We start from the raw sequence: 142,938 nt of genomic DNA, 5'->3' as shown, positions 1-142,938 counted from the left end.
CTTTACTATGCAAAAGCTTATAAGTTTGATTAAGTCCCATTGGTTTATTTTTGTTTTTATTGCCTTGGAAGACTGACCTAAGAAAACATTTGTATGGTTGATGTCAGAGAATGTTTTGTCTATATTCTCTTGTAGGAGTTCAGTGGTGTCATGTCTTATAGTTAAGTCTTTAAGCCATGTTGAGTTTATTTTTGTGCAGTGTTTTATGCCATTACGTTTTATCTAGGAAAGATTTATTTAGTCAAATTACTGCTCGTCCTGGATTAGTAATGAATATTATAAAATCAGTCCTATTCAGACATTTTGCAGGTTTATTTTTTCATCCTGTTTTTTAGTCTAGTTCCAAATGTTTCCTTTAGTTTGTTTACTTTGAAACATAAACTTTTTAAAAATTTTTCATATTTTTGTCTTTTTAGGGTCGCACATGCAGCACATGGAGGTTCCTAGGCTAGGGGCTGAATCAGAGCTGCAGCTGCCAGCCTACACCGCAGCAACAACAATTAACCCCAAACTCCCAGTCCATCCCACTTCCTCCCTCTCCTTGGCAACTACAAGGCCAGATCTGAGCCTACACCACAGCTCATGGCAACACTGGATACTTAACCCACTGAGCAAGGCCAGGGGTCGAACCTGTGTCCTCATGGATGCTAGGTAGATTCGTTTCCACTGAGCCACAGTGGGAACTCCCATAAACTGTGTTTTTACTCCATTACAGATGTTACTTTTTGTATTTTTCAAATGCCATGTTTTGAGTTGTTGACCTCTGCTTAATCCAGTACCCAGCTCATTGTGCCATTTTGACAGCAAGTTGGTGGACCAGTTTGGGCGGTTTCTCTTTGGCATCCAAAAATAATTTGATGCTAGCATTCAAAACAGTTCAGATCGCACTGACTTGACTTCTGTTTCACACTGAACCAGTTGTCAGTTCCTTTAACTTTGGATGATGTGGATTCGTGTAACATCGCTTTTGTGATGTATACTGTAATTGATTTGTGATACGCTGTAATTCATGCTTAGTGTTTAAATGAACTTCATTTGAGAATAATGAGAATTTAATTTGAGATAGGAGTTTTGTGTTGTAATTTTAAAGATTGATTGGAATACATTGATTCCTGGCTCTCAGGGATCTTAATAGGAGAAAATTTAATGCATGCTAAATGGTTGTTTTGGGTCTTATTCAAGGGAGTGAAAAAAAAATTTTTTTTTTTTTTTTACAAACTCATGTAGTATATTTATTGAGTTACGTGTGTAGATCCACGTATTGTGTTCTCTGAAGAAATTGTACTGTTTCAGCTATATTCTGTTATGTTACGCTCATAGTAAGTGTTTATCATTTTGTTATGTACAGTTTTTTTTCTAACTTTTCAAAGTACAGTTGATGATGTTTGAAAGGCATTCATGTCATGCTTTTGATATGTGTATTTATACATAGTATGTGTAGTATATGTCTATTTTGTTTTTCTTTTAGGGCCACACCTCTAGCATATGGAAGTTCCCAGGCTAGGGGTCGAATTGGAGCTGCAACTGCTGGCCTACACCAGAGCCACAGCAACGTGGGATCCAAGCCGCCTCTGCAACCTACACCACAGCTCACGGCAATGCCAGATCCCCCACCCACTGAGCAAGGCCAGGGATCAGACCCGAGTTCTCATGGATGCTGGTCAGATTCGTTTCCTTTTTTTTTTTTTGCCTTTTCTAGGGCTGCTCCCGCAGCATATGGAGGTTCCCAGGCTAGGGGTCCAATCAGAGCTGTAGCCACCGGCCTACACCACAGCCACAGCAATGTGGGATCCGAGCCGCATCTGCAACCTACACCACAGCCCATGGCAACACCGGATCCTTAACCCATGGAGTGAGGCCAGGGATTGAACCCACAACCTCATGGTTCCTAGTTGAATTCATATATATCTATTTTTAAATAAACCTTTTAGAATTGTCTTAGAGTTATAGAAAAATTCCAGAGATAGTGCAGAGAACTTGTATACTGGGTCTGGGCTGCGTGGGAGTGGGCTTAGAAGCTGGCTTGGGAGGGCCGGCCCCGGGGTAGGGTGGAGGGGGTCTTTTCTCTAGAGGGGAAGGGGTAGCTGGACTTTCTCTTGGGTACAGAGAGAAGGTCAGGGTTAAAGCCGTAGCCTAACTCACTTTCCTTTTTTTTTTGGTCTTTTTTTGCCTTTTGTACGGCCGCTCCCACGGCACATGGAGGTTCCCAGGCTAGGGGTCTAATCGGAGCTGTAGCTACTGGCCTGCGCCAGAGCCACAGCAGCGAGGGATCCAAGCCGCATCTGCGACCTACACCACAGCTCATGGCAACACCACATCCTTAACCCACTGAGCAAGGCCAGGGATCGAACCCGCAACGTCATGGTTCCTAGTCGGGTTCGTTAACCACTGAGCCACGACGGGAACTCCGATCTAGTTCTTTATATATTCGAGATACCAGCTTGTTGTCTGAGGTTAACCACTGCGCCACAACGGGAACTCCTCACTTTCCTATTTATACCTCCCCTCTCCCCAGTGATGGTGTGATTCCATGGGGGCCCTTTGCAAGGCCGCCTGGAGACACCCTCCCCAAAGCTACCTAGATGAGCTTCAGTTGTATCCATTCCCATAAATTTAATTTGCCTTAGTGCATTTTGTTTATGAAAATTGCCTGCATGTCAACATCTACAGTGGCTTCTTTGAACATTATTTTCTTGCCAGCCAGGCCTTTGTGTTAAAGTATAATTTATCATTTTTGTCCTGACCTGTGGGTTTCCAATAATTTTTTAGAAATTTTTTCTGGAGTTCCCGTTGTGTCTCAGGGGAAACAAATCTAACTAGCATCCATGAGGAGGCAGGTTCGATCCCTGGCCTCGCTCAGTGGGTTAAGGATCCTGCATTGCCATTGAGCTGTGGTGTAGGCCGGCAGCTGTAGCTCTGATTTGACCCCTAGCCTGGAAACTTCCATATGCCACATGAATGGCCCTAAAAAAAAAAACAAAGCAAGAAAGAAATCTTCTTCTCAATTTTTGTTTTGCCAGAGGTTGTTGATGTGAGTTTTTGTGTCTGTGTATAGCAGAATCATGACCTGAAAGCAAGCACTGCAGCTTTCCTGGGAAACATTTAAGGACAGTATTTTTGGAATTTGCTGGGCTTGGGTTTTTATGACCAGTTGGCTGGAAGCATCATTCCCAGTGTAAGAGCAGCGCTAAACACCGTGATCTCTTAAGCGTCCTCCCCATGCTCCCTGGGAGAGGCCTTGCTAGAGGAAATGTGGTGGCAAAAACGTGGCAGCACGTGGGCAGCAAAGCATCAAACCAGGGGCTGGTCCATCCCAGGCTCTTGGGTCCACAGGTGTTCCTGTTACAGCATCAAAGAGCCCTCTGCTGAGGGGTCCCTTCTGCGGCTCCTGGAAGCTGGAGTCTAGAATCTGGAAGCTGGAGCCGGTCTGAGTCTGAAATCTAGGCATTTGTGGAATCTGATGGTTCATGACATCGTGTGAAGGTCTGAGTTGTTCCCCAAAGTTGGTCCTTAAGCCAGGGGCCCTGCCAGGAGAGGATGGGCTTCAGGGAGTCTGTGACCTGGGGGTGAAAAACATAATTTTTTTTTTTCTTTTTACAGCCGTACCTGTGGCATATGGAAATTACTGGGTCAAATTGCAGCTGCAAGCCTACATCACAGCCACAGCAACACCAAACCCAGGCCGGCACCTGTGACCTACATCACAGCTTGCAGCAATGGTGTAGGATCCTTAACACACTGAGCGAGGCCAGGGATTGAACCCACATCCTCATGGACACTCTATCAGGTCTTTAACCTCATGAGCCACAATGGGAACCCCCAAACCACAACTTTTTTTGGCCACACCTGCAGCACATGGAGTTCCTAGGCTAGGGGTCGAATCGGAGCTACATCTACTGGCTACACCACAGCCACAGCAACACGGGATCTGAGCCATGTCTGCAACCTACACCACAACTCTCAGCAACCCAAATCCTTAACCCACTGATCGAGGCCAGGGATCGAACTCACATTGTCAGTTGGGTTTGTAACCTGGTGAGCCACAACAGGAACTCCCAAACCATACATTTTTATCTTTACTAGCTGTTAACTGAAATAGTGTTTATTTCCATTGGTAAGGTAGGCAGGACAACTCGTGACATTCTCAGCCATCAGACATTCTTGGCCATTAGAGAAATGATCAGGCTCTCCTAGGACATAGCAGTGGTTGCAGGTGGGTTAGAATTTGGCTTACTCTCACTTTCCTTTGAAATTAGGGTGATTGTTAGATCTGCTAAAAAACCCTCTTGGTTAGCATATTAACGAACATATGTTATTGCATCTCAAATTCGTCTTTTAAATAATAATTTTCATATTGCATTTTAATCCAATTGCCTAAAACAAAAACCATTTAAAAGCATCCTGAAGAGGCGTCCCTGGGTCTCCCCTGCTGACATGGGGAGGGGATGCATGGCACGGAGACTGGGTGCTGTCACATCTGATGATAGAGCTGCTGGGAGCCAGGCTTCGGGCCAGAAATGGTCCACGCAGGCGCCGCAGGAAGTAATTTAATTCTGCTGCCTCGCAGAACTTTGCAGTCATGCAGTGGTGACGAAACATCCCCCAAGTGCCTAGAATAAAATCTGTTGTCTGGAAGAAAGCTCTAAGAACAATTTTATTTAAATTGGATAAAAGCGTAAGCATTATTTTTGTAAATTTAATTAATTAAACGGTCACCATGGGGAACCATACACATCAGTTTATTATCTAAAAAACACTAATGTAAACAGTGTTCTGGGATTTGTGACTCTTTAATATTTTAGTGATGGGTTTAGGTTGTGGATTCGGTACAGGGGTTTGTAATAATGTTGAGTATCAGAAAAGTGTCAGTGACATTTAAACATCTCTTGCATAAAGGAGCTTGATTTTTTTGGCTCTCGGGTGTCACAGCAAAATGCCCCCTGGAGTTTTGGGACTGCATCTTTAACTGAAAGATGGTATAAAATAATAGTTTAGAAAAAGCATTGGTGCAGGGAGCTATAAATACCAGCTGCTAGAACTGCCCTTCAGGTGATGGCCGTGGGGGAGGAGCAGTCCTCTAGTATGGACTTGGCTGGAATAGTCGTGATGTTTACCTAATGTCTCAACTGCGACATCTGATCTGCTCTTCACTGCGCCCCTGCAGCTGCCTTATTCCCGTGGAAACAACCTATTGCCAGCAAAATCTACATTCAAGGAGCTCCCGCTGTGGTGCAGCAGGTTAAGGAGGTGGTGTAGCCACAGCTATAGCATAGGTCACAGCTGCGGCTCGGATTTCATCCCTGGCCCAGAAACTTCCAAATGCCCCAGGTGTGGCCAAAACAAAACAAAAAACAAAACAGACAAACAAAAAAAAAAACAACCAACCTGTGGTTCCAGTGTCGGCACAACATTGCTCCCCAGCTCTGGGGTTTCCCTTCCACAGAGGCTGAATAATCCAACTCACACTTGCTCACACCTTCCCAGGTGCCCAGGATTGTCGGGCTTTTGACTGCTGGGTAAAAAGATCTGAAAGTGCACACCAAACACACGACCTGGCTTCCAGAAACTTCTCTTTTCTGGCACTGTTCTTTGTGTCTTTTTTGGTGGAGTTTCTTTCAGTGATACAGGCAGCCTGCTAATGAACACTTAGAGATAGTATTTAAAAAGGCAAACAGGGAGTTCCTGTTGTGGCGCAGCAGAAATGAATCTGACTGGGAACCATGAGGTCGAAGGTTCGATCCCTGGCCTCGCTCCGTGGGTTAAGGCTCCAGTATTGCCGTGAGCTGTGGTATAGGTCACAGACATGGCTTGGATCTGGCGTTGCTGTGGCTGTGGTGCAGGCCAGTAGCTGTAGCTCCGATTCGACCCCTACCCTGGGAACTTCCATATGCCACAAGGTGTGGCCCTAAAAAGCAAAAAGACAAAAGGAAAACTCCTCCTGTAATCTTATCATGGATAAAGAGCAACTCTTCATGTTTGTAATTAGTCCTTGCACGTATATGTAGCCATTTGTACCGTTTCAGACTCTTCTAACCCGAGCACGTCCCCACCTTATTAGCTTTGTGATGTTTTCATGTTGCTCCATTGCTGCTGCTGACTTGCTCATTCAGCTCTTGTTCCAGTCGGTGAGGTACCTGTGTGTGCCTTTGGTATTTCTTTTCTTCTGCTAAATCGTCAGCGAGAGGTGGCAGAGCTGAGTGGGTGGGTGCCTGTGCTTCTCATACACCTGCCTTAACGCCCTTCTAAGAGGCCGCGCTGGTTCTCAGGGATGTGCAAGTGTCAGTTTCACCCAGAGTGTAAGGACCCTCCGTGCAGGCCTTTGGGAGCCATGTGGCTAAAGGACCTCATCTCATGGAGCAGGGCCAGGCTGGGCCCTGTGGCCAGGCTTGGAGCTTACTTTCTGGTGGGTGACCATTCTCTTTTTTTGCCTTTTTTTTTTTTTAAAGGGCTGCACTGCGGCATGTAGAGTTTCCCAGACTAGGGGTTGAACTGGAACTGCAGCTGCTGGCCTACACCACAGCAGCGCAGGATCCGAGCCATGCCTGTGACCTATAGCACAGATCACAACAACGCGGGATGCCCAACCCACTGAACGGGGCCAGGGATCGAACCTGCAACCTCATGGTTACTGGTCGGATTCCCTTGTGCTCTGCCACAACAGGAACTCCAGGGTGGCCATTCTTAAGGGACTCTGTGACAGCATCTGAGCATCTGGAGTGTCCTGAGCATGTTGTCTCTTTGAGGATGAATTTAGTTTCTTGGCTTTTGCTTTTGTTTGTTTGGTTTTTTTTTTTTTTTGGTTTTTTTGTGGCCACACCCATGGCATATGGAAGTTTCTGGTCCAGGGACCAAATCTGAGCTGCAGCTGTGACCTATGCCATACCTGCGGCCACACCAAATCCTTAACCTGCTGCACCACAGTGGGAACTCCTTGAATGTAGTTATCACTGGTAACAGATTGTTCTTTGGAGCTTTGTTTGGGACACAAAGGGGGATATGCAGATGGATTAGCCTGGTTTTGGTCACTGGCCAAGTGAGACGGAAGTGATGGGACACCTCGTGTTTTAAAGAGTAATTTGGGGAGTTCCCGTCATGGTGCAGCCGAAACAAATCTGACTAGGAACCATGAGGTTGCAGGTTTGATCCCTGGCTTTGCTCAGTGGGTTAAGGATCCAGCGTTGCCATGAGCTGTGGTGTAGGTCGCAGATGGGGCTTGGATCTGGCGTGGCTGTGGCTGTGGGGTAGGCCAGCAGCTGTAGCTCTGATTGGACCCCTAGCCTGGGAACTTCCATATGCCTTGGGTGCAGCCCTAAAAAGCAAAAATAAATAAATAATAAAGAGTAACCTGATCTTGAAGGGTGTTTTGGGAAAGAGTTGCAAGTATTTTTAGTATGTTTGCCACGCCTAGGAGAAGCAGATGGGAGGGTGTGAGGCTCTGTCCGTGTGAGCTCATGGTTGTCCAATAACAAATCTAGGGGCATTCCCATCGTGGCTCAGCAGTTAATGAACCCGACGAGTATCCATGAGGATGACAAGTATCCCTGAAGATATGGGTTTGATCCCTGGCCCTGCTCAGTGGGTTAAGGATCCAGTATTGCTGTGAGCTATGGTGTAGGTCACAGACATGGCTCGGATCCCGTGTGGCTGTGGTGTAGGCCAGCGGCTACAGTTCAGATTTGACTCCTAGCCTGGGAACCTCCATATGCTGCAGATGTGGCCCTAAAATAGCAAAAAAAAAAAAAAAAAAAATGTAGGGCCCAGGTGAGCTGTGCAGACCTGGATCGCACACCTGCATGGTCTGAAGCTTCCGTTTGCGGTATTTGTTACCTGGTTGAAGGTGACTGGTGGCGTCGAGGCCTGACTGTTCTCACGGTCCCTCGGTTCCCTGTGCTCCCAGCCAAGCAGCCCCTTGAAATTGCAGCCCAGGTTTCTGTGGATCTGGACAAAAGAGAGATCACAGTGATTTCCCAAGAAAGTGGAAGACTGAAGGGGGGCTGTAGGGGAGGAGAGCAGGTGCAGGACGTCCAGGGGGGCTGGGGGTGCGGGCACCTCCTCCAGCTGGGAAGTGTCTGCCTGCAGGGGTCTGGGGGCCACAGGGATGTGGGCAGACCTGGCGGTTTCTTTCTCCCTCTCCCTGGTCCAGGGCTCCTTCTCTAGTGCTGAGTCCCTGGGGGTTTATGCACCGGCCCCTCCAGGGTGGTCTAGGCAGAGAAGCCAGTGGGCCGGTGTCCCTGGTGCATCACCTGGTCCCCTCGGCCAGTCCCCACATCTCCCTTCATTGGCCTTCCGCCTGCCTCTTGGAACTGTGGGTTTTTCCCCCAAACCATTTCCATCTGTAGTGAACCTTACATGCATGAGTCAATACTTTTTAAGTTTTCAAGTTAGTTGCATAACTAACCGGAGCCTTCTTGCTCCTTTTCCTCATTGTGCCATGAGGGTTGGTCAGAGGTGACAGAAGGCTGGCATGGGTCTCAAAGAGCACCTGGCAGCTGAGTACAGCTGCTCCCACCTGGCGCAGAGCCAGGTGCGTGACGGCCACATGTGAAGCCAGCCAGGCCAGGACACATGTGGAACCCTGGTGGGTGCCCCTCCTTCTGCTGAGGCAGGGCCCCTGACTAGGAGGCCTCCTTATCCCCCCTCCAGTCCTTAGGTGTCCATTTCAATTTTATTTTTGTCACACGCCTCATCCACATGGTACTGAGTGTAATGGGCTGCGAACTTTCTATCTCTAGTGACAACACCTAAATGGCCTGCCTGTGGTGCCTCGTGCAAGTGGAGGCGCCTGACACTAAGTTGCCTCGCAGAATCTCGTGTCCTCAGGCTGGCCTTGTTTCAACGATACCCTGATGAGTTTCGTGAAAAGCATCCTTTATGAATGTGGTGCTTTGGTGCACTGACCTTGGGAGCCTGCATATCTGTGTCTTCTCACAGTGTTGTTACAAAATAACATTCAACTGAGTAACTGTTAAAGATTTCGTTGACTTTATCTGGCAGATCTGTGAGTCCCTCAGAAGAGGGAGAGGAGCTTGGAGGAGCTGAATAGAATGAAAGACTTTTATGGCAGGTGGGAACAGGAACAAGGAAGTTACACTGGATGAAGTAGGGTGGTGACTACAGGGTCACTTTCTGTAGGGGACGGGGTGGCAGGGGTTGACCAGGCAGGGGGCCTGATTATTGCTGGTCAGGCCATTCCTGAGCCACTGCATTGAGATTCCATTTCTGGGAGAGCAAAACTATAATTAAGTCTTGGTTAGTTGATGTGGGGCTTAGCGTGAGTGACTCCATTTGGGGTTGTGGTCTTGTTCTTAACAGCCTAGAGTGGGGCTTGGCAAACTCTGGCCTGAGGGCCAAATCCCCCTGCTTCCCTCCTCCATTCCCAGCCCCAGCCTGAGACGCTTTATGGGAAGCAGGCCTGGCCCCTTGACATGGTTGCCCTCCTGGTATGGGGCAGAGCTGATCATGGCTTCAGAACTTGGCTCGCGAAGCTTGAGATAGTATCTGGCCCTTTTCTAGAAAAAGCCTGCTGGCCCTGGTTGAAGGGAGGAATGGGGTGAAGGTCCTTGCTCTGTCACTGTGCTGGCACTGAGGGGTTGGGGGGAAACTGCCCCCCCCACCCCTGCCCTGCAAACCTGGGTGCTTTTGGGCACATGGCCCACGCTTGGTACATCTGGGCTCTTTCCACTGTGCCCATTCGGGAGTCACCTTCTTTCTATGTGTACACCTTGGAGATGCAGAGAAGGTTGCAGCCCCTGAATTTTCAGAAATGAAGGCCTAAAACAGCATAGCTCACTTGAGCTGTAATAGAAGCCACTGATGTGAGCTGAATAGGGAGCTTTAAATGTCCTGGTCTCCCCATGAAGAGAGAGAGATGAAATTAATTTTAGTAAAGGGTTTATTTAGCCGCATGTCATTTCTCCATCTGGCAAATGACCAGTGAGATATCGGGATCTTAAATTTGTCCCTTTTTCTCACGTGCCTGTCCCTGGGTTCAGGTGTGTCCTCAGCACAGGACACAGCTGGATCAGCTGTCCCAGAGCGCTCAGTAGCTGTGTGTGGCCAGAGGCTAGGGACTGGTCCAGTCGCTGATTCTCCGACCCCAGCGGTGTGTGCTGTGGTTCAGCTGGATTCCGACACCAGCTCCTTGGGGTTGGTGAGACGCCAAGGGCCAAGGGCCAAGGGCCTAGACTTGCCACGTCAGACGCGAGCCCTGAGCCCTGACCCTCCTGTACTGTGACCAGCTGGCTGTAAATTGCGGGAGTTCTCGTGACCCTTCCCCTGTTAGGTTTGATAATTTGCCGTGATGACTCACAGAATCAGGAAAATGCTTTCTACAACCATTGATTATCAAGAATACAGCTCAGGAACCACCAGAGGGGAGAGGAGCCCAGAGCGGGGATGTGGCACCTCCTGGAGACCCTCCGCGAACGCATCACCCTCCTATCGCATCAGAGTGTTTATCAGCCCCGAGGCTTCTGGAATCTTGTTCTGGAGTTTTTCTGACCCGCTCTCCAGCCCGCTGGCTCCCTCGCCCTGGTGACTGGGGGTAGCCCTGCAATCTTTTCTGGCCGCATCTTGAAGCTGCAGCCATGCCGCAACCTGAGCATCCGCTTGGATGAGCGCTGAGGGGCTGGGTACCAGGAATAGCTTCCACCGCTGGGGAAACTGCAAGGGTTCTGGAGCCATGTGGGGGACTGGGGACCAGGACAGCCTTTCCTCCTGCTCCATGGGCCACGCCCCCCTCTAGAACCTCCCCTTCCCCTGCCAAACAGCTGGCAAGTGATTCTTTGCCGTTCTTCTCTACCCTCTGGTGGTGCTCACTTTGCTGCTCACTCCCCCAGTTCCTGGTTCTCCGAAGCAAAAGGAGGAAAGATAGAGCCCCATTTCTCAGGAAGCTCAGAGGGACAAAGTGGGTGAGGAGAGCACCAAGATTGCGACTCTGCTGGTAATAACTTAGGGACGAGGAGTTCGATAAGCATCTGTGGCTGCAGGTTTTCTGAGAACTGGGAGACGCCTGAAGCCACAGGACCAGCCCCTGCGTGTGGAAGCGGGGGAGTGGATTAGACCTGGGCCCCGGCAGCTCCCACCTGCCGGGACTCGGAGCCCAGCCCTTCCCTGGCCTGGAACGTGTTCTCACCGAGGCCTTGCCAGTAAAACTGGTTTAGGAGGAAAACCCGAGAAAAGCTGGGATTTTTATCTCCCACGTAGGCTTTCTTCCTGGTAAGATGTTTCTGCATTCTGAAGTTTCCTTTTTAGCTTTCTCTTGTCATCTTACATCTAGGATTCTGGCACCACAGTCCCTGGTTCAGAGCTGGGTGGACCAGGAGGTCTGTATCTCAGCCTGGTCACCTTGCCTCTCGAGGCCTCAGTTGCCTTCACTGGAAAAATGGGTTGTTGTGAAGATGAAAATGAGAAATGCGTAAGTCCAGGAGCTGTGTGAGTGGGCATGGTTGCTAAAGGAATTTCTAAGCCTCAGAATGCTGAAAAATGTAATATTTTCCAACCTGGCCGACTTGAAGTTCTTTAAGCTTCAGGGGCATGATGGAAATTCTGTTGTTGTGACTTCAGTTAGAAGCAGACTTGGGACGAAGTTCTATCTAATGTTGAAGATCTTTAAAAGGTGGTATTTGTATCTGGCTTTTATCTTTGAGAAGTATAGCTACACCAGGGATACATACGGTGTTTTTGTACAGCTAAGGAGTGCTGAAAGTTACTGTCAAATGTATGTGTATGGTCAAAAAAGTCACATTTAAAATAATTTCCTTGGGAGAGGAGTTTCCGTCGTGGTGCAGCTGAAATGAATCTGACTAGGAACCATGAGGTTGCAGGTTTGATCCCTGGCCTCGCTCTCTCACTGGGTTAAGGATCCAGCATTGCTGTGAGCTGTGGTGTAGGTTGCTGATGCGGCTTGGATCCTGTGTTGCTGTGGCTGTGGTGCAGGCAGACGGCTACAGCTCCAATTCGACCCCTGGCCTGGGAACCTCCATATGCTGTGACTGTGGCCCTAAATAGCAAAGTAAATCAATCAATCAATAATTTCCTTGGTATAGAATGGTATACAGTATCTGTCATTTCCAAAGGGTATGTTCCAGGAACACAGGCCACTGACCTGTAAAGGGAGAGGGGCCTGCTATAGAGTTTGAGTCATGTGTTAAGTCACAGGAGGCTGCATGCCTAGGATATATAATATGGACGTGGCTATTTAGTGGTCCAAGTTATTTTTTATCATTTTACACTCAAACGTCAAGAAAAATACTCTTGAAAAAGTTTATTATTATTATTATTATTATTATTATTATTATTATTATTAAGGCCGCATCTTTGGCATAGGGGTCAAATCAGAGCTACAGCTGCCGGCCTACACCACAACCACAGCCATGGGGGATCCGAGCCACGTCTGCGACCTACACCACAGCTCATGGCAACGCCAGATCCTTAACCCACTGAGTGAGGCCAGGGATCAGATCCGCTTCCTCATGGATGCTAGTCAGGCTCATTCCCACTGAGCCACAACAGGAGCTCCAGCCTTTTTATTATTTCAGATATTTGAGAAAGTCATTTTGGGGAAGTAAGCTATCGTGCATTAAATGGTTTTTCAGATGGCTCTTAATTTCAGTGTTTAGGTTGATGGGTCTACTGTTCATATTACTGCTTTTGTCCTCTTTCATCTGATTCATTTTCACTTTATAGTAAGAAACTTGGAAACTAAGCTATATTTTGGACAGATAGTTCCAGAGTTGTTTTCCATTCTTTCTCGTCATCTGGCTTGGGTGAAAACTAATGTTATTTTCTTGCGACTAAAGGATAACTTTCTAAAAGCTGATATTTCTTATATCGAGGCTCCAGCAGCTATAACAGATTCTCCAGACCAGGGGACCTAAACAACAGACCTTTATTTCTCATGGCCCTGGAGGCTGGAAGCCCGAGATTAAGGGAACATCTGATTCAGTTCCTGGTGGGAGCCGCTTCCTGGCTTGAAAACGCTGCCTCCTTGCTGGGCTGGAGGGAGGGCCCTGGCCTCTTCCTCTAAGGACCTGTATCCCTCAGGAGGCCCACTCTTGTGACCTCATCGAGACTTAGAATCACCTCCCAAAGGCCTCACCTCAATGCCAGTTTTCAATGTATAAATTTTGGGTGCGGAGAGAAACATTGTTATAATAGGAGCTATAGAGCCTCGCTCCACAAACCTTCCTAGAAAAGGCCTGTGCTCTGGCTTAATGCAGCTGGCATGCCGCTGTTCCGAAGTGATTTTGTTTTCTGGAGTGAAAACCCCTCTGGGGTCAGGCCCGCAGGCCCGCCCGCCCTCCGCTCTGGCTCTTCCTGCAGCAGAAGTCCCCAGAGCTCTCCGGCTAACTTCCTGCCTCCCAGGACACTTGGAGGGCCTGATTTTTCCATTCCCTCCCTGCCACCCTCCAGAGGATGCACTGCGATAGAAATGTGCAGGGCTGTAGAAGTTTGGGGACTCCAGCAGGTGCGCTGTCCCATGGGAGGCAGTGCCAGGCTCTGGCGGCGGGGAGGGGGCCCGGGGGTGGGGGTTGTGATTGCCCCTCTGGCACTTACTTTGCAGCCTCTTCCCACCGCAGCCTCTCTGGGCGTCTTGGGGGATGCTCGACCTTCTTGGCCCTAAAGACTGCAGGTTTTAACTTTCTCAAGTCCTGGCTCAGACACTCTGCTTGCTTTCTTAGACCCCAGGGAGAAGCTTCCAGCCGTGGCATGAATAGAGCTGTGTCTCCCCCACCTGCTACAGTCAGCGGGGGTGACGCCTGGAAAAAGAAACCGCATCCTGCTTTCCTGAGAGTGTGGGCAGCATCCTGGTCTTCATTTAGATCCGATGCTCCGGTCTTAGGAGTCTCCAGAGGGGCTGGTCTCCCCACGCTGGGCCAGCCCTGAGTTTGGACAACCCCCCCCCCCCCCCCCCCCGCCGGCCCTGCAGGACACAGGCAGGAAAGCCACACAGCTGTGAGCCGCAGCACTTTGCTTCCTGAGCTCTTCTTTCTGGAATTGGCTTCTCCAAGCCTCCCACAGTTACAGGGAGGGTGCCTTGAGGCAGTCCCTCCCCACCTGTCCCTGCACTCAGTCTCTGGTCCCCATAGAGGCAGCTGGACCGTTGTCCTGAGCCAGCTTCCATTCAGGCATTTCCCTCACCAGGGATGCTGGCGTTCCTGTCTCCCCCCACACTGGGTCCACCCTGTCCTGGGGTTTCCCTACCCAAAGAATGTCTAGGCCTGTCCTGCCTCACCCCGCCCCCCCTGGATGGCAGCCCCTGTCACCTGTGCTCTGCTCATGACCACCTGTGTTGGACATGTACCCTGCAGGGCGGGTGACTCCACGTTCAGTGGAAAGACCCCTGTGTTGACTGTGATCTGTGTACACAGGTGTGCGATCCGTGCACACACCTGTGATCACGCCTATGGTTCCCCCACCCCTGGCCTGTAATAGCAATTATTTCTCATAGTCCTAGGGGCTGGACATTGGAGATCCAGGTGCCAGACAGTCGGTAAGGGCCTCTCCCAGTGTCCTCCTGGCAGGGGCAGGGAGCTCTGCGGGGTCTCTTTATAAGGCACTAACGCTAATCGTGAGGCTGCACCATCTAGACCTGAACGCCTCCTAAAGGCCCACCTCCACCACCATCACCCTGGGGTCAGGATTTCAGCATATGAATTGGGGGCTGAGTGAGGGGGGGACACTTTCAGAGCACAGCAGCCTCCCCTCGCACCTGACAGCTCATCACTGAATGCTGGGGCTTCTTAGCCTGTGGTATCTTCTCTTTGAAAGATTTCAAGCCTCCCCTGGTTTGTCTGGCAAATGCTTGAGACCGACTCTGTGCCCAGCTTGCATCCAGTGGCCTCCCAGAGAATGGGCAGTGGGTGAATTCCTTTGAGTCATCTGACAAATCATTTGTTTAACTGGCTTAGTTTGTTTTTTTAAAAAAGGCTCTGATACAAATGATACAATCATTAAGACCAGAGACCCGAAATGAAAGGCACGTCTAGGAAACCTGACCTGAAGGAGGTCTTAGGGAAGGTGCCCTCCCCCCCAGACCCCTGGCCCCTTCCCCCTCACAGCCTCTGCCCTGTGTCTGACCAAGGCTCAGCGCTTTCTCTTTGAATGGAAATAGAGTTGGTCTTATTGCTTTATCCACTGGCTGGAAGCTAGTGCCCCCCCCACCCCTCCCCGGGAGAGTATAGGGGGTGTTGGTGCTGGAACCTTGCTGCTGTATCTGGCCCTCTTCATTTGTCTATGAGGGCAGGGGTGTTGGTGCTGGATCCTTGCTGCTGTATCTGGCCCTCTTCATTTGTCTATGAGGGCAGGGGTCCAAGGCTGTGCCCAGAGGACTCACAGAATTTGGGAGGGAGGTGGGCCTGAATGTGTGGGCCTCATCCCAGAAACCTGTGTCCACAAGTGATCCAGTTTTAACTCCTGTTTATTTAGCAACTTGGATGGCATCTCTGAGACTCCAGTGGAGTCACACATAATACAGCATCAATAGTGCAACTTTTCTTGGGAGAGTGTGTGTTTAATGAAACCATGGTTACAAAGTTTCAGTTGCTGTATAATTGAAAAAAATACTTCCTAAAACTGGGAGTTTCCTTCTGGGCTCACTGGTTAATGATCCCGACTAGGATCCATGAGGATTTGGGTTCGATCCCTGACTTGGCTCAGTGGGTTAATGATCTGGCGTTGCCGTGAGCTGTGGTGTAGGTCGCAGACATGGCTCAGAACTGGCGTGGCTGTGGCTGTAGCATAGGCTGGCAGCTGCAGCTCTGATTCAACCCCTAGCTGGGAACTTCATACGCCATGGGTGTGGGGTGCGGCCCTAAAAGCAAAAAAAAAAAAAAAAAAAAAAAGAAAAGAGAGAAAGAAAAAAATACCTCCTAGAACTGGTAGCAGATTTGATCGTTTAGAGGTTAAGTAATGTCTGGGAGTTCCTGCTATGGCACAGTGGGTTAAGAACATGACTGCAGCGGCTTGGGTTGCTACAGAGATGTGGGTTCAACTCCCAGCCTGGCGCATTGGGCTAAGGATCTGGCATTGCCACAGCTGTGGCTTGGATCTGGTCTCTGGCCTGGGAACATTTATATGCTGCAGGTGTTGCCATAAATTTTTTTTTTTTTTAAAAAGGAAGAAATAAATAATGTCCCATTGTCTGAATACCCTGTGATTTGATTTTAACATAAATGTGTGTGGTAAGAAAAGTGACCTTCGTGGTGGGGGTCATGTGCCATGTCCTGAACTAAGTAGTTTGTGTAGTGTCTGGTGTAGAGGTGGGTATTTGATGGGAACTTGCTGGCGTTTTTGTGGATTTACAATTCCTGACAGTCTTGTGGTATAGAGACAAGTGACCCCGGCAAGCATGTCACTTGGCTCCAGTGGTCAGCAGCTGAGGCCTGGTCTTGTCCCATCTTTGCCTCCACTCACCCCGCCATCCTGGGCTCCCACTAGATTATTGCAGAGTGGATTTCAGGTATCTATCATTTCTTGATATTATGTTTAACCAGAATGTCATTTTTCTGTTCTTTTTCTTTTTGGTCTTTTTAGGGCCACACCCGCGGCCTATGGAGGTTCCCAAGCTAGGGGTCCAGTCGGAGCTGTAGCCGCTGGCCTATACCACAGCCACAACAATGCCAGATCCGAACCATGTCTGTGACCTACATGGCAATGCTGGGTCCTTAACCCGCTGAGCGAGGCCAGGGACTGAACCTGCATCCACGTGAATGCTAGTCGGGTTTGCTAACCGCTAAGCCACAAGGGGAACTCCTAAAATGTCATTTTTCAATTTAACTTCACATTGGTTTGTTTGAAATGAATTCTGTTTCCGCCCACTTGTTTATTTTTCTCAGTTGTCATCATAGCCCTGTTGTCTGTTCTTCATTGTCTTTTAAACATAATTTATGAGTTTATGGCTGAATTTACATAGCTTCTGCCTGGAGACAGAGGAGCTATCTCCCCCTTACCTTTCAAGCGAAGAATAATCAGTTCATTAGACCCTGCTGAGATGCGCTTTTTCCTTCTTGACCTCAGTGCCAGGCTGTGTGTTAACTGGAACACCCACCTTCCACTGAACCCGTGTCAAGGGCTATCCTCCTTCACGTGGATTCTTTCAGAGAGAAAGTTTTCTTCTTTGTGCTCTAGTCACACTCATGACCCCCTCATGCCTCGTGTGAAGGAGAGAGAACAGCTGTGGTCAAAGTTCCCTTTTGGTTTTGTGGTTACAACCCGCCCCACTCCCCAACAGGAGGCATAATTGCTGACCCTGCGTAGCTTAGGGCGTTGGTGACTCCCACCCAGCAGGGAGGTGGAAGGAACCGCCCCCTTGGTCTCTTGGGTTGGCCTCCTGTGGCATTGCATAGGGAGTGTCGCTGAGCACAGGCCCCTCTGGGGACAAGTAGGGGGTGGAGGAGGCCACGTGCAGCCCTCGGCAGTCCCCAGGGAGTCCCCCGGGGGGTCTGTGCCCCGTCTGCATCTCCAGCAGCTCTCACTTCCCTTTCCTGACCTGGGGAGGGGGCGGGGGAGACTTCTGACTTGTGTCCCAGTGTTGCCAGTCCCACCCCCTTGATTTTCTCTAACTCTCCATTCCTGCCTGTCCCCTCATTTCCATAAATATTCCAAATGTCTCATTTCAGCATCCTCCGGAAGCAACCAAAGCAGCAGGACCCTGTGTCACTGGGCGTCTGACAGGTGGGCCCTCTGGCTGGTGTAGGGCCACCCAGCCATGGTGGGGGCTGCTTCCTGCACCCTCCCACCCCCACCCCCAGAAGGCTGCTGCACCGGGAGTGACCTAGTTGTCCCCTGGCCCAGAAGGGAGCCTTTGATGTTTGGAACATAACTTTTCTCCTACATTTGGTCACGGAGCAGCTGCCTCGGGCTGGTGGCCTCCCTCAGGGCCGCACAGCTGGTTCTGGCCCAGCCGTCCCACAGGATTCTGTGGGCTCTGCTAGGCTTCTTTGCAGTCAGACCTCAGGTGACATTGGCGGTTGCGGGGGGCGGGGTGGGGGGGGGGACAGGACAGACACAGCCCCTGGTTCCCTTCTGTTTCAGAGGCTCCACTGCGACCTTTCTGGTGGCCTCTGCCTCACTTGGGCCATGGAGCTCTTCCTCAGGGTCTCTTAGGACGTGGGGACCTCCCAAGGGTTGTGGACAGGCCGGATCTGGTACAGGGAACAAGTACCAAGTGGGTGAAGGCCTGCAGCAGCCAGCGGGGATGACGGGTCACGGGAGGGTGGGAACTGTGCTGTCCTTGAGCAACCGACCCCGCCTGCACCACCAGCTGCCCCTGAGCAGTAGGCTGGCTGTGGGCCTGCTCAGTCCACGGTCCCAGCCAGAGCCACCCCATCACGTCGGCTGACAGAAGCAGGGGTGGGATGGGGGCAACCTGCCTGTCTCTTCTCTTCCTCCTGCCTTTTGATGCCCCACCAGGGCCGCGCTCCAGGAGAAACTCACCAGAATCCCATTGGCCAGGGCCTGGGAAATGTGGCTGGCTGGTTTCCTGCCCTGGTGGCACAGAGGGCGTGGACGATGGATGTGTCCTCACACCTGTGGGCCACACCTGGCGTGAGAATGCTGGAGAAGTGGGCAGAGGGAGTGATCCCAGGCACCTGGCCCTCTGGTCAGCGGAGATGGATGCTTGATGCTCTGTATGTCCTGCCTTCAGCCTGTCCCTGCTGGCTGGGGTGCAGACCAAAGCAGGGTCGCACGGCCCGCCTCAGCTCACAGAGGTGCCAGCGTACTACGCCACTGTGGTTGGGCTTGGACGATGCCGTGAGCATGCTTCTCACCAGGGTGCTGAGTCTAAGACCAGGACAGCACATGCTGGGTGGGGGGACAGCCTCTTTCTTTGAAGCCACTGAGCAGACTGTCCACCAGTGACAAGCAGGAAACAGTGAACATGTCTAGAGGCTCCTATGCCCCCAGGCTGTCCCTGAACAGGAGGAGGTGGCCTGATGGCCGACGAGGGTCAAGCGAGGGCAGAGGGCTGGCCTTGTCCATAACCTCTGCTGATCTGATGGGGGGAGGCCAGACTCTGTGTGGCTCCTAGCTTCCTGTCGCCACCTGTGCCTCTTCTCTGTCCTCCTCAGTGAGCTCAGGGAGGTGACACATGCCCTCTCCAGCTCACTGAGCAAGAGAGGAAGTTGTCACAATGGCAGGTGTCTTGTGCAGGGGTCATGGCGTTGGGCTGCCCTGTCCCCCTCCCGGCACATGATGGGATGTGGCCCCTGCCAGTGGTGGGGGGTGGGGATCTGGCACTGGCTCTGCTCTGAAGCCCACCTCCGGGCAGGACAGTCAACCTGTTGTGAAGGGTAAGGTCCTGAAAGACAGCTTCCCTCATTGTCACCTGGTACAGAGCGTGGGGAGGTGGGCTGCCCAGAGCGTGGGGAGGTGGGGTGCCCAGGGCAAGGGCAGCATGGACTTGGGTAGCCTCCCGGTGGGGTGGGCACACGGGATTGCCCCGCTGGAGTCCCCGTGCCCTGCTCCTGAATGGGAGGAAAGGATGCCCTTGTCACCAAGCTGGTGGTGCACAATAGTTGGGATGATGGTTATTTTCAAAAGAGCTTATGAATCTGCTCCACGAGCATCGTCTTCTAAATGCAGGAATCTGGTTTTAAAAGACAAATTGAGAAATGACTGAGAATAACTGTATTAGGAATGGCTAGTGTTTATCAGAATCACTCCCGAAGATACAAAAAAGGGCCAGCATTCAGGGCTTTTAATCTTTTTTGCATTAATTTAAGGGGATACTTTCGGTCAGTCACCATCTAATCATGTATCATCGTTTGTCTATCAGGCTCGGCTGTTTCCCCCTACACCCTTCCAGGTGGGAGGGGGCATCATTGTGGCTAAACTTGGTTTCCTGGGACAGGGTCTGGCCCCAGAGTCCAGACACCCTGGAGGACCCTGTGGAGGACTGGGGAAGCTCAGTGCTGTGACCCACTTCTTGGGGGAGGGGGAGGGGGAGGAAGGAACTCTGGTTTTGTCCCACTAATCAGCTTTTGCATTGGGTCTCTTGGTGAGTCCATGGTATAACATGCACACGCACCCAGGCAGAAGGTTTGTTTGGGGAGCTCATAAATCTGATGGAGTTAGTTTTCATAGCTGTAAAACAGAGGAAAATAGCACTGGGGTAGCACCACCCACGGGAACCGGGTGTCATCAGACTGCCTGCTGCCTCCTCATGTGACATCATGCCTGTACCCACGTGCTTATGCCAGAGAATTCTCTGGACTTAGGTTTGCTGTTCTTTGATTATTTAAATTAGTCCTGTTCTGATTTTCGTCAACTCCTCCTCCTTTTGTTTATTTACTTTGGCCTTTTCCTTACAGTGTGTGACATGATTTTAACCAGGCATATTTTGGATGCACTAGGAACAAGATGTACTTTTTTAATAGAAAAGAATTTCTGGGTGCATGGTTAATCAAGAGTAATGAGTTTTATTGTAGAATATTTAAAAGGTTTTAAAAGTGAAGTTTTCAAGAGTTTTCATCGTGGCTCAGTGGAAATGAATCCAACTAGTATCCATGAGGATATGGGTTTGATCCCTGGCCTCGCTCAGTGGGGTAAAGGATTTGGCGTTCCCGTGAGCTGTGGTGTAGGTCACATATGCAGCTTGGATCCCTTGTGGCTGTGGTGAAGGCCGGCAGCGGTAGCTACCGTTTGACCCCTAGCCTGGGAACTTCCATATGTCACACCTGCAGCCCAAAACAGCAAACAAAAAAAGCAAACAAACCAAAAAAAGGTGAACTTTTCAGTGTTCAAACCTTTGCTTCTCAGCCCCTGGGATGAGTTGGGGCTGATGGTCAGAAATACGTAGATATCCATCCCCATGTTTTCATACCTTGGTTTCCTATGTGTGATTTTATCTAAAGGACACACACCCACTATTATTATTATTTGGCATCAGGGTTAAAATTCTCACATCCACCCACATGTCCTGCTTCTTCCTCACGTCCTACAACCTGTCCAGGTGGGCTGGCTTAAGATGTGCCTGTTTCTGTCTATACCAACTCACCATTGAGAATGCACAGCGGTACTGAGCAGCTTCAGGGCAGAGGTGGCGTGTAGTCCCTGGAGCCTGGAGAACCTGGCCCCTCCTCTCTTGTTGCCCACCGGGGCCTTTGCCTCTCACTGGCTGTGGTCCCCATGTCTTCCTGCTCCACACTTTTCTTTCTCATCACCCTCTTCCTTGGGGTTGACTTTCTAAGGCACACATCTCACTGTTTCAGTTCTTTCCTAAGGTGCCTCTGGGTCCCCAGGTGTGATGAAGTCTGGGCTCCTTCCACCTCTGCCTCCCGGTCCCCCGTGTGGCACTGGTGCTGGTGGTACTGGTACCAAAGTGTAGCCCTGTACTCTGGGGGCAGGCAGCCATCGTGCTGGGTATCTGGTCCCCTGCCTGAAACCTGGCCCTCCACCTGGCAGCCGCTGACTTGGGGCTCTTTGTGCCTCAGTTTTCTCAGCTGCAAAGGGAGGGGCAGGAGTGGTACTTATTTCCTAGGAGAGTCGTGAGGGTTATAGAGAGCAGTCTCTGCAAGTTTAGCCCTGCTGTCAGTGTGGTCCATGGTCCATGGTGACTGTCCTCTCACTGCAGCACACCAGTCTGTGTAGCTGTGTGCCTCTCCAGCTGTGGGCTGAGCTCCTGAGTGTCAGGACTCTGCCAGCAGAGCTGGGCTCCCTGGGTTTGCTGAGTGAATCTGTGAATGTACAGGTTATCATTCCTTCCTGCAAGTTTGCTTCTTAGCAGAGACATGGGGAATCGAGGGGCCACACCTGCAGCAGCTGGTTTCTTTGCTGTCAACAGGAGTGTGTCCAAGTGACCTGAAGACCTGAGTCCACCAGGTCCCTTAAGCCGAGGGAGGGTTTCCAGTGAGACAGAGACCTGGTTTCTGGACTGACACCTGTCCCCTTTCTTCCTCTGTTCTTGGCGGGGGAGGGGGGACCTCAACTCACCTGTTGTGGAGGCCATGGGTTGTGAGGGTGGGACGGGCTGCTGCTGGGTGGGTGGGGGGCTCGCTAGGGGTCTCTCTCTTCCCCTCCCCCATCACCGGTCTTTTACAGATTTAATTTTTTAAATATTGGAGTTGGTGTACAGTGTCAGGCTAGCTTCGGTGGGCAGTGCAGTGCTTCAGTTTCCATCGCCGGGTCTGAGTTGGGCAGGAGGAGTGCCTCCCCGATCTGGCCTTCGGCAGGTGGGTGGAAGGGCCTAGGAGATAGGGATGGGCTCCCCTTCCGGCCAGCTCAGCAGACCCAGCCCGGGGCGCCCACTGCTTCTCCCTCGGCCCCCAGGGTCCCTGGCTCCATGCCCCCAACTCAGCTGATGGGTGGGATGATGGCCTTTTGAGGATGGGGAAGAAAAGCACTCTTCTTTTTTAAAAATTATGGTTGATTTACAGTGTTGTGTCAATTTCTGCTGTACAGCAAAGTGACCCAGTCATACATGCATATACACATTCTTTTTCTTATATTATCTTCCATCATGTTCTATCCCACGAGACTGGATAGACCTCATTGCTTATCCATTCTAAATGTCACAGTTTGCATGTACCAACCCCAAACTCCCCATCCATCCCATTACCTCCCTTCATCCCCACCCCCCGGGGACCACAGGTCTGTTCTCTGTGTCTGAGGGCACTCTTTGCTTAACCGTTGAGTCAGTGTAAATCCTACACAAAATCTCACTCGGATATGCTGGCTGCAAATAGTGTCACATGTTTCTGTCGTCCTGCTCCTGACTTCTGCTCATCAGTTGTGTCTGGTTTCAGTACTTTTCTTCTTGCTTTCTTAGAATTGTTTCATTTTCACAGCCAGTTTCCTACGATGTCAACTGGTAAAACCTGACTGTTTCTTAGAGCGCAGGGATCCTGTCGGCTGAAGTGGTTTGGTAGGAGCTGCCCAAGAGCAGAAGCACCATGGGGGGCTTGTGGGCGGTGGGGGGTGGGGTGGCCTGAAGTGATGCTTCTGTTCAGCACTGGAGGCAGCACAGCATGTGTCCCCAGAACTGATTTCAGATCATCTGGACCAACACATCGATGTTCCTAATTGTGAGGCTGTTTTTGGTGGGCTAAGGGGCAGTGATTACTGACCGCTGCACCCCGATATCGGGTAGGGTGGGAGCTGCACCTTTTTTTTCAGATCATAACAAGCTCCCTTGCAGCTGACCCATCAGGTGGAGGCAACCTCAGCGAGAAGAAGCTGCCTTCCTGGAGGCTGTGACAAGTAAAGGTGACAGGAGGATGGGGCTCTGAAAGGGGCTGGAAACCCTTGGGATCTGAGACCTGCTGTGCAGGTCTGGGAGGCGGGGCCAGCCTGGGTCCCAGCAGCTGCTGGATTTGCAGCAGAGATGGCTGCTGGGCTGTCTTTAAAATACGTAGTGATTTAGAAAGGAAAAGTATCGGCGCAGAGAATGTTTTGAGTGCTCTTTAGGAGAGTCCAGGGCCCTCCGTAAATGCCCAGATCTTAGGTGGTCTCCAGCCCCTCCTCCCCTGGGGAGCCTGAGCTGTGGTCCCAGGAGCTCTGGGACAGGCTGTGATCCTGACAGAGGATGCCCTGGCTCCTTTTTTTTTTTTTTTTTGCTATTTCTTTGGGCCGCTCCCACGGCATATGGAGGTTCCCAGGCTAGGGGTCCAATTGGAGCTGTAGTCGCCGGCCTACGCCAGAGCCACAGCAACGTGGGATCCGAGCCGTGTCTGCAACCTACACCACAGCTCACGGCAACGCCGGATCGCTAACCCACTGAGCAAGGGCAGGGACCGAACCCGCAACCTCATGGTTCCTAGTCAGATTCCTTAACCACTGCGCCATGACGAGAACTCCCCTGGCTCCTTTTTGTGCTCTGTTTTGTTGTGAAGGAGCAAGAAGGAGGATGGCTCCTGGTCAGCGTCTGCTCCAGGTAGACTGTGCTCAGAAATGCCTCGGTCACGTTGGGGATTACCCGCCTGAGGACTGTGATAGCTCCTTTCCAAACTAGGACCCTGGGTTTGTGCTTTACAGGAGCATCTTAATGCAATGAGCAGGCAGGTGCGGCCCTTTCTAGCTACTGAGGAGGAGGGTGGAGGGCAGGCAGTGGTCCTGGGCCATCCATCTCCCCACCCACGTCTCTTTCCCACAGGAGGATGCAGCCGGCTTGGGTGGCAGGACGCAGCCTCCCTGGGATGCTGTCAGCTGATGACAGTTTAGGACCAATTAGGGTGCAAGGAATTTGCCTCAACCCCTAATCACTTTTCTCTCTATCTTTTTTTTTTTTTAAAGCACATGGAAGCATATGGAAGTTCCCAGGCTGGGGGTTGAACCAGAGCTACAGCTGCCCGCCTACACCACAGCCATAGCCACAGGGATTCAAGCTGCATCTGCAACCTATACCATAGCTCACGGCAATGCCGGACCCTTAACCCACTGAGCAAGGCCAGGGATCAAACCCTTGTCCTCACGGATACTAGTTGGGTTTGTTACTGATGAGCCATGATGGGGAACCCCCCCCATCACTTCTGCAGAACACTTGGTGATTTGTGAAGTGTCACATGCTTTGGGTTCGCTGTATGTGTAAGATTATGCGGGTTAGTCATTGTTGATGCCGATGTTACTGTTGTTTTGTCTGTGTTGCTACTTGGATTTTGATATGTATCCACTGGAGGTGATTTTCTATTGACTCTCCCCTATTAGAGCTTTTAGTTTAAGTTAGTGATTGTGGTATTTCTTTTGGTATTTCTTCAGTATGGATTCCAAAGAGCCCTGTTTTGTCTAGTGACTGTCGTGATATGTTTCTTTCTCCAGAGATGGAAGAGCACTTGTCTGATCACAGGTGGTTTTGGTTTCTTGGATCCAGCTCTGAAAGAGAATCCTTTGGGTTCTGTGTATGGCTTTACAGCCCAAAGCTCCCATGTTATTAAAGCTGAAAAGGAGATCATTTGGTTCTTTATCCAGTTTGGCTCCTTGGTGCCACTTAGTTGGTGCTGGACTGTGGTGGTGTTGGCCGTTGAGGCTGGAGTCTTTTGGAAGGATTGCCACGGTCTGGCTTGGGAGGGCACCTGCCCTAGTTCCCAGTTAACTAACTGTATCAGTTTTCTTTGGCTGTGGTCACAAAATGCTACAAACTGGGTGTCTTAAGACAGCAGAGATCTATTGTCTCAGGGTTCTGGAGATTGGAAGTCGGAGGTTAAGGTGCTGCCAGGCCCAGGCTTCATCCTTCTGTAGTAACCTGTGGGGAGTCAGCCCTAGCCCCTTCCAGCTGTGGTTCCTGGGTCATGGGCTCCTTGGCTGGCAGCCACGCAGCCCATCCCAGCCTCCCAGCATCATTACAGCTGGCCCCTGGGTGCCTTCTCATTAGGGGACCCATCATGTCTGGACAGTCCCTCCCCCCCACCCGCCGTGCTCTAGTTGTGGTGGCTGCAGTTGGGAGGGGAAGAAAGAACATGAACCCACACTTTCTCAGTGGCTTCCTCAGTGACCCTGGCTCGGCTGTTGGGTGCCAGCCTGTCCCTGGAATGGGCTGGTGCAGCTGCTGGGTCACAGGTGAGTTAGAGACGTCAACGCCCTGAGCATGCAGATGGAGTGGCATCTGCGGGGGACCAGCTGCATCCCTGTTAGAGAACACAGCAATTTACAGGCTTGTTGCAGAGTTCCCTTAGATGTATCTCTTTTCTGGAAATTAAAATGTCACAGTAGTACAGAACAGCTGACATGGGTCCTAGAGCTGTGGAAAGCAGGCCCTGCCACTCCCTCCCCTAGGTCCCCGTTGGGCGCTGTGGGGACGCCCAGGGACATGTGTGTTCACAGGTTCTATGGGGGCAGCATCGACCCCAAGGACTGGCTGCTCACCTCTCGGGCCCTCCCGGTGCTCACCCCGGGCTCCAGGCAGTGTATGCAGGTTCCAGGTTTGCCTGGGCTCAGCCCGTTTGGGTTCCCTGGGAGGCATTGGGGCAGAGTGGTGGCTCCTCTCCACCCCTTCAGTTCTGGAGACGGTGCTCGGAAAAGCACCAGGTGTGTCTGTTTCTCACCTGGACCCTCCTATCACAGTGGCAGTGATGGCTGGTGCAGCACTGCTGGCTGGCTGCGCTCATGTGGATTTCCGCCAGCACCCCGGCAGGCAGTGGACGCACACATGTCAGCTGGTCTTGATGTTCTTGGTGGCTTGGGCTCCACTGCTGTGTTTTTGCTCAACAAGGTTGACACTAGGCATGAGAGAAAAGAGCCCATCACCCAAAGATACATTGAAAGAAGAACCTAATATGGAGGTTCCCAGGCTAGGGGTCGAATCGGAGCTGTAGCTGCCAGTCTACACCACAGCAATGCAGGATCCGAGCTGCGTCTGCGACCTACACCACAGCTCATGGCTACTCCGGATCCTTAACCCACAGACCGAGGCCAGGGATTGAACCCCCATCCTCATGGGTACTAGACGGATTTGTTTCCACTACACCACAATGGGAACTCCCAACATTTTAAAAAGACTTATATTCTAGCCTGGAGATAGGATGGAGGCATGGTTAATGTGGCTCAGTCTGGGAACTTCCGTGTGCCACAGGTGCAGCCCTAAAATAAAGACAAAAAAAAAATCAACAACAGCCTTTTCAGGCCAGTAGGTGTTGGTGCTGCTTTCATTGAATTGAACGGACTTGTTAAATCCAAGAAACACTGGCTTTTCTACGGTGTAACCAGAAACTGTGCCAGGAATGGAAAGGAAGGATTCGTCCTTCTTCCTGTGTCCTCTCTGGGGGCGAGGGGGCGGGGGTTGAGGGTACACAGTGTAAAGAAGTTTTCTGGTTTTTACGGTGTTACGTGAACCTCAGTGCACTATCCTCATTCCCGTAATAAGGATAATAATCGCTCCCATTTCAGTTGAGCACATCCATGGGTCAGCCCGTTGTGAATACTTTCTGCAAAAGATTTAAGCTTAACCTGGTGGAAATTTTTTTGGTGGCGCCATCAAAATCATGAATGCATGAAGGGCGTTGGAAGGCTTGGCCTCAGGAGGGAGCACATGCTCCCCGCCCCGGGCCTGGCGTCCGGCCGACGATCGGGCCCCAGGAGGCAGCAGGTGAGGGATGCCAGGCTGCTGGTCTTCCGTACATCTTCCGTGTCAGTGCCCTGACCATTCCTCCGGGTGAGTTAGTAGCTCTTCCTGTCATGCTGGCTGCATGGGTGGTGGGTGAGGTCAGGAGAGCATGGGTGTCGCTGGACAGCCAGAGCTGGGGGTGGCCGTGGTGTCTGGGGGTGGGGGTGGGAGGACCGTCTCCCCCTCCCAGCAAGGAGCCTGTTGGACGGTTCCTTCCCCTGGGCGTCCTAAGAAAGTCGTCACCGTGTCGTCATGGCAAGGGACCTAGCATGTTATTCCACTTAGAAAGGTAAAAGTGACTCAGTCCAAAGGGGTCAGTGGGAAACCACACGCTGGTAATTCTCATAACCTGCGTGGACCCACATGGGTTTTCCTGCTGTGGCGTAATGGGAAAGGTCAGATTTAAAACAGCCCTGGTACGTTGAGCCGCCTGAGCCCATCTGACCCAGCTGGTCCCGGTTCCAGGGTCCCCAGCCTGCAGCACCCCAAGTCTAGGCACCCTGCCTGGTACTGTGATGTGTGCCTTTGTGCTGTGTTCAAAAGAAGCCTGGAGAGCCGGGTCATATGCGTTGTCACCCTCAGTAAGAGGTCGAGGTGAAACGCTCCATTCCCGAAGGACTCCATCCGGGAGGGGCACATGACTTAGCCCAGACTGTCCCGTCCCTGTGCTTAGCGCCTCTTCCCTCTTTTCTCTTGGCATGTTTTCATCTGTGAGTGCCTGTCCATGCTGCCCAGCTGTCAAGTGTCTGCCTTACTGGCCTTATGCTTGAGTCCCTTCTGCCATTCATTTCTTTGGTTCATTAATCCATTCATCCAGCCTTTTATTGCCCATCCCTTCTGTCGAGGGCACCCTGATGGGGTGGTGGGCACAGTAAATGGCTCACAGCCTCGGCATCCAATGTGGGGAAGGAGGCGGAGATGGCTCTCGTACCAGACACTGCAAACTCACCCCGAGTCTGCATAACAGCCACCGTCATGGCTACCTGAGTGCTTAGCACCCCGCACCCCCGTCCTAGGGAGCAGGGGATGGGTTGGTCCGGGAAGGCCTGTTTGGGGGGACTTGGTCTCCCTGTCTTGCGGTTTGCCTTCAACTCCCACTGCGGTGCTATGCACAGCCCTCTCTGGACGCAAGACGCTCGGGGCCGTGAAAGTCAGCTCAGCCCTTCTGCGAAGCACCTGGCCCATGCCAGCTCCTGATGGGCTCAGCGAGTGCCGTTCGTCCAGATTGACTTCTCCTTAACACAGAGAGATGTTCTGAAACTACTGTTGCTTGTCCTCCTCTCTTGTCCAGTAATAAAGTCATATATATTTTCACATGTATGTATGTATATACAGTTGGACTGTCTACGAAGTTTATATACGTCCTGTAAGGCTCTTCTCTTGGCCAATGCAGAACCCAGTAACCTTCCTCCTTTCTATTTTTTGCCTGCCTGCCTGCCTGCCTTCCTTCCTTCCTTCCTTCCTTCCTTCCTTCCTCCCTCCCTCCCTCCCTTTCTTTCCACACCTGTGGCATATGGAAGTTCCCAAGCTGGGGGCGAAATCAGAGCTGTAGCTGCCAGCCTACACCACAGCCACAGCAACACTGGATCAAACCATATCGGTGACCTACACCACAGGTTGTGGCAGTGTCAGATCCTAAACCCACTGAACGAGGCCAGGGATTGAACGTGCATCCTCATTGTGACAATGTCAGGTCCTTAACCCACTGAGCCACAACAGGAACTCCTATTTTTGTTTTCCCTCACTGTTCATTATCTATAAAATGCATACTTCCTCCCCACCCCCACCCCAGTTTCTCTCTTTCCTATGCTTCATTCTAAAACAGCCTAAATCTGTCATAAACCATTGTCATTCAGTTCTCTGGGCAAAAGTCATCTGTATTAATTCTGTGTGGTTTTGACAGAGGAAGACAGAGCCTTGGATCTCCTGTTTACTGGTTTGCATTCTTTAAAATGTCTTCCAGTTGCATTTCTTCTTTTCAGAATTGTAAATGGATGTAGACAAATTCCTGTTTAAAATCTGTGGTGACTCTGATCTATTTAACACACATTCTCTGCCCATCTCCCCTCCCCAACACCTCCATCTCCCATGCTTGGCCCAGTCCAGGGCCAGAACCTGTCTCCCCCCACCTTCCTCAGAGACCTTTCCAGGGGGTGGTGACCAGGCCAAGGGTGCCCTTGAACTCAGATGTTTAATAAGTTTTTTCAATGAGAAAAAATTAACCTATTGCTTTTGATGCAAATAAGAGAGTTCTTTCCCATTGAAGAACTGTTTCCCTGAGTCTTTTTTTGTGTGTGTGTGCTTTTCAGGGCCACACTTGTGACATATGGAAGTTCTCTGGCTAGGGGTCCAATTAGAGCTACAGCTGCCAGCCTGCACCACAGCCACAGCAATGCGGGATCCGGCCGCATCTGCGACCTACACCACAGCTCATGGCAACGCTGGATCCTTAAGCCACTGAGCGAGGCCAGGGATCAAACCCGCGTTTTCATGGATTCTAGTTAGGTTCATTACTGCTGAGCCATGACGGGAACTTCTCCTGAGTTTTTCTGATGAAGGTGATTGTCTTGCTAGATACCATCCTAAAATGGCCACTAGAAATGTCTGAGGAACCCCAGTAAAGCTTTCTTGTCCACCGTGACTTCTTGTGAGCATCCTGTAGTTCCTGGCTCTCAATTTGAGCTTGGTCCACATTAACCAGAGGGCTTTGTAAGACACAGACTGCTACCCTCCCCGCCCCCCACTTTCTGCCTCTGGAGTCTGGTCTGGGCCCCCATAATTTGCATTTCTAAGAAGCTCCCAGGTGCTGCTGGGTGGGCAGGGCACAGGGGAGCCACCGGGCAGCCGAGCACAGGCTGGGCACGGGTAACTCGTTAGCTGACTTTGGCTTCGCCTTCGCCCCCACCCCCGTTTGAACGAGGAGTGTGTGCATCGGAGTCTGATGTCCTAGAACCACCGCTGAGGATAATCTCCAATGCACGGAAACAAAACCGGCCCATTGTCAAACGTCGCAGTGTGTATTGCTTTTGCCGGGGGAAACGTTTCTCCTGTTTGTGTGATGGGGAGAGTTGAGGGTTGATTCCTAAGCTAAGAAGAGGGGACCCTGTTTCTCCTTCATCAGTGCCTTTAGGTGGGCCCGCAGGCTTATACCTAAGTAATGAAGAAGCGGTGCTTGTGTTGTTGGAATTTGTTGGTCTGATGACAGTTACAGACTCGCTTGTCTCACTTCCTGCAGCTTGGTACTCACCTCCTATTTTTAGTGGTTCTTGCACTGCTGACTCAAAGCGGTAACCGATGCTGGGCACCCTGCCTCTGTCCTCTAGGCTAGCCGGTGGCCCGGCTCTTAAGGCAGGAGAAGCTCTGTGCCTGGGTGCTGTGAGGTGGCCTACTGGCAAGGTGCATTCCTGGGCAGGGCGCCTGGAGCCCTGCCTCCTTCACCAGCCACTTCTTGCTACCCCGCCCCCTGAGGAGCCTGGCTAGAGCCCTCATTTCTGGGCTCCTGTGCAGGTGTGCCAGGTGAGGCTGCATGGAGTGTCTCCCTGCTGATGGGGTAGGTAGCTCATTGTTGTCCCCCCACCCCCCAGCCTGCCCTCCCTCAGGCTCAGGCACAGCTGGGGACGAAGTGGGGCCAGGTGGAGCTTGTCACAGTGAGCTCGGCCTCTTTCTTTAGGGCTACTGACCAAGTGGCCCTCCTGTCACCTGCTGGTGTGCACAGTGGCTATGTGGGTGGAGGAATTCCTGTTGCGGTGTAGTGGGTTAAGAAACCTGATACCGTCTCCTTGAGGATGTGGGTTTGATCCCTGGCCTCACGCACTGGGTTAAGGATCTGGCATTGCCACAAGCAGCAGCGTAGGCCGAAGACGTGGCTCAGATCCCATGTGGCTGTGGCTGTGGTGTAGCCTGGCAGCTGTAGCTCTGATTTGACCCCTCGTCTGGGAACCTCCATATGCTGCAGGTGTGGCCCTCAAAAGCAAAAGGAAAAACAAGCAAGATGTGGGTGGAGCATTTGGCCCTTTAGCTTTGGCCTCTGAGTTGTGTCCGAGGAGGGGTCTGGCCAGCACCCTGTGGCCTTCGAGAGACCTCTTGCCCTCAAGGGGTCAGGAGGAAAGAGCCAGAACCCACCTGTCCTCCTTTTTACGTGAACACCCAGTCACAAGCCCCTAGGCCAATTCTTTTGTCCTTGGAACTTGACAGGAGCTGTGGAAATACCCTGGACCATTGTGGCCAGAAGGGTGCCCGTTCAAGGGGAGCTGCCCGGAAACCAAGCGTGGTTGCTCCTGCATTAAAAGCAGGGCAGAAAGCAGAGCTTGAGTCCTTCCATTTAGAATCTCAGTTCCAGTCATTCGTAAGAGGACATCGTTTTCATCTGCAGGAGCCCTGGGGACGTGGTATACCTCACAGCCACACCTATAAGGGTTTGATCATTTTCCCTCTGTCCCTGTAACCTCCTGCGCTCTCATCTCTTCTCCCCAGAAGTGAGCTGTGCAGATTTCAGGATGACTGTCCTGTCGTTTGGGGCGGCGGGGGCTGGAGAGTGTCAGGGTGTGGGTGCTAAGAAATCACAGCGTAGGACACACGCTTTCTTCTTCCCTATCCTCACCCACCAGCCTCTCCAGCGGTCGTGTCCCCGCTCAGTGTTCCTGGGCCACCCTTGCCCTTTGGTCATGTGTTTATAGATGTGGTTTGTTGTCATGTGTTCCTTTGTTTTAGATGGTAAACTTCTCTAAAACTTGGAGCGTTTCTCACTGGCTTGCTTGGTACTAGAATTGATCAGTGACCTCTGTCAGGACCGGCTCAATGCAGATTTTAGTTTTCATGATTCTGTCATTCAGAGAAATTGGTGCCGCACACTCTTTCTGCAGCCTGTCAGCCCAGAGGAGCCCATGGCCTCTGATGGGTGTGAAAATGACACAGCCGCTGTTAGTCACTGTGTTTTCACAGGACGCTGAATGTTTTAGTGTCTGTTATACATTCAGCCTTTGAGTAAATTCTCCAGACTTCTGAATGGGCTGATTTCATCTTGGGGGGCAGGGCAGGGGGTGTTCAAACTGCCGAAGCAAAAGGAAGAGCCTTTAATGGCTTAGCATTTGATTGTCAACAGCAACCTTACGAGTGTGTCTATGGAGACTCCTCTACCCCCTCAGGCCTTGGTACCTGGAGAGACAGGAGGTTCCTGTCTGGCTCTGTGCTCTGATGTTGCTTCGCAGGCCTTCTTGGATAGAAGGGGATTTGGAGCCTGGAAATTTCTAAGAGCCCTTCAAGCTGGTGTATTTTCTGCTGTTCTTGACTGTGTCTAATTGTAAGATGGGATTTCTTTGTTAGCAGGATAATCATATTCAACATCGTTTTTAAAGGTAGAATCATGGAATGAATCATGAATCAGCATGGATCAGCTTCAGGAGTTATCCATTAATGGCCAATCTTGTTTCATCTAAACTGCTGCACTTTCCAATGACTTATTTTTAAAGCCAACCCCGGATACCATTTCATCTGAAAAAATTAAATATTCCAGTACCAAAGTTTCCTTAATATTACCAAATATGCAGCCAGTGTTCACTTTTCCCAGTTTTGTCAAACAGTTTAGACTTGGCTTGTTAAAACCAAGGTCCAGGTACGGTCCAGGCACTGCGATTGAATCATTGATTTCTCCACCCTCTCATTTTTTTTCCCATCATGGATTGATCTGTCAGAGAAACTGGGTCTTTTAACCCAATTTGGGTTTCCCACCCCTGCGGTTTGTTAATTGAGCATGCGTCTGTGTCCCTGTGTGTCCTGTACACTGCTGGCCAGGTTGCCAGCCGATTCTGGTGTGACTTGCTGGCAAAACAATTCCATGGGTATGTGTGTACGCATGTGTGTATATGTGAGTGTATGTGTGAGTGTGTGTGTGGGTGTGTGTGCGCGTGCCTGAGCACTTCCGCTGGGGACCCAGGAGAAGGCCAGCCTGGGGTTGGCAGCCCAGTCTGTGACTCACCAGGGCCGTGAGATGCAGCCAGCTAACCCCTGTCTGCTCTTACAGGTGTTACCAGTCCTGGGCGGGGGAGCACTCAGCTGGGTCCCAGGCCCCATTATGTGGGAACGTTGGTCCTTTATTTAGCACTTTCATAATATACAGTGTTGGTCCCCAGCATCCTCCTAAGCCACCATGAGGTTTTCATTTGCTTTTAGAGAACTCAGGAGCTCACGATTTCAGGTGTTCCTCCAATGTCCTTGTCCCTTGCAGCTGGCATCCTTGCTGCTCCTGGGACGCCGGGCTGTGGCCAGGGCTGGCTGCCTGAGGTTGGGGACGGGGAGCTCTAGGGCTTCAGCCCCCTTCAGCCAGTGTCCACCTCAGGTCAGGGTCCCTGCAGTAGGAAGTGGAATTTGGGGGACCACAGTTTGAGGGTCAGATGTTCAGTGCTCCTGGGTTGGCCATTTCGTCTCGGCCTCTTCTGAGAGCAAAGGCGGTTTGTTTCAATCTTTTTTTTTTTTTTAAGACTAAATCTATAGTAAATTCACACTGCTGTTTTTTTTTTTTGAAGTGTCTGATTTAGCGATTTTTATTAAATGTACAGAGTTGTGAAATCACTCCCACAATCCAGTTTTAAAACATTTCCATCACCCCCAAAAGATCTCTGATGCCCACTGTCTCTATGGATTGCAAGAAATATATCTCGAGTTCTTGATTTGGAAGAGGTTTACATTTCCTAATGATCACCTGTTGAGACCCTCTCACGAATAATCGAAGATACACATTTGAAAAAGTAAACATTGTTAAATAAATGGCACTGAGAATCCCCTTCTCCCTAACGAACTGATTGCCTCTCCTTCCTATCACAGCCTAAAAGGTATCATTTTGAGGTAAAAATCTAAATACCTAGATGTCTTTTAAACTTCGTCTTGTTGATTCAGCTGGATTTTCTTCTGAAAGTGAAAACAGGAAGGAATTGGGATGAACAGAGTATATGATGGCATCCTAAGAGCATTCAGACAAGTCAGTTCACGTGTGGACATTAAAATCACACTGCTGTTTCTAATTCAAAATTACACGATGTTTTACTTCTTCGATTTTATAGTTGTGTCTTTTAGGCTGAACATTTTCATCCCAAGGAACGTGAATGTAATTACTTCCTTGCTTGATTATCCTACTTTATTTATGTACAACCCATATAAATGTTTAGAATGACTCTACCAATATTTTCACTAACACTGTAAAGACTGAAAACGGCTAAAGATGGTTTTTCAGGGTGGATCCCGCTAGGAGAATACAGTCAAAGGACTGTGTTTTCAAAGTCTATCCAAATAATTCCTCTCTCTATATATGCCGCCACCTCAGTGGATAGTTTGGTTAATTTATTTCCATTCTGCCTTTGACGTTTAGGATGTAAAAAACATTAATGTGTGTTTATAATTATGTTAACCATTAACGTGGTTGCACAGCCAAAAGAAGTGTCCTCTGAGAGGTCTGCTGTGTATTTTTCTTCGCTCTTTACCCCGTCCATCACTATTTCAAAAATGATTTTTTTAAATTATAGTTGATTTATTGTGTTGTATCAATTTCTGCTGCACAGCAAAGCAACCTAGTCATATATATATACACACACATATTCCTTTTTTTTTTTTTTTGCCAAGAACAATTTTTTTTTTTATAATTTTTTTTATTTTCCCACTGTACAGCAAGGGGGTCAGGTTATCCTTACATGTATACATTACAATTACATTTTTCCCCCACCCTTTCTTCTGTTGCAACATGAGTATCTAGACAAAGTTCTCAATGCTACTCAGCAGGATCTCCTTGTAAATCTATTCTAAGTTGTGTCTGATAAGCCCAAGCTCCCGATCCCTCCCACTCCCTCCCCCTCCCATCAGACAGCCACAAGTCTCTTCTCCAAGCCTTTTCTTATATTTTTCCATTACGTCTAGCCCAAGAGAAGGGGTTATTTTTTTCTTTTGTCTTTTTAAAAATTTTTAAAGTATAGTTGACTTACAGTGTTCTATCAGCAAACTGACCTTGTCATTCATCTCTATACATTCTTTTTTTTTCGGTCTTTTTGCCGTCTTAGGGGCTGCACCTGCGGCATATGGACGTTCCCAGGCTAGAGGTTGAATCAGAGCTGTAGCTGCTGGCCTACGCCACAGCCACGCCAGATCCAAGCCGCATCTTCGGCCTACACCACAGTTCAAGGCAACACCAGATCCTTAACCCACTGAGCGAGGCCAGGAATCGAACCTGCAACCTCATGGTTCCTAGTTGGATTCCTTTCTGCTGTGCTACAATGGGAACTCCTATACATTCTTTTTCTCATATTATCTTCTATCATGTGTGTCACAAGTGATTGGATGGAATTCCCTGTGCTGTACAGCAGGACCTCATTGTTCATCCATTCTAAATGTCATAGTTTGCACCTATTAACCCCATCCCATTCCTTCTGCCTCCTCCCTTGACAACCACAAGATTCTGCATATAACATATGATATTTGTCTTTCTCTTTCTGACTTACTTCATTTAGTATGAGAGTTTCTAGTTCCATTCATGTCACTGAAAATGGCATTTTGTCCTTTTTATGGCTAAGTAGTATTCCATTGCATATATGTACCACATCTTCTTAATCCATTAATCTGTTGATGGACATTTAAGTTGTTTCCATGCCTTGGCTATAAAAGGATTATTTTTCTTTTCTCCCTTTTATTTATTACTTTCTAAGGCAAGCACGTACATACTTCACACCATTTTTTGTTTATTTTTAAGACTGCGGAATTCCCTTTGTGGCTCAGTGGTTAATGAACCCAACTAGGAACCATGAGGTTGTGGGTTTGATCCCTGGCTTGGCTTAGCTGGTTAAGGATCCAGTGTTGCCATGAGCTGTGGGGTAGGTCAAAGACGCAGCCTAGATCCCGCATTGCTGCGGCTGTGGTGTAGACCGGCAACTGCAGCTCTGATTCGACCCCTAGCTTGGGAACTTCCATATGCTGTGGATGTGGCCCTAAAAACCAAAAAAAAATTTTTTTTAAAGACAGCTCATCTTCTTAAATACATACAAGCATACTCTACATACTAATCTCAAACTAGAGTCTAAAGATAGACTTCTAATGAGGGGGCATGTTGTTTCTTAGTTGATCGTGGCATTGAGTCAAACAGAGTGGTCCTATTTATTCCGTTATTTTGGAAGGCGTAATTATAGCAACTGCCGCTGAAGTATTCTAATCATATTCCAAAAGAGTTAGAAAATGCATCAATATTTCTGTCTTATTTTTGCTATGTAACAAGCCTAAAACTTGGTCTGTGTAATTTACATGTATTCTAGCTCCGTGGTTCTTAAGCCTGCTGATTTCAACCCCCAGGGGATCTTTGGCAGTGCCTTCGATGTCTGGGGACATTGTTGATCCTTGCAACTCAGGGAGGCTGGGGGTGCTGCTCAGGTCCTGCTCAGGGAAGAATCACCCAGCCCTAGTATCCATGCCTCTGGTTGAAACCAGTTCCAAGGGGCTGTTAAGACCTTGGGTCACCGTCTTCTCTCTCCTCCCTTCCTCTCCTTCCCTCCTCCTCCTCCCTCTTCTCCCTTCCTTTCCAGGAAAACTCAATTTTTACATCCAGGACTTTAGGAAAACGTAAGCAGTGAAAAGACATGAGAGAACGTCAGTGATGTGTGTTTTACTAGCTTGTGTGGAGTGAGGGAATCCAACGCTATCCAGCTGACTCTGATGTAAACCCTGTTGCGACCAAGTATCTTGAGGGGAGCAGATCCTGGTCTATGAAGACAGGATTTCTTGCTCAGCACCTCACAGGGAGCCTTCGCAGGATAAAGTGCCTGAAGCTGGAATTGTGATGTGTTGGCAACTCAGTGACTTCCAGGTGGATCCTGACGCACTGTTTATGAAAGATGACCATTCAGAGTCGCAAGTGTTGGTGACCAGTGGGCAGTGGGCAGCTTTGCTGCGCTCCGAAGTTCTTTTGTCATTGATGACATTCCTCATTCCTCTGGGGGTGAACTTTCCCTGTCCTGTGTTTTCCTTGCCTCCCTCCAGTGTTTGTGAAATACTCAGTGTCAGCTAAGGAGGTGTGTCTCCATCTCCTTGTGGTTTCACACGACCCAGATGGAAGTGGGTGCCTTTTTTTTCTTTTTTCTTTTTTTCTTTTTATGGCCAAATCTGTGGCATATAGAAGTTCCCAGGCTGGGGGTCGAATTGGAGCTATAGCTGCCAGCCTACACCATAGCTCATGGCAGCACCGGATCCTTAAACTCACTGAGTGAAGCCAGGGATCGAACCTGCATCTTCATGGATTCTAGTCGGGTTCATAACCTGCTGAGCCACAATGGGAACTCCTGGGTGCCTTTCTCACGTCAAGGTGCCTGGTGGCTCACGGCCAGTAGTGGAAGTGTGACCAGGGCATCAGAGGCAGGTGTTGGAGGTGGTGTGTCCGGCCCTGTGGTGGGCATGCTGGTCTCATCTCAGCGTCCCTGGTGTCCTCAGCGAAAGAGCATGATGATACAAGTGGCGAACCGTCCTTCCAGAAGCCCCCCCCCCCCCCCCCCCCGCATCACTGCTCTTCCCCCTGGATCTGCCCCCACTCTGCCAGGTCGGTCTAACCAACGGGACACACACTGATCTGCATTTCTCTGAGACCCCACCGCCGTACACGTTGGTTCCCTGGGGGAGGACGTGATGTCATTAGGAAAGCTAGACACTCAGGTGACAGCTTACAGGTTGTCGGTCCTCAGGAGCTGGTTTATGGGATCGTTTTCCTGTGATCTTGGACACTGGTGGCTGTTTGATGCAGTTTGTGGGAGTGTAAGTGTGATGAAATAGACGGTCATCAAAATCCCTTTTTTTTTTGTCTTTTTTGTTGTTGTTGTTGTTGTTGTTATTGTTGCTATTTCTTGGGCCATCCCCTCAGCATATGGAGGTTCCCAGGCTAGGGGTCGAATCGGAGCTGTAGCCACCGGCCTACGCCAGAGCCACAGCAACGCGGGATCCGAGCCGCGTCTGCAACCTACACCACAGCTCACGGCAACGCCGGATCGTTAACCCACTGAGCAAGGGCAGGGACCGAACCCGCAACATCATGGTTCCTAGTCGGATTCGTTAACCACTGCGCCACGACGGGAACTCCCCAAAATCCCTTTTGATTTCAGCTTCATGGCCCTAAGACAAACGGTTATTATCATTTCTAGGCGTTTGACTGCCATCTTGTACCACAAGCCCTTTTCTGTCGGTGGTTCCCTGCCTCCCTACTCTAAGAAAAGAGTTGACGTTGCATTGAAGCCTCTTCCCTGGGAACCCAAGGACTCATTGTTGTGCCAGTATTGAGTCCAGCTTGTGGGGAGGCCCTTCGATATTGACAGGTCCTAAGCCTGGGTTGATTATTTCTTTGCCTAAAAAAAAAAAAAAGGGTTTCTGAGTGGTGAATGTTGCACCCGGGGTCTAGGGCAAGGGCTGTGCTCTGTGGGGGCAAAGTGGCTTCCAGGTCTTTCTCAGGAACCAGAGGGGACAACCCTAGTAGCAGGTGGCCATCTGGGGGGGAGGGGGGGGCAGGTGGGAAGTTCTTAAACACACCTGCGCAGGTGTGGGGACCATGTTCCCTGCAGCTTGTGGGGCTGTGGGATTGACGGAGGTGGTGGTCCTGCCTGGTGTGATTCCTGCAGCCTGAGGCAGGGAAGGCTCGTGACAGTGACAGCGCAGGAAGACGTCATGGCCTCATCGCGTGGGCAGGGGCTCCAGCTGAGGTGTTATTCATCTGAGTCTCCTGCGCTCAGGCTTAGGGGCAGATGCCAAGCCTCTCATAACCATAATCAATTAACAAAGCAAAGGGCCCTGAGCCCTGGAATCCTATCAGCTGCTGCCTTCCCACAGAAATCGGATGCTTCTAGAAAAGAAAACCAGTTTGGAAATTCGGCACTGATAAACTCTTCTTAGCAATGTCGTGTAGACCCCTTGGTTTATGATTTCTTAACATTTTTTAAGATTTTTATTTTTTCTATTAGAGTTGATTTACAATGTTCTGTCAATTTCTACCATAGAGCAAAGTGACCCAGTCATACATACATATACATATATACACACATTCTTTTACTCACATAATCTTCCATCATGTTCCATCACAAATGACTGGATATAGTTCCCAGTGCTATACAGCAGGATCTCATTGCTTATCCACTCCAAATGCAATATTTGCATCTACTAACCCCAAACTTCCTAAGTTTTTAAAGCCGCTGGCAGTAACTGCAGATTTCCAGGCGGTTTAATCACCCTAAGTCAGGTCTGACTGCAGGGTGGCGATAATCTGACTCAGTTCACTTCCTGAAAGAACAACATTTTAACTCCATTTTCATTAATTTACGGTTGTGAGCCATCTATTTCAGAGCCAAAATTAAATTATCTCCTACCTCCAGCAGATGTGTATTTGAGCATAAGTATCTGTGGGATTTAATATTTTGTGAAGGATGGAGGCATTCAAGTTAGCTTGGTGTAAGTTTTGTTTTCTCGTATTGTTGAAAAATTAAAAAAATTTTTATGCGTATGGGTTTTTGCTTTTTTTTTTTTTTTTTTAAAGGGGTGGTTGAAATCTAACATCAGGGATCCTCCCTCCTGCCCCAGGCACCCACCTGGCCTCCCCAGGCAAGGCCCCAGTTTCTTGTGTGCGCTTCTGGAATGTTCTGGGAATAACTGAGTTCCAGGTGACTCAAGTCAGGTTGCTTTCTCTGCGTTCCTTCTTTAAAATACAAAGAGGTCGCTTCATTACTTATTTTTAAAAACAAGTAAAACCACTGAATTGTACACCTCAGTTGATGAATTTTTATGGCATGCGAATTATGTTTCAGTGTAATAAAATATAAACTTAGAGTTTGGAAACTGATTTTTTTTTTTTTTTTTGCTTTTTAGGGCCGCACCCGTGGCATATGGAGGTTCCCAGACTAGGTGTCCAATCAGAGCTGCAGCCACCAGCCTACACCACAGCCACAGCAACTCGGGATCCGAGCCACGTCTGTGACCTACACCACAGCTCATGGCAACACCGAATCCTTAACCCGCTGAACGAGGCTGGGGATCAAACCTGTAGCCTCATGGTTCCTAGTCAGATTCGTTTCTGCTGCGCCACGATGGGAACTCCCTTTTGCCAGTTTAGAACTTAGAGACGTTGCTCCTGTTTTACGAGTAGTACTTCAGCCTATGAAGTACTGAATGGTGTTTATTGATCTGTTTGCTTATGGCTATGTCCCTTTGTCTATTTTGAATGACACGTCTAACCCAGTGTTTACCGTGAAGCTGTGCCATCCTGCATTCTCCTCACCAGCATGTGGCCACCTGTGCCCACTGCCACTCCAGCTTGCTGTTTTTTCACACATTTTTTTTTAATCCCAATTTTTTAGACTTTTACTTTTGAAATAAATTTGGGCTACAAAAGGTTGCAAAAAATAGCATATAACAAACATTGCAAAAAAAAAATAGAGGTGTTCCCACCACGGTGCAGTGTGTTAAAGATCCAACCTCAGCAGCTCAGATTGCTGCAGAGGCACAGGTTCGATCCCTGACCCGGAAACTTCCATATGCTGTGAGTGTGGCCAAAAAAAATAGGACAAAGAATTCTTGCATCCCCTTCCTCCAGTATCCTCAAATATTCACCTCTTAACCAAATTACAGTGGTCAAAGCAGAACGTTAGCCTGGATGTTCTGCTCCTGTTGTCGTACTTTCTGGTCTCACAGCCTGATGGGTGAGAAGTGATATCTGGGTGGCATTTTAATCAACATTTATTTTACTGTGAGTGAGGTCCAGCTCCTTTTCTTTCCCAGTTTTCCCATGTCCATTGTTCTCTTGATTTGTTTTTCTTTCAAATTAATCAATTTCCTTTTCTTTCCTCTCATCAATTTTTTTTTTTTTGTCTTTTTAGGGCCACACTTGCTGCATGTGGACATTCCCAGGCTAAGGGTCGAATCGGAGCTGCACTGGCCTACAGCCACAGCAACGCGGAATCCAAGCCACATCTGCGATCTACACCACAGCTCACAGCAACACTGGATCCTTAACCCACTGAGCGAGGCCAGGGATCGAACCTGCATCCTCACGGATGCTAGTCAGAGTCATTTACACAGGACATCTTCTCTCATCAGTTTTAAGGAGCACCCAACTGTGTCAGGACACGTAGCCGCTGGTCTGTGTCATGAACCACAAACATTTTCTTCCTCTAACTTATTGTGTGTTGAAATTGCCTGGGGGTATCTTTTGACATGTAGAAAAGTTCTTCTGCATTGAATTTGTCCGTCTTTTTGTGCTTCCTGGACTTCTTAGTCACCGATTCAAAAAAAGTTCTTCCTTCAAGATTATAAGGGATTTCTTTCTGTACATCTTCCTACACTTCTGCTTGTTCCCTATAAATCTTAGATGTGTTTGGAGTCCCTCCTGTTGTGAGAGACAAAGATTCCAGGTGGTTACCAAGTGCCTGCGGCTGTGTACTGAGATGTCTTCCCCTCTCCCAGTGCTCGAGCTGGTGCCTGAGTCCCACGCCACACTCCCAGGTGTTTTGGGTCTGTGTACCTGTGCCCTAGTATGTTGTTAATCCATCCCTTACAGGCATCATAGACATGGACAGGCGCATTCTTTGACAGCTTCCCTATTACTTTAAATAAAATAAATCAAAATGCCCCCCCCCTTTTTTTTTTTTTGCTTTTTAGGGCCACCACCACAGCACATGGAGGTTCCCAGGCTAGGGGTCCAATCGGAGCTGCAGCTGCCGGCCTACACCACAGCCACAGCAACGTGGGATCCGAGCTGCATCTCCGACCTATACCAGAGCTCACGGCAACGCCTGATCCCCGACTCACTGAGCGAAGCTGGCACGTCCTAGTTCCGCTCGTTGTTGGAAGATTATAGTCTCGGGAAAGGGAGATGACACCTGCTTTCTAGTCCGTCATAAATTGCTTTTTATGTAAAACTGCTGCATTCCTCTGCACACGCTTTGCTTGTCTCCTTAGCATTGTTTTTGTTAGTTCTAAGGCAGTTGGAGGCTGTACTTTTTGTGTGAAATAGCACACGTCTATTTCAGGTGTTATGTAGAAAAGCTTAACTGAATTTTATATAGGTGAATTTTCCTGCAGCAAATAAAGTGCTGCCGTGCCATCTCCCACTTGACCTTGGCCCCTCACTGGACCGAGTTCCTTACAGAAGACGACATCTGTGCTGTGTCTTCCCCGCAGTGTTTGCACAGAGCAGATCTCATCACGTTGCCATTGAAGAAGTGTGGCTGTGGTTTATCAACAAGGGGACTGAGGTCTCCGAGGAAACCCCGTGTCTGGGACTGAGTGGCACCTTCCACACCATACAGCTGGTCAGGTGTGAAGTGCATTGGACACCCAGAGGACCAGAACGCTGTGTCCTCTGTCACCTGCAGAGGCGCTGCAGCCTCCCTGCCTGGCCGACTGCTGTTGGGAGGTGAGGCTGTGGAAGTGAGAGCTCCTTGACTGGCCTCTCCGCTTTTTCTCCTTCTCTGCCTCAGTGATTCTTCCCCATGGCCGGTGTCATAACTGGCTCTGGATGGTCCAGGTTGGCGGGGTCAGTGAGAGGTGTGCGGTGAGCAGGCTTTCCGGTGCTGGGACCCATGGTCACATCACTCCTGTTGCAGCCCTTGGCAGGATCCTACAAGAGCTCTGTGGCCAGGTTGTAAGTCTGCGTGACAGGCCCCAAGGCGAAGGGGAGGTTTGACTCGCACATGTTTTTACAGAATGAGTTCCCTGCACAGAGGCTGTGGTGAACTTCAGGGTTTATGAATTTCAAGGTGTCCTCCATGAGGTGTTGGCCAGGGACATGGTGAATCCACAGAGGGCTTGAAATCTCTCCTTGATTGTGTTTCCTCTGTGCACACACAGCATCGTGGAGCCCACGTCTGTCCCTTGTTGGGGTGTGTGCGTGAGGACTGGCTGAGGAGGCCCGGCTATATGGGGAGGTGGCTTTGCTTTCTGCCTGGTGGTCGTTGAAATGCTTTTCCTTTGTGCCCCATTGAAAGGCTGTGCATGTGGATTTCCATGCTCTCACCGGGTCTCGGCTCTGGAAGTGCTTACACAGCTAATCTGGCATTTATGATTATTTCCACTTTGAGCTCAGCGGGACGGACGCACTTTGGGGATATTCAGACAGCAATGACTTAATTGGATTTCAGCCCAGACACAGTATTTGAATGGCTTTATGGACGGCATTAATTGGGCTCCTGCCAGAGGAAATCATATATATATATTGAGCTTTAGAGCTCAGAAATCCTCTTTGATTTATTCAGTCTCTCTTATTGGCTCATTGCTAATTTACCTGAAATACTCAAGAACAAGGTAGAGCATAACGTTGAGACCTGTGGTTCGGAAGCAGCACTGTCGCCTGCTTGCAGCCTGGTTGCACAGTTTCTGTGTTTAAGGCTCCGTGTCAATCCTCAAGGGCCAGATTGGCAGTTGTATAAGGGCTTCGGGGTCTTTGGGGTTGACGTTTGGGAGAGGAGGATTCTGGACTCAGAGGTGCTGAACGGTGCCAGGCATTGGGCAGTGACAGCTGACCTTCCACCTGTCACTAAGGAAGTGAAAGTCTATTGGACACTAAACGTCTGATCAGAGTCATTTTGTCGAGGGGCTGCCATGTGGCTGAGCCACATGGACACCAGCTTCTTCCTGGAGGCGCTTACCATCAACCTCGCTTCTAAATGGGGAGTTTATAAAAGGGCGATGGCTGCAGAAAGGGAGGGATTCCTGTAGAAAGTTCCAGAAGAGGGGAATGTTTAAGTTCACTCCTGAACCACGACTTGCATTTGGTTGGACAGTGGTTTGGGGAACCTGAGTGTCAAGCTGTTCCCTGTATGACTGAAGAAATCACAGACGTAAAGGCACAGAATCCTGAAAGCATCTGGCATTTGGGGAAAATGTGCATGAATATACTTTGACCATTTTTGGACAATTCCAAAGCAGCTAAATATCCTTTCAAAAACACTGGGGTATTAAAATTTCTGCTTAGTTGGCATAATCATAAGTTTAGTTTTTGTATGTTAAATTTTTATTATAACGATTAGCCTTTCAAATTTTTTTAAATTTTTGTTTATTTTTTTTCTTTTTTCTTTTTTGGCTGCACCCACAGCATTTGGAAGTTCCCAGGCTATGGATTGAATCTGAGCCACAGCCGAGCCCTACACCATAGTTGCGGCAACACTGGATCCTTTAACAGAAAAGAATTAAGTTAAAAGTAAAATAATATTTCTCCCCCCTGATTCTACTCCACGAGTTTATTAGTTGTAACTACTGTTAACCAGCCTGGTCTGGCCTTCATGCCTGCTTTCCAAGATTCTATTTTTTTTAAGAGTGGGGTGTGTGCGGTGCGTGTGCATGTGGTGTGCATGTGTGGTTGTGTGTGCACGTGTGGGGGGGTGTGTTTGGGGTGGTGTGTGTGTATGTATGTATATGTGTGGGTGTATGTATATGTGTGTGGGGTGTGTGTGCATGTATATATGTGCAGAGTGTGTGTATGTATGTGTGTGGGGTGTGTGTGTGTGGCCTCTCTTGCAGTTTCCCTCATTCTTTCAGCCCTTCGTCTCCAAAAGGTAAGGGACGGAGCTTCAGCGGAATAATGGAAACACGCTTACTCACAGTCCCAGTTACACCTGTGTGCCTGAGTTGTAAGAGTCAGTGTCTGTGTGGGTGTCTGCCTCTCTCCCTCCTGGCCCGCCCCCCGCCACCTTATCTTTTTCAACAAAAGGGGTTTACAGCTATTTTATTCAATAGCGTGTTTTCATGTTTGAGATTCTTTGAGTCGGCATGTTTTTTCTTGGTGGCGTAATTACCTGAACGACAGTGAAATCCTGTGGTCACTTCATCAAGATTACCTGTGACTTAAAATGTTCGCATAATCAGATTGTCTAGTTATGGTGATGAAATAAATAGCAAGACCTTGATGCTGGTTCAGAAAACTACAGTTTGAGTTAGTGGGAAGATCTTAGGCCTTTTGGAGGATGGAGGACTATTGGATTTAGGAGGCTGGCTTCCTATAGATGCACGGAATCTTCCAGACCATTAGAATTGGTGTTACTAATGGGATTCCTATCTGTTAGAATTCTGAGGCAGCAGCTGGAAAATTTAAATGGGTATTAAGATTTGCATTGTGACTTCCTTGTCATGGTTTATTAGATAAGCTTTAATACATTTTTGGTGCCACATCATCAATTTCTGACAACTCTCAAGTCCACTCCCATGTGCTGAGCTCACAGCGACAGGTTGGAACTGAGGGACCCTCGTCCTGGACAAGGACACAGAGGTGCAGAACCACCAGGGCAATTGGGACTCACGGCTCGTGGTCTCAGGATGTGTGCTCGACCCAGTTTCGTTCCCTTCTTAGCCCTGGAAGACTTGAAGGCAGAAATCTTGGTTATTTTAGGACACAGAGCCCTCAGAGCTCAGTGACTGGCCAGTGACCTCTCCTCTCCACACCCGCCTCAGCCACCTGTGATGTGTTTCCTCGAGGCTGTTCAGAGAGCTGGAAATTGGTCCTTCTTCTACCCCATTTTCATTCATCTACAGATGGGATCAGCTGATAACCAGCATTCTCATTTAAAATGGGATCCAGACCTTGCAGAAAGATTTGTAATGTTCCCTTGCAGGACAGCTTTATCTTGAATAAATATCCTCAGGTCAGCAGGGCTTTTTTTCTCTTTTTTAGGGCCACACCCGAGGCATGTGAAGGCTTCCAGGCTAGGGGTCCAATCGGAGCTGCAGCTGCAGTTGCCAGCCTACACCACAGCCACAGCAAGGCTGGATCTGAGCTGCATCTGCCACCTACACCACAGCTCATGGCAATGCCGGATCCTTAACCCACTGAGTGAGGCCAGGGATGGAAGCTGCAACCTCATAGTTCCTAGTCGAATTCCTAGGAATCCGATTTCTGCTGCGCCACAATGGGAGCTCCTCAGCAGGGCTTTTTGAACTTCAGCTTCAGAACCCGTCTGGCCGTCAGCACTCTGAGCCCGGGTGGGGGCTGCTGTGTGCGCTCCTCTTCCTGGAACCCCCAAGTACCAATCGGATCCAGAAGCATTCCTAAGCTACTCGATGTCTGTCCACATAGAGAAAACCAGGGTTCATTTCACCCAGACCTTCCAGGAAGACTTTTGTGTGGCTCTGCTCTGTGTCTGAAACCAGCATTTTCCCACGTGGGTCAAGTTTTCCACCAAGTGGTTCGGTTGCTGTGAAGCACAGCTTAGTTCTGTGGGGAGCCAGCAAGACTGTGCTGGCCTGAGCTGCTGTCACACAGTGGCCCTCATGCTCCTTCTGGCCTGGGCCACCACTTGGCCCCACAGTGCCTGCCTGGTCTGGAGGGGACGTCCCATCGGGGTGGGGAGGAGACAGAAGAAGGGGGTGAGATGAGGCCTTTGGCATGTGCGAGTCCCGTCCTGTAATAATCACGACTTTTTTTTTTTTTTTTTAAAACAAGAAAGTCAGTTGCCTCTAGCTCTGTCTGCAGATCAGGGGTCTGCACGGTTCCCTTGTGAGTTTGGCAGAGTATGGGGTTTAGTCACCATGCCCACCTGACCTCAGCCACAAGCCTTTAGCCTGTGTGCATATTTCAACAGTCAGATGATGTCATTCAGTAATTTTTTTCCCTGCATTAACATCTAAGAGCACCACCTTTGAAAATTAAGGTGGTGTGTGTGCATGAGCCTGCATCTCGGAAACTGTGTGACAGTGTCTGTCCCCGATTTGAAGGTTGAAGTCGGCCCCCAGCGTGGCAAACACTCCAGACAGATGGCAGCGACAGATGACTTTTGCCTGAGTCTCAGGGTTCCGGCCCTTTGGTTGTGACCTTCAAGGGGAGAAAGGGGAGGGTGTGCTTTGCATTCAGACAGGCCTGGGTTCGAATCCTGGCTGCAGGGCTGAGGATCTGGTGGTTTGGTTCCCAAGATGGACCATGGGCTGTGTCTCCCGAGGTGGCTATAATGGGGGCTGAGACTTTGGTGAAGGTGGTGCCCCAGCATGGTGCCCCCAGGACCAGTCCAAGAGCCTCTACCCCTGCTTGCTTCTCTGGTCTCTTCAGTGAGCCTTTCAGGGACTCTGTGGGCTGGGCTTCGGCCAGCTCGGAGGCAGCCAGCTGCGTGTACAGTGATGGCACTCAGCCTGGGCCTCAGCAGGGCAGGGTGCAGGAAGCTGCCCAGGCCACCTTGAAGACCAGCTTGATGGGGGTGGGGTTGTACCATGTGGCCCCAGGAGCTCAGACTGGGCTCAGCTTGCTGGAGCATCCAGGGTCAGGACCTGTGCAACTGGTAACTGCTGCTGGGGGCACCCTTGCCTTGTGGGGCTGCCACTCATGCCCTCCCCCGCACTGAGACCTCAGGGAGCCCCAGGTTGGGCTCCCGCTTTTTAAAGTATAGTTGAGAAAAAGAAAACCTCAGTGTTGCAGGAGAATTCAGGTAGTCCCTTAGAATTTGCAGTGGTGACACTTTGTATGATTAAGGGTCCAAGTCAGTGCGGAGGAAGAGATGCATTTGGCATTCGTGTTAATTCCTTTCCAATCCTTCCTCCTCCTCCTCCATTTCTACGGGAGATGCGCGTGGCGCTGGTGCAGAAATATCTTTAAAGGAAAACGTGCGCCGTTCCACGCATCCCCAGCGGGCTGTGCTGCGTCCCTGAGTGACCTTGTGCCGGGCAGTGCTTGCAGTCAGAGGTGGTTTTCTGCACAAAAGCGTACGCTTTCCAGATGGGTTAGGTCACAGGTTGTAATTAAGACCTGATTTGAAATGTTCATCCTTATGGGAGGTTTTGAATGAGCTCATCACCCATGATAAACCCGGTCCCTCCTGTGAACCCTGCAAGAGAGGGCCTGGTCCCTGTGTTCATTTCTAAGGCATGTACTTCCTGCATTGACGCTTTGTCTGTGAAATGCTTTTCTCAAGGAAAACCCCGCTTCTGTTTCTCACACTTGCATCCCAGATGACCAGGGCGCCTTTAAATGGATGTAGAGTGGGGTGTCTTTGGTTGGGGCGAGTCCACGAGCTCAGATCCTGCCCTCTTCTGTCTGGCTTGTCCGCACAGCCAATGTCATTGGACTGGGCTTCCAGACCCAGGCCCTGTGCTCCTCACTCCGAAGCCTTCTAAGGGGGGGCTTTAACCTCTCTGAGCACGTTACATCATGTGTAAAAGTGGGTACCAGTATCTAACCCAGGAGATTATTTGGGAGGGTTATATAACATCCCTGTGGGACCACCATGCTCACAGAAGGAGCCCCCCCCCCCAGCAGGCAAGCCAACAGCCCTGCAGACGTCCATTGCACTGGCTTGGGCAGACCTCACTCCAGGCACAGTCATTTTTCAATTCGAAATTTAAAACTACAACATATGGGGGTTCCCATTGTGGCTCAGCGGTAATGGATCTGACTAGCATCCATAAGGACATGGGTTCGATCTCTGGCCTCGCTCAGCAGGCTAAGGATCCAGTGTTGTCGTGAGCTGTAGTGTAGATTGCAGACATGGCTCGGATCCCGCGGTGCTGTGGCTGTGGCGTAGGCCGGCAGCTACAGCTCCAGTTCGACCCCTAGTCCTGGAACTTCCGTATGCCGCTGATGCGGTCCTAAAAAGATGAAAAAAAAAAAAACAAAAAACCCAAAAGACTGCAAACAAATACAAACAAACAGAAAACTATGACATATGTCCAGAAGAACCCCTGAAAATACCAACCCGGAGGTGGCGCTTGCTGGCATGCTCTGTTGAGCTGGTGGCTTTTCTCCAATAAGCAGAAGGCCAGCATGGAGAAAGCAGAATCCTTGGACAGGACTTGAGTCCAGATACCAGAACTTCTGGTGGTGGAGAGCCTGTGGTGTTATTGCAAACACTTGGCAGGAGGATAGCGCTGTCATCCTGGTGCGTGTCTAACATCTTGTCCAAATCTCATGTCCCCAGCATCTTTTCCGTATGTGAAAGTTTTCTTTGCATGCAGTTTTTTAAAAAATCATGCACACCTTGAAAATAATGCCAGAGAACGCAGAAAGAGGAATTCATTTTTCAATCAAAATTTATGAACATGTCTTATAACATTTTTATGCTAGCCCTACTTGAATTAGCTTTTTCTATGTGACTAAAATAGAATGCCACTTTTCTGTGGGGTATTGAACGCTTGGGGCCATCATGCCAAGGATGAATTAATAGATCTTCTCTGAGAGAACTGTCAGGATAGATCCCTCCTGGATTTGAAGCATAATTAAAGATGTCCGTGAACTCCCCCCAAAAGTCCACAGAGCTTCAGGGTCCCCTCAGGTGGTAGGCCAGGACTGAAAATAGTCACCCAGGTGTCGTGGCCAGGAGGTGACAGCAGGCCAGGAGGGAGGGGCTATGGGTTCCCTCTGGCAGCTCTTCATCTAGACTTCCTTGTAAGTTGGGGATGTTGTGCTCAGGTTCCTGCAGGGATGTTTCTAGAACAGAGCCCTGTGTTGGGCAGGTGGCCTCTCCCCTTAACAGTTAGCACAGGAGACGGAGGAGTCTAAGAATATCTGTACTTTGCAATTCTTCTCCCTAATTAGGCTCCCAGCCGGGCTTCCTGGATTTCCACTTGGCAACTTCTCTTTATTTTTGGCCGGCTTTACGGCCATGGGCCAGGCGTGTGGGGAGGTGGCTGGAAGAGACCTGGGAATTTATTAGGTCCCTCGTTATACCTGAGGGTCCCCCTCTCCCCCGCTTCCCTCCTGGCCTCAGGCTCCTCGTTGACAAGGGGACTGACAGGTGGAGCAGGGCAAGAATGTTTGTTTTTTTTTAATTTTTTGAGGTATTCATTTTATTGAAGTATAGTGGATTTACAGTGTTGTGTTAGTGTCTACTATACAGCAAAGCGCTTCAGATATATACATTTTTCATATTTTTTGCCGTTATAGTTTATCACAGGATATTGAATATAGCTCCCTCTGCTCTGCAGTAGGTCCTTGTCGTTTATCATCTGTATAATAGTCAGCATCTGTTAATCCCAAACCCCTAAGCCATCCACCCGCCCACCTATCTCCTCCCCGCCGTGCACCCGGCAACCACAAGTCTGTTGGGAACATTTTTGTGTGGGTCAAGGTCAGTAAATATAAAGCACCTTTTTTCTGGGGGTCTGTTAAAAAATATTGCTTTCAGGCCAATACGTAAACAGTTATTTCTCAAGCAGTTACTTAAAATCCAACAAGCAAGCAGCCCCGGAGTTTCCATCATGGCTCAGTGGTTAGTAATTCCAACTAGCATCCATGAGGATGCAGGTTCGATCCCTGGCCTCGCTCAGTGGGTTAAGGATCCAGCATTGCCTTGAGCTGTGGTGTAGATCACAGACACGGTTCCGATCCTGCATTGCTGTGGCTGTGGTATAGGCCGGCAGCTACAGCTCCGATTGGACCCCTAGCCTGGGAACTTCTGTATGCCGTGGGTGCAGCCCTAAAAAGACTAAATTAATAAGTAACAAGCAAGCCTAATAGGTGGTTCTTTCTGTTTCTTTTCAGACTTCCTATGTTCCTTTCATACATGTGGTTTCCTGGGTCCTGATTATCAGTAGAGATTTGAGTTGGAGGGCAGAATTTGGAGAATTCCTGCAACTTTGTGACTCGAGGGGGGCAGTCAGCTGAAGAAAATTCACCTTTTGAGGAGTTCTGCATCTCACCATCATCTGCCATCCCTGAGTGCCAAAGGTGAGCGTGCGTTTCTGCCTACAACAGGTGGGAGGTGTGGCTGCTCTTGCCTCGAAGGTTTGATTTGCACAACGGTAGGTTTTATAGTAGTAAAATGGTAATAAAAGTAGCTGTGAGTAGCTGAGCCTCGTAAAATGAAAGTTTGCAGGGGATCTGGTTCGAAAATTAAGCTCACCGTTGCTGCTTTGGCATGTGATGGCAGTAGGTAGCTAGGATGCAGGGCACTGGGCACCTCTGACCTGTGAGACACCCAGCGCCTCAGCTCTTGGGCCGGACAGGTGGTCTTAGGTCTGCAGGCGCTGGGCCTCCTGGTGCCATGCTGGGATGGGGACCCGGGGAAATGGGAATTGTCTTCAGGGTGAGTTCTATCTAGTGAAGGGTTCCTTCCAGCTTGGATGCTGAGAAGGTAAGTCTACATCAAACCCTGCAAACAGATGAGGATCTGTTCATATGAGAAGTCCTCTTAGGCGTATTAAAATAAAATCGTACCTGGGGTATATGGCATGTGTATTGAGATCCAGGCCTCCTTTTGTAACGGATACTGGACAAAAGCATGTCTCTACAGCAGACATGTTAAGAGCCCTAATAAGTGGTTTGGGACATTTGATTTGCATGATAAGAGGCGCTGTGTGGTAGTGTACCTGGGGTCCTAGCTCCGGCTGGGCAGGAGGCCTGTTTTATGAGAAGGTCCAGCTTCACCTGCAGAGTGTTGGTCCTGGGTAGGGTAACACCCAGTTCAGAAGCTTTCCTTCAAAACCATATTTTGCTTCTATTAGTCACAATTTTTTTTTTTTTTTTTTTTACTTTTTAGGGCCACACGTGCAGCACCTGGAATTTCCCAGGCTAGAGGTTGAATTGGATCTGTAGCTGCTGGCCTACACCACAGCCACAGCAATGCCAAATCTGAGCCACATCTGCAACCTACATCACAGCTCATGGAAACACCAGGTTCTTAACCCACTGAGCGAGGCCAGGGATCGAACCTTCGTCCTCGTGGATCCTAGTTTGATTCATTTCCACTGCGCCACAACGGCAACTTCCACAGATTGTTTTAAACTCTTCTTGAACCTGTAACTTCGGACTATAAAATGTCTTGGTTGGTTTCTGCAGATTTATTAGTTTAATATACAATAGGCTACAATAGGTAGTTTCTTTCATTTTGTCTAAAATTACTGCTGAAATTTTTGTAAATCAGTTTTCTCTTCACCCACTCCCCCCCCCCCCCCCCGCCGGGGATAGGGACCACTTTGATTTCAGTTGTGTTTCCCTCTGATACGTGGTGGGCGTGGATAGGTTGATGAGTGCCATACCAGAATCCTGATTTACTTATTAAAAATAACTTTTGTGGTTTGGAAAAGTGTCCAGTGGGAAAATCACTTGGTCTCCCCATTCATGTAATAAATATTGACTGAGCACCAGCTGGATTCCAGGCTGTTTTTCCCGCAGTGACTGTTTTAGCTCTGTGTCTTAGCAGCTGCAAAAATAGATGAAATGCAGAACCAGACTCTCTTCTTGTGGCCTTATGGGATGGGGCGTGACCCTGGCCACTCGGGGGCTGTGGGGAGTGCTGTAGCAGGTTCTTAAAGCAAAGCTCAGTACCCGAGGCAGGTAAACGAGTGGGTTTTAAACAAGGGGGATTCGAGGTGGAGGCGTAATGGATCTGGAGGCACAGAGCAGGCTGGGTGGATTTGCTGGTGAATGAGCTGGTCATTGAAGCAGTAATGGGGATGGATCAGCACACGCTGTTGGGTCAGTGGCCTTTGATGTGCCTGCCCAAGAAGTGGCAACCTAGTCAGCCTGTCCTGGGGCCGACCCGGTGAAGGGCTAAGTGAGGAGCCGGCACTGCCTGGTTACCAGGCACCCCATGTTGGCACTGCCTCAGCCAGTGTATACCTGGGGCTGAGCCAAGGGGAGCAGTCTCAGCAGGGGGATGTCCGAGCTGCATCTCAGGGGGACCCGAGGGGGTCCCCGAGCTCCTGTGTTGGGGGCTGCATTTCCCTGCCGGGTGTTCGCAGGGTTGGAGCCCCTCCCCTACCCCCCATGCTGAGGTTAAGGAGCCAGGTCTTTGGCGCTCCCTGGCTTTGGCTCTGCCTGCTTTGGGGAGGGGTGCGGGGTGCGGGTGGTGGAGACCATGGAAGGAGTGTGGCAGCAAAGGCTTTCCTTTTCCACGGGAATGAACTGACCCACGTATGGTCATATTATCGGCACTCATTTCTTGCCTAGGTACCGGAACTTTGTTGTACACTGTTGTCGGAGGCTGACTGGTGTTTACTGGGGATGGAGGACGTGAACAGTTTCCTATGCTGTGCTGAAGATTGTTTATCTTTTGAAAAGCTACTTGAAGCCTTTTTCAGGAGGGAAGCCTAACTGGTGGCAGGACATGGGTATTCTAGGGGGGAGGATGGTGCTTAGGTGACGAGATTTACTGGTTGGGGAGAGTGAAGGAGACCTGGATTTTACGCTGTGTCAATTGCTCTGGGAACACCCAGATTAAATGTCAGCATAGGCATCATGTTCTTTTTTTAAGCTTTATTGAATATAATCGACACATTGTAAGATACTTAAAATGCACATTGCAGTGATTTGATACACGTATACATTGTGAAAGGCTCCCCCATCTAGTTAAGTACCACCTGCCACCTCCCATATTTATCCTTTTTTTAATCAGAAAAGTTATGTTCTGCTCTCTTAACAAATTTGAATTATGTAATGTTGTTATCAGCCGTAGTCAGCATATTTTACATTAGATCCTCAGACCCTGTTCATCTTAGAGCTGAAATCTTTTTTACCAGCTTCCCTATTTCCTCTACCCCTCAGCTCGTGGCAGCCACTTTTCTACTCTTTTTTGGTCTTTTTAGGGCTGTATCTGCAGCATATGGAGGTTCCCAGGCTAGGGGTCAAATCGGAGCTGCAGCTGCCAGTCTATCCCACAGTCACAGCAACACAGGATCTGAGCCGTGTCTTCGACCTATACCACAGCTCATAGCAACACTGGATCCTTAACCCACTGAGCGAGGCCGGGGATCGAACCTGCGTCCTCATGGATGCTAGTTAGATTCATTTCCACTGTGCCACAATGGGATGTCTGACTTTTTTTTTAAATTCCACATGTAAATGCGGTGTGTCTCTGTCCAGTTTATCTCACTTAGTTAGCATGATGCCCTCAAAGTCTATCCATGTTGCTGCAAATGGTAAAATTTCCTTCTCTTTCATGATTGAACAGTATTTGTGTGTGTGTGTGTGTGTGTGTGTGTGTGTGTGTATACACCTGTATATCACATCTCTATCCATTCATCTACCGAAGATACTTTTAGGTTGTTTCCATATCTTGGCTATTGTCAATGATGCTGCTATGAACATGGGGTGCAGATAACTCTTCAATCTCCCGTTTTCATTTCCTTTGGATAGATACTGAAAAGTCAGATTATTGGATTACATGGTAGTTCTTTTTTTAAGTTTTTGAGGAATATCCGCACTGTTTGCCATAGTGGCTGCACCAATTTATATTCTCACAGTATACAAGGGTTTCCTTTTCTCCACACCCTCATCGCACACTGTTATCTCAGAATGGCTGACAGATGTGAGGTGATGTCTCGGGGTGGTTTTGATTGGCATTCCTCTGATGATTAGTGATGTTGAGCATCTTTTCATGTGTCTGTTGGCCATCTCTGTGTCTCTCTTCTTTGGAAGAAGGTCTATTCAGGTTCTCTGTCCATTTCTAAAAACAGAATTACCATATGAACCAGCAATCCCACTTACAGGCATATATCTAGACAAAATTTTTCTTGAAAAAGATACATGCACCCATATGTTCAGTGAAGCACTACAATAGCCAAGGAAACAAACTAAATGTCCATCAACAGATGAATGGATTATGAAGATGTGGTATATATACTCAGTGGAATACTACTCAGCCATAAAAAAGAACAAAATAATGCCATTCGCAGCAACATGGATGAAACTAAAGACTCTAAGTGAAGTCAGTCAGAATAGAAAGGCAAATACTATATGATCACTTATACCTGGAATCTAAAAATGGCATAAATAAACCTTTCCACAGATAAGAAACTCATGGGCTTGGAGAACAGACTTGTGGTTGCCAAGAGGGAGGGGGAGGGAGTGGGATGGACTGGGAATCTGGGGTTAATAGACACAAACTATTGCCTTTGGAGCGGATAAGCAGTGAGATCCTGCTGTATAGCACTGGGAACTCTATCTAGTCATTTGTGATGGAACATGATGGAGGATAATGTGAGAAAAAGAATGTGTATATATGTGTGACTGGGTCACTTTGCTGTACAGTAGAAAATTGACGTCTTTTCATGTATCTGTATGTGTCTTCTTTGGAAGGTCTATTCAGGTTCTCTGTCGTCCATTTTTAAAATCTGATTTTGTTTTTGCTGTTAACACCGTATGAGTTCTTTATTTGTTTTAGATATTAACCTCTTGTCAGGTATATGATATACAAATATTTGCTCCCATTCTTTAGTTTCAGTTTGCCTTTTCACTCTGGTGATGGTTTCCTTTGCTGCGCAGAAGCTTTTTAATTTGATGTAGTCTCACTTATTTATTTTTGGGTTTGTTGCCTCTGCTTTTGTAGTCAAATCCCCCCCCCCCAAAAAAAAAATCATCATGAGCTTAACTGCTATGTTTTTTTTCCTAGGGATTTTATCTTTTAGATCTTGTGTTGAAATCTTTAATCCATTAAGAGCTGATTTTTGTGTATGGTGTACGAGATCCAATTTCATTCTTTTGCATGTGGCTACCCAGTTTTCCCAACACCATTTATTGAACGAACTGACCTGCCTCATTGTGTATTCTTAATTTTTTTTTATTGTAAATTAAGTCACGATATAAGTATGGGTTTATTTGTGGGTTTTTTTTTTTTTTTTCTGATCCATGGGTCTGTTTTTATGCCAATACCATTCTATTTTGATCATTATACTTTTGTGCTATACAATTGACCCTTGAACAACTTGAGTTTGAACTGCGAGGGTCTACTTAGCCTTGGATTTTTTTCAGTAGAAAATGCTACAGGGCTACATTATCCATGGCTGGTTGACTCCATGGATATGGAACTGTGGATACAGGTGGCCAACTGTAAGTTATAAGTGGATTTTTTACTTCAGTGAGAGGCAGTGCCCATAACCTGTATTGTTCAAGAGTCAGCTGTAGTTTGAATCAGAGTGTGTGATACCTCCAGCTTTGTTCATCTTTCCCAAGATTGCTTTGACTACTCAGGGCTCTTTTGGGGTTCCATACAAATTTTGCCATAGTATGTTCTATTTCTGAGAGAAATGCTTTGGAATTTTGACAGGGATTGCATTGACTGTGTATTTCTTTGGGTAGAACAGACATTTAATAATGTTAATTCTTCCAATACATGAGTATGGAAAAAAAATCTTTCCATTTATTTGTGTTTTCTGCAATTTCTTTAGTCAGCATCTTACAGTTTTCAGTATGCAGGTCTTTCACCCCATTGGTTAAATTTATTTTAAGGTATTTTGTTCTTTTGATACAGTCATAAATGGGATTGTTTTTCTTAATGTCTCTTCCTGATAGTTAATTTTAGTGTATATGTACAACTTATTTTTGTGTGTTTATTTTTGTATTTTTCAACTTCATTGAATATGTTTGTTCTCATAGGGTTTTGCAGAGTCTTTAGGTTTGTATGTATAATATGTCATCTTCAAGTAGAGATAGTTTTACTTCTTTCTTTCTGACTTGGATCCCTTTTATTTATTTTTCTTCTCTGATTGCAGTGGCTGGGGCTTCCAATACTATGTTGAATAAAAGTGAAGAGAGTGGGCATCCTTATCTTGTTCCTGATCTTGGAGGAAATGCTTTCAGTGTTTCACTTTTGTTATGATAGTCACCATGGGCTTGTTATATGTGGCCTTTATTATGTTGAGGTCTGTTTCCTCTATACCCAGTTTGTTGAGAGTTTTTTTTGTTTGTTTAATTGTTATTGAGCTATAGCTGATGGGGGTTTTTATGATGAATGAATATTGAATTTTGTCAAATGCTTTTTGTGCATTTGAGATATCATATGATTTTTGTTTTTCATTGTGTTAATGTGCTCTATCACAGATTGATTTGCAGGTATTGAACCATCCTTTTATCCCTGGGTTAAATCCTACTTGATCATAGTGTATGATGTTTTAAGGTGCTGTTATAAGACTGGGGGGTGGGGGGGTGGTGCACTGCACTCATAGCATGTGGAAGTTCCCAGGCCAGAGATCAAATCTGAGCCATAGCAGTGACAACTCCAAGTCTTTAACTTCTAGGCCACCAGGAAACTCCTGTTGATAATTTTTTGCATCTATTTCATCAGGGTTATTTGGCTGTAATTTTCTTGTGGTACTTTTCTTGTCTGGTTTTGGTGTCAGGGTAATGCTGACCTCTTCAAATGAATTCAGAAGTATTCTCTCCTCTATTTTGGAAGAGTTCAAAAAGCATTGGTATTAAGTCTTCTTTAATTATTTGAATTCACCAGTGAAGCTATCTGGTCCTGGATTTTGTTTGCTGGGGGGTTTTTGATTATTGCGTCAACCCCCTAACTAATAATTGGTATGTTCAGATTTTTTATTTCTTCATTATTCAGTGTTGATAGGTTTTATGTTTCTATGAATTTATCCACTTCTGGGATGTCCAATTGTTGGTGTATAATTGTTTATAATAGTGTCTTATGATCCTTTTTATGTCTGTGGTAGCAGATGTAATATCTCCTCTTTTTTTCCTTCTGATTTTGAGTTCTTTTTTTCTTATGAATCTAGCTAAAAGTTTATTTTCTTTATCTTTTGAAAAAAAAAAAAAACCTTAATTTTCCTTCTGATTCTGTTTAAGTTCTCTTTTTTTCTTATGACTCTAACTAAAAGTTTATTTTCTTTAGCTTTTGGGGAAAAAAAAAACCTCTTTTCTATTATCTTTTTAGTGTCTATTTCTTTTATTTTTATTCTTCCTTCTACTAACTTTGGGCTTCATTTGTTCTTTTTCTAGTTCTTTGAAGTGGAAAGTTAGGTTGTTCATTTGAGATCTTAGTTTTTTTTCCTTTTTTCTTTTTTTGTCCAAGTAGTGGCCTTTATTGCGTGAGTGCATCTTTAAAAATTTTTTTTTATTAAAGAATAGTTGATTTACAGTGATTTCTGCTATACAACAAAGTGACCCAGTCATACATATATATACATTCTTTTACTCATATTATCTTCTATCATGTTCTATCACAAGAGATTGGGTATAGTTCCCTGTGCTCTACAGTAGGATCTCATTACTTTTTTTTTTTCTTGATGTGGTTTTTTAATCACTTTAAACTTACTTTTAGAACTGCTTTTAATGCATCCCCTGAGTTTTGATCGATTGTATTTCCATTCTCATTTGTCTGAAGATTTTTTTTTAATTAAAGTATAACTGACTTATAGTTTTATATTGGTTTCAAGTGTACAACTTAGTGATTCAATATACTCCATTTAAAATTATTACGGAATAATGAGTGCATTTCCCTGTGCTGTACAATATATACATCCTTGTTGCTTATACATAGTGGTTTGTATCTCTTTATGTCTCAAGATATTTTTTGATTTCTTCTTTAATCTATTGGTTGTTCAATAACATGCTATTTAATTTCCACATATTTTTGAATTCTCTAGTTTTCTTCTTGTAATTGGTTTCTAGTTTTTATACCATTGTGATAGGAAAAGATTCTTGATGTGATTTTAGTCTTCTTAAATTTATTAGGACTGTTTGTGGCCTAACATATGATATATCCTGGAGAATGTTCATGTGCACTTGAGAAAAATATGTATTCTGCTTCTGTTGGATGGAATGTTTTGTCAATGTCTGTTAAGTCCATCTGGTCTAGTGTGTAGTTTAAGTACAAATTTCCTTATTGATCTTCTGTCTGGATGATCTATCCATTGTTCAAAGTGGTATAGTGAAGTCCCCTACTGTTATTGTATTGCTGTCTCTTTCTCCCTTTAGATCTGTTCGTATTTGCTTTATATATTTAGGTGCTCCTATGTTGTGTGCATAAATATTTACAAATAGTATTTCCAGTTGTTAGGTTGTTATCATTGTATAATTGACTCATTTATCAGTACATAATCACTTCCTTTGTCCCCAAAAGTGAAGCGAGTCTCTTGTAGGCAGCATATAGATGGATCTTGTTTTTTTATTCATTTGGCCACTCCTTGTCTTTTGATTGAAGAATTTAGTCTGTTTACATTTAAAGTGGTTATTGGTAGGTATATGTACATCCTTTTTAAAAATTGTTTTCTTGCTGTGTTGTATTCTTCTGTTCCTTTTTTCATCTCTTTGTCTCTTTCTTTGAGATTTGATGAGCTTCTGGAATGGTGTACCCCCTGCTCTTTTCCTTATGAGATTGTAGAACTGAATTCATACCTTTCCAGTCATTTCTCTGCAAGTCTCTGAATTATAACTCATTGTTTACAAAGGAATTTGTGTATAAATGCTCTGCAAGATCAGGTGATGTGGGAGTTAATGCTGTGGAGCGGTGGGATCAACATGTCTCTGCAGGTTCCATCCCTGGCCCCACACAGTGGGCTAAGGATCCAGTGTTGCCACAGCTGCAACATAGTTAGCTGATCCCTAGTCCAGGAACTCCACATGCCATGGGGCAGCCAAAAAAGAAAAAAAAAAAGAAAGAAAAAATCAGGTGATGTGGGTATGTACACCATCACCCCCCCCCCCCAATTTTATAAAAGATGAAAAAGAGCCAAGAGGTGTTGCTTTACTTTCCATGATGGCCCTGTAGACGGTGACCTGTGACTCGGGCTGCATCTTGGCTGTGGTGTGCTGCCTGTGCATGCACTGTCTTGCCCTCAGAGTCCCTGGACCAGGCCTGTGGGTGATGTAGATGCGAGAGAAGGATACTGAGAAACAGGCCACACCGGCCACGCAGAGCTTTAAATAGAGTGTCTCTGCACTTGAGGTTGCAGAGAGCTCAAGTGTTTTTCTTGGCCTCTTCCTCGGGGAGAGCAAAACACATCCTGCTGAGTGTGTGTGTATGTGCTTGGGGGGCGGGGGTGGGGTGCAGGCTTTTCAAAAGCACACTAGACCTTGAGCAGGTGAATCTCCCAGTGGTGATAGCTGTGTTGATTACCTCGTTTGTGGGCGATGACATCAAGGCTGTTTGCTTACGTCTAAACTCATCCAGTTGGACACATTTAATGGCACAACGCCTGGCCTGGTAAGTGCACCTCAGTGAAGCAAAAAAATGCTGAACCACCATGGCAGGTTGTGAAGCCCTTTACAGACCCACCCACAAGCACCTGCCAACCTGGAGGTGTGTGTGTGGAAACTGCAGTAAGCAGCTTGTTGTTCCAGAACTGGTGGCTTCAGGCGCCCCGCCTTCTCCTGTCACTGGCCCATCTCAGTTCAGAGAGTGGAAAAGCATCTTGAGGAGTTCTTGTCTGGCGCAGAGTAGAAAAGTATCTTGAGGAGTTCTTGTCTGGCGCAGCAGAGATGACTCTGACTAGCATCCATGGGGGTGCTAGTCAGATCCCTGGCCTTGCTCAGTGGGTTAAGGATCCAGCATTGCTGTGAGCTGTGGTGTAGGTTGCAGATGCAGCCCGGATCTGGGGTTGCTGTGGCTGTGGTGCAGGCTGGCAGCTGTAGCTCCAATTAGATCCTTAGCCTGGGAACCTCCATGTGCCATGGGTGTGGCCCTAAAAAGACAGAGAGTGTGTAGCCTTAAAAAGAGAGAGAAAGAAAGAGAGAGAGAGAGAGAGAGAGAGAGAGGAAGGAAGGAAGGAAGGAAGGAAGAGAGAGAGAGAGAGAGGGAGGGAGGGAGGGAGAGAGAGAGAGAAGGAAGGAAGGAAGGAAGGAAGGAAGAAAAAAGCAGCTTGAGTTTTAGGTTACCACTTGTCAGAATCAACTCTCTGGTTGGCTTTTACTATAATGCTGCAAATGTGTTCTTTGGGAACCGTACCGTTCCCAGATGCTACAGTGGTTATAAGACAGTTTGAATAAATCACACCATGAAAGATCAGTTTAATGGAGGCATTTTTTGATGCCGTGTGGACAAACAGGATAGTGACAGACACACTTCTGAACAGAGGCCGGGACCCCCTCCATGCTTGTTGAGGGGGGAATGTGACTAGCAGCTGACTCTGCCTTTTGCTCTGAAATGACATCTGCCCCCTGAGCCTCTCCGAGTTGAACTTGACCCACAGTCACATGGCACGTCCATTGGTGGGATTTGTTGAGGCTTCCCCCCGGCACCTGTGGTGGGCAGGCGGCAGTCAGGCAGACCCTCGCCGATGGTGGGGACAAAGAATGCTTCGTCCACAGGTGGGTATTGCCATAGAAAGCTGCTTTCTCTTTTGGTGCCCCCAGAACTTAGGGACTGCAGGAGATCTGAGACCCCCTCCCCTAGCTGGACCGCTCTGGTGGAGGGATTGGGGACTTGCAACCTAGGCTCTTAACCTGGTTCTTGCCGGGGATTTTGTCGTGCTTTTGAAGGCCCAGAGGGACAGCCATGCCCAGATCAGAAGAGCTGGGAAAACCCTGATCCCAGGAGTCTGGGCTGGGACATCTTCCCTGGCAGCAGCCTGGGTCTGGTGGAGGCTTCTTTTGTGGGAGAAGCTGGACCACCATGTCTTCTAGCCCAAAGCACACATCAGAGAGTTTTGCAAAATCTTGGTCATCTCTTTCCAGTGGTTAGATCCCAAGCCTCATCAGCCTGTGCTCAGAACAGCAGTGTGTGGAGGAAGCGTTGTGCCCCCGAGGTGGCAGGACTGGCTGCCCAATTAGGTGAGAAGCTCTAGGCCTCGGTCTCGTGATAGGGATTTGGAGAGGCGGGGTGAGTGGCGAGATCCATGACCTGAGCACCTGGGTGCATCTGTTTCTTCTCCCCCTTTGGTTCGCTTACTCAGCCACTGTTCCCTTGGTCCTGTCCCATCACTCAAGTTCCTGGCCCCTCTGTAACCAGCATAAGCAGGGCTGCCCTGGGCGCGGCTGTGCAGGGCCAGACCCTCAGTCTCCATCTGCCTCGGATGAGGCTGGGAGCTGCTGTCCCGAGCTGTCACCGTCTCATTTACAAGGGGACCCTCCTCATCTTTCCTGGCAGTGCTGCCATTTTCCTGTTTGAGCAAAGAGGAGGATTCCCACTGCCTCACAGACCCCCTCCTCCCGACATGCCCACCATCAGATGGGCCATGGCTGTCCATCAAGTGAGGATGGCCTCGGACTGTGGTCTCTGATCATGAATGCAAGGGGGCTTTTCCTGTGTTGATTCATCACCTGGGCTGTCCTTCTGGGCAGTGACTGCATCTTCCCTTACTTTCCATTGGCTTGTGGGTCTGTCTCCTTGAATTGTAAGACTCTCCGTATATTCCAGGTACCAGTCTTTGGTCATGAAATGTACTGATTTCTTGACAAGAGTATTTCATCACATTTTGATCTATGGGGATGGATAATTCCCATTTGAGACTTCAGACTTTGAACTAGAGCAGTCTTTTACTCTGCCAGCAATGCTTTCCTATAAAAGGGAGTCTTATACCCTTTAGCTGAAAGGGCTATATATAGCTTATATTGTTCATTGTCCAGCAACCTATTTTTAAATTGAGGGGCTAATAAAGATAAATACGGAGTTCTCATTGTGGCTCAGTAGGTTAAGAACCCGACTAGTATCCTTTGAGGATGCAGGTTCGATCCCTGGCCTTGCTCAGTGGGTTAAGGATCCGGCGTTGCCATGAGCTATGATGTAGGTTGCAGATGCTGCTTGGATCCTGAGTTGCTGTGGCTGGCGGCCGCCGGTCCGATTCAACTCCCTAGCCTGGGAACTTCCCTATGCTGCAGGTGCTGCAGTAAAGAAAAGAAAAGAAAAAGATAAATACAAGGTTTTTAAATGGTGGAATTTTTATAACATTACTTGAATTACTTTTACCGGGTATATAGTCTAGTCTGAGATGGTTCCTTCTCATTAGTTTAATGAGCTTTGCTAATCTCTCCTTTTCTGTGGCTGCTCTCATCAGCCACCAGAAAAAGTTAGATGCTCTCTTTATTATTGACCCATATTTCTTGAATATTTATGTATATTCCATGTACTTTCCCCCTTTTACTTGAAGTAGCTGAATGACATAAATTTTAAATTTTTAATTGGAATTCTTCCATAGCTCCCATCAAGAGTAAAGAGGCTCCCTAAAAAAAAATAAAAAATAAAAATAAAAAATAAAGGAATTCCTGTCATGGCACATCGGAAACGAATCCGACTAGGAACCATGAGGTTGCAGGTTCGATCCCTGGCCTCACTCAGTGGGTTAAGGATCTGGTGTTGCTGTGGCTGTGGTGTAGGTCATCGGCTACAGCTCCAATTAGACCCCTAGCCTGGGAACCTCCAGGCAAAAAAAAAGAAGAGAGTAAAGAGCACATATCATGTAAGACAACACTGAGGGTATCAAAAGGTGACATTGTCCTAAATGATGTATCTTTTTTTTTTTTTTTTTGCTTTTTAGGGCTGTACTTGCAGCATATGGAGGTTCCCAGGCTAGGGGTCGAATCGGAGCTGCAGCTGCCTGCCTACACTACAGCCACAGCAACACAAGATCTGAGCCGTGTCTGCTATCTGCACCACAGCTCATGGCAACGCTGGATCCTTAACCCACTGAGCTAGGCCAGGGATCAAACCCGCATCCTCATAGATGCTATTTGGGCTCGTTTCCACTGAACCACAACAGGAACTCCCAAATGAAGTTTCTTAAATTTGAATCCAACCGCAAACAGGACTTGAGCACAGGGTGCAGTGGACTGTCTCAGTGTCTTGTATCCACATGGGGGTTCTGGTGGCCGAGGCCATCACAGCCACTGGCAAGGAGCATCCGCTGCGAGTGCTTGCTGGCACCTGGGCTCAGGCCCTTCCCAGTGCTGGGTGTGCAAGGAGACAGAGTCCTCACCTGCCAGGAATCCATTCAAATATGTGTGAAGTCCCTCCCGGTGAGTGCCAGAGAAGAGAGAAAGCCGAGTGAGGATCTGGCGGGGCTGGCGGGGCTGGGTGGGGACTTGGGATTCATCAAAAGTGGGGTGTGGATGCGGGCAGGAGAGAGGGGCAAGGCAGCCTTGGAGCAGTGGCCTGAACAAAGTCACAGAGACCAGAGCCAGAGCCAGCCTGGGGTTTTGAGGGGTGTAGGGGGTGTGAGCTTGCAGTGAGAGCCGGCTTCAGCTAAGGCTTCCAGCTGTGTGCTTGTGTGCCAGGGAGCCATGAGGACGGTTGAATGGAGGAGGCACTCCAACCCCTGTTTTACAGGCATCACAGGCAGCTGCTGGGGAGATAGGCTGGGAGCGTAGAGACAGACCAGGAGGGAGGAAAAGCCGCGTCCTCCCTCCCTTGAGCTGCTGGCCCAGAGCAGGGCGGTGGTCTGATTTGGCCCATGGGCAGCTGGGTGTGGGTCGTCTGATGTCACGAACTCAGATGGGACACCGGGGGTCAGGGAGGAGTTGTAGCTGTTTGATGAGTTTTTGTTTGGTTTTGGATCAGCAGGAACACTGAAGGGCTCTGTTTGGATGTGTCTGGAGCACAGTAGGATGTCCACGTAGAGTGTCCCATAGTTGAGGTGGGGGGCAGCATCTGGGAGCAGCCGGTAGGGAGATGGTGCTCAGAGCCAGGAGGGGGGCTGGACTTGCCTGGGCTGGAGTGTGGAGGGGCACCCCCAGACAGCCTGGCTGCTGCATCTCTGGGTCCAAAACAAGAGAAGCCAGTGAGAGATGAGGAAGGAAGCAGAGCAGGGCTGTGTGGCCCCAGGAAGCTGAGTGAAGGGTGACTCCTGGGAGAGCTGACAGAACAGGGTCAGCTGTCATCAGGCAGGGGAGGTGTCCCACAAAGAGGGGGACACTCAGGACACAGTGGTGAGCTGGAGCTTCTCCTGATGCCGGAAGGTCAGGATGTGTTCACACGTGTGCACACAAACACACACACGCTCTCACACACATACCCTCACACACGCACATACATACATTACACACACATACACACTGTACACATACATACAACACACATACACGTGCTCACACACACATACGCGCACAGAGTACACACACATACAACACACACACGTGCACACACAATGACAGGGTGTGTCAGAGGAACACAGGAGCCAACTAAAAGAGCTCCCAGTAGCCAAAGTTAGAACAATTTGAACAGCAGAATAAGATTTGCTTGTAGCCCAAAGTGTAAAATACCTGTAAATTTATACTAATATAACTAAATGACTGAATACATCCCCAAACGGGGGCAGGGGGGGACAGGGAGAGACAGACCTCCCAGAGAGAGGTCCAGAGAATTGCCATAGATCCTCTCCCTCGAGGAGGTGGGGCACCAAACACCCCCCCTTTTTTCCCCCAAAGCACAGTGTGGAAAAGGAGAAGGAGGACTTCATAGGGAGAAATGGGACAGACAAGACCTGGGCCAGGTGACGGGTCTGCACCAGCAGGACAAGGCAGTGACTGTGGGCTTCATCCCTGGGGTCCCCTGGCCAGAGCCCCACTGTCACGGGGGAAGGACATCAGACGGATCCCAAGGGAGGGACATGGCACAGAATACCTGGCAGGAACACCTCCAACGAGAAAGGTCATCAGAACAAGGAAAGCCTGTGGAACCAAGACGAGCCTCTGGAGGCCTGAGGATTCGATGCAAGGTGGGGCCCTGGACAGGATCCTGGGGCGGAAAAGGGCATTAGGGAAAAGTTAAGGACACCTGAATACAGCATGGGCTCCTGAGCATGTATTGATATTGGCTTATTAATTGTAACCAAGGTATCATAGTACTAATGTAAGACAATAATAGGGAAACTAATGAAAACACTTGTAAAAAGTAAAATTATTTTTAAAAAAATTGGGTACAGATGCTAGAAATCTCGATGTCCTCATTCTGTTCTCTTAATAAATGGTAGGGAAGATTTCCTTTAAAAGTGGTACATTCGGGGAATTCCAGTTAATGAACCCTACTAGCATCCATGAGGACGTGGGCCTTGCTCAGTGTGTTAAGGATCTGGTGTTGCCATGAACTGTGGTGTAGGTCGCAGACCCAGCTTGGATCTGGTGTTGCTTTGGCTGTGGTGTAGGCCAGCAACTGTAGCTCCAATTTGACCCCTAGCCTGGGAACCTCCATATGCCGAGAGGGTGGTCCTAAAAAGACAAAAGACTGGGGGAAAAAAAAAGGGGGGGGGTTTTCCCGGGGATTAGTGTTAGATTTGTGTTTCCCAGAAGCATCTGTAGAGGTGTCTGTGTGGTGATTACCCCAGAGCAGCCCACGTCCCCTCTCAGGTCCAGGGTTCCTGTGCTGCCCTGGGCCAGGCTGTATGCTGAGCATCATAGGTGAGGGTCCCTGTCCCCAGGGTGAGGTTTGAGGGGCTTTTTATAATTTCCTTTCCCATTAAATAGGAGAATCTAAAACAATGTCTAGGGATGTGGGTGTAAATCATACACATCTGAAGAACTAAAATGATTTGGCAGCTTCGTCATATTGGATCACTACGATCCGAGATCATGGGGGGTGTTTTTTAAATCACTCTACTTGTATGTTTCAGGATAAGAATGAATAATAAGGTGCTCAGGAAAAAGGTCAGATATCCATCAGTGTAGTCGAATTCATTAGCCAGAGCTAAGGAAGCTCATGACATTTATATTTTGATGTGTTTATGAAATAGATGTCTCAGTTATGAAAGTTACAGCTAAGTTTATGGTGTGGGAAAAAATAGCAAGGTTTTATAAACCCCTAAACATGATGGCATGTGGCTGTTTGTCTGCCTTGGTAGCAGTGGTGCACTGTCTGAAAATACTTCACACTCCGGGCGTTCTAGAGAAGGGTCATGTTTGATTTTCAAAGATGGGTCTTTTTCTTTTTTAAATTTCAGCTCTGTTGAAGTATCATTGACAAATGAAACTGTAAAACAGTTAAAGCGTCCCTGGTGGTGGTTGGATAGACATAAATTCTAGGAAAGGATTCCCCCGTCACATTAATTAGCACATTTTTCTTTTTTCCTTTTTTTTTTTTTTTCTTTTTAGGGCTGCACCTGTGGCATATGGGGGTTCCCAGGCTAGGAGTTGAATCAGAGCTGCAGCTGCCAACCTCCACCACAGCTCACAGCAATTCAGGATCCAAGCCATGTCTGTGACCTACATCACAGCTCAAAGCAACGCCAGATCCTTAACCCACAGAGTAAGGCCAGGGATCAAACCCACATCCTCATAGATCCTAGTCGGGCTCATTACTGCTGAGCCACAACGGGCACTCCATAATTAGCACATCTGCTATCTCATATATTTCTATATTTCTATATATATATATGAGAACATTTCTACTGTCTTAGCAAAGTTCTGTCATACACACAGTATTATCAACTGTAGTCACGTGACTTACCTTAGATCCTCAGACCTCATTCATCTTGGGCTGAAAGCTTCTATTTTACCCCTTTACCACCCTCTTCCTGTTTCCTCTGCCTCCAGCCCCTGGCAACCACTCTTCTACTGTCTGTAAATTTGCCTTTGGGGAAAGCATTTTTTCCATGGCTGGTATTTTCCCCATCACTGCACCGCTGTAACGTCTTCCAGGCTGGCATACGGCAGTGTTGCTTCCAAGTCCAATACAGTTTTATGGACTTTCATTTGTTTTACAATTAATACTATATACTACAATTGGCTTATTAAATTGACAGCGATTCTCCAAAATGAGGGTCCACGGCCATTATTTACTGTTCACAGCAGTTTTCCCAGTGTGATGAATGTCTGAGACAACCACAAGGAAACTGAGAATGCTTAGCAAAAGTTGGCAGAACGAGCACTCCATGGCCTGAGCAGTAAATTTTGTGTAAATAAATAGTATGTCCCAGATTCTACCTGAAAAGACAGCACCCCCAGTCTAATCTCTTTAGAATTTCCTAGGCACTAATGCATCATATTGACTTGTGGTCTGGTCATTGGAATAATGCATTGATTTTGTCTAGGCATGTCACGTAGTAAAATGAGTTGCTGAGTGATTAGCTCTTGAAAACTGGTTGATAAACACACATTTTAGGTATTTTCCTTATGTTGCTTAATCTGGGGGGAGGGACTGATCCTAGCAGTCAGGATGAATTAATAGTAGATACTTTAAAAAGGTGGGGAGAGGAGGTGCAGCAGAAACACTAGATTTATCATAAAATGTAAAATTTTGTCTTTATTGAAAAGTACCATGCACTAACAGATCCTGCTTAAGACCCAGTAAAAAGAAAGTTCACTTAGGAAATTATGTGTACTTCACACCCAATAAAACATCTGCTATCAAAAAACCAGAGAAACAAGAGTTCCCACTGTGGCACAAAGGGATTGGTGGCATCTTGGGAGTGCTGGGATGCTGGTTTAATCCCTGCCCCGGCACAGTGGCTTAAGGGTCTGGTGTTAAGCCACAGCTGTGGCTTAGGTAGCAACTGTGGCTTGGATCTGATCCCTGGCCAGGGAACTCCATATGCCACAGGGCAGCCAAAACAGAAAAAACAAAAACAAAAAAACCCAGTCTTGGTGAGGATGTGGAGAAATCAGAACCCTTATGTACTGTTGGTGGGAATGTAAAAGGGTCTCTATGAAGATCAGCATAGAGATTTCCTCAAAAACTCAGACCTAGAACTATGGTCCAGTGAGACCTGCCACTCAGTGTCACGTGGAGGTAGGTAGAGTGGTGATGTCTAACATTTATCCAGCACTAACCAGGTAGACCAGTATCTGGTCTCTTTTCATCCTCACATCTGCAAGCAGCAAGGTCAGAAGTTAAGTGACTTGCCCCACGGTCGACTGTCTGGTGGGACCTGAGCCTGGATCTCCATCCATCCTTGACTTTCTCCAGCCAATGAAATGCATTCCCAGGAATGGCTCCCATGGTCGCCCACAGAGGAAACTGTCACAGACTCACAGATGGAGACTTTACAGCTCATAGGCTCCAATATCCAGAAAAATTAGAAAACATCATAAAAAAAATTCTTCTCCAAAGTAACCCTTGGAGCCAAGGTCACTGGAGTCTTAATGACTCAGAAGCCCTCTGCCCTGTACTGTCCAGCCATGCCCAGCAGGTGCAGCAGCAGGGAAGTGGCCGTCTGCCCAGGGGACAGCAGTACAGACAGGCCGGCCCCACACACATACCCGGAGGGTGGGTCGGGAGGAACTCAGCTCTTGGACCCTGTGTTTTGAAATTGGGAAACTTTTACCTTTCAACTCAGCCTAGCCTTCTTCTGCACCTCCTCAAATAAAATATTAGAACAGCAGCACACCTTCCACATCACACCTGGAAGATCGGGAGCACCTGCTGTGCCCCCAGGTGTTTTCACTGATGACCAGTTTATCAAAATGAAACTGACATTCTGTTCTTGTTAATGGGCATCTGCCTCAGCCTGGGGATCACTCTTTTTTAGCTATGCTGCAAAATGCTGCTACTCAGGACACTACCAGGTTGGAGAGGATATTAGGGAGAGCTCAGGCTTTGGGATGGGACAGTTCCAGTGGGTTTGGGATGGGACGGTGCCAATGTGTTTGGGTTCTGGCTCCATGTTCTTTCTAGCCTGTAGATTTGGACGAGCCCGTTTCATCATTCATTAAACCTATCTTCGGATCATCTCTATTTCAGAGGGTAGTTGTAGACCTTTGATGAGCTGACACTGAGGAAACAGCACCTTGAACATGAGGGAACTGTTAGCGACTCATCCTGTGACAGTCTACCCATCACCGCTCAGGTGCAGCACCGGGAAAAGGCATTTTAGCCTGCTCAGTTGTTTGTTTTCTCTCCCGCTCAGAATGTATTTTTGTGCCTTAGGAAAGTGGTAAGACCTTGACTTTTGTCACTCTCAGCTTAATTAACTTGCTGAGCGTTGGAACAGCCACCAGATCCCATATTGTGTCCTCCTTAAAGTTGAAGTATATTAGCTGTAATTAGTGATCCTGCTTGTAAAAAGCCACCAACTGGCCTTTCTGTTCCCCTCAGGATACTACAGGTTTCCTGCCAACTCCTGTCAAATTAGTTGGCATCTGGCAAGTCTTTTATCTCCAACACAACTTGAAACTTTCATAAGGAATTTATAAGGTATTGTAACAGCTTCTGAGACCGTTTCTTTGACGAGCTCTCCTTAATGCAAATGTGCTATTTTAAAGTATTTATAAATACAACCCAAGGGAGGAAAACATTGTGATAAATAAACATAGACAGTGTTGCTTTTTTGGACTGACCTTGGCATAATTACTGCATTGGTTTTCTGCTGGAGCAACTTGCCACAGACTTAGTGGCTTAAAAACAGCCCAAGTGTATCCTCATCCATTACTGGAGGTGGGAGGGTACAGACATCTTTGGGGGAGCGGGCTGCTATTCTACTGCTTCTACTGAAAACCTCTATTTGCTTGAGTTTCCATAATCATTGGTTGACTGCATTGAAGGCATGAGATATGACAAAACTCCTTGAACCTATATCAAAATAGATTGTATTATTGGAGTAATTTAGATTGTATGTTGAAAATCAAGGTAAGGATTTCTTTTCATATAGTCATTTTCTTTTCCTACCTGGCTACTTTATAAAATCAGTTATTTGCTCATAGATAAATATTTTGCTATATTTCTATATTCTCGTGTACACACAGGTGTTTTTTCTGAAATTCCCAGAGGTAAAATGTTATACCTATTTTGTCTGTCTGTCTGTTTGAATTGAATTGAATAAATCATATCCCATCCACGTAAGGTTTACATTACTCAGTGGGACTGGCAGTTTCTTTTTTTTTTTTTTTTTTTTTGACTTTTTGTCTTTTGGGTCCGCACCTGCGGCATAGGGAGGTTCCCAGGCTAGGGGTCCAATTGGAGCTGTAGCCACCAGCCTATGGCACAGCCACAGCAACTCAGGATCCGAGTCACGTCTACAACCTACACCACAGCTCATGGCAATGCCGGATTTGGATCTTCAAACCACCGAGTGAGACCAGGGATCGAACCTGTGTCCTCATAGATGTTAGTCAGATTCGTTTCCACTGAGCCACAATAGGAACTCAGAGACTGGCAGTTTCTTAAAGCTGCATGACCCTGGTCATCTCTGAGGTTGGCTGGATTGGTCAGTCCCTAGAAAGATGACCAACTGAGTCGGGTGTATATTACCCTCCGAGTTATCAGTTTGTCTCATTGCGCTTCCCATTAAACTGGTGGCTGAAGCCTCAGCAGCCACTATCAGTGCAGCACAGGGCCTCCCACTGGTGACCAGGTGAACAGGTAATGCAGGTGCCCTTAGGGAAGGAAAACTGTAGGTCATATACAAATGACCTCTGGGGAAGGGACCCCAGACAGTGACACTTAGATGGGGAGGTGAAGAGAGGAGTCTCCTGGGAGGTGCCCCTGCGCCTAGGGCCTAAGTCACAAGAAAGCAGAAGCTGGGATGGCTCAGTCTCTAGGGAACCCTGGTGCCCCAGAAGAGTGTCTGCAGCTTAGGAGATCCTGACTGGTGGAAGGAAGGGGTCACCAGAATGGGTCCACTTTCCAGTCACCAGGTTTCCGCAGCACACAGAGGGCGTTCGTTCTGACCGTGGGCCCTGTTCTTCGTCTCCGGGTGGACAGGATGCTCAGATCTTTTCACACAAGGACCCAGGTGAGGCGCTCTTCCTACCCCACATGAGAGAAGGGCATCCGGGCTGAGCTTCACGGCCACACCTGGATGACATGAACCCTCACCCTCTGAAACACCATGCTGTCGGCCTGAGCATCCAGAATGCCTCGTGAGGCAAGGCGAGTATTGCTTCCCATTTTACGGAATAAGCTGCAGGGTGGATGCACAAAGGGCTCCACTAAGCGTAGCATTCCAGACTCTCGACTCAGGTTTTCTGTTTGCAGTTACGATCAAATGGTTCATCTTGATCCCTGCGACCTCTTTGGAAGTATCTGTGAGCAATTAGGGGGTGGGGGGTGGGAGGTTTTTGGCTACCACAAGAGTATGTAACACAGTAATAGACCAGCAAGATGCAGTTAACAGGATCCTTTTTAGAAAGAGAGTCCCAGATTAGGATTGTGATTATTTTAGGAGTTGGTGAAAACTGCTGGGCCAAGAAAGTTTTAATAGCTATTCTAGTAGGGTGGGTTTTTTGTGTTTTTTTTTTTTTTTAATCTTCTACCTGAGACTTGAAAAAGCAGTTTGGCACCTTAAGTTTTCTGACAATTTCTTTTATTTATTTATCTTATTTTTTGCTTTTTAGGGCTATACCTGCAGCATATGGAAGTTCCCAGGCTAGGGGTCGAATCGGAGCTGTAGTCACCACAGCCACAGCACTGTGGGATCCGAACCACGTCTGCAACCTACACCACAGCTCACAGCAATGCCAGATCCTTAACCCACTGAATGAGGCCAGGGATCGAACCCATGTCCTCATGGATGCTAGTTGGATTCATTAACCACTGAGCCACAATGGGAACTCCTGAGAATTTCTTTTGTTCAGTATAACATGTTCTTGCTAAGCTCTATTCTAGACAGGTCACAAGGCATTAGACATGAGCTGGTATAAAATATCAAATTTGTGGCTTTTCTTTCTGTTGGCATAGCTGGGTGATAACTAGCTTAGTTAATGAAGGCAAAAATTAGATTTTCTTGAACTGCCCAAGCTGGAGGGATAAACACGCATTATGCTTTGGATCTGACCTCTATGATTCTACCTTATCTATTGATAATAATCCCATTTCTGACTTAAAACCTCAGTAGTCAGGTAGAATGTACTTTTTCAGAACTTCTTTTACGGTTTTTCCATGTTAGGAGTAAGTCCCTCTGTATGATTTCCTTAATTGTGGAATAAACCTGATTCAGCTCCAGGCTGTTCCTATTGTAATCGGTCCTACACCCACAGCAAATTGCTCTTCCGTGGGAGTTCCCATTGTGGCTCAGGGAAGCAAATCTGACTGGTATCCATGAGGACGCAGGTTCAATCCCTGCCCTTGATCAGTGGGTCGGGGATCCGGCATTGCCATGAGCTATGTTGTAGGTCACAGATGCAGCTCGGATCCTGCATTGCTCTGGCTGTAGCTTAGGCCTGTGACTACAGCTCCGATTTGATGCCTAGTCTGGGAACCTCCCTATGCCACAGGTGCGGCCCTAAAAAGACAAAAAGAAAAAAAAATTCTTCCATGAATGAAACTGCTTCTGCTGGGCTCCTGGGACAGGTTCCCAGGCCTCAGGTGGCACTGGCCTCTCACCCACCCACGACTCCCTCCAGGATGGTGTCTGGTGACCCAGGGGAGGAGGAATGAGGTCTTGGCAGGGGGCCGGCCCTACTGCACCTGCGCACTGATTGTCATGGGAGCAGGAGAAGCAGCATGTGGAGTTTTATTCTAAGGGGCTGTCTGGAGTCACCTACTGCTCATCCTCTTGCTTAGCCCCTGGTCCCTGCTCCATCCTGTCCATCTCTGGGCCCCAGGCCAGCCTCCCCCACCCCCATCCCCTAGCAGTGCCCTGTCTGACCCTCAGCCGGCACCCACTAGGTTGTGTAGCCATCTGCCCTTGTCCCTGTCCACGAGGCTCTGCTCCCCTGGTCCATGGGCGGCTGGAAAGGACCCTTCACTCAGGATGCTGTGCGGCCCACTCAGCCCCATGGGCAGCTCCTCACAGGAGCAGTGCGCGCCACAGGGCCCCTGGGGGTTGAGTTTCTGAGGTCGAAGTTCTCAGGCTTGGTTGACCTTAGACTGCCTTCGCCTGGTTACGCCCATGGGGCTGCTGTTGATTGGCCAACACGCCAAAGCGCCGAAGTGGGTAAGGTGGTGATTGGTGTACTTGAGTGGAGTGAGGATTGCCACTGGCTGGCCTCCTGCAGCATGCGGGAGAGCGTCTTGTCCGCAACCATCACTGGGTGAGGTGGTTGTGACCTTGGGAACTGTGATCACTGGGTGAGGTGACTGTTGACCTGGGGACTGATCACTGGGTGAGGTTGTTGTTGATTGGATGGCCTCCTGAAGCTTTTTTATTGTTGGGAAGCTGTCATAAGTCAGCTACAACAGATATGAAGCCTGTCGCTTTGGGCAGGGAACAGCCAGTCATGTTTTAGTTGCTTGGAAACTTAAATTTCTTTTGTCCCAGAATCACAGATGCTGGATGGAATAAGCCTGTCCAAGGATAGACCCCACATCAGTTCTCACCCCCTGCCCGCCCCCAGAAGTGGGCCTGTGAGCACAGTGCTGGGCTCCTGGCTCTGTTGTTGAGCGAGTCACTGAATCTCTGATCCTCTATCTCCCGAAAGCTCCACCTCCCCGCAAGGCAGGTGTTTGGAGACAGAATGATTGCCCCTTGTGCACCCGAGTGTCCTCCCCAAGACTGAGCAGTCACCTTCCTATGTCTGTGCCCTGGACCCAGGAAGAGCACCTGTGAGGGGGTCTGTCACCATCACTAGGGGCCCATGAGACTCTTGGATGCTCATGCCGCACTCCTGGAGGGTCCACTATGATTGATCGAGGGTACAGCTTGGCACTGCAGTTTCTAGGCTCTCATATGATGTTCAGAAAGTTTATAAATTGCTTTGATTTGTCTTAGGGGTGGGCTGTTCTTGTTAAAAAACTGTTTTAAAAATTGCCTAATTAAGTGGATTAAGGATCCGACGTTGCCGTGAGGTGCGGTGTGGGTCAAAGATGTGACTCCGATACCACATTGTGTGGCTGTGGCGTAGGCCGGGGCTATAGCTCGGATTAGACCCCTAGCCTGGGAACCTCCATATGCCGGGGGAACGGCTCAAGAAAAGGCAAAAAAGACAAAAAAATTAAAAATAAAAAGTGGGGATTTCCCGTCGTGGCTCAGTGGTTAACAAACCTGACTAGCATCCATGAGGACTCGGGTTTGATCCCTGGACTCGCTCAGTGGGTTAAGGATCTGGCGTTGCCATGAGCTGTGGTGTAGGTTGCAGACACAACTGGGATCCTGCATTGCTGTGGCTATGGTGCAGGCTGGCAGCTGCAGCTCTGATTTGACCCCTAGCCTGGTGCTGCAGGTGCAGCCCTAAAAAGACAAAAGACAAAAAGAAAAGAGAAGAAACAGTGTGGCATTCAGACAAACTCTTGTGTGAGCCCCATTGCTATGACTTCCCAGCCCCTCCCTTTGTATTGAAAACAGAGAAAGGACCTTCCTGACTTTCAGAAATCTGACCTGACAGTAAGGTCAGTATAGAATATGGTGTGGACTTGAGATTTGCTGAAAGCGGGTAACATTATTGCCTACAGTTTGGAAATGAGCTTTGTATAAACACTCTCTTCTTGGATATTGTTTATGTTCTGCATAAGGTTTATTAAACATCTCCTTCCCAAAAGGTTTCCTATCTCTAAATTTGGAGGTTAATTCATGAAAGAGGAGAACATGCATTATTTATAAGTGTCTTTAGCATCAGGTGGGAAGTGTCATGTTATTTAAAAATGGGGATTCATGCTTCACGGAGTCAGTGCGCTGGTCCCCGCTGTCATCCTGAAGTCATCCTGTAAATAATGAGAGCGCCTCTCTGTCAGAAAAGGAGAGGGCTGGAGTCAGGAGTCTTTCCATTATTCATTTCTTCCTCATTTTGAGTAAACTTCCAGTCATTTAAAAGACAGAATGTTGAATTTTTCTGCCTAAAAAATACTGGTCCAGCTTCTACCTGAGAAGTAGGGAGTTGCTGAAACTAGCTTATAACTGTACTCATTTTAGTTATTCAGATATGCCTGAGCCATTTATTAATAATAGATAATTCCGTAGTTAACTAAGTATGCTCTATACTCTGTTTTTTGTTTTAAAGATAATTGAATTTTGGAATGATTTTGCAATACTTTTATTCCCAGTATTCCACGTTTTATGGGTCTTGACAAGTATGTCGTGACACATACTCACTCTTATAGTATCCTTTGGAGTTGTTTCGTTTCGCTGCTCTAAAAATGCCTGCACTCCATCTCATCATTGCTCTCTCCCCTTTCCCGGCCACCACCGGTCTTTGTAACATCTCCGTAGTTTTGCCATTTCCAGAATGTCACATCTTTGGAATTATTAAGGAAAAAATGACACTCATTAAAGACCAGTCCAGCAGACTTTACTAGGGGGAGTACAACAAGGGGTTTTCGCAGTGGGGGGAGAGATTGGGCTCCACTCCACATACAGGAGGGGAAAGTGAGACTTTATAGCTGGGCAGCAGGTGCATGCACAACCACTACGAGGAACCAGCAGAGCTAAGGGGGGTTCTGGCTACATGGACCTCACAGGATCCCTCCTGAAAGCAGCCCAGGATGATCAGACACCACTTGGGCAAGGGTGGAGGCATCTGGCTGAACTAGCTTAGCAGGATTCTTGCTAAAAGTGGGCACTGCAAAGACAGACTCAAGTACCGAACTCGTTTGGGAAGAGAAATCAGAAGAGCCTGACTACCATTTGGTCTAATAGCAGAGTCTTTGTGCCAGTCATACAGTCTGTGCCTTTTCAGATTGGCTTCTCTCACTTGACCATAAGCACTGGAAGTTCTTCCATGTCTTTTTGTGGCTTGACAGTTCATTTCTTTTCAATCACTGAATAATAGTCCATTTTCTGGATGTACCACAGTTTGTTTCTCCATTCATCTACCAAAGGACATCTTGATGGCTTCCAAATTTTGGCACTTGCAGGTGAAGCTACAATAAATGTCTGTGTTTCAGGTTCCAGGAATGCTTTTTTACTTAAGGAAGAAGGTACAAAGATAGCCTTCCCAGGTATCCCGGACTCAGTTTTCCTTAGTGCTAACATCTTAGGTGTTTAGGGACCTTCGTCAAAACAGTCAGGGGTAAAATTAGTCAGTGGCACTGTTGGCTAGACTTATCTGGATTTTACCAGTGTTTATATTTCAGGATGCAATCCAAGATACCACATTGTAGTTTGGGTGTGTCATGTCCATTAAATATGTCCATAAAATTAAGCATATCCTTAGATAGTAGGCATCAAGAGATCAGCCAGAAGGATCTGGTATTCCTTCATCCTGTAAGCAGGTTTCCTTGTCGTATGGTTGTCTAGAACTCTTGGAAGGTTTTTTTGGTTGCCGCTTGAATTCTGCAGAGCGTGCAGAATTCCTAGTGTGCAAACTTAAGATTTGTTTCACGAGGCTGCCGTTTCTAAACCAAGTATTCCCATGTGTTGAAGGAAGGTCGCTGAAGGTTATTTGGAGACCCAGGCAACACTCAGTGGCCGAGTTTTTACTAAAAGCTGTCAGGGCATCATCTTCCAAGTGGGGACAAAGGATGAAGCTTTTGGCTGGGTCTCTAATGAGCCTCTCGCCTGTTTTGCTGACAGAAGGACTCCATGAAAGATGACAGAAGAAGTCATCGTGATAGCCAAGTGGGACTACACGGCCCAGCAGGACCAGGAGCTAGACATCAAGAAGAACGAGCGCCTGTGGCTGCTGGACGACTCCAAGACATGGTGGCGGGTGCGGAACGCGGCCAACAGGACGGGCTATGTGCCTTCCAACTACGTGGAGCGGAAGAACAGTCTCAAGAAGGGCTCCCTCGTGAGGAACCTCAAGGACACACTGGGTGAGTGTCCTTTCTCAGGATGCAGGGAGGAGGGGTCATCGTTTTAGTTGGTGTTGGAGAGGGAAAAAAAAAAAAAAAAAGGATGTTTTACGTATTAACATCTTTCTTCATGTCTTTTTCTGAAATTCTGGAAATGGGGAGAGATCCAGCGGAGAAATCCACTGTGTTGTTTGTTGGAGATTCTAGAATCTGGAGTTCCATGTGAGCGGACCCTTCTGTGTCTGGGGCCCCTGCTCGTTTCTGTCTCCTGGCATCCACTTTCTGGAGGGTCCCGGGATGGAATTGCCATCCCCTGGGGATGTCCACAGCTCCACCTGTGTCATTCCACCAGAGCTTTTCCATCTCACAGAATCCTGCACCTGTGGCTTTTGTGCATAGAGAAGCAGACAGCGAAAAGCGCTTTGAACCGGGTGAACTTTTCCCCTCTTTTAAATTGGTGGCATTTCACACTGCAGCCCTGGGCAGTGCCAGCTAAGTGGGGACAGGAGTGGCGGTGTGATGCCAGCTGACCAGGGTGACTCATGGGGGCTCTCTATCTGCCCGGCTTTCTTCCTGCGATCCTGTTTCCCCTCCCTGGTGTCCAGCCGTGGGAAAGGCCACCTGCGTCCCCTGAAATTGATGGTGTCCAGTATTGCCTCGGTGTGGGTATCAGACTTCTGCACAGTAGTTCTGCACCCAGAGTGTGGGTGAGAGCGTAGGCCCTGCCACCTGAGACCACTGCTTATCACAGAAGAGTTTGAGGTTGAAAACATGAGTGTTATCACCCACATGACATTTCCTTGAGGTTTTCCTTTTCATTTCTTTGGGTTTTTTGGTGTGATTTCCCCTAATTTTTATTAATGGCCATGTCCTCAATCTTGGCACAGTTGTTGGTATAACAGAGGTGCCTTAATTAAAAAAAAATAATTGAATAAATAATTAGTTATTGCATCTAAGTTGATAATAAGAAATTGTGTCTAACCAGTCTTTAGGCTGAATAAATTGAGTATTAAATAATAAGAAAGCAGATCTTGCTATGGCAGATGGAGAAGTCCATCACAATTAAGTTCACTGGGACAAAATGACTTAAGCTGATACTTTATTCTTGACTACTTGGCAGTAATCTCATAATGATTTTTTTTTAATGATTTTTATTTTTTCCGTTATAGCTGATTTACACTGTTCTGTCAATTTTCTGCTGTACAGCAAAGTGACCCAGTCACACATACATATATATGTTCTTTTTCTCACATTATCCTCCGTCATGCTCCATCACAAGTGACTAGATAGAGTTCCTTTTCATTTCTAACAAGAGAATTTGTTTCATTTGCGGGAGGGGAACAGGTAGGAAAACCAGAAAGAAAATGTTAAACTCTGCATGTGACAAGAGTTGCAACCTACCCACCTTTCATTTTTCTGCAATCTGAACGCATCCACTGCTCTCATCGAAACCATTTAGAGCCTTTATCCATTGGGTAGTAATTCTATGTTACATGTTAGGTTATTTCCACAATTTGAAGGGAGAAATGAGACATAGACCTGTGTGTGATTCACACTGACTACTGTAGATTCTGCCTGATGGAGAAATTCTGTTTTTCATGAGCAAGCTGATTATTTTTCACAAATCTGACACCCTTTTATTTTTTTTATCCTTTTTTTTTTTGATGATCATGTCACTTGAGAAGAATATTGTTGTCCAGTGTTTATAACTCTTCATTAACTATGATAAGGAAATGCAGGCAGGAGTTCTCGTCGTGGCTCAGTTGTTAATGAACCCAACTAGCATCCATGAGGACATGGGTTCAATCCCTGGCCTTGCTCAGTGGTTTAAAGATCTGGCATTGCCATGAGCTGTGGTGTGGGTCACAGATATGGCTTGGATCCTGAGTGGCTGTGGCTGTGGCTGTGACTGGCAGCTGTAGCTCTGATTCGACCCCTAGCCTGGGAACCTCCATATGCCACAGGTTCAGCCCTAAAAAGACAAAAAAAAAAAAAAAAAGAAAGAAAAAGAAAAGAAAGAAAGAAAGAAGCATGAATAGGTAAATACTTTGAGTGCCCTGAACGTAATTTTATTTATTTTTTCCAATTTCAGCCTCTCATTCACTGAAGTACCTGCTTTTGGAGATGCTAAACATTGTTGACTTATATTCTTACTGTTTTTTAAAAAAACCTATTCTCAGGATTCTAGTAAAGAACGAAATACTCAGGGAATTCCCTGGTGGCCTAGCAGGTAAAGGATTTGCATTGTCACTACAGTGGCTCCGGTCACTGCTGTGGCATGTCTTCAGTCCCTTTTCAGTTCCTGGCTTGGGACCGTCTGCATGCCACAGGCGTGGCTGAAAAAAAAAGAAAAGAAGAAGGAAATGCCCAGAAACTGAGCAGAATGCTAGGAAGTAACATAAGACAAAGCAGGCACTCGCGTTATCTCCAGATTCCTTTGAACAGCTTGTCACTTTTTCCTTTGGTTTTTAGAGCAAAAAGACAGCTGAGTGATGAAGCACCCCTCTCTCTAGGGCTCAGGTTTTCATGAGCTGTGGTCGGTCCCATGTGTCCGCATACCCTGGACTCTAGAACTCAGGGGGCCTGGCTCAGCCAGTGCATGCGCGTGCTGGGTGCCAGGCAGCTCCCCCCCACCCCCGCCCCAACAGATGGCCACCCAGCTCTGCTGGAACACGTCTCCTTGTGTAGAGTCAGCCAATTCCATTTTTGGAGAACACAGATTGCTAGAAAGCTCTTCCTTAAATAGAACCCAAGTTTGCTTTTCTTTAACTTTCTCCCCTCGGCTCTCCTTTGCCCTCCAGAGCTGTGCCAAGGATTGGGCTCCTTTCTGTAAAAGGGCCACTCCTCTTTGGCTTCCTCTCCCCCAGGCACACACCGCCTTGCAAACGTTTGAACCAAGCATTATTTATTTTATTTTATATATTTTTTTTAATTTTTATTTTTTGTCCTTTGCCTTTTCTAGGGCCACTCCCACGGCATATGGAGGTTCCCAGGCTAGGGGTAGAATTGAGCTGTAGCTGCCGTCCTACACCACAGCCACAGTAACTCGGGATCCGAGCCGCTTCTGCAACCTACACCACAGCTCACGGCAACGCCGGATCCTTAACCCACTGAGCAAGGCCAGGGACCAAACCTGAAACCTCATGTTTCCTAGTCGGATTCGTTAACCGCTGCGCCACTACGGGAACTCCAAGCATTATTTATTTTAACAATACAAATAAAGCTATGTGCTGAAAGCCGTATCTATTAGAGGCAGTTGACATTCATGAGCTAAAGGCTCTCAGGGGTCAGTATTCCCATTGCAGGGAAAAAGTTCCCCCTTTGTTGCCCATTTTTGCTTCGATGTGTTTACTGTGCTCACTCAAAGCCCTGCTTAGTAGTTGGCCAAAGGGAGACCTTGCTATCTTGGCATGAGTGTTCCATTGCCCTCTTGAGCCGTGTTGAGGAGAAGGGAGCAGCCCCACAGGAAATCACCACGGGGAGTGACTGACTTCTCCACAGCCTGGCTATGGCATCTCTGTCAAGAAGGGAGGTGTAAACCACTTCCGCAGCCTCTCCCGCCTCCCGCTGGTCTCTGCCGCAGAAAAGTTGGAGCTAAAACATCCGGGGCTTCCTATTCAAAAGGTTGTGACCTGTATGTTGTTGGAATTACAGTGTGATTTAGATTGATGATCAGCCAACAGAAATTCTCTCTGCTGTGTATCAGGAGGAGTGAACACAACATCAAAGGAATTCCCATCGTGGCTCAACGGAAATGAATCTGACAAGCATCCATGAGGACACAGGTGCAATCCCTGGCCTCGCTCAGTGGGTTAAGGATCCAGCATTGCTATGAGCAGTGGTGTAGGTTGCATATGCAGCTCAGATCTGGTGTTGCTGTGGTTGTGGTGTAGGCTGGTGGGGTGGCCCTAAAAAGCAAAAAAAAAAAAAAAAAAATTAAAAATTACACCACATGTGTTGACTGTCTAGTAGCTACTCCTGACACCATCCACATTTGTCATTTATAGAAACACACCTAATTTCTAAATCCATGGTTAAGAGTTCCCTGGCAAGGGAGTTCCCATTGTGGCACAGCAGAAACGAACCCAACTAGTATCCATGAGAACGCTGGTTCAATCCCTGGCCTCGCTCAGTGGGTTAAGGATCCGGCATTGCAGTAAGCTGTGGTGTAGGTTGCAGAGGCAGCTTGGACCCCATGTTGCTGTGGCTGTGGTGTAGGCCGGTGGCTACAGCTCTGATTAGATCCCTAGGCTGGGAACTTCCATATGCTGAGGGTACAGCCCTAAAAAACAAACAGAAAAACAAACAAACAAACAAACAAAAATTTCCCTGGCAAATACCTGGCTGGAAATAAAATAGCACCAGACTCCTCAGCAAAGTCCCTGTGTTCTAAACCTGGGTTGACATCTCAGGTCACAGGTAACCGAGACTAGGCAGCGCTCTGTTGAGGCTGGTCACAAATTTAGCTTAATCACATGGAGTAGTTTGTTAGAGTGACTTCAAGAAAGCAATGCCTTTCCCCCAAAAGATCTCTCTGTTGGGAAAGGATGCACATTCTTTTTCCTTTTCCTTTAATAATTTGTAATGAAATAAAACAACACGAGCTCTTCTTTTCATTAAGGCAGCCCATTGATACCATAGCTCTCCTCTCGTAGTCACTGCAGGATTAGGAAGCGTCAGAGAGAACTTTTCCACAGATAGAGCCCAGGCCATACTTTGAAGGGCTTGGAGTGTTCCTGGGTAAAGGTCTGACCCTGGTGTTTTATGCAGAGTGACTCATAAAGTCACGTGGGGCAGATGTTTTCAAGCCTTGTGCTAAATCTCTAGAGATGGGAAAGCGTCTCCCAGGGATGTATTGTCCTGAGAATGGTTTCTGTGACCACTTGGTGACCGTAGCCCCGGGACCCACCAAAGCCCCAAAGTTGCCTTGTTTTCACCCTGCTAACCTAGGGCTGACTCGGGCAGCCCAGGAAGCCTCAGTTCCATTTCTAATGGTCTGGTCAACACCTGAGGAGGGCTTATTCCAAGGTGCACTCAGTCATTGCTGGCCGGCTGCCCCCAGGGTTGCACCTTTGGCGTTTGCTCTCATGTGACCATACCTGAGGCCAGGGGGACACCTGCCAGCGATGACCCCACCCCTGCGGCTCCAAGCCCGACCTGGGAGCAGAGCATGGCTGCTGTGGGGACATTCTTGCTCACCGTTTGGGGGAGTGCTTTTGGTTGGAGAAGGGTGACTTCTGTGGCTGAAATTCCCAGGTTCCTAGAGGCATATCCACATGGGGTTGATGGAGCCACAGTGACGGGACTTGAATTTGAACTTGGGTTCTTTTACTCTACCACCCTGAGTGTCGGGGTTTACTGGGTGGGCATTTGATAGGAGGACCCAGTTGCAGAGATGGGCAGCTGGAATGTTAGAGGAAATGCTGGTGATACTAAGTTCCTTATTTTAGAGATGAAAAACTCAGCCTTGACTGACAGAACTTGATGGGGGCCGAGTGCGGTGGTGATGGTGTGACAGTGTTACTGTCCTGGCCTTGATAGTGGGTTGTGTTGTGGAGGAGGATGTCCTCGTGTGTGGCAATGCATACGAAGTGGGGCAGTGATGGGCCATGGCGTTGGCAGCTTACTCTCAGCTCGAGGAGAATAACGTCCTTGGGGCTGTTCTTATACCTTTTCTGTCCATTCAACCAGGCAGACAGACACAGAGCGGTTTGGAGACCACCCTGGGCCAGGATGTTGGCTCAGAGCCGAGGGGGTGTTGTAATTTGGGCTTCTGTCCCTCCTGGCATCCTTGGTGTCTCGAGCCTTACATTTGTGTCAGCCTTTCAGAGATGAGAGGATCACCCAATAAACACTGAGATGGGTCCTGAAACATGATGCCACCCAGTGTGAACTCGCCAACCAATTCTCCATCAGGATGGTTCCCCAGGACTGGTCAGAATTTCCCATGATAATCCAGCAGGTCCCTTCTGTGTTCCTGGCAAGCAGGCGAGGAAGCCCCTGCTTCCTGCTGCATCAGCCCAGGCTGCTTTGAGCCCATTCAGTGTGTGCTCTTTTGTCACAGTAGCGATGGGGACGGGGACAGAAAGGACCTCCTGGGCCCTGGCCTGCGCCATCATGCAGGCTGGGGAGGGATTTCTTTTGGGCACCGCAGGACTGTGGTCTTGGCAGAGGTTACAGGCACTCTCAGCAGGTCAGAAGCAGGGCAGGCAGATGAGATGTGGCTCATGCTCACAGTAGTCCAGGCTGCGTGGGAGTCGCCCCTCCCCTACTCCATCCTTGGAAATCCCTCTAAGCCACTTTGTTCCCTGCTGGGTGGCCTCTGAGAACAGTACCCAGAGGCTTTGAATCAGGGATGCAGACATCATGTTGGGATGAGCGCCTTGTAGTAGGGAATGTTCGCATCAGAAGCAGGAGCCCCGTGGGTCGTTACTTCGCCTGGTAGTATGTGAGGAAAGGATGCAGTTCAGTCCCTGACTTTCTGAAGCTTGGGATGTAACTGGAAGCATAACAGTGGCCCAGATGTGCAGAGCTCGGTTCAAAGGGGGCACCACCCCTCCTGTCCCAGGAAAACAGTGAGGGACCTTGCCGTGTGGCCTCCTACCCTTCAGGATGCAGTACCCAGAGTGGTTAGGAGGGCGACACTGGCTCCCTACAGCCCGTTTTCAAGTCCAGGCTTGGTGCTCACCATTGAGTGATGGGGCCAAGCTGTTGAGCTGCTGACCCTCAGCCGCTACCCCTGTGTAGTGATGACAGAGATGATCAGTGATGACGTGTAAGGTGATGTCATTCACGAGAAGGAAGCTTGGGGCTGAGACGTGAGGGGAGGTGGGCTCAGTGGGGGAGGGGCACGCAGAGATGCAGAAGGACGGCAGGCCAGCCAGCAGCCTTGAGGAGTCCTGGGCGATCAGTGCCCTCTGCCAAACATCAGGCCTGATGCCATTTGCAAAGGGGAACCGCAAAGGGCCCCCCATAGACAGAGGGGATGGCCGTTGAGGTTTAGACTAGGCATGGTCATTGCTGACCGGCTGCCCCCAGGGTTGCACCTTTGGCGTTTGCCCTCGTGTGACCATACCTGAGGCCTGGTCCTCATGGTTGGAGTAGAGGGGGCCAGTCAGTCTGTGGGAGCCTGGGATGAGGCCTCAGAGTGACGGGGTGGTGTCACCAACCCTGAGCTGAGCAGAGGGGTTGGGAGGCGAGGGGCCTCACAGGAAAGCCCACAGCCCTGTGCTGACGGGTATGAACCAGCAGGGAGTGCTAGTCACAGATGAGCCCGAATGAGTAACCAGCAGAAAGACCAGAGAATTAGGGCAGCAGGCAGAGAAACTGGGTAGTGATGACCAGACCTGTTGGAATGGATGGCAGGCTGGTGGTGGAAGTGTGGCCTGCTTCAGGCATGAATCTCAACTCGTGGCGACAAAATTCAGATTTTTGTTACCACATACTCCGTGTGCCAAAGTGAAGCTTCGTTTTTGTTTTGTTTGGTGTTTTTAGGGCCCTACCTGAGGCATATGGAAGTTCCCAGGCTAGGGGTCGAATCAGAGCTGCAGCTTCCAGCCTATACCACGCCAAATCCAAGCCTCGTCTGCCCCCTACACCACAGCTCACGGCAACGCCGGATCCTTAACCCACTGAGCAAGGCCAGGGATCAAACCCATGTCCTCATGGACACTGGTCGGGATCATTGAGCCACAATGGGAGCTCTGAAGCTTCATTTTTGACCTGTTTAAATGGTTTTACCTTGGCCGCAGGAAGCCTTGGCGTCTCTCAGGCAGCTCGAAAGCTCCCAATCCACTGTGGTCCCAGGGACTGGTCCCAGGCCACTAGCACCCCTCCCCTGGCAGGAAGGCCCCCGGGGGCCCTCGGGCTCCCCAGCCATCACCCCTGTGCTCCTGCTGCAGAGTGTGTCACGTCTCACCGAAGCCAAACAGAAAGCTTCATGCAGCAGAAAAATTCAAACCAAGACCCCAGAACGGATTTGGTATGTGTTTTCCAGTGAGTGGGCAATAATAATGCTCTCTCTGTCTACCTCACTGCCAGATACCACGCTAGGTGCCTGCAGATCTTCTTGTCTAATCTCCCCAGTAACTGTACAAGGGATATAATAATAGTAGCCCCACCTTTCATGCAAGAGGAAATGAGACCCAGAGGTTAACGGGTGTATGTGCCCAAGAACACACAATAAGAGATGGGTTGAAATTCATACAGGTCTGCCCGCTCTCGGGCTCTGCTGCTGATGGTCAGCCTGGAGTTGGACATTCAGATCTGGGTGGGGGATGGTACCTGCTTGGCTTCAGCATCGGCATTGGTGCAGCCGGTCTCTCCCCAGCCCCACGGCACAGCTGGGTTGCTGGCCTCACTGCAGCCCCTGGGACGCTAGGGGACCAGCTGCTTCCTAAGCATCATTTTCTCCCCGACCCCAAGGGATTCACTTATCAATACCTTTGCCTGGTCTCTTAATGTTGAGGTGAGCAGGGGACTTGAATGTAAACGATTCAGAAGCCGAATGTCGCAGGAACACATTTTCTTTCCCTTAAATTGATTCTTATTTTGGCAGCAGTCTTGTGAGCACCAAGCATGTTCTGCCGGGGCCACGCGCACAAGATCTCAGCCGTCTTCGTCGTTCATGGGTTCTTTGTGTGACTCGGACTTCTGCCCTCAGCTCTTCCTCAGCATCGTGATCTCTGAAATGCCCATCTTTTATAAAAGCACTCACTGAAGACAGGCATACTTACTTTAAAAATTTGAAAAGTAGAAAAAACACAAATCACCTATGAGCTTCCCACCCTAAAATAATTGCTGTTGGCATTTGCATCTGTTTTCTTTGTAGTTTTTGCACACACAGACTCAAAATCAGGTTGCACAAGTGACTTCCTGTTGACCTCCCTACCAGCTGTCATGGGGCAGTTAGTCCTAAAAAGATCTCCCCTTTCTGCAGAAGCCAGACCCCCATCATTCTGAAAAGGTTTCCCAAGTGAGTTTGGTCCTTGCCTCCTGGCTCCTCAGCAGTGTTTTTTGTTTTCTGTAAACAACCAAAGAGGAGAAGCTGATTATAGTGCATTTGTCTCAGAAGTAGTTGCTTTTCTAGGTTGACTGTCCGTAAAGAAAAAGACAGTGGTCGCTAGTTTCTACACGTCACTTAAACATACTTCCTGAATTAAGTCACCCTCTGAGGAGCTAGGATAAAAAAGTACAGAGTACTTTTTTTTTGTCATTTCAAAAATGTGCAAAGCCAGACCACACCCATGAAAAGTTCGTGTGTGTGACACATGCAAAGAAGATAGAGGAGTTCCCATTGTGGCAATGAATCTGACAAGGCTCCACTGAGGATGCAGGTTCGATCCCTGGCTTCGCTCAGTGGGTTAAGGATCCAGCATTGCCATGGGCTGTGGTGTAGGTCACAGATGCGGCTCGGATCCCAAGTTACTGTGGCTGTGGCGTAGGCTGGCAGCTGGCAGCTCTGATTCATCCCCTAGCCTGGGAACTTCCATGTGCCGCAGGTGTGGCCCTAAAACAAAAAAGAAAAACAAAAAGAAGAAGATTGAGATCTTAGATCTCAATTTGATTTTTCCTTTTTTTGCCTGCACCCGAGGCATATGGAAGTTCCCAGGCCAGGGATCAAATCTGTGGCCAACACCAGATCCTTAACCCACTGTGCCCCAGTAGGAACTCCCTCATTTGGTTTTAAATGTTCAGCTTCTCCAAGGAATTATCATCCATTCCCCAAATTCAAGCAGGTGCTTGGGTTCAGAGCTGCATCTAACACTCGAGGTTTATCTTTTCAGTCTCTGTCGTGTGATATACCATTGTACGAACCTGAACTACACAGAACAGGTCATAATTTAGAACTCTAGATTTCTGTCTTGTGAGATTGTTCACGGGACACACGCCTTGCCAAATGTAATGCCCACAGACTATAGAAACGTCTGCAGCCGTTGCAGTGCCAGCCACTCAAAATAAACTTGGATTTGTTTTTGTATATCATAAGCGTCCAAGTATTTAGAACAAAAAAGTGTAAAACAACTCACAACAGATTAGTGGGAGGATAATTAGAGAGAAAATAGAGACAGATTGTTCCAAAGAATGCTAATGGGAGAACAGCCAGTGGAGGGGGTGGGGAGCGAGCCGGGGTCTCTGCCCTCAGGAGAGTAGGGAGAAGCAGGTGTGCGGGGACATGGGGTCTCCTGCGCCCCCTGTGTCCCGAGGATGGACAAGAACATCATGTAAGGCATTTCCCAGTTTCTGTCCCAGCGACTGGCACCTGGGTTGCATCTTATTAAAATTGTCATCTTTCTAAAGAGCATCAAGAACACCCTTACTCCACTGAAGTCACTCAAGTAGGAGCCTTCAGGTTGAGAGTAGAGACCCTCAGCTAAAAATGCTGAGGAATATAGTAAAATCTTCTCGCCATGTTTCTAACTACACTGCCCCATGTAGCCTGCTCTCGTTTTTAGACCCTGTCCCTGTGGCTCAAATGTTCCTCTTCTCGATTACATGTTCCTGTCTGTCCCCCAGGGGCAGGTGTGGGGGCGGAGGGTGGAATTGTTCAAGGCAGGTATGTGGTGCTGAGGCAGAGCGCCCAGTGCTGGAAGGCTGCCACGGGCCCCACTCTGGAGCCATGCATGGGCTGGCAGGTGGGCAGCTAGGGCTCCGACCTGACCCAGGCTGGGTGTCTCCCTATGTCACCAGCATTTGCTTCTGTCATCTTTGTCTAGAAGCTGGTCACCTGCTTGAGCCCTCCAGGCTGCACCACTTTCTCACAACCCTTTTTTTTTTTTAGGGCCATACCTGCAGTTATGGAGGTTCTCAGGCTAGGGGTCCAGTTGGAGCTGTAGCTGCTGGCCTACACCAGTTCCCAGCCTCCCTGCAACCAACACCACAGCTCATGGCAATGCTGGATCCTTAATCCACTGAGCAAGGCCAGGGATCGGACCTGCATCCTCATGGTTACTAGGCAGATTCATTTCTGCTGAGCCGCAACAGGAACTCCTTTCTCACAACTCTTAATTTCCTTCCGCTGCTCACAGATGCCATGAAGACCCGGATTGTCCTGGTCTCACAGCGGGAAGCCCCTGGAGGGCAGCACTTTGTAGGGGTGGCTATTTACAGGGAACCTCCACTAACGGTGTTTTTGAAGCAAAACGGTTGAGTGTCAGACTTGGAACATTGACCCCAGGGGCATTTACAGTGGAGCAGGAATTAGCAGTGAAATGGGTCCTAATAATACTGATTTAGGTTGCCAGAACCTGTAGTGTTGAACCCAGTGTGGCGATAGGCAGGACACTCGTGATAAGAGCGGGCTGTGGGATCCAAAAGGACTGCTTAGGGTTCTTCCATGGTGGTTTTTTCATGGCCTGGTATATACAATTAAGTTTCACAAGTGTAATTCATTTAATAGTGGGGTTTTCGGTAGAATTCTAGAATATTCTGGAAAGGGCCTTGGAGGCAACCTGGTCCAAAGCTTTTCTATGAAAATCAGGCAAAGTGAGATTCTTGTCCAAGGCTGCCAGCCTCACAGCAGCAACAGGAGCAGGCCTCTGACCCCAGGCTGGGCGCTGCCACCGTAGCTGGCGGGGAACCAGGGCCTGGAGCCTGCAGGGCTTAGGCGCCAGCCTTTGCTTTGTCCAAAGCAGCCTGTGGTCCCAGGAGCCTTTCTGTCCAGCCTAGGAAGGTGGGGCACCTCCTTTATTCGCTACATGAAAGCCCATTGGCGCTGAGGAGCACTCTCTCCCGAGACTTCAAGGGGACCCTCAGGTCTCAGGTGCTGCTGACCCAGAGAGCAGGACTGAGTGAGGCTGCCTCGCAGGAGCCCTCGGGGGCAGGGGAGCAGGGGGGGTGGGGAGCAGACGCAAGAGCACATCTCTGGAGAAAGTCCCACCACTGCCTGTGCCCTTGAGCCAAGAGGAAACCAGCTCATGCAGAAATAACAGTAGTAAATGCCCTGACCATCGTCGGAGCTCCTGCTGTGCACTGGATGCTGCCTTCCTTAGGTTTGGGGCTCCTAAGAGCCCCTCCAGTGACACTGACATCCTCGTGTTACAGATGAGGAAGCTGAGTCAGGGAGAGCACGGAGCTACCAAGGCCAAAAGCTGGTGGGGCGAAAGATGGGTTTGAAGTGTGAACGGGACTGGGGTTGGGCCATCTGCCAGCCACTCGCCCCCACCAGCATGTTATCCCTCTACTCACTCTTTCCTTTTTAAGCTTATTTCGTTTCTCTGAGCAGATAGGGTCTCAGAGAGTCGAGCTTGGCCCAGGGGCCGACACTGAGCGATGCTTCTTAACTTCCCCTCCATCAATTCTTTGCTGTATCCTGTCCTCCCTTTTGCATATTCAGAAATGCTCGTGCTAATGGATCAGGATATGTGCTGAGAGGTGCTAAATATGTATTTTTAATTACAATTTACAATTTTAAAAATGTTTAAATGCTTTCCATTGGCATCTGTGCTACCATTTGACTTTCGCCTTTGGTAGAAGATCCTATACTCGTGAATTATTTTTTTCAAGCTTAAATGTTCTGTCATATAATTGGCCTGCCTGTTGACAAGGGAATGGGCTTTCTTATGAGCAGGGATGGGACTTCTGGTTCTGGGCAGAAGTGAACCCGTATGGTGGTGGGCTTGGTCCTCCCACCCCTCTCCCCCTGTGCTGGCTCCTGGCACGCCCGCCCACTGGAAGGGGGACCATCTGGGCACATGGATGGTGAATGGCGCCTTTGTCCCTCCTTCAGCTGGCAGCCCAGCCTGGTGGGTGTGGGTTTGCTGTGGGCAGGGGGCTGGGGGGGGCAGCTCTCTCCACCCTCCGAGTCTCCTTCCTCCCTCCCTCCCATCCCGGACCACCCATCCCTGAACGTGGGGGTCTCGTGTGGCACACAAAGTGTGTTTCATCCTAGGGCACAGGGGCGAGGGGTAAGCAGCTAAGATACATGTGCCTGGGAATAAAGACTAAAGCTCCTGGGAGTTCCCATGGTGGTGCAGCAGAAGCAAATCCGACTGGGAACCGTGAGGTTGCAGTTTCGATCCCTGGCCTCGCTCAGTGGGCTGAGGATCTGGTGTTGCCATGAGCTGTGGTGTAGTTCACCGACGCAGTTCAGATTTCGCGTCACTGTGGCTGTGGTATAGGCTGGTAGCTGTAGCTCCGATTAGACCCCTAGCCTGGGAACCTCCATATACTGCTGGTGTGGCCCTAATAGGACAAAAGACAGGAAAAAAAGAGAAAAAAAAAGTAAAGCTCCCGTATTCATTGCAGTTTTCGAGGAGGCACAGAGGTCAGGGGCATAGGGAACCAGAGGACCTTCAGATCCCTGGCTAGAGCAGCACCTTCCCGCCCCGGTGTCGGGCCACCCACTCACACACCTGGCATGGGAGGATCTCAAGGTTCAACGGTGGGCTGCTCCTGGCAGTGTCGCTGCATCCCCCTGGAGAGATGACTCTGGAAGGACTGATAAGGGAATGAAATCATGCTGGTGCACTAGGAGGTGGAGTTATTAACTGAGCAAATATTGGTCGAGTGCCTGCCCCTCGGGCACAAAGGATCAAACATGAACTCGGGGAGACGGGACTGGACAGGTGGGTGAGCGCACCATGGGCGTGGGGGCCCAGGGTCACTCAGGGAAGGCGATGTCGTGGTGTCCCAAGGCTGCTTACAGATCTGGGTGCTCAGAGATGCTGGGACCCAGCCCTGGAGGAAAGGTTCTCACCCTGGAGTCCTTGCCTTCAGCCCCTGGTGTTGCCCACAGGCCCTGTTGCAGTGGTTTTCATCTTCAAAAGCTAGTTTTAAACTACTAGCAGGAGAAAGATTCCAGCCCCACTTTCTACTCAGCCCTTAACCCCCCATGTCTGGCAGATCCTGCTTATCAAAAGGTTGTGCCCCCCCCCCAATTCCTGGTCAGGACCTTCAGGGCCACCGTCTGCTTTGCTGGTGCTTACATGGCCCCAGCTGCAGCAGCAGGGCCAAGGTTTATGCAGGTGAAATCAGTGCCCAAAGAGGATGTGAAGGCCAGCCAGCTGCCCAGGGCTGCACATAGCCCTTGGTCTCAGGCATGGCCAGGAAGGTCAGGTTTCTTCTCAAAGCAAATCCTGTGGGCAAGGCCATGCCCCAGTGACCCTGGGATGTGGGTTTGATGGACCAGCTCTGCCTCCCCGGCCTCAGTCATGCAGCATCCACAGATGCCTCTTTGCCCCTGTCCCCTCACTTCCCGGGCCAGCCTGCCAGGCCCCCTGCCAAGGTCCCACCTGTCCCAGGCTCAGGGGTCCAGCAGGTAATAGTGCGGCTGTGCTTCTGGATGACAGTAGGGGCAGGTGCCGCCTGGAGCACCCCTGGGTGGCACTTGTACCCCGGTTTGCTCTGCCTGAGCCTCGGCCCTGCCTGAGTTGGTCTATGCCGACCGGCCCATACGCTCTCCAGAGCCCACCCCAGCCCCAGGTGTGGCCGGTGGTCCCCGTGTGCTCATTCAGTCAGGCCTGAGGTCTGCGCCACCCAGGGTAACAGACCTCTCATGATGGTTCTTTGCAGTAAACACTCAAACCCAAGGCTCTCTGGGGTTAGGAAGGATGGGTCCATCTGGTGGCTGATCGTGTCTGCTCACCCCCACCCGCTCTCACCCCCACACCCACGCCAGGGGCTCCCAAACTTTCAGTCTGTCTGTCTTTAAGTGGGACTCGACAGTTTGACTTATTTAATTAAGGAGATGAGATGGGAGGGGAGGCGTGAGAGCAGGGGAAGGGTAGTTTTATTTTTTCCTGAGCTCTTAATAGAAGTGACAGAAATCAACTCAAAAGTAGCTAAAGAAAAAAAGAAAATCAAAAAATGAAGAAGAAGAAGAAAACCTCCAGAAGGAGGAGGTATGGTTGGACCCTGGGGCTCCCAACATCTGGGCCTGCTTCTGGGCCTCCTTCCCGCTCACCTCTTCCTCCCTCACCCAGACGCCTACAGGTGGGGGCCCTCTGAGAGCGGTGGGGGTCCTGGTCTGACTCACAGGGACAAGCCCACTGAAACCACAAGAGAGGAGCCCTGTGGAATAGAGATGGGCTGAAGGTGCTGAACAGATCAGAACAATAGAGAACTACCGCATTAATCCGAAATGGGCCCCCTTCCAAAAATCCTAGGTTCAGTACATGGAGAGTCTTTTTCTTTACCTATTCAAATACTCAACAGATTGTAAATTTTGGCACTAGATATTTTCTGAGTAGTGGAAGCTATTCCGAAAATCTAGATACAACTTAAGTGAGCATATAGTACCATGAAGAGCTATTAGGAGCCAAATGTTAAATATATCCTCCTCTATGAAAAGTTACTATAGTTGCTTTGGACCTGAATCAAATCTTGTCAGATCTCTTGAGCATTTAATGATAAAGAACCTTCTGTAATTTTCAGTTGACATTCGTAATCCTGATGGGGGAAAAGCCTTACAAATTACTAACCTCTATTCTTAATATAAATGACACTTTAAGTACAAGGAAATTTTCTAGTTAAATCTGGTTTATGTTATGAATCTGATTAGTGGTAAAAATAAAATGGCTTTCCCAGAGAGCTCCTGAAACTCAGGTGTGCTGTGTCCTAAAGGAATGGGCTGGAATATATGTCTGAACTATCAAATTTGTCTGACGTGTTACCTGAGATCTCCAGAATTCCAGCTAGAAGATGACAGAATATATTTTAAAGTCATCTGCTGTAACATCCCTTTATCTTAAAAGGAGTCTGTGAAAGATTTTGACTTGAAAATCACTGACATTAATAATGTATGATATATTCAAGCTTTATTAGAACTCTTTAATGTATGTAATTTTATTCAAGAAAGTTAAAACGTGCTTATTACTGTCAATGAAAATGTAAGTGGATCAGAGATCCAATAGCTTGATGCCAGGAAATTGTCCCCGAAGCCAAAGTATAGTTTACCTTTAAATCCAGCTCAGCTCTTTGCCATTTAAAATTATGCTGTCTGAAAAATAAAATTAAATAAAATGATGCTGTCTGCTCACAGGATCAAAAACACCATTCCTGAAGGTACCCGCCTTTTTTTATGATGGTTCTTAAATGCAGATGAAGCTTGTTGCACAGCCTGTGACCCGTCTTTAATGTGCCGGCTGTGGAGGTGGCTCAAACCCAGCAGCTCTGTGCCCGGGGTCGCTGCTGACCCACCTGGACCCCTGGGAGCAGCTGTGGGGTGGCTCATGCCCCAGACCCCAGGTAGAGCGGGACTCCCTGGAGCTGCTGGGGGTGGGGCAGAGGCTCTGTGCCCCCCGGGGAACAGACTCCCCACAGCAGCCAGAACACAGCTGAGCAAGCCCTTCTGTAAGATTTCTTCTCCATCCAGAGCCTCGTGATCATAGATGCGCGGTGTTCTCAGAGCCTGCTCTTCACCGTAGAATGAAAATCCTGAGCACGCCTGAGCACGCACCACCTGAGACAGCATTGTGCCTTTTTTTTTAGACATCAATTTCCACTCCTTCGTATTCTTTCTTCATAGAAGGTATTGCTATTTATACATTATTGAACGAGCTGTAGAGAAAGTCATTTCTTTGCGGGAAAAAGTTCCTTGACATCCCCGACTGAAGCGTGCCAGCACTTGGAAAGGTTTTCTAATGGCCCCGTTCTCCATGTTCTCATGCTCGGTGTGACGGATCCAGGGTAGGCTGCACGAAACCACCAGCCAAAATGTCCAAGCATCAAACACCCTGCGTAGTAGGGGGAGCAGGTTCAGGATTAACTTGAGAACTGAGGGAAAAGCCCAGCTCTTGACCTCATCCCAAGTCTTGCTCCAACCCTCTAGTCCTCCCCTGGCCTCAGTCTCTCTCCATTGCAGACCAGTGGGACCTGCCTGGTCCCCTCCCTCCCCCCCCCCCACACACCCCAATCCATGCCGGAGGGCAGGGTGTGGTTCCCAGGGCAGTGCTTCTAGTCACTTGGCTCAAGCTGCACCAGAATTCATGCTCGGACTGTACACAGCCCTCGGAAAAGGCCAGAAAGTGCATTCTCCCAAATGGGGCACCGAGAGGGGGCAAGGGTTAGCCCTGGTAAGCAAGGGTATCTGTTGGTTGCTGTTTAAGTAGGCAAATGTGGACTAAGACTTTGCAAAATGTGTGTGGGGGTTTGCCTCTCCTGCCCAGAAAAATGTGTACAGAAGGAGAATAAGCACATCATCCTTGTTAAAATGAAAACACACATTGGAGTCAGATGGCATTTTTGTGACAACCGGGAAAAGTAGATGGTATATCTTTAATGAAAGCAAAAGGACCAATGGAGAAGATGTATTTCTTAAAAAAAGATCCCCAGAGAGCAAGTGGAGAACAATGGGATTCCCATGCTGCCTCTTTCCCTAAAAAGTAATGGATTTACCTTTGAATTAGAACCTGTGGGGCTCCTGGGAAGGATCTGGGGCTTGCATTCGGGTCTCTATCCCTCTGACTTGGCATCTCATAACTGTCACGTGACAGTCACATGATCTCGGGTGAAGTCCAGATGAGGGGAGATGACAGTGGCCTTGTGTTCCAGGCCACCTGACTTGGGTGCAGCTTGCCTGATGGTCCTTGCTCAGCAAGCTCCCCCCCCGCCCCCCGCCACTGCTGGTGGGTCCCTTCCCTCTCCTTCCTGTCCACCACCCCCGCTGCTCCCAGGGCCCCCAGCCCTTCTGTTGGGCACCCCTGGGCTCTGGCATCCTGCAGAATCAGGGTCAGGGGAAAGGGGGATGGGGGCGGGGGAGGAAATGGAGACCTTTCTCAGCAACCCAAGTGACTATTCTATTTACACATTTCCAGATGACACGCCCTCCCAGCTGTCTAGTCACTTGTCCTGGGGCCCTGGCCTGCTACTCCTGATGCACTTCTTAGCCCCAGCCTTCATTCCCTATGCCCCAACACCCCCTTCACCAAGAATCGGAGGGAGGGTTCATTCCAGTTTGAGAGGGTGAGTGTGGGGTTAGATCCTGAGACCCTGCTTCAGAGCCCTGGATGCTCTGGGCACAGAAATCATGATACCAATAAGGATGCTTCACAGGAGCCTCTGACAGAGTTGTGCTTCTGGATTATTACAGATCAGATAGGCTTGGGATTATTAGGATCAGATGGGTCATGGGTCTGTCTCTGCTGCTTCCCTGGCTGTGTGTTGGGCCAGTTCCCTGATCTCTTGCAGCATTGGTTTTCCCATCTGCAGAAATGGGGGGAGGTCTGCTCTGTCACGGAGCTGTTGTGAGGTTCAGGTCACGCAGACGTCAGCGGTGGGGGCCTCCTTTGTACCCCAAGACATTCATCTGCCTCCCGCATTTCACTGCACCAGCAGCCGTCCATGATGTTGTTCCCACTGTAATGTTCCCCACGTGCCAAAAGCCAGACAGGCAGACTTTCTGTGCTGGTGGCCACCGGCCATGGCCAAGCATGTTCACGGAGGACTTTGGGCTCCCAGTAATATTGTTCTGAGAAAAAAAAAGAGAAACTCCGCTCAGTTAGTAAGAGTAACAATTGTTATCATTCAGAAAGCACTTTCTGGGAGTTCCCATCGTGGCTCAACGGTTAACGAACCTGACTGGCATCCATGAGGACGCATATTCAATCTCTGGCTTTGCTCAGTGGGTTAAGGATCCGGCGTTACCCTGAGCTGTGGTGTAGGTCGCAGATGTGGCTCGGATCCTGTGTTGATGTGGCTGTGGCATAGGCTGACAGCTACAGTTTGGTTGGATCCCTAGCCTGAGAGCCTCCATATGCCACAGATGTGGCCCTAAAAAGACAGCCAAAAAAAGAAAAAAAAAATCAATTGCAGTGTTTTCTATGTATAATCTGAATTTAGTATCTGTTTGGGGCTGAATTGTCCCCTTGAAATTCAAATGTTGATGTCTTGTGCCCCAGAATCTGAGAGCGTGACTATCTTTGTCTAGGGCCTCTAAAGAAGTAATTCCGTTTAAACGAGGTTTTTTTAGGGTGGGCCCTAATTCACTGAGACTGGTGTCCTTGTAAGAAGAGGAAACTAGGAACAGAATGCAGACGTGGTGAGAAGGCAGCCGTCCACACGCCAAGGGGAGAGGCCTCCGAAGGGCCCAGCCCCACTGGCCACCTGACCTATGACCTGCAGTCTCCAGAACTATGAGAAGATTAATTTCTGTTGTTTAAGCCCCCCCCCCCCAGTCTGTGGTACTTGGTTGTGGCAGCCCTCACAGACTGATACAGCGCCACTGCTGTCCACACTTTATAGGTAAGAAAACGAAGACCCAGAGACTCTAAGTATCTTGCCCAAAGGCACACAGCTCATTAGTGGCTGGCTCGGGATTTCCCCCTCGAGGCTGTGTTCTCAGTCACTCCGCTGTGTCGCCCCCGCCATCCCACCCCAGAGTTGCCTCAAAGACTGTTTAGGTCACATTAAGAGCAAAACAGGTTGATTTTTCTGGGGGCGGTTGTATGTGGAATGTTCCAGTTTTGATAGAGAAATGTGAGTCCTGTGTAGGCGGGGAGTGTGCCTGTCTCATTTATCTCTCTGTCCCCAACATCTAGGAAGGTGCCTGGCAGGAAGGAGCTCAGTGGCTGAAGTCATTGAATTGTTCTGAGTTTGCAAAGAGCAGGCTAAGTAGGGTGTCCATAGGTCAGCAGTGAGGTCCCTTCAACGTATTATGAGGTCTAAGGTCCACTAGGGTCCACCATTGTCTTTTTCTGCTGCCCTTGACACTTGTAAGTCCTGATGAATATTCTAAACCCCGTTCTTCCCTGGCTCCTCAAGTAGCTTCCATTGTTCACAAATTTGGAACGCGCTCTTAGAATGTTATTTTTAAATGTTATTTCTGGAAATCTTTGTTACCCATAAACACAGCACTCTGCCTGCCCCTTGCTGTTCCAGCTGAGGGTTTAAGGCCTTTGTGCCTGAGCCTTCTAGACAGGAGCTTGCTTTCAAGGACCGTCCTGTCTGCCTTCTGGTTTTAGGAAGCTGTCACGTCATCATAGTGCTGGTTGAACTGCCCTAGGTTTGAAATCAAAAACTGAGAGGCTCAGCGTTCCCGTCATGGCTGAGTGGTTAACGAATCCGACTAGGAACTATAAGGTTCAGGTTCGATCCCTGGCCTTGTTCAGTGGGTTAAGAATCCGGCGTTGCCATGAACTGTGGTGTAGGTTGCAGACTCAGCTCAGATCCTGAGTTACTGTGGCTCTGGCGTAGGCCGGTGGCTACAGCTCCTGTTAGACCCCTAGCCTGGGAACCTCCATGTGCCACGTGGAAGCAGTCCTGGAAAAAGACAAAAAGAGCAAAAAAAAAAAAAATTGAGAGGCTCATGTGTTCAGGTGAAAAGCAAGTGAGCGCCTAAGGGGAAACCTGAGTTTCACTTGGTCTCCTGTCCTGGCCTGCTCGTCCTTCTCCTGCGCTGAACAAAGATGCTGCAGCACAAAGAGAAACAGAGGCTCTTAGCTTAGAGACCAGGCTCTTTGCCTGAAGGCCCAGTGAAGGAGCACTTGTCATTTGCGTTGGCGTGCTGTCACCTATTGCATGCTCCTTGCTCAGCTGGTGGCCCAGAGCAAAGCACACGTCCCAGGGCTGAGAATCTCAGGCCCGGGACAGGTCTGCCCTGGAAGTCAGAGCCCAAGCTTCCATGAGCAGAGGTGATCACAATGCCTTTTCTTCCTCTGATCTCCCCTCACCTGACAAGGGAATAGAAACAAGGGTAATTCTCTGACTCAGGCTGTCTTTACTGCAGGGAACTAGGGAGAGGGAGCTACAGGCTACCCATAAAAGCACTTTGGTGTCATTTCCTGGAAAAAAAAATGGACACCTGCCAGTGGTCACAGTTTCCAGATGGTGAAAGCCCCTGTGCTGCTGAGGTTGGGAGGGCTCGTGGGTGAGCAGCCATCTCTTAGAACCAGCCCCCACCTCCACCCCGTCCAGGGGCCTGTCCCCAGCTCTGGAGCCCTGGCCTTCCTCCCCTAGACCCACCTAGACCCACTTTCGACAAAGGTGCCAAATTCCATGCATTTTAACCGTGTTAAAGCCTTTTTCCCTTAGGGCTTTTCAAAGCGTTTGCACAGGAAGGAAGAAGGCTGGCGTTACAGCTCTGCACTGACTCACATACGTAACCGAAGCAGCAATTCTCTGTTTGATGCTCTCTGAGATTCTCCAACACATACATGCAGGCTGGTGACACCTCATTAAACTGATTTTCTGATCCACTAGTGGATTTTCAATTAGAATATGAAAAGTCATGTCTTAGATGTACTGTATCAGGTATGTTTTTCTCATTCACTCATCACCAACTGTTGTGGGAAATTGCTGCACTTTTGAAAGAAGTGAAGAGTTGAAAGAAGGAGATGGGTTTCTGCCCAGTGGGGCTGCTCCACTACCAAGGAGGCCCTGAGTTGGGGTGGGTGCTGGCCTGAAGTTGGCAGGTGGGAGCAGGGCGGTCCTGAACCGTATGAGAGCTGGGACGGGTCTTTGAACTCATTTCCTCCAGCTTCCAGTCCAAAACGCAAAAGACGTTTTGTGTTTTAATACCTTATTTGTGTTGTTTGAGTGGCACTTGGATGCTTCAATCACTTACACTGTTTTGTCTTGGTTTGCTGGTGTTCTGGCGATTTTGTTTGAGGAAAACAGAGAGTGGGCTTTGGTAATTTCCAGTTTTTAAGCATTTGGCCATTGTAGGATGTAGCTGTCACCTTCTCTGCTGGTGCCTGAGGGGCAGGCTGTCTGTCCTGCATCATGTGCAGGCGCTACTCCTCGGCCGGACCTTGCCTGGAGCCCCTGCCGGGCCCCTGTGCATTGAGCCCCATCCGCACGCTGAGCCCTTGCCGTGTCTCCGCAGGCCTCGGCAGGACCCGCAGGAAGACGAGTGCGCGCGATGCCTCGCCCACGCCCAGCACGGACGCAGAGTTCCCCGCCAACGGGGGTGGCGCCGACCGCATCTATGACCTCAGCATCCCAGCCATAGTCAAGTTCGCATACGCGGCTGAGCGCGAGGATGAGCTGTCGCTCGTGAAGGGCTCTCGCGTCACCGTCATGGAGAAGTGCAGCGACGGCTGGTGGCGGGGCAGCTACAACGGGCAGGTGGGCTGGTTCCCGTCCAACTACGTGCTGGAGGAGCTGGACGAAGCGGCCGCTGACACGCATGGAGGCCCAAGCCTGCGGTCCGGCGCCGCACTCAGCAATGGCCAGAGCTTGCGGGTCCTGCACGTGGTGCAGACACTGTACCCCTTCAGCTCGGTCACCGAGGAGGAGCTTAACTTCGACAAGGGCGAGACGATGGAGGTGATCGAGAAGCCTGAGAACGATCCTGAATGGTGGCGTTGCCGCAATGCGCGTGGCCAGGTCGGCCTAGTGCCCAAGAACTACGTGGTGGTGCTGAGCGAGGGCCCAGCCCTGCACGCAGGCTCTGGCCCCACGGGGCCCGCTCGTGCGGGCCGGTTTGCAGGCCGGGAGTGGTACTACGGGAACGTGACTCGCCACCAGGCCGAGTGCGCGCTCAACGCGAGAGGCGTGCAGGGCGACTTCCTCGTCCGCGATAGCGAGTCCTCGGTGAGTGTGGGTTGAGCGTGGGTGGAGGGGTGTGAGTCTGAGCGTGCACATCTGCATGTCTGGATGTGTGCATGTGCGTGTCTTGGGTGTGCATGCAGATGTGCAAGTGCGCACCTGGCGCATAAGGTGGGTTCCTCATTAGGGACAGCAAGTCTTTTTGGTGAGTGGGGTGGTGAGAAGGAAGCAGAGCATAGTCCGTGTATGCAAGCATGTGTGTGTGTGTGTGTGCATGCGTGCATGCACATATATGTGCACGCGTGTGCAGTTCCCTTTTCAGATGTGTAAATAGTCTCAATTAGGGTGTTTAAGGCTTGTGTTACAAGGGATGAACACAGAGGATCTGTGCAGCCTGTGTACTGAACCCCCTGCTCTGCCTTGTGCTGAAATCTGCTTGGAGTGCAGTGATTGCCCTCCCAAGCTGCACCCATTCTCTCTAAGATGCATTCTTGCAGATAGGATGGTAAGTAAAGTGTGTTTTAGCTTCTGAGGGTTTACTGACTCGCACCTGAGATTACCCCTCTTCTGTTCTGCAGGCTCAAACGGCATTTTCTCTGTTGATTTCCCCCTGTGAATGACCTTGCCTCGGCCCTGGCAGTTGACCTTGTTTCCTCTCTGGGTCTGAGACACAGCAGATGTTCTCAGCAAGACCCATACTCTGTTTCTGACACAGCCTTTTCTTGGTTGGTTGATTTTTCTTTTTAAATCCTATAATCCTTGGGTCATCTCTGCCACAGGCACCACTGAGTTTATCTCTGCAGGCACCACTGAGTTTATCTCTGAAAAGCCTTTTAAAAGAACAGAATTGAAAAGAAAAAGACAGTTGTTGAGAGAGATGAGTTTGTGTGTGTGAACTGCATGGGAGATATGAGGCCTCTTGACTTGGAGCAGATCCATTTCCATCACAAACCAGTGTTTGTGTTTCAGGTGTGTGGCTGAGCCAGTCTGAGAGAACTGGGCTGGTGTCACACGAGGTGGCCTTTTTGATGTTCGTTAGGGACATACTGCTCAACTGGTTTAGTAGATCCCTGCAGATACATCCTTCATGGGGTTCCCGTCTAATGAACCCGACTAGTATCCATGAGGACTTGGGTTCAATACCTGGCTTCGCTTAGTTAAGGATACGATGTTGCATGAGTAGTGGTGTAGATCACAGATGTGGCTTGGATCCCATGTTGCTGTGGCTGTGGTGTAGGCCAGCAGCTATAGCTCCAATTCAACCCCTAGCCTGGGAACTTCCATAGGCCACAAGTGCGGCCCTAAAAAGCAAAAAAAAAAAAAAAAGAAGAATCCAGTGTGGTTATTTTGTATTAGTTTTTACAGGCTTTGGTTTAATTTTTTAAATGCAATCTGTAAGGCTAGTAAGCACATCCTATGTACTATAATTATTGTCCTCTGAGGAAGTTGATACTACAATAAGTGCATTTCAAGATCCCTGTTGATGGATCTGAAAGCATTTAGAGGCTCCGGAAATGATTTTTCCCTTCAGAGAAAGGGGCAGTTGTTATCATGGTGGAAACTGGCCCCCTTGATGGTGTCGGCAGCTGGTGCAGGTGGCAGCTGCCTATGCTGTGGCTGGATGAGCACTCTGGGCCTGAAGGTTAACTGCATCTGAAGTCAGAGTGCTAAGGTTTTCTTATCCAGGTGCCAGAGCTGATCGTTTCTAGCTAAATATTGCATTAAATTGTTCTCACTTGAGGTCAGCTCCATGCTCAGCTGCCTGAGATGAGGGCTGGGGCTTCAGAGAACCAAGTACAGAGCTTTTTAACCCTCCTGAACAGAAACTCAAAGGAAGCCCCAGGAAACCACACTCTGTGGAGGGTAATCAAGAGACAAGTATAAGTCCTTATGGAGAGGTAGCCTCTTGATTTAGAAATGCTGAGTTTGAAGAGATTTCTTAGAAGGGGGAGAGGTGAGAGCAGCCCCACAGTGTGGAGATGGTGCCCCAGTCAGTGTTGTTCTGTCCAGGACTTGGGGAGAAGACCGTTCTTGGCTGGAGGCAGATGAGCATTGTTGGCTTAGGGAAGACCTGTTCCTTTTCTGTAGGATAAGCACATCCAGGCAGCTGTCACTGTGATCTCAGAACCCAGTCCTTTTGGAGTGGGGAGGGTTGCTTGCATTATCTGGGCTCCATCCCAGACCTTGAAGAAGTTGAGTGTCTTGTCTGTCTCCAGTTATAAGAAAAAAAACCAACTTCTAAATAATTGAAGGATCCTTTATATTTTAACCATTTTTATGGGAGCCTTTACGGAGTTTTTCCTTGTGTTTTAACTTAGAAAACTGAGCTACGACAGCTCATAGGATGTTGGAGCTATTGATTTTAGGGTTTGAGGGAGGGGTTCCGCTGCAACTTGGTCAGCTTTGCACCCACAGCGTCACCGGCTTGGTCTGAAGGCTGCCGTGTGTCCTGAGAGTATACAGGGCTGCTTGCCCTGATAGAACTTGCCATGACATGTGAGGTTTCTGCTGTTCATATGCCTGCTTTGTGCCAAAGGCTGCTCAAGGGACTCTCAGTCGTGTGGCTGCTTTTCTCCTGACAGCAAAATGAGGCCAGCTGTGCTGTCTTGCTGCCCATAACCAAGTCTGTCCTCAGTTGTCCTCTGCAGCTGTTGAACTGGCTGGATGGACAGACAGATGGACATGTCCATTGCTTACTTCTTTTCCACCACCATCCACTGCCTCTGGTTCTTGCCAATGTCTCCCCAGCTTCTCTCCTCCCCTCCTTTGTTGTTTTTCCTGTTCACGTCAACATCTATAAGATGCCAGTCTGGCTTTCAAAGCCACCACCAGGCCAGAGTGAGCCCTTAGCTTCCTAATCTGGCACAGCACCTGGTCACCATTCCTGCAGGGCTCAGAGGTGCCCTCATTTAATTTCCTCTTCCTTTCTTGTGGTCTTTGGGCCCAGGGCTCCCCTCTGGTTGAGGTGACCATGGACCTGTGGTTCTTCCATGCACAGCTGTTTTTTTATAATACACCTTCAAGACACTTATCATATTTAAAATATCCTGAGTGATTCCAGTATAAATAAGCTAGATTCTTGCTTGATTCTTTTTTTTTTTTTTTTTGAATGGCTGTACCCACATCATATGGATGTTCCCAGGCCAGGGATTGAATCCAAGCTGCAGCTGTGACCTACAGTGCAGCTTCAGCAACACCGAATCCTTTAATCCACCACTCCAGGCTGCGTATCCAACTCGCACCTCTGCAGCAACCCAGGTCACTGCAGTCGGATTCTTAACTCCGTGCATCACAGCGAGAACTCTTTGCTTCATATCTTGCGTTTAAAAATATTTAATATTTCTTGGTTTTGTAAAGTAAAACTATACCCAACTCTGAGACCTTGAAAATTTGTGCTGTGGGGATGGGGGAGAGATTGAAGTATTTTAGAAAAGCAAGCAAGCTATTGCCACATCCTATGATACCTACTGTCAGTGATGTGCTGGGTATTTCGGAGGTGCCTGCTAGACAAGTTTTCTCGATGAGCAAATTAATGAATGAGCCAGAGGGCCCTGCTGGGGCTCATTTTCCTGTCCTGAATCTCAGAACCGACTGCCCTCTCACTCTTCGCCTCCTCTCTCCCTCCCTTGCTCCTCCCTCATCTGTGACTGTCGTTTTTCCTTCACTCCTAAAGACCAAACAGTATCAGTTCTTATTCTCCATATTTAATCATCATACCTCCACTTGCTCATCCGTCGCTCCATAAATCTAGAAAATTCGAAATTCCTACCTGCCTTTTTTTTTTTTTTTTTTTTTTTGCTTGTTAGGGTCTCAAGTGTAGCCTATGTTCGTTCCCAGGCTAGGGATCCAATTGGAGCTGGAGCCACCAGCCTACACCAAGCCACAGCAATGCCAGATCTGAGCCATGTCTGTGGCCTACACCACACCTCACAGCAATGCCAGATCCTTAACCCACTGAGCGAGGCCAGGGATCGAACCTGCATCCTCATGGATACTAGTCAGATTAGTTTCTGCTGAGCCACAATGGGAACTTCCCTACCTGCTTTCTAATGCACATTATAAATCCTTATATATATTTGTTCAAACGGAGACTATGGATACAGTTAGGAAGCCATACTGCACTGAGGAATAACTAGTAACTAGATTTCTCTGAGCTCTGTAAGTTGTCAGTATTTCACTTTTTCAATTGCTATAGAAAGTTACAGGTTACAACTAGGGTGAGCCCTGCAAAGCATCAGCCTGTGGTGTGGGAAGGCCTTTTTCTTTGTACAATGTTAAAGATCCCAAAGAAATCATGTTTCCTCATATTTATTATGGCCCATGGTAATATTTACATACCGATTTTTTTGTCATACAGCACATTTTCATATGAAAAAAAACTTGCTTAAAATAATATACATATTAGCCACACTAACTGTCTATGTGGCTTTCACCCTTATTCTTTTTAAAAATCTAGTACAGAAGAGTTCCTGTTGTAGCTCAGTGGTTAACAAACCTGACTAGGATCCATGAGGATCCGAGTTCGATCCCTAGCCTGGCTCAATGGGTTATGGATCTGACGTTGCCATGAGCTGTGGCATATGTCGAAGACACAGCTCAGATCCCGCATTGCTGTGGCTGTGGTGTAGGCCAGCAGTTGCAGCTCCGTTTCTACCCCTAGCCTGGGAACCTCCATGTGCCATGGGTGCAGCTTTTTTTTTTTTTTTTTTTTTAAAGGCAAACAGCTATTCTTTGGTGCCCATCCTTTAAAAAAAAAAAAAAAAAAAACTAGTGCAGTTATTTGGCTGGGGAGAAACAAAATAAAAGGATTACCTTAGTTTCTTGCCATATTTTTCAAATTTGTATTTCTTACAGAAATTGTAGTTTTTAATCAAAACTCACTTTTCAGGCAGTTTCATCCCTCATCTTTCTAGATCAGTGATGCCTGAACTGCAGGTGGGTCAGAATCTCTGGAGGGCTTGGTAAAATAAAGGTAGCTGGGTTCCAACAACCCACAAAATGCCTAAGAAGTTACATTTCTAGCACCTTCTCTGGCAATGTTGATGTTGCAGATTTAGGGACCACACTTTGAAAACCCCTGGTCCCTATTATGGCATCGTAATGGTTTTATACATAATCACAGCATCATTTAAACCCCATTTCTGCTTAATACTACATTTCAAAGAACTACGAACATGCTTAAAGGTGAAAATTATAACTGTCAGGAGGTCTAATTTCTTGTAGGTGGGTAGGTTTTGTTGAGTGGAATTCATCTCTTAGAAAGTGATTTTCTGTTTGTTATCTGCTTAGGGTTTGGTAACAAACCAGCTGTGTTAGTCGTGTGTTTCTAATAAGAGCGTGGGAAGGAGTTCCGTATTGGGGGCAGTGAGGGCTGCTCCCACACCACTCAGAACAGGTGCATCCAGGAGAGGGCTTCTCTTGCAGTGACTTGCCCATGAGTCTCCCAAATCTGTGGTTAGACGCCATGATTCCTAGCTATTTCCTCATCAGTGTGTTAATATTTAGAAAAAGCATGAATGCGGAGTTCCTGTTGTGGCTCAGGGGTAACAAACCAAACTAGTATCCATAAGGACAGGTTCGATCCCTGGCCTCGCTCAGTGGGTTAAGGTTTCGGTGTTACCGTGAGCTGTGGTATAGATTGCAGAAGCAGCTTGGATCCTGAGTTACTGTGGCTGTAGTATAGGCTGGCAGCTGTACCTCCAGTTAAACCCCAGCCTGGGAAATTTCATATGCTGCAGGTGCAGCCCCCCCACCCCCCAAAAAAGAAAAAGCATGGGAGTTCCTGTCGTGGTGCAGTGGAAACGAATCTGACTAGGAACCATGAGGTTGCAGGTTTGACCCCTGGCCTTGTTCAGTGGGTTAAGGATCTGGCGTTGCTGTGAGCTATGGTTTTGGTCTCAGACTCGGCTTGGATCCTGAGTTGCTGTGGCTGTAGCATAGGCTGGCAGCTACAGCTCCAATTGGATCCCTAGCCTGGGGAACCTCCATATGCCTCAGGTGCGGCCCTAAAAAAAAAGAAAAAGAAAAAAGAAGAAGCATGAATGGTGCCCATGTGCATCTTTCCAACTGCAAATATAATGTTACTTTTTATCTTTTTGCCTGGGACCTAATGGAAGTGTTAAGCCCAGCTGTTTATATAATATTTCAAACTTCAACTGTATGTAATTCTTAAACCTGGAAGGGCCTTTGGGTACTTTCCTAAGAATTCACTCCCCATCATCTGATTCCCAGACCTCACCCTCAATGGTTTGCTCTTCCATACTTGCCTTAAAAAAAAAAAAAAACCCTGCACCACTTACTGGGATAGGGGAAGACGACACAAGTCTTATTTAAAGTTATTTCCTGAAATACAAGCAATAGCAAAACAGCTCAGTGTGTCATTCGAAATTTCATTCTGCCCCAGAGGCCCTCTGAGCCCTCAGCCTCATTTAAAGGTGTGGCCCTGGTTCTTCCCAGAGGCAGGGAGGTCCTAGGTCCGTTCAGTGTGTACTCACCTCTGGGCCCTGTATTAGCACTGGGTTTCCTTCCTGGTGCTTGGGACCAGCAGCCAGAGAATAACCGGCCTTTCAGTAGCACAGAAGGTGCTTGAGAACCTTGAAATTTCAGTTGAAAACTATCATTTATTAAGAAAGCCTTTGGGTGGAGTTTCGTCTCTGCTGTGTTACATGTCAAAGACAGTCAATAGCATGAAAGCCCCACTTTTTTTGGATGGAGATGATGTATAAAGAAGAGAGAGCTGCTTGTTACCTGGAACTCCCCTGACTTGTGACACCTGCAGAGGGAGGCAGGGGGGTGCTGGCTGGCCGGGCTCGGTCCCCAGGCACTGCGGCAGAGTCCCAGTCACATGGCTGATGGCTGGGTGGCTCATCACTCTCTCCCTCCCACACCTGCCCTCCCGCCAGGCCATGTGAACTCTGCCCTCTCTTGTGCAAGTGAGGAAGACTCCAGAACACACCTCCCTGCACCCCCTCCAGTCCACGTATACCCCTCTTCACGTGTCACTCTACCACCTCCTGGTCCCCCAGCAGGTCCTCTGCTCCCAGGTGTCACCACTTATGCCCACAGCACGCTCCCCCATTGCAGCCGGGGCAGCACATGGTACCTGTGAGTCATCCTGTTGGCCTTGAACTCCTGTGCGACCTTATCCAGGAGATGTTCTCCACCTTAACTGATGATCGACTGGTCCAGAGTGTGTGTGTGGATTCAGTGTGACTGAAACCGGCCAAAGCCAGAATGGCACTGGGACTCCCAGCCCTTCTCTGCACCTGTTGTCCCCACACTAAGAGCTCAGGTCAGACCCCATGACCTTCGGATTGCTGCCCCTAAGAGAGGCCCAGAGACCCAGGCCCGCACCTGTGACGGGGAGAGAGCTGGTCATCTGGTAACCACTGGCAACCAAACTTAAAACTTTGTGAAAGTAATCCATTCACAACATTATTCAGGAGTTCCCATCATGGCGCAGCAGAAACAAATCCGACTAGGAACGATGAGGTTGCATGTTCGATCCCTGGCCTCACTCAGTGGGTTAAGGATCCAGTGTTGCCGTGAGCTGTGGTGTAGGTCGAAGACGTGGCTTGGATCTGGCGTTGCTGTGGCTCTGGCATAGGCCGGCAGCTACAGCTCCTATTAGACCCCTAGCCTGGGAACCTCCATATGCCTTGGGTGCGGCCCTCAAAAGACAAAAAAAAAAGAAATAAAATAAAAATAAATAAATAAAAACACCCAGATTATTAGCTCCCTTAATCTAAACACGTCACGCTTGTGTAAATTCACTAGTCCCTCTTAAATGTTTTCCCCTCAAATATTTAAAACTACTAGAAACTTTTTTGAAATTGGATCTGACATGCATTGGGTACTTTTAATACATCAGAAAGGCTGGCACGGCTGGGTCTTTTTCCTCGGTTTCTCTTTGGCTGTGACTGTAGAAGTAGCTGTGAATACATCGTCTTCTAGACCGAGCACTCTCTTTGGTCAACAGAAGCAGTGAAAGGCTTAGCTCAGTAATCTGATGATCACCACACTCAATTACCAGTGAGAGAAAGAAACTGCCTGGGTTTCTTTGAACAGTACCTGTTGTTTTTAACAACGCACAGACACAGGCAGACCCGGACTAGGGCGGGGGAGCTGCAGCCCCTCTGCTGGGTGTTTTCTGTTGGGGATGTGGCTTCTCAGCTGGTCAAGGGGAAACACCTCGTTGAGTGAGGCGAGAAGCCTGGACGGATGGAGGGATGTTTGAATTGGGCCTCTGGTGGGTGCTCGGTAGATGTTTCTTTCTCACAGGCAGGCAGATCCACATGTTTCTTCCCTGCTGCCAGGGGCTTTACCGCACGTACTTTGAAAACAACTCCTGCTGCAAGAAGTATTTACATTTTGGTCTCAAGGTGCAGGCGAGGAAGGGGCTTCCCCAACGAGAAAGCTCTGAGGATCCCGCTGGCGTTCCCAGTATCCTACTCTGGGAGGCCCCGTGGATGTGCCAGCCAGGGCCTGTCAGTATCACTGTCAAAACAAACGAATGTAAGGTTCATGGGTAATTGGTGTCCGACCCCAGGCCGGAGGAGAGCAAATCTCTTTGGTTTCGGAGCTGGGTGTGTCTCCAGCAGTCACGTGCTCCATCCCCCACCTCCCTGTCAATGGATGTCACCAGTGACTGAGGGGTTCCTCTGCACCCCTGCCCAGCCCCCTCCAGCATCAGGCCACCCAACCTGATTCTCACAGGCGGGAGAGCCTATGTCCTCACCGCTCCTGATACTTCAGTTTCCTCTGTCGAGGTTATGTTTCTACGAGGGTCTAACAGATCTCCATAGATTAGCGCAGACTTTTTAGAGAATGTTTTTAGGAGTTCCCGTTGTGACTCAGCAGTAAAGAGCCCGACTAATACCCAGGAGGACACCGGTTTGATCCCTGGCTTCGATCAGTGGGTTAAGGATCTGGTGTTGCCATGAGCTGTGGTGTAGGTCGCAGATATGGCTCAGATCTGGCCTTGCTGTGGCTATGATGTAGGCTGGCAGCTGCAGCTCCAATTAGACCCCTAGCCTGGGAACCTCCATATGCCACAGGCGAGGCCGTCAAAAGCAGAAAAAGAAAAAAGAAAATTTTTATTTTCTTACATACTTTTTTCCCCGTGGTAAATTATATAAGACATAAAATTGGACCTTTTAATCATTTTCGAGTGCAAGTTGAATGACGTTAAGTATATTCACATCACCACCCCCCATCCTTCTCCAGCACTCCTCATGTTCCTCATTGGAACGCCATACCCACCAAATGATGACTGCGCCCTCCCTCCCTCTCCCCCAGCCCCAGCCAGCCTTCTGCTGTCTCTATGACCCTGACTAAGTACCTCGTATAAATGGCATCACACACTGTGTGGGCTCTTGGGACTGCCTTATTTCACTCACCATCATGTCCTCAGCATTCCTCATGTTGTAGCAAGTGTCAGAATTTCCTTTTTGAAAGCTGGGTGATAGTCCATTGTATAGGCAGATCCATCCTCTGTCACAGGACACTTGGGTTGCTATCATGAAGAATGCTGCTGTGAGCAGGGCTGTGCCATATCTATTTAAGCCCCTGCCTTCAGGTTTTTAAAGTTCATACCCAGAAGCATTGCTGGAGCAAACGTTGAGTCATTGTTTCATTTTTCGCGGAGCGGATCTCTCTTTTCCACAGCTGCTGCACCGTTTTACCATCCACCTGCTGTACACAAGGGTTCCAATTTTTATCCATCCTTGCCAACAGTTGTTTTGTTTTTTTTGCGAGTTTTGGTTTTTGGTTTTTGTTCATAATAACCTTCCTAATAGGTATGAAGTGGTATCTCATTGTGGTTTTGATTTGCATCAGCACACAGCCTCTTCATCTCAGCTGCACTCCTTGCCTGTCTGCCTGTGTTTCTTGGGGCACTGTTGCTAAGCACTTCCTCAACGTGGCCTGGGTCACACGGAGTAATGAAATAGAGTTAGCCCGCAGAGCCTTCTACACACAAAGCTGTTTTATCCATTTCGTCATTCTCTCAGCTCATCCTCCTAGTTGTCCAATAGGAGATGGTCTCTTAGTAAGTTTTATGACTCACTGTCTGACTTTTGCCACAAGCTACTAGTTGATATGTGTGTACACACACACAATGTCGTTTATTAGTGATTAGTCACACCAGGCAGTGTGATCAGTGACCTGGCAGAAAGAGAATGACCCGGATGGTATTCTCAAAGCCTGTCCTCTGAGGCATTTACATGAACTTGAGGGTATGCTTTAGGGGAGGCAGGAGAGGATAAACTCGTGTCCACGTACTAACTAGCATATGGACAGGAAACACTCCCTTTGAAGGATTGGGTCGATGGGGCTTGGAGGGCTGGGCTGTGGTGGACGACTGAGTTTGTTTATGTCAACAGCTTCCTGGCAGAGCTAATGAGAATGATCCTATTTGCTCATGTCACCTGTGGATTGGCTTTAGGCCTGTGGGTTAAATATTGCAGAGTAGGAGAATTGAAAATATCAGTCAAAAGATAAACAGATATAGGAGTTCCTGTCGTGGCTCAGCGGAAACGAATCTGACTAGTATCCATGAGGACTCAGGTTCCATCCCTGGCCTTGCTCAGTGGGTTAGGGATCCAGATCCAGCATTGCTGTGAGCTGTGGTATAGGTTGCAGATGTGGCTCAGATCTGGCGTTGCTGTGGCTGTGGCGTAGGCCAGCGGGTACAGCTCCTATTCCACCCCTAGCCTGAGAACCTCTGTATACCTTGGGTGCAGCCCTGAAAAAAAAAAAGAAAGAAAGAAAGAAAAAAAAGATAAATGGATGTAAAAACAAAGAGTAGTATCAGTTGATAGCTGGTGACATAAATATAGACAGGGTGTCAATCTTGATTTAAAAAAAAAAAAAAAAATGGCTACATTGAACACCCAGAGAGGATGCTCTGATAGGATGATGAAACAGGAAGGCCGTTTTTCTGAGATAAAAAGATCAGTGGATTACAGTCTGCCTTCTGCCCACTGACTCTCAGGGTTTTTCGGCAAGGGAACTATTTCTACAGACAAAAGAATACCTTTCATAAAGAAGCAAGAGAGAGAGAGAAATATCCATTTAACAGCTTTTGATAAGAAATCATCACAGCGACCTCCCTTTGGGGGTAAAGAGAGGATTAAATGTCAAAGACCAACATGACAGACATCCATCGGGTGTCTACCTGGGAGACCCCATGGACCACACGAAGGACACTCTGTTTTTTTAGCACCGCACTCACGGCATATGGAAGTGTTCAGGCTAGGGGTCGAATCGAATCTGTAGCCGCTGGCCTACACCACAGCCACAGCCACAGCAACGCAGGATCCGAGCCACGTCTGTCACCTATACCACAGCTCACAGCAACACTGGAGCCTGAACCCACTGAGAAGGGCCGGGGATGGAACCTGAATCCTCATGGATACTAGTGATCACTGAGCCATGACGGGAACTCCCAAGAAGGGCTTTTCTATTCTCATCTTGCTGTAACTTCCAAGTGAAAGATAAGCGGATGTTTTAAGGTTATAAAAGACTCAGGAGTTCCTGGGAGCAAAGTCCCGTCCCCCCCACAACAGCCATGTGCTTAGAAAAATCATATTAATACTCAGACTGTCAGGGATGGTGGAAGAGGATATTATGGGCTGATCTCAGTGTTTTGTTTTTTGTTTTTGTGTTTGTTTTTTGGGGTTTTTTTTACTGGCAGTCAGAAAATTGTGATCAAATCTTGAGAAAAGAAATATTAGACCAAGACATCTACTTTATAACAGGGGTGTTTTCAGCAAGTATTTGAAGCATTGGATCGAGTTGGTGAAGCTGTCAAAAGAGGGTATAATTTGGTTTTCCTTTTTGAAAGTAGTTAATTGTGAGCAGAAATTGCAAAGAGCTGAGATGTAAGAATTACCTGCAGTAGGAGTTCCCATTGTGGTGCAGCAGAAATGAATCTGACTAGGAGCCATGAGGACATAGGTTCAATCCTTGGCCTCGATCAGTGGGTTAAGGATCCAGCATTGCCCTAAGCTGTGGTGTAGGTCGCAGAGGTGGCTCGGATCCCATGTTGCTGTGGCTGTGGTGTGGGCCAGCAGCTGTAGCCCCGGCTCAACCCCTAGCCTGGGAACCTCCATATGCTGCAGGTGCAGCCATAAAAAGACAAAAGACAAAAAAAGAATTAACTGAACGAGCAAACAGTGGACGAGGTGGTCACAACTGGAGATCCTCCCATTGAGCCCTTGCTGTGATCCCAGTGCGGAGACATGCCTTAAATCAGGTTCTCCTACCCAGAGGGATTATATTCAGATGGGGACCTAAAACCTAAACAGAAATAATGGTAATAAAATAATAGAAGCCCTGAGAGAGGGTGGTTTTCTACCAGTCCTTTGACCGTCCTCACACTCTTGTGACTTAGAAATGACTTCCTAAGAAGTCAGGTGAATGAATGACTTAAACCATCAAATAATCCTTAAGAACCCCTGGCTCAAAATCTGTGAGACTAGGAGTTCCCGTTGTGGCTCAGCGAAAACGAATCTGACTAGCATCCATGAGAACACAGGTTTGATCCCTGGCCTCGGTCAGTGGGTTAAAGATCTGGTGTTGCCATGAGCTGTGGTGTAAGTGGAAGATGCAGCTCGGATCCCGAGTTGCTGTGGCTGCCCTAAAAAGATCAAAAAAAAAAGAAAAGAAAAGAAAACACTATGAGACTAGAAAAATCATCCCTTCAAGGAATAGTCCAAGAGAAGGAGAGAACAAGAAATGATCTTATGGGTGAATTAAATTTGAAAAGTTAGTGCAGTATTCAGCAAAGAGAAGGGAGAAGGGAGACATGGGGAAATTCTTTCTTTCTTTTTTTTTTTTTTTTGGTCTTTTTAGGGCCATATCCACGCCACATGGAGGTTCCCCGACTTGGAGTCTAGTTGGAGCTACAGCTACGCCACACCATGCCGGATATGAGTCTTTTCTGCGACCTGCACCACAGCTCACGGCAACACCAGATCCTTAACCCACTGAGCAAGGCCAGGGATCCAACCTGCATCCTCATGGATGCTAGTGGGGTTCATTAACCACTGAGCCAGGATGGGAACTCTGAGACATGAGGAAATTCTGACGGTGGGAACAAGCATGAATATGGGATGGCGAGCAGACATTTCAGAATCATGAAGAGGGTGCAGGACTGAGTCTGGGTTTTAGTCCAGACAAAGGAAGTTTTAATGAGTGTGGTCCTTAACTTAAAAAGACATCAGAGTCCCTGCTGTCCCTCCTTTCAAAGGGTGGAAGCTGATGGCAGGACCCGTACTTAGTAACTCACATCCAGGGGATGGCGTGTGGTGGGTGACGTCCAGCGTGGGGTTGCAAAGGCTCATGGCCCTGCCACGTCTCGGACCACTTGACAGGGGGGAGCCGATTGCCTCATGCTGTGAAGACATGCGGACAGCCCTACGGGTGGCCATGAGACCTGGGGTGGAGGCCTCCTGAGCAGCTCCTGTGAGCGAACTGCCTCGGAAGTAGATCCTGCTTCCCCACTTCAGCCTTCAGATAATGCAGCCTCAGCCGCTGTCTCGGCTACCACCAGCTAGGATGTTGGTGGCTGCGGCTCAGTCAGGGATTCCTGAGCTACAGAAACTGCAGTTATAAGTGCAGGTTGTTGAAGCCACTGGAAGTGGGGAGACTTATTCCACAGCAGTGTACAAATACTCCAGTAGCCCAGAGAGAAAACAGGACTAGAGTGAGGTATAGACAGTGGGAACTGAAAATTAAAATTCAGGAGACCCTGCTTTGCCATCTTTGAGAGCAGACACACAGCTTTCATGTTGGCAGTGTTCCTGCTGAAGTCCAGGAGGTGACCTCAGGTACCAGGGGCCCATACCAGTCACTCCAGGGCCACTTAGCTCAGCAGCCGTCTTTTGAGTGCTTATTCTGTATCTGACCCAGTTTTTCTCCCAGGTATAAAAATAAGATAGAAGGAGCCTCTCCCTTCAGAAACTTACAGCCTGGTAGGAGAGACACAGATAAACAAGCAGTGATGACAACATGATCCTGATGCCGTGAAGCCTGTTGCTTCAGTGAGAGGATATTGGGCTTCTTCCGTTTAGTACACAGAGTGCATATTTTTTAGGGATTTTCACTGGGAGACATCTTTAAAAAAAAGAAATCAATGAGATGCTGATTGCTGTCTTTATCAAGTTTCATAAAAAGAGCTTAAAGAAGGGCCACTGGGTGCTTAAAGAAGGGCCACTGGGTGCTTAGTATCTCCCCAAAGAACGTTATGCTCCTGACATTACTATAGTTTTATTAAACTGCCCCCAGGCTCTTCCCAGTAAGGAGTTGTCTCTATTTTGTAGTCATGGAAACTGAAGCCAAGAACTGTTGGGAAATTTGCCCAAGGTCTCCAAGCCAGTTAAGTAAAGGAGCCAGAAGATGAGCCCAGGCAGCCTGGAAACAGCCAGGAATTCAGCTCTCCTGCTTCTCTGCTGGAGAACTAAAACCTGGACAGGCCTGCCCTGGGTCACGTGACCATCTAGTCATGGCAGGCTAGTTTCTTATAGACAGGCACTTTTGCTGAAAACAGCTAGAAAAGCTGGACAAAACATTGAGACAAAAAGCAGTATGGCGTTCCCACCATGGCTCAGTGGTTAACGAATCCAACTAGCATACATTAGGACGCAGGTTCAATCCCTGGCCTTGCTCAGTAGGTTAAGGATTCCGTGTTGCTGTGGTTGTGGTGTAGGCCAGCAGCTGTAGCTCTGATTTAACCCCTCGCCTGGTAACCTCCATATGCCACAGGTGTGGCCAGGAAAAAAAAAAAAAACAGTAAAGAAGTAGACTTTTAGTAGTGTATGGTGCTGGGCGGACAGAAATTGGAGGTCAGGGCCCCTGAGGAGGCAGGGGCCCCCCCCAAAAAAATTCAGACCTTCCATGTGGGCCCCCAAAAGTATATTCTTATACTGGGAGCAAAGGCAAACTAGGAATACACCAGACTATTGAGTTCCAGTCCTCACTGAACTAAGATGCCCCACCAGCCCTGGGTATAGAAGCAGAGCAAACCCTCCCAAGAGGATGGCAACACCATTGAGAACCTCAAAGTGTCTCTTAGATTTTTTTTTTAAAAAACACAGTATGCAGTATTCAAAGAAAAATGCCAGGAGACAAAATCAAAGGGGAGACAAAAAGACAGTGGAACAGACCCACAGATACTGAGTTTTTAGAAGCAGTCTTGGAGTTCCCATCATGGCGCAGTGGTTAACAAATCTGACTAGGAACCATGAGGTTGCAGGTTCGATCCATGGCCTTGCTCAGTGGGTTAAGGACCTGGTGTTGCCATGAGCTATGGTGTAGGTTGCAGACGTGGCTCAGATCTGGCATTGCTGTGGCTCTGGCGTAGGCTGGTGGCTACAGCTCCGATTAGACCCCTAGCCTGGGAACCTCTATATGCCGCAGGAGCGGCCCTAGAAAAGGCCAAAAGACAAAAAAAAAGAAGAAGAAGAAGCAGTCTTTAAGGTGTATAAATTAGCACAGGGAACTGTGTCCACTCTCTTGGAGTGGAACATGATGGGGATAATATGAGAAAAAGAGTGTATATGTATGACTGGATCACTTTGCTGTATAGCGGGAATTGGCACAACATTGTAAATCAACTATAATTTTAAAAAATACAAAAAAATAAGGTAGATGGATTAATAGGTTTGAGAAATTCATCAAGTTGAACCTGAGCAGAGAATTGGAAGTAGTAAGAAAGAATCAAGTGAGAATCGTAGGACTAAAACAATACAATAACTGAAATTGAGAACTCAGGGGAGTTCCCATTGTGACTCAGTGGGTTAAGGACCTGACGTTTTCTCTTGTGAGGATGGAGGTTGACCCCTGGCTTCACTCAGTGGGTTAAGGATCTGGTGTTGCCGTGAGCTGTGCATAGGTTGCAGATGCAGCTTGGATTTAGTGTTGCCATGGCTGTGGCATAGGCCTCATGTGCAGCTCCTACTTGACCCCTGGCCCAGCAACTTCCATATACTCCAGGTGCAGCCATTTAAAAAAAAAAGAACTCATTAGGTTTATAGCAGATTAAATACAGCTGAAGAAAGGATTAGTAAACAGGAAGATAGCTCAGAGGAAGAGAGACTTTAGGATACACACACACAAATATAAAAGGACAGAAAATGCAGAAGAGTATAGAGCTTTGCTGTGCACAGAATATGTTCGTCCATTCCCACCCCGGCCCCCACCCCCCCCACACACCCTTGCTGGATTCCTAGGTTGAAGCCTGGTCCCCAGTGTGATGGGATTAGTGCCATCATAGCAGAGACCACAGAGCACTCTCCGGGCCCTGTGCCATGTGAGGGCATAGAGAACGCCATCTTTGAACCAGAAGGCAGGTCCTCAGCAGCCACCAAACCTGCCAGCTCCTTGCTTGTGGACCTCCAGGCTCCAGAAGGACAAGGGAGGCCTCTGATGTTTTTAAACCACCCAGTTTATGATATTTTGTTGTAATAAACAGAACTGAGATTCACAGGATCCAGTGTGAGATTTCACATACATGTAATTGGTGTCCCCAAAGCCAGGAGGGGGAGGGGTAGACAGGAGCCTGGAGCCATATTTAAAGAGAGATGCCTGTGCCCCGTGACTAGTGAGGGGCCAGGCCAAGTCTTCTGGCTTCAAGTTCAGCACCTTTAGATCATCTTTTATTATGACACTCAGCACACAGAAACCTTCATTTAAGAAGTGCTTGTTTAACCCAGGTCCGGAGGGTGGAGAAACGGGGCCCAGGTCAGAGTCACTGGGAGCTGCTTCCACGCCCATGTCTGCCTTCTGGTTACACCTCACTGCCTGCTGGAGATAACTGCTACCTTTAAGCTTGTGCTGATCATCTTCTTTGCTGTGTCTGTGTCTCTGAATGGTACATTTTGGTTCCACCCACTGCTGAATTGCCTGGTTGGTGAGCTACGGTAGCTGTTCTGTGCTCATTCTCTTGTCCGCCCTTGGGGAGATTTTTCAGTCCCCGTTGACGCATCTATTTTGTTGCTCAATGAAGTGTCTCCTCCAGTTTCTCCTCTCCCGTGGTGGATGTGAGGAGTGTTGGCACTCGGGGCCATCGTGACTGGTCCTGCTTTGAGCCCACCCCCGGGAGCACCTGTGCAGGCTCTTCAGAAACCAAGGGCATCGGTTGAAATGGTTCAGTCCTGGGGAAAGCGGGTCTTCAGCTTCTCAATCCTGCAGACACTCCTTGACCACGTGGCAGTGCTGGCTCACTCCCCCTCACCAGGCCTAGCCCTTTGCAGACAGCCCCAGGTAGCTTCCTGTCTCAGCTCTGGAAGGCCCCAGGTGCTGGGCTGCTGTGAGCCTCGGACCTCTGCAATGCAGGGGGGCCAACACACAGCTGTCAAGTTTCTCTAACAAGCTTAGGTTGGGGCAGGGGACCGGATCCTCCTGCCAGCACCTGCTGCCAGTGCAGTGAGCATGGCTCACGTGACTCCCCCAAGGAGGTTTCAGGAAGCCAGCCTGGGAGGACCACAGCACCTGGGGGGCCACACTGGTGGCGGGACTTCTTGAGGGTCCTCTGCTCATGGAGCAGAGCTCTCCTGGTCTGGAGCAACCCCATCTCCATCAGGTCCAAGGGACTGGCTCTATGTGGCAGGGAGAGTGTCCCCACTGTCCAATCCGGGGCTTCCCCAGAGGGGACATCTGGAGGAGAGCCTGACTCCTCAGGACGGCCTCCCCCAGGCACCCGCAGTCTGGGGCTCAGCTTGGCCCCTGAGCTCCCTCTTTCAGGGGCTGCATAGCCCACAAATCACATTCATCTTTTTCCTCCTGGCTCCGAACATTAGCATCTCTTGTGTGGTGGCGGGGTCGGGTTTCATCTCTCAGACTGCGTCAGGGCTCCCCGAGGGCTCCTAAAGCACAGATTACTGGAGGTTAAAACACAGACGGTCAGGCCCCACCTCAGAGTTTCCGAATAGGGGTGGGTCTGGGGCGGGGCCTGGGAATATGCATTTGTGATGAGTTTCCCGGTGATCAGGTGCTACTGCTGTTCTGGGAACCCCACATGAGAAGCGCCCGTCCAGCTCAGCATCAGGCTGCGGTGAGAACGTCTGGCAGTAACACAGAACAGTGCGGTTTGGTGCTTCGACTGGAAAATGTACTCACGTTGAACTGAGAATTCCCCAAAGCTCCAGAACCCCAGCTTGACACAGACTTGGTTCGTTCTACATCCTTAAGTTCCATGTGTTGCTCAGGAGCCCACTAACATTAAAAACCACCTCTGCTGCAGCAGTTTGACTGCCGTAACTCACATACACGTGACACACCAGGACATTCAGTAGAAGAGCTTAAATTAAAAGCAAATTCAGAAAGTCCTCTTGATCATGGGGCTTGCTGAATATTGAGTCTATGATCTACCAGCTCTGAGTCACCTAATCCCTCCATATGATGAACTGATTCAAGTAGCTGTACATACAACTACCTCAGTGCCTGGCTTGTGCTAAGCTCTAAAACCGAGATCACCCTCGACCTTTATCTAAAGGCACAGAATGCATGTGCTTATAAAAACGAGCAGGAGCTTGGCTTCCTATCGTGGCTCAGCAGTTAACAAATCCGACTAGGATCCATGCGGATGCAGGTTCAATCCCTGGCCCCGCTCAGTGGGTTAAAGATCCGGCATTGCTGTGAGCTGTGGTGTAGGTTGAAGATGTGGCCCAGATCCTGCGTTGCTGTGGCTGTGGTATAGGCCGGTGGCTATAGCTCCGATTCAACCCCTAGCATGGGAATTTACATGTGCCACAGGTGCGGCCCTTAAAAAAAAAAAAAAAAAAAAAAAAGAACAGGAGCTTGAAACCAAACGTCGCTTCAAGACAACACAAAGCCCCAGGAGAGAGCTGAGCAGGTCCTGGCGTGTTTGTGCTGCTGGACACAGGGCTTCCCCTCGTCCACCGAACTGACCGCAGTGTGACAGTGGTGGCAGGGCTTCCACATGCAGAGCACCTGTTGGGCGATACCTGTTTGAGTTTGTTCTCTTTTCAGAACCACACACAGCATCTGACCTGGATGGTGATGCTGAGGCCAGCTTGCATTCATCTCGTTTGTCAGTCCTGTGATAATCGCAGTGATTTGAGAATTGTACAAACAATTACTGAGAGTATCCTTCTGTGCTGTTTAGAATATGATGTTGATAGGTCTGGTTGACAGGATCATCTGTGACATCAGGATCCCTGATGGGTCATTTCTCTTTTTTTTTTTTTTTTTGAGGGTCCACCCAAGGCCCCCCACACCCCATCCCCACCCGCCCTCCTGGGCTGGCTCAGAAGATCTCCGCCCCATGAGGGTTCCTTCCTTAGACATCTGGTTGGGGAGATAATTTTCAGGTTCTGTGTCCCCCTCCCCAGCCTGTGCGGGCCCCCGGTTCCTCTAAGGGCTGTGATTCTGAAAATAATACGTAGCCCAAGACCTAAACCTTCCTGTCTCTTGCTTCGGTATCTTGGTAATTGTAATGATGCTGCTGTGAATATGAACATTAAAGTGCATGTGTCTTTTCGAATTATTGTTTTTGGGTTTTTTGTTTTTTGTTTTTTGTTTTTTGTTTTTTCCCCGATAACATGCCCAGGAGTGGACTTGCTGGTTCATGTGGTAGTTCTGTTTTTTGGTTTTTTTGAGAAACCTCCATACTGTTTTCTGTAGAGGCTTCACCAGTTTACAGTTTGTATCCCCAGCAACAGTGTACGGGGGTTCCCTTTTCTCCACATCCTCACCAATATTTGTTATCTGTGGTCTTTTTGATGCTAGCCATTCTGACAGGTATGAGATGGTACCTCATTGTGGTTTTGATTTGCATTTCCCTGATGATTAGTGATGTTGAGCATCTTTTCATGTGCCCGTTGGCCATCTGCACATCCTCTTTGGAAAAATGTCTGTTCAGTTCTTCTGACCACTTTTTAATTGGGGTTGTTTGTTTGATGTTGATTTGTATGAGCTGTTTGTATATGTTGGATATTAACCCCTTATCAGTCACATCATTTACAAATATTTTCTCCCATTCAGTAGGTTATCTTTTCATTTTAGCAATGGTTTCCTTTGCTCTGCAAACACTTTTAGGTTTAATTGCGTTCCATTTGTTTTGGGGGGGGGTTTGGTTGCTTTTTTGTCTTTTTAGGCCTGCACCTGCAGCAAAGGGAAGTTGGCAGCATTGGGGTCAAATCAGAGCTGCAGCTGCCGGCTTCCACCACAGCCACAGCAACGCAGTCTGGGATCCGAGCCACATCTGTGACCTACACCACAGCTCATAGCAACACCGGAGCCTCAACCCACTGAGTGAGGCCAGGGATAATAGTTGGGTTCATTACCACTGAGCCACAACAGGAACTCATTTGTTTGTTTTTGCTTTTACTCCCTTTGCTTTAGGAGATGGATCCAAAAAACTATTGCTGCAACTGATGTCAAAGAGTGTTCTACGTTTTCCCCTAAGAGTTTTATGGTCTTATATTTAGGTCTTTAATTCATTTTGAGATTTTGGTGTGTGTTTATGGTATTAGAGTCTTGTAATTTCTCTGATTTACATGTAGCTGTCCAGCTTTCCCAGCACTTCTGTCTTTTCTCCATTACATATCTTGCCTCCTTTGTGGTAGATGAATTGACCCTAAGTGTGTGGGTTTGCTTCTGGGCTCTCTGTCCTGTTCCTTCGATCTGTGTGTCTTATTTTTGTGCCACTACCATTGCTGTTGGCTGAACTAATAATAGTGGTAGAAGTGAAATTTCTAGCTGCTGCCACTTTTTCCAAATCCAAGGAATAGCTTGGGAACCGAAAAATTAACACTGGTGAACCCTAGTGCTGTACATTCCATAAGGAATCTCCAGTTTTCAAATAACTAAAATACATTTAGCACCAAAACTGCACTAAGCACAAGGTAATTTTTCCTTTGATCCAGAACATGAGCATCTCCATGGCCCCGGGCCATTCTGCACACCGGGGTGGAAGCGGAGCCCGGCGTCCCTCCGAGCCCGGGGCTAACCCGTGTTCTCTTTCCTCCACAGCCCAGTGACTTCTCCGTGTCTCTCAAAGCATCAGGGAAGAACAAGCATTTCAAGGTGCAGCTCGTGGACAATGTCTACTGCATCGGGCAGCGGCGCTTCCACACCATGGACGAGCTGGTGGAGCACTACAAGAAGGCGCCCATCTTCACCAGTGAGCACGGGGAGAAGCTCTACCTCGTCCGAGCACTGCAGTGACATCACCGGTGCTCCGCGCTCCCTGAGCCCGGCCATGCACCCCAGAAGAAGCCCATATCCTGGGCCCTCCTACCAGCCGGCCCCCGGGGTTCGTCCTGCACCACTCTCTCTGCCTGGTTTCCCTTCTGTCCGGGTCGGTTTGTTTTCCATCCGCCCCCTTCGGCGTCCCAGGCCCCCCCAGCCGGCTCTGGAGGCGGGGAGGGGGCCATGGGCCCAGGGCTCACCTGTTCCTTCTCCATGGAAACAGCCTTAGTCTGTGGACATCGCTCACGCCATGTGGCCCCCCTTCAGGACCCGGGCGCGGTTTGAACGCACCGAAGCTGCCCTTACTCCTGAGCTACAGCACCCTCAACGGTGGGCCTGGCTCTGGGCGGCACCTGCCGGGGCCCTGGATCCGGGTGCTGGGTGCTCACACAGCCCCAGACTCCCGGGGGGCGACCCCACGCGCTCCTAGCAATACTGGGCCCCCCGGTGAGACAGGAGGGAAGAAGCTGTCCAGTGCCTTTGGGGCTGCGCTTGCAATAAAGAAAAGAGGTCCTGGGAAGTCGGCCCACAAAGGCGGGGCCAGAGACGCGGAAAGATGGAGGTTTTGGAAATTTCCCCCAGACGTGCCATCTGCATAGTGCTTTTTCCTCTTGCCCTTCAGCTTGCTTCAATTTCACAGTTATGTATTTAATTCTCAAAGTTATATGTATCTGTAGCCATTTGTTGACACTAATCCAGATGATTAAGGAGAACAGCTGATCTTTGGGGGAGGGGCGTGACAGACACTTGACACACACACACACAAATATATATATATTATTTGCTTTATGGGGAAATTTTTCAGGGTTTACAAAAGAATATGTGATCGGTAGTGAGAGACACAGAATGTTTATGAAGAAATTGCGTTTTCTTTTTTTCTTTACATTTGAACTTCTTTATAGGTGAAATATATACAGTCTTGAGGTGGCACATTCCTACAGTTGAGGAAGGGGTCTTGGGACCTCCTAAACTTGTATACTCAGTTTTTTGGATATTGTAATAAAAAAGTATTATGACAAGACCCCGTGTGTGCTGATCCTTGGCGAAGCTCTGACTCAGCAGCCTTGACTGAAGACCCGGTGCCTGGAAGGGAGCGTTTGTAGAGAGGAATTTGAACAATTTTATCACTCGTATGTTTTCTTTTTCTACCATTTTTGTATCTTGAAATAATAAATTTTAATGCCTGCAACTCCAAGAGATCTAGAATCTCAAACTTCGTGTTAACTTCGCTCTTTGGAAATTATCTGTTCAAAACTATTTCAGCAAACTGCGGTCAGGTCAGCTCACCTCCCCACTGCCATCTGCCTTCCCTGTGCCCAGGAGGCCTGCATGGGCGTTCGCAGGCCGGGCGCTGGGAGTACAAAGCCCAGGGCAGGTGTCGTGCCTCCGTGGGCTGACCGCAGCTGATGTGTGCCCAGGGCACCCTCGGTGTATCCTTGTTCCTGCTCCGGCAAGTGGCCCTGTGACATGCCCATAGCACAGATGGAGAAGGCACGAGGTGACGGGGCAGGGGCTGGGCAGGGGCTGGGGGTGGGGGATGGCCCTTCTGGCAGCAGAAAAGTGGGTGTGGTTTGAATCAGCACTGCACCCGCCAGTCCTGTTTTGTCTTTAGTTGGGTCTTTTGGTTGTTGCCTTTGAATATAAAGAAGTTTGACAATGAATTAGAAGTTTGGTGTCTGGTCCGTGAGGTGGGGAACACCCAGTGACATAAGAATAGAGGTCCAAGCAGGTGAGGCAGACCCATCACCTTAGACAACACAGGTGGGTTCAGACCTCATCGTGGATCACATTCCCTCCCAACGCTCCATCTCCCTGTCATGGGTTCCACATTGACCTTGTGTGGGAATTCCAGTAGACCACGAGTGCCCAGGGAAGCGGAAACACTGAATTACACAGTAATTAAAGGACACGCTACAATCACACATTTTGGCCTTAGAAACTTCTTTAAGGCCTCTAGTTGTAATTGACAATGACAATGATTTTTTTTTTTTTTTTTTTGCTTTTTACAGACCCATGGTATATGGAGCTTCCCAGACTGGGGGTCAAATTGGAGCTGCAGCTGCCAGCCTCCACTGAGCCCCAGCAACTCGGGATCTGAGCCATGTCTGTGAACTTATGAAGCTTGCAGCATCGCCAGATCCTTAACCTACTGATCGGGGGCCAGTGATTGAACCTGCATCCTCATGAATACTAGTCAGGTTCATTACTGCTGAGCCATGGCAGGAACTCCTGATGACTTTTTTTTTTTTTTTTTTTAACCTCAGCAACATGGAGGGAGACTCCGGCTGCCTGGGGTGGATCAGGATTCGGATCTGTGAGGTTCCACCTGGCCATCCAGCCACCAGGTTGACAAGGGCAAATTGATAATCCCAGTATAAGCGTGTTGATGGGTTCGGGCTGAGGCAGGGTCCCCGTGTGGTTTGGAGTGTGCACCACCCGTTCTCTGTCCAGGTGGCCATCACCTTCCTGCCATCACCTTCCTGCAAGTGCACACATTTCCTGGACTAGTCTTGGTTTGCTGTTCCCTCACCTCTGCAGAGACAGCGGAGGACACAAAAGGTCAGGCCTTTCAGGAGCTGTGTGACTCTTCTCATTTGTCTGTATTAAATGTGCCTTCATTTTCCATAAGCAGCCTGTGACTTACAGTCTGGAGGTACCAAGCTCTTCACATGCAGCTTATGCCAAATGCCCTTAAGCCCTCTTTCCAGGGAGCTAAAGCTGTCTGTCTTTTATAATTAGAATCTTTATATCTCCCCAAACTGGCATTTCCAGACAAAGCATTTTTGGTGCTGTGTTTGCTTTCTGTGTGCTGACTGGTTTATAACCTACTTTTCTACTATTTTTCCCACCCAAGGCCAGAATGCCCACATAACTTCTGAAGTCCAAAGTTCAGAATGGAGAGGATGAAAAGGCTTGAACATGTTTTTTTAAAATACTCCTTTTCAATGATGGCAGGTCTGGTTTTCTCACTAGAATGCAGCATTGTTCATCAGCTAGGGGAGGATTAGCGGGATTGATGTCATTTCTGCTCTGACACCTGGCCCAGGTGCTGTCTGCTGTCCCAGGAAGCAGCCTCCTCGTCCAGACCTTGGAGCTCCTGGCGGGAGCGCTGGGTCCTCCTTCTTGGACGTCAAGCAAACCTCTGGCTCTCCCGACTGTTTGCTCAGGAGTCAGTGGGGCTGTGTCCCTCTTTGAAGTTCACGGGCATGTACATGGGATCACACAACATGCCCGCGAGCACAGCAAGTGCCAGCCAGCCTCTCAGGATCCGTGCAACATGGCCCGCCCTCCTCCTGTGTCCTCACCCCAAGTGGCTGACATTCCACATCCCTGGAAAGCATTCTCTCTCAGGAAGCCCTTCCTTTCTCAGCCCGAGTTGACGGCATGGCTGCCATCGGGCACTGGGCCAGCGTTGCACGAGCCACAACCAACATCCCGAAGGCCTTTGCCCCGACTCAGCTCAGGCTGCTATGACAAAATACCATGACTGGACAGCATAGAAAGGACAGATTTATTAGAGTTCCCCCTGTGGCGAAGCGAGTTAAGGATCCAGCACTGTTTCTGCAGTGGCTCGGGTCACTGCCAAGGTAAGGGTTCGATCCCCAGCCTGGCACAGTGGGTTAAGGATCTGGCATTGCTACAGCTGTGGCTCAGATTCGGTCCCTGGCCCGGGAACTTCCATATGCTGCAAGACATATGTCAACCTAGAGGGTGACAGCTCCAGCCTTGAGAAAATGCTCCTTTACAGGACTCTTCAAGTGCTCAGATTCCAACGTGGGGGGCAGGGGGCTCCCTGAATCTTCCATGGGTTGGGGGGCTGCATGGCAGGTCCTAGCTGGGCCCCTACCTATGTGTACACCTCCTGCAGCATATCCCAGCCTACCACTCCTTCAGATGGTCTAGAGAGAAACATCCGATTGTGAAGAACTACAGTGTTCTCTTTTTAAAAAAATAATTCTTGTTTGCCTGAACCTCCACTTGAGTTTCTCCTACCATGGCTCCCAGTCTCACAAGCTAACTGGAAAGAAGTTATCTTCCATTTTTGGGGGATCCTGTTACTTGACAGTAAGTCACTATTGAAGATGGATGAGCCCAACAGCTGGTATGAAAAAGCTCACTGTGGGAGTTCCCATCATGGCTTAGCAGAAACAAATTGACTAGTAACCATGAAGACGCAGTTTTGATCCCTGGCCCTGTTCAGTGGGTTAAGGATCTGGCATTGCCATGAGCTGTGATATATGTGGCAGACTCAGCTCAGACTGGTGTGGCTGTGGCTATGCCTGTGGTATAGGGCAGCAGCTACAGCTCTGATTTGACCCCTAGCCTGGGGACCTCTATATGCCCCAGGTATGCCCCCCTCAAAAAAGCTCACTGTGACATCTTAAAATGCATGGCCAGGGAGTTCCCCCATGGCCGAGTGGTTAAAGATTTGACATTGACACTGCTATGGCGAGGGTTTGATCCATGCCCAGGAAATTTCACTGACCACTGGCGCAGTCAAAAAAAAAAGGGGGCTTGGCCAATTCCCCAGCTCATCTCGGAGACCGGGTTCTGCGGCCAAATTCAGGAACCAGAGGACCAGAGCCTTGTACTGAGCTCCCACTGATGGGTAAGGGCCCTGGCCTCCCAAACTCCAAGGCCAAGGAGGCAGTGATCCTCCCTTCCTGGTTGTCAAACCCTGCGACTTTGGCATCCATCCAAGACTTAAGTCTGAACCTGACCCGGGTCCCTCCAATGGCATGACCTCTGCCGAGTCCAGAAACCTCTGTGCCTTCATGGCCTGAGAAGCACCATGCAGGATTGAACGGCCGTTTAAGGATGATATTATAATTGTTAGAAGCTGTCACCAATGTAGATACGGTGAACCGCTTTGCATTATAATGTAAAATGCTTAGCACCTTTGCACAGCCTGTTAAACGATCCTAATGAAAAGGGGGAAATAGATTCATATGCCAAATTATTATCTAAACGGAGCCATTAGTAATCTGAGTTTCCGGATCACATCCCCCAGTTGAACCACAGAGCCCCGTATTGAAATGATTTCAATCTAGAGCTCCAGTGTCCTCACAGACCGAATTCAGATGTAAGCATAGTCTTCCTTTCTTCAAAGACCAGGAGCTCCCTTCCATTGCTGTGAAGAGTAGAGAATAATAATAAGGCATGGGAGTTCTCATGGCTCAGTGGAAACAAATCCGACTAGTGACCATGAGGACGCAGGTTTGATCCCTGGCTTCGCCCAGTGGGTTGGGGATCTGGCATTGCCATGACCTGTGGTGTAGGTCGCAGATGCAGCTTGGATCTCAAGTTGCTGTGGCTGTGGTGTAGGCTGGTGGCTACAGCTCCAATTTGACCCCTAGCCTGGGAATCTCCGTATGCTGCAGGTGCAGCCCTAAAAAGAAAAATAATAATAATAATAATAAGGCATGATTTTCAAGTAATGAAACCAGTGAACACACTTGCCAAACCATAGTGCAGATGTCCAAACAGATGTCAAGGTATCATCAAGGTCACGTTCCATGGAGGGGGGCGTCGTCTTTGCTGAAGTGCTTTGGAGAAGGCCCTTCTGTTCTGTTGGGGCAGCCTCTGACTCCGGGGTAGGACTTTAGGGATGCCTTCTTTTTTCAGGTGGGGGCAGTGATCCTGTAGAAATCGTGCCAAGGAATTGCAGACTTTGTTCTCCACACTTTCTAATATTTCCCAAATTTTCTTTTTCTTTTCTTTTTTTCTTTTTAGGGCTACACTTGTGACATATGGAGGTTCCCAGGCAAGGGGTCTAATCTGAGCTACAGCCACAGCATCTCCAGATCCAAGTCGCATTTGCATCCTACACCACAGCTCACCGCAATGCCGAATCCTTAACCCACTGAGCAAGGCCAGGGGTGGAACTTGCATCCTTATGGATACTAGTCAGATTCATTTCCACTGAGCCACAGCAGGAACTCTTTTTTTTTTTTTTTTCATTTTTTTCTTTTTTTCTTTTTAGGGACGCAATTATAGCATATGGAAGTTCCCAGGTTAGGGGTTGAATTGGAGCTGCAGCCGCCAGACTATGCCACAGCCACAAAAATGCAGGATCCAAGCCACATCTACAGCTTGCAGCAATGCCAGATCCTAAACCCACTGAGCAAGGCTAGGGATCGAATCCATATACTTGTGGATACTAGTCAGGTTCTTAACACACTGAACCATGACAGGAACTCTGAGTTCCCAAATTCTCTACAGTGGATATGAAATAATCTGAATGAAAATACATTTTAAAAATTTCTTATGGATGTCACAGACCAAATTGGGTGAATAAAAAAATCATTTTCAATTGCTGCACTAGTTGAAGAAAAATATTTAGGAGGAAGGTTTCTGCTGTTGACTTAGCTTGGTTTCTGGTGATATTAGAAAATAATTTTCTCTTTAGGCAATATTTTCATCAAAAAAGCCTGCTAAATGAGTTCTCATTGTGGCTCAGCAATAACAAACCCGACTAGCATCCATGAGGTTTCAGATTCAATACCTGGCCTCTCTCAGTGGTTTAAGGATCCAGTGTTGCTGTGGCTGTGGTGTAGGCTGACAGCTGCAGCTCCTTTTTGACCCCTGGCCTGGGAACAGGGCAGGTGCAGCCCTTTAAAAAAAAAAAAAAAAAAAAAAGCCTGTTAAAGACATGATTGCTAAATTTTAAAGTGTAATGAAGTCAGTTAATACCACAGTGGATGTTGCATTGTACTGAATAGAAATTTTTCATCTAGAAAATGTCTTGAGATCCTTCTCCATGAAGCCTTCCCTGTTATTCTGCTCTTGTTTTTCTCCCATAGTACTTAGCAATTTGTAACATCTGGGTAATTCACTAATTTCCTATGTTTACTATTTACAATCTGTACAGAGATGCCTGACAAGGCAGGAAGTTAGTTCCTCAAGGGCAGGAGTGTTTGGCTAACACTGTTTGGCACATAGTAGGTGCTCAATGGCACATAGTAGGCGCTCAGTCAATACATGTATAATAGCACTGCCTGAGTCAGCCTGAGAGGGAAGAGCCGTGGTCTCTGAGTCCTTTGTACTAAAAGTGCCTTGGTAATGCCCCTGAAAACGAGCGCTTGCCTGGCTGGATGTGGTTCACGCATCAAGTTTGCTTTCCTTCGAGTTCTAAGAGAAGTTCTGTCATCTTGGAACCCATTTCATCAGCCCAGCTCCACCTCCACCTGTGCCCCCATCCTCCCCACCTGTGTCACCTGTTCTTGCCTTTCTCAGGTAGCACCTCCCCCCAGCACCTCCTGCTCCATCCCTGGTACCCGGTCCCCTATTGTCACCCACAAGCAGGGATGGGTCTGTTTCTACCACACTCACGCTCTGCTTTGCTGATCAGTTGTAACTTAGAACCTGCTCTGCCTTCCCTAACTCCTCCCTCAGCCATCCCTCCTCCTGAGCGGCTGCTTCCATCTCCTCCCATGCTGAGTTCCCACAATCCTGCAGACAGACCCTGTCCAGCACACTTGCCTCCCTCCCATAGCCGATTTTGTCATACAAGTGACTTTGCCCACCCACCCATCTCCTCCCTGTCTCATGGCCCTTCTCAGAACCTCGGCCTTCCTCTGGCTCACCTGCTGCTGGCCAGTCTCTCCTGCGACCCTCTGCATCTCTTCTCTCCCGTCAGACTATCAACAACTCTCGTGTCAGTGGAACAACATGAAAGTGTCCTTTTTTTGCCAAGTCAGAATGGTTGCATGCTGACGTTTTCTTGTGATGCAACCTGAGGACTTCAAAAAGTTTTTAACCCCATGCTTTTGGCACCTGGCAGGTGCTTAGCAAATATTTGTTGATTAAAACCTGAAAACAAGAGCCTGTAACAAACAGGTCTCAGCCTTCTCTCTGGCTTCATCAGAATTAACCCGGACCCACCTTAATACATGGAAAGGAGGCCTGGACATAATAAAGCGTTGGCCCTAGGGTTTGTTCTAGGCCCGGGGGGTGCTTTGATTTACATGCAAGCCTTGGAGCGTCAGAGCATCGGGCCCTTGTGGCTCCATCTCTGATTAAGATCACGTGTCATCTGGAAATGAGCCAGGGTCTCATTGAGTAGAGCTGTTATTTCTTAGCTAACCACAGAATTTCTGGAAAATTATTTAAACTAGACACCAAATGTGGCCTGTGACCTATTACGAGTTTTTAAAAAATTGTAAAATACACACAACCAATGTTACCAGCATTCTTATTTTTAGGTGGACAGCTCAGCAGCACTAAGTACTTTCCCATTGTTTCGCAACCATCGCCGCCACCATCATTTCCAGAACTTACCTTACGGAACTGAAACCCTGTCCATTAAACCTTCACTCCCCATCTCCCGCCCCCAGCCCCTGGCCCCCACCATCTACTTCCTGTCCCTGTGAATTGAGTGGAATCTTAGAGTCTACTCTTCTGTGTCTGGCTCATTTCACCGAGCATCATGTCCTCAGGGTTCATCCATGTTGTAGCAGGTGTCAGAATGTCCTTCCTTTTTAAGGCTGAATAATAATTCTGTTGTAGGTATATGCTATATTTTATTCATCCATTTATGGGTCAGTGGCCATTTGGGTGGCTTTCACCTTTTGGCTGTTGTGAATAGTGCTGCTAGGAACAGAGGTATGCAATATCTCTTAGATGCCCTGCTTTTCATTCTTTGGGGCCTGTACCCAGAAGGAGACTCCCTGGGTGATGCTTATTCTACCCTAATGTCTGCCACCATGGCTGCACTATTTTACATTCCCACCAGCAGTGCAGGCAGTTCCTATTTCTCCCCATTCTCGCCAACACTTGTGATGGTCTGTTTCCTTGGGAGCAGCCACCCTGATGCATATGACTACTGTGACACTCCTATTTTTTTGTTTGTTTTTTTAGGGCCGCACATGTGGGATATGGACTTCCCAGGCTAGGGTTCTACACCACAGCCACAGCAACGCCAGATCCGAGATGCATCTGCGGACCTACACCACAGCTCACAGCAACACTGGATCCTTAACCCACTGAGCAAGGACAGGGATCGACCTCATGTTCCTAGTTGGATTCCTTTCCACTGCGCCACAACAGGAACTCCTACTGTGACATATCTATAAAGCCTGGAGAAAGTGTCAAGTGATTAGAACTCGGTCTTATGTACACAGCTGCATGTGGGAGCTTAAATGTCAGTGTCTACGAATCCTCATTGGCAACAAGTACCTTCAAGTCCCATTATACTGTCTTGAAAGGTTTCTTTTTTGCTATTTTAGTGCCACACCTGCAGAATATGGAGGGTCCCAGATTAGGGGTCAAATTGGAGCTACAGCTGCCAGCCTACACCACAGCCACAGCCTCAGCAATGCTGGATCCTTAACCCACTGAACGAGGCCAGGAATCGAACCCACATCTTCATGGAGCCTAGTTGGATTCATTAACCACTGAGCCACAAAGGGAACTCCAAAAGGTTACTTCTTTTGTATCTTAATCAATAGGTCTAACATATGGCATAGCTTTTACCCTAATTAGAAGAACGAAATTTGAAACCATGAGATTGGCAATGAGCCCTAACAGGAAACGGAGTGTAGAAAATAATGAACATTCAGAATCCGCCAAGGGAAACAGTACAGGACATAACCTTGCCCCGACGGTCCCCACTTCCCTTCTCCACGACTTGAGTGGATTTAACCCCTGAGGAGGGAGGCAGGCAGGCGTCTCAGCCCAACCAGGAAAGTTTGTCTCCAAGCGGTTCAATCTGTACCCCTGGGACACCCGAGCTCTTTTATGCTCAGGGTAGCTCCTCATTTAAGCCATGATGGCACTCTGGCTCCCCTGCCAGCTTGCACACACGTGGGAGTAGAGCTGATGGTGTGGGGAAGGGGACATGCAAGAGAGGGAGGGACAGAGGAGCAAGGGCTGCACGGTGACCACGTGGCCGCCTGGAAGGAAGGGAGAATGGTGGACACAGCTGGCTTGGAGTTTTGGTGGCGAGCTGGTGATGGGACGTCTGTCTGCGGTCTTTCTAAGAAGTATGAGGCTGTCAGCGGGAGGCTTCTGTGTCCTTGAGCATTTTGCTTTTGCAAATGGAAAAGATTATCCAAAAGGAAGTTACTCAGGTTTTAAAAGTTACCAAGCCCTGGTTCTTCCTTACATTTTAAATTTCAGCTTAGGGAGTTCCCGTCGTGGCTCAGCGGAAACAAATCTGTCTAGCATCCATGAGGACCCAGGTTCGATCCCTGGCCTCGCTCAGTGGGTTAAGGATCTGGCGTTGCCGTGAGCTGTGGGGTAAGTCGTAGATGCAGCTCAGATCTGGCGTGGCTGCGGCTGTGGTGTAGGCCGGCGGCTACAGCTCTGGTTCAACCCCTAACCTTGGATCCTCCACATGCCTTGGGTGCTGTCCTAAAAAGACAAAAAAATAAAATAAAATAATAAAATTCAGTTTATACATCTCCATATTCTATTTACAAACCCAGCATGACACTATTCCTTTTAATTATGTTGATTAATGTCTATTCTCATTTAAAAATGGGATTAAATAAACTCCTTTAAAGTATTTTCAACTGCATTTCTATATCTATTAATTCAATTTCCCCTTTTAAGTACTTCAGTTATTTAATTAACAAACCTTTCCAAATACTTAAGTAATCCTTGGAAATCTCATACATTAAACCTTTAAATATGTTAAGTCTTAAGTGCTCTTAAATGCACCAATGCTATTTATATGTTTACTAAGATTCCAACCTAAATTCAAAAGTCTAAATTCGATTATACATTTTAAATTAACAGGCCAAGTTCTCTTAAATTTGATAAATACATAAGCTACCAAATATGCATAGATTTTCTTACCTCAAAAATATTAGTGCTAAAGGAGTTCCCTTGTGGTGGTGTCAGTTAAGGATCCAGCATTGTCACAGCTGTGGGTCAGGTTGGATCCCTGGCCCGGGAACTTCTGCATGCTGCTCTCATGGCCAAAAAAAAAAAAGTATTAGTGCTATAATTTAATTTGACTAAACATCTATAGCTCTAGTTCAGAATCTTGCTAGGATTAAGAAATATTTACCTACCAAAGGGATCATTGTCATCCTCAGTCACATTGGCGTGACCTTCCAAAGAGGAATGAGGATTTGCTCTCCCAGCTGGTGCTGCTGCCCCTGCTCAGTCGGACCTCTTCATTCACTCTCAGGAAAGAAGCTCCAGCCTTTAGGACCAAAAATCCCTGCTCTTCCCAACTCCTGGGGACACGAGGCCCAGCTCTCCAGTGTCCCCAGATTGCGGTGCTTGAGGGGAGGGTTGCCCCATGGGTGGGGGCAACCCCTTCCCTAAATACCCCTCACCCTCAACCTCTTCCACCAAAACTCGCCTGTCGGCGGAGCGGAGGGTGGTCAGTGGTGGTTCCTCCAACCCCACGCCCTTGGCTTTGGGCTGTGGGACCTGTGTCCTGTCTCAGTCTCACACACACCTGCCAAAACCACAAGGTGGGAAGAGTCCAAGTTTCGCATCCTGTGCCCCTCACGGACTTCTCCCAGGTTTAGTTCCCACTCAGGGTGGGGGCCCCGTCTCAGCTAGCATTTAGGTTCGGACTGTCCTGTGAATGTGCCACAGGAGGTGAGTTTCCTGTGGCAGCGAGCGTGGGAAGGGAAGGCAGGGAAACAAGGAGCATCACGTCTGCCATACCGCAGGCCTCGCCCTGAGCCTCCTGCATCCATGGGAGGCCACAGAAGCCGAGGGAAACTCGTCCCTGCCGGGGCAGTGAGGCCGGGGGCATAGGCGTCAGCAAGGATGGCCTCACTGGAAGGAGGTGATGGGTCCGCAGCCGGGAGCGGAGGGGGAAGTAGTGGGTCTGTGGGGTGCTGAGGGGGAGATGATGGGTCCACCAGAGAGGAAGGGGAGGTGATATGTCCTCTGGAGTGGAGGAGGAGGTGATGGGTCTGCCAGGAGCTAAGGAGATAGCCCTGGGGCCAGGCGCAGTCACCCAGTGCTTCCATCAGGAATTGGTGAGACAGGGCTGGAGGCCTGGCACTGATGAGGGGGTCAAAGCTGATGTCCCTGGGACTGTCACAAAGTAGAGAACTCAGGCTGGTGGAATTGGAACAGAGGCTGTGCTTTCAGGCTGTTGGCACAGTGTTGGTTAAAAGTCCTCTCCAGCTCCTGCAGAAGGTGAGAAGCCAAGACCTGGGATGCACCTTGCAAGCTGGTGTCTCAGACTGGAGTCCGGCCCTTGGTCGTGGCCCCCACAGCTGCCCAGGCATGACCCTCACGTCACTCCCACACCTCCTAGGTTATTTCTGAACATGGGGTGCTGACCTCTCAGCAGCAGTCAAGGAGCATAAGCAATAACATCCAGAAATCCCACCGCTTTGGAAGGGGGCAAAGTTTTCTCTAGGAATGCCAGAGAACCAAGGTGCTGGGCTGCCCCATGCAGATCTTTGCACGTGATGACAATGGAAAAAGAGGTAAATGCATTAAAATTATTCACTTGGTTTAAAGTTATTGCAGTATCTTGGAACCTGGCTTTGCCTCTCTTGAGCTTCAGACTTTCAAGGGTCTTTGTCTGAGAAACCACTTAAAATGCACTCTGATTTGATCAGCTTTCCTCTGGGTGCGACACCCAGAGGCCAGCCAACCAAGCACATGGCGGAACCTGGAGCCTCTCCCTCCTGGGCCAGCGGTGCTCTCTGTGACCCCAGCCCCTTATGCAGGCAAGTGTGACACAAAGACCTCTCTCAGAGCCGTTTCTCTCTGTCCCTAGAGGTCCCTGGGCTGAGTCCCTGGGTAGCAACGGAAGCCACAGCTAAAGGCAGTGACACAATTGGGCTATTGTGTGAGCTGTGTCATTGGGAGGGCAGCAGGGGCCCAGGACTGAGTCACCAGGCACACCTGCCACGCCAGCCCTCAGGGCTCGGGGCAGGCGGCGCTTCCTGGCTGCCCTGGGCCTCCTTCTCTACCCCTGGCCCCTCCACGGGGCCACCTCTTCTGCCTCCTGCTGGCCCCGCCTCATCTTTCCTGGCTTTGCCTTCTCCCCACCAATGCTGCCGTCCTGAGCCCAGCCCCCGCCCCCAACAGCAGCCCCACCCACCTTGTATATGAGTTTGTCACACCCAGAACTGGCTGTGTACATGGGAGGCTCACCCCACCCAGGGTTGGAGGTCATGTCCAGGACTCAGGGTATCAGAGAGGACCTCCTTCGGGCCATTCCGGAAAACTTCCAACTGAAGCGTTTCTAGCCAGATGGAGAGGCTGGGCAGCTGGGCAGTTCCCAGCGTATGAAGGCTGGGGCAGCCAAGCTTGGGTCTTTTTTTTTTTTTTTCTTTTTAGGGCCCATGTGGCATATGGACGTTCCCAAGCTCTGGGTCAAATCGGAGCTGCAGCTACCAGCCTACACCACAGCCACAACAACACAGGATGTGAGCTGTATCTGCGACCTCCATCGAGGCTAATGACAAGGATCCTCAACCCACTGAGTGAGGCCAGGGCTGGAACCTGCACCCTCACGGATACTAGTCGGGTTAGTTAAACACTGAGCCACGATGGGAACGTCCCAAGCTGGGGTCTTAAGTGGAGCCCAAAGGTGACAGTCACGGAAGCAGCAATGGTGGAGATACAGATGGGGCAAGCCCTGGGGAACCAGCGCTGTCGCAGGGTTTAAACCCGGAGCAAATCTGGTAACATACTGATGTCCAAGAGGGGAAATCAAGCCGGAGAGGGCAGGGCCCAGCGAGGCCTGGCTGACAGGAACCGAGGATGAGTGGGGCCAGGAGGGTGGCCAGATGGCCAGGGGCAAGTTCCAGAAAGATACGAGAATGTTCTTGGGTTGGGGGGCGGGGCAGCTTTGAATTGAGCTCACAGCTGCCCTCAGCCACCAGCACAGCCACCACTAGCTGCTTGCAGCTCTCCAGACTTGAGATGCGGTGAGTCCAAATGTGCTTGGTCTAAAATACATACCCTATGGTGAAGACACCAAAAAGCACGAGATACTTCATTAGTGAGTTTTTGTATCGCTAATATGTTGAAATGGAGATGTAGCAGATCTTTTGGGTTAAAGAAAATGCACTGTTAAAATTAATTCCCACCACTTCCTTTTTACTGTTTAAACTGTGTCTGTTAGAAAATTTAAAATGACATAATTGGGTCGCATTCTCTTTCATAGGACAGAGTTGCTCTGGGCTGTTTATTCGCCTGAATTCCCCGGATCCCTCAGCCAGGTCCCTTTATCTCCTCGAGCTGTTTTCCTCGGACCGCAGAGTGGCCATGGCCTGAGTGGGGCGCTGGAGAATAGGGTGAAAACAGAGCAGCTCCCGAGGATAAGGTGCCCTTACCACCAGATTTATTAGGGGGTTGGGCAGTAATTTTCAGAACGTCTTCCAAAATGGAGAGAAGAGACAAGAAAATTACAGAACATACAAGATGAACTAGCAGTCAACTCTGAGGAGTTCTCACCCCCAGGAAAGGGGAGAAGACGGCTGGCAGAAAATGATGCCAAGTCCAGGGAGCCGGAGTGGGGAGACAGGAAGCAAGGCCAAATCTGTCAGAGCAGGAAGTCGATAGAAAATGTCAGTATTACCGCATTAGGCAGATATTTCATGCAGATGTAGCTGCTAAGTGCTGGTCTCTAGAGAAAGAGGAGGGGCTATGCAAATCAGCTGGTAGGGGCAACCACCCAGCCCACTGTTTGGACTCTGAACCCTCTTTCTAATAACAGGAGATGTAATCCTAGCTGAAATAAAGACCTAAATGTGAACAGCAACGCTTTTAGAGGATGCCTTGAACAATGTTTTTATGCATTTGAAATGGAAAAAAAAATTATAGAATGTTTAAATGCTGGAGAAAATAATAGACGAATGCAACTCTGTTAAAAAGAAGGATTTCCATTTCTCAAAAGACACAATACTGAGACTCTAAAGGTGAGTCATGAATTGGGAGGAAAAATGTCAACGCATCCTTGATAATAAGATTAAAAAGGAAAAGAGAAAGATACTCAATTAAAAAAGGGCAAAAGGTATGGAGAGGCAACACACAGAAGGGACCCCATGAGGACAGTTATCTGGGCAGGGGAGAGGGAAATGCAGACTGGAAACAATTTCTGATTGTGTTTCATACCCGCAGACAGTCAGTCTGTGCTGCCTGTCAGTGTGGGCTCCTGCTGGGAATGTAAATCAGTACTTCCTCCTTGTGGAACAAATCCTGGGTATTGAAGCATGTTGAATGGAAGCCTAGAGGGTGGCAAGGAATTCCTCTGCTAGAAGAATACCAGGAAATTCCAGCTAGATGGAGAGATGGAAAGATGATGATAGATAGATAGATAGATAGATAGATAGGTAGTGTATAGATAATAGATGATAGATAGAAGATAGCATATAGATGATAGAGAATAGATGATAGATAAATATAAAATAGTAGAGAGATGATAGATAGAAGATAGATAGTATACAGATGAGAGATAATAGATGATTGATAGGAGATAGCATATAGATGATAGAAAATAGTAGATAGATGATAGATAATAGAAGAGAGTATACAGATGATAGAAGATGGCATGTAGATGATAGACAATAGATAGATACATAGATAGTATATAGAAAGTAGATAGATACATATATAGATATATATGCACATTTCCAAAATTTATATTATTCCATTCAAATATCTTCCATGCATATAGGTGGGATTTTCTGGTATATGCATAGCGTGTAATATGTTCACACACAAGAAGACACACATGAATGTTCATAGCATCACTGCTTATAATAATGGACACTATACACTAACAAGTGCCCATCAGCAGTGCACTAACTAAATAAATCATAGTGCGTTCACACAAAAGACAATGACACAGTGCTGTACAGCAGAAATTAGCACAACACTAAATCAACTGTAATTTTAAAAAAGGATATGACACAGCTGTGCTAGTGAATGACACCAGTCAGAAGAACCCATATAACTTGGCAAGTTGAGTGGAGAAGGTATAATAGCAGAGGCAGTACTAAGATGAGATGACTTACAGGGAGTTCCCATTGTGGCTCAGCAATAATAGCTCAGGTATAATAGCAGAGGCAGTACTAAGATAAGATGACTTACAGGGAGTTCCCATTGTGGCTCAGCGGTTAGCGAATCTGACTGGCATCCATGAGGATGCAGATTCGATCCCTGGCCAAAGCTCTGAGTTGAAAACCGTCCTCCTTCAGCTCGCTGTGTAGTTTTACCAACAGCGGATGCTTCCTTGGTCAGTATAGTTTGGCCTCTCCTGTTTCTAAACATTATGTAAATGCAAACACGCTGCGTTACTTCACATCTGGCTTCTTTCCCTCTGTGTTATGCTAATAATACCATGTGTGTTATGGTAATAACACGTGTGTGCGTGTGTCTGTGTCATTTTTATTACTCCATAGTAAGTCTATTTCATTAACCCCTGAAAATGCACTTACTCATTCTAATCTTGAATCTTTACTCGGAAAAAAAGAGTGGATTTTACTATCTAAATTTTAATCTGCCTCCTGAAAATGTTTCCTGGCTCAAAAACACAATACAGAAGACTGAAGAAAGAACAAAACTGAAAAGTGGGAGATTTGGGGAGTTCCCTTTGTGGCTCAGTGGTTAACGAACCCGACTAGGATCCACGAAGATGCGGGTTTGATCCCTGGCCTCACTCAGTGGGTTGAGGATCTGGCATTGCCATGAGCTGTGGTGTGGGTCGAAGACGAGGGTGGGATCCCACTTGGCTGTGGCTGCGGTGTAGGCCAGCAGCTGCAGCTCCGATTAGACCCCTAGCCTGGGAACCTCCATATGCTGCAGGTGAGGCCCTAAAGAGCAAAAAAAAAAAAAAAAAAAATTTTAAAGTAGGAATATTTTGCCAATTTTGTTTCAGGGTCCTAATTTCAGCTCAGAGAATAAAGCGTGATTTTGTGTCCATCCGCATGAGTGTGTAGAACCAGTGGTCCTGGTTCTACTTGAGCATGTGTCAGAAGCTCCTAGTAGGCTTGTTAATAAAAGATCCTGGGTCCCACCCCCAGATTCACAAGTCTAAGTAGAGTCTGAAAAAACATTTTCTTTTCTTTTTTCTTTTTCTTTGTGTGTGTGTGTGTGGCTTCCATGGCATATAGAGTTCCTGGGCCAGGGGTCAGATCCAAGCCACAGTTGCAACCTACACTGTAACTGTGGCAACACCGGATCCTTAACTCACTGTGCCAGGCCAGGGATCGAACCTTCATCCTGGCACTGCAGAGACACCTATGATCCCATTGTGCCAAAGAGGGAACTCCAAGAAATCATTTTCTTTTTTTTTAATTTTTAAATTATAGCTGATTTACCATATTCTGTCGTTTCCTGCTGTACAGCAAAGTGACCTGGTTATACATATATACACATTTATCCTCCATCATGTTCCAGCACAAGTGACTGGACATAGTTCCCTGTGCTATACAGCAGGATCTCATTGCTTATCCACTCCAAAGGCAGAAGTTTGCGTCTTGTAACCCCAAACTCCCAGTCCCTCCCAGTCTCTCCCCCTCCCTCTTGGCAACCACAAGTCTATTCTCCAAGTCCATGAGTTTGCATCTTTTCTGTAGATAGGTCCATAAGAGATCACTTTCTAATAGGGATTGAACTTTGAGAACAATGGCTGTAAACAATTCCTGGCAGGCATTCTGAATCTGAAACATCTAATCCAGGAGAAGAGTGGGCACATTTCTATGTCACAAAATTAAAGATTCCTTACCTAAGAGCTCTTTGGCATCAGAACAGAGGTCCTGTCCGTGGGAAAATGAAATTTTGGAGGAATCACATCAGATTTGACCGAACCAATGAGATGGGCTGTCACCCTCAACGTCTCCAGCTGACCAGATTGCCTCAAAGAGTGAAACGGGCAAGAAGGAGTTTGATCATTCTCGCGAGATCAGTAATTGCTGTTTCTCTAACTTAATATATTATAGGAAAAGCCATTGGAGGGAGGAGTCCTCATTTATAAGCGAGACTTGGAAGTGTTTAGCAAGATTATTTGCCATCATCCATATTCAACAAACATTTGAATGTTTTTGGCATTCATACTACTGCTCACAACGCAATTATGTAAAATGATGAAACATTTTCTAGACATGAAAGTCAGAAGTGTGTTGGCCTTTTCAGAGCTGGATTTTATAACCGTATTGATGTAGATTTTCTCTGCCTTTAGTGAGAAGGATTCAGGTATTGGTGTGTCATTTATTCATTCATTCATTCATTGACCACGGGCGGGTTTCACTAAAGAGGTGATGTTTTAGCAAAGGCTTGAAGGACCTCGCCACGGAGATAATTCTGGTAACAGGTGTTCTAGACAGATGGAACAGCTAATAAAAAGTTCCTCAAGTGGAAATGTGCCCGATATCTCTGAACAGTTGCGTGAGGAACACACTTGCTGTGTCTGGAGCTGAATGATCACAGCTAGAGGGGGTGGGGGAGGGGACGAGCCGGGGAGAAATGGTGGGGGTGGGGGGCGGTGATCGGCAGGGCCATGGAGGAGGAGCCAGGCTGAGTCCCAGCACAGCAGAAGGTCTGGGCGAAGGGCTGACCTAGGTGTTCTTTTAACAACTTGGTTGAGTTACAATTGATATACCAGATGCTGCACATTTTTAAGTGCACAATTTAAGACCTCTGACCTGTGTGTCCGCTTGCAGAACCATCACCAAATCAAGACACTGAACAGATCTGTCCTCTCTGTTCTGCCTCCCCACCCCCACCTCTCCTCCAGGTAACCACTCATGATGCATTGTAGTTTCTAGACTCAGACCATATGTACGCTTTTCATCCGGCTTACGTTTGTATTTGTTTATTTACTTACGTATGTACGTATGTTTCTTTTGTGACTCATCCTCATTGCTTCGGGTTCCCACAGTCTGATCCTTTTCCTTCCAGAAGTGTGTCCCCATGTGTGGATGGATCGGAATTTATTCACATCCCTGCTGGGGGCATCTGTGTTGCTTCCCGTTTTGACTATTGCAGACAGAGCTGCCGTAAACATCTGTGTTTGAGTCTTTGTCCGGATACAAAACCTCTTTTCTCCTGGGTAAGTGCCTGCAGTGGGTAAGTGTAGGTTTAACTTTATAAGCATCAGCCAGATTCTTTCTCAAAATAGCTGTGCCAGTTTGCACACCCTGGCCCACTACCCACCCCTGCTTCCCCGCCCCCGGCCCCCGCCCAGAGGGGAGAGTTCCAGTTGCTCCTCATACTCACCAGCTCTTGGTGAGGTCAGTCTTTTGGATTTTAGACACTGTAATAGGTGTGGCGTGATAACTCACTGGGGCTTTTAATTGGCATTTCCCTAAAAACCAATGATATTGAAGGTCATTTCTTGCTAATTTACCATTCATTTTGGTAAAATATCTGGTCAAATCTTTTGCCTATTTTAAAAACTGGTTGTTTCTTTTCTTTTTTGTCTTTTTTTTGTTATTGTTGTTGTCTTTTTGTCTTTTTAGGGCTGCATCCACGGCATGTGGAGGCTCCCAGGCTAGGGGTCCAATCGGAGCTACAGCTGCCGGCCTACAACACAGCCACAGCCACAGCCACGTGGGATCCAAGCCAAGTCTGCAAACTACGCTGCAGCTCACAGCAACGCCAGATCCTTAACCCACTGAGCGAGGCCGAAACCTCATGGTTCCTTGTCAGATTCTTTTCTGCTGTGCCACGACGGGAACCCCGGTTGTTTATTTTCTTATTCTCTCTCATTTGAGTTATCAAATCTTTATTCTAATATCACTGGCAAACATTTTCTCCCAGCCTGTGGTGTGTCTTTTTAGTCTATGAATAGTATCATTCAAAGAGCAGAGGTTTATTTTTTCGGTTTATGGATTATTCTCTTTGGTGTGTAACTAAGAAATCATTGCCTACCCCAAAGGCACACAGGTTTTCTTTTACACTTTCTTCCAGAAGTTTAACTTCATACATGTAAGACTAGGATCCATTTGGGGTTGATTTTTGTATACGATGTAAATTTGAATCCAAACTGAAATTTTTACATATGACTATTCAATAGTTCCAGTACAGTTAATTGAAAAAACTATCCTTTCTTCATCAAATTGTCTTTGCCCATTTGTCAAAATTAAGTTGTCTATAAACGGGTGAGTCTACTCGTGAACGCTATTGTTTGCTAATGTTTACACTAACACGCTGTCTCAATTACCGTAGCTCTGCAATGATTGTTGATATCAGGTAGCATTAATCTTCCAACTTAGTTCTAAGGTGTTCTGCCTGTGCTAGGTCCTTTGCATTTCCATATGGCTTTCAGAATCAGCTGGTTAATTTCTATTTAAAAAAAAGTTCAGCTTGAATTTTGATTGGGGCTGTTTTTTCTTTGTAGATAAGTTTGAGGAAAACCGAGTCCTCCAAGCTGTGAATAAGATCCACACAGGCATTAATTTTTTTTTTTTTTTTTTGCTTTTTAGGGCCACACCCATGGCATATGCAAGTTCCCAGGCTAGAGGTCGAATCAGAACTACACCACAGCCACAGCAGTGCAAGATCCGAGCCGCATCTGCAACCTACACCACAGCTCACAGCAACACCAGATTCTTAACCCACTGAGCGAGGCCAGGGATTGAACCCGCATCCTCATGGATACTGGCAGGGTCATTTCTGCTGAGCATCGATGGGAACTCCAAACATCTCCATTAATTTAGATCTAGCTTCTCTCACAGTTTGAGGCTGGGCTCATTCGTGGGAGCTGAAGCCTGGCAGGCCTCCAGGAGGTGGTGGCAAGAGGACGTGAAGCTGCTGCCGGAGGCATGCCCAGGGCTCCCTCCTCAGCCCCCTTCAGTGACTCCAACTGGCCACCTCCGCAGGAAGCTAGCATCACTTCGCCCACCCACTGGTGCAAATGGGAGGGGTTTCATTTAGAACCAATCACCTGGCCAGAAAGGCTGAGCCCGAGACACCTACGTTGCTGTGTAAGGAGAGCAGAAGTTGTGGACCAGAGCCAGTAGGTGCAGTTGAATTCTAGTCCTGCAGCGCCTGCCTGGTCGTCAAGCCTGCAGTCAGGTCTGCTGGTGGCCCTGAGGGCAGCTCCCAGGGGCTCCTCCTATAACTGCTCCAGCTTTCCTAACCCTTCTGGAAGTCATCGGCAGCCTGTGAGGAACCCCTTTCAGCCTCAACTCGCCCAGTGGATTCTGTCTCGGCAGCAGAACCCTGATGAACACGGCTGCAGCGTGGCTGCCTTCCAGGAAAACTAAGGCAAAAGCTGGGTGGCCAAGCTGCAGCCAGGCAGTGAGGCCTGACTGGGGTGGGGACAGATGCTGAGAGCTGAGGTGGCCCCTGCCTCAAGCTTGGCCTGGGCTAGGGTCTGGAGCAAGCACTGGCCTGGACCTGGCAGCCCAGTAGTCCCCACAACTGGGCAAGAAGGCATGAATCAGAGCCCCTCTGGGCTGTGAGAGTGAATGCTAGGTTATCAGGCCTGGCAAGAAGCCAGCATCCCCACTTTGCAGGAGAAGAAAGTGGGTGGTGACAGACATATTTAGAATTACAGGGAACTGCATCTTAAACGCCCTGACTAGCTTCTGGGCCCTGCGGAGTCTTAGTCAGCTGTGCTCAGAACGCTGTTGCAGAGGGACTCCAGGAACGGTTCTTCGATGGAATATATTTTATCCAAAATTGGAGACCCTCCTGCAAGCCCATGTATTCGGAGCCATCACCAGACATGAGAATCACCTTGAGGCCAGTAAGAAGCTCAGTTACTGGAAGCCTGGCGAGAGCAGCGCCAGGAAATCTAACAGGAGCCTTGTGACCATTTTCTGTGTGTCACACCAACGTGGACGCTGTCTCCCAGGACCAGATTTATGCTGATCGGTGAAGTGCTTCGCCAAGTCAGGCTGTTTAATTATAACAGGGTAGTGGTGCACATTCCATCAAGTGTTTGTGTTACATTCGAAAACCCTGGAAATGGAAATGAAGAGCCTCGCGCAGGAATGCACTTACTCCAGGGAGACCCTCGACGCTGAGCAGACCAGCAACTACTCATTTTCCTTTGAATTCATTTCTGTGATGGAAACACAAAAAGTGACTTCAAGAAGGAAAACCGCTGCCTGGAAAAATCTGGCAAGTTTTCTCGCAAGAAGTGAATCGCTCTTTTGTTTCCTGAGCTGCAATATGAGATTGTCAGCTGAAACTGACTCTCTGCTGCATTAGCACAGCGACAGCCCTGCTTCGAGGCCAAGGAGACTGTGCGTCCGGCAGTGGCCCTGCCCTTGCACG

General features: G+C 48.5%; 1 protein-coding gene across 3 annotated transcripts; it reads left to right on the top strand.

Annotated features, from left to right (window-relative positions):
* The first annotated feature begins 29,965 nt into the window (after positions 1-29,965).
* NCK2 (NCK adaptor protein 2) lies at positions 29,966-121,795 on the top strand. Of its 3 annotated transcripts, XM_047781313.1 has the most exons (6): positions 29,966-30,050; positions 50,481-50,666; positions 69,625-69,723; positions 76,913-77,154; positions 98,894-99,603; positions 120,556-121,795. In XM_047781313.1, the coding sequence occupies exons 4-6, from the start codon at positions 76,929-76,931 to the stop codon at positions 120,748-120,750; spliced, it is 1,131 nt and encodes a 376-aa protein (XP_047637269.1). In that variant the 5' UTR covers positions 29,966-30,050; positions 50,481-50,666; positions 69,625-69,723; positions 76,913-76,928; the 3' UTR covers positions 120,751-121,795. The 3 variants fall into 3 exon arrangements, with proteins under 3 accessions (XP_047637269.1, XP_047637268.1, XP_047637267.1); XM_047781312.1 differs by lacking the exon at positions 69,625-69,723 and having other exon boundaries at positions 76,916-77,154; XM_047781311.1 differs by lacking the exon at positions 69,625-69,723 and having other exon boundaries at positions 29,974-30,050.
* Positions 121,796-142,938: the final 21,143 nt, after the last annotated feature.

The sequence above is a fragment of the Phacochoerus africanus genome, chromosome 5 (genome assembly GCF_016906955.1).
Source record: "Phacochoerus africanus isolate WHEZ1 chromosome 5, ROS_Pafr_v1, whole genome shotgun sequence".
Lineage (NCBI taxonomy): Eukaryota > Metazoa > Chordata > Mammalia > Artiodactyla > Suidae > Phacochoerus > Phacochoerus africanus.
The sequence above is the reverse complement of the archived record's forward strand: the minus strand, read 5'-3'. Positions and strand labels throughout refer to the sequence as shown.

Excerpts from the sequence above, each read along its gene's own strand:
- NCK2 (XM_047781312.1), top strand. The coding sequence starts at position 76,929 with ATGACAGAAGAAGTCATCGTGATAGCCAAGTGGGACTACACGGCCCAG. Across the intron at positions 77,155-98,893 it reads GAACCTCAAGGACACACTGG|GCCTCGGCAGGACCCGCAGG; the intron begins GTGAGTGTCCTT and ends GTGTCTCCGCAG. Across the intron at positions 99,604-120,555 it reads TCCGCGATAGCGAGTCCTCG|CCCAGTGACTTCTCCGTGTC; the intron begins GTGAGTGTGGGT and ends TTTCCTCCACAG.